General features: G+C 48.1%; 1 protein-coding gene across 2 annotated transcripts; it reads left to right on the top strand.

The window, feature by feature from the left end:
• The first annotated feature begins 1,222 nt into the window (after positions 1-1,222).
• Positions 1,223-81,150, top strand: LOC115085768 (lymphocyte antigen 6E-like). 2 transcript variants are annotated; one of them, XM_029592151.1, is made up of 3 exons: positions 1,223-1,316; positions 67,918-68,037; positions 76,823-81,150. In XM_029592151.1, the coding sequence occupies exons 1-3, from the start codon at positions 1,238-1,240 to the stop codon at positions 77,017-77,019; spliced, it is 396 nt and encodes a 131-aa protein (XP_029448011.1). In that variant the 5' UTR covers positions 1,223-1,237; the 3' UTR covers positions 77,020-81,150. The 2 variants fall into 2 exon arrangements, with proteins under 2 accessions (XP_029448011.1, XP_029448012.1); XM_029592152.1 differs by lacking the exon at positions 1,223-1,316 and adding an exon at positions 51,345-51,524.
• Positions 81,151-114,593: the final 33,443 nt, after the last annotated feature.

A 114,593-nucleotide genomic window follows, 5' to 3' on the forward strand; every position in this document is an offset into this window, starting at 1 on the left:
ATATAAAAACCAATAAATAAAATAAATAAATAAACAATCACCCCCAGATCCCGTTCTTCCTTTGTGCTTAGAAGAATTTCACCTCCAACACTGAACCTTTCCCTTGGATTTTTGCAGCCTAAATGTATCACTCTGCATTTTTTAGCGTTAAATCTTAGCTGCCAGACCATGGACCATTCCTTGAGCTTTGCTAGATCCCTCCTCGTGTTTTCCACATCTTCCTGGCTGTCCACCCTGTTACAGACTTTGGTATCGTCGGCAAAAAGTCAAAGCTTTCCTGACAACCCTTCCATTATGTCGCTCACCAAAATGTTGAAAAGGACTGGTCCCTGAGGTGCACTGCTAGCAACATCTCCCTCCTCAGAGGAAATTCCGTTTACTACTGCCCTTTATCACGTCCCACTCAGCTAGGGTCTAAGCCAGTCAGTCACCCTAAGGTCCATATGAAGGGCGCACAATTTATTCATAAGTCTTCAGTGAGAAAGCTTGTCAAAGGCCTCGCTGAAATCTAAGCACACTCCATCTAGTGCTCTCCCTTTATCCAGCTCTCTGGTAACCCAATCAAAGAAATTGATAAGGTTCATCTAATAAGATTTACCTCTGGCAAAACCATGCTTCCTCGGATCTTGCCATCCACCGGATTCCAAAAATTGCACCATCCTCTGCTTTAGCAGCGATTCCATTTGTTCGCTCACCACAGAGGTCAGACTGACCGGCCTGTAGGTCAGTCTGACCTCTCCTTACTTCAGCCTCCTCCTTACTCCTTACTTCATCCTCCTCCTTACTTCCAGTTTTATAAATAGGAACCACAATCTGCCCCTTTTTTAAGTCCTCTGGAACTGCTCCAGACTCTAAAGAAGCACTGAAGAGGGGCAGCCAGCGGAGCTGCCCAGGACGTCTCCACGTTCCCGTAGTACCCGCTGATGCATCCCATCCGGCCCCATCGCCATAGTTAGCTCCTTACGAACACACTGTTCTGGAAAATCTCTCCCCCCTCCCCCTCTGTGACTGTCAGATTTCAGCCTGGGAGAGCAGAGGGAGGAAAGACATCATCCATCCTCCCATTCCGTTTTGCCTCTTGTGGGTTAGAAGCTGATGCTTTGGAAGGAGTCCCTGCCTCACTTTATCAGCTGATCCCAGTTCTCCGGCTTTCCCAGGCTGAAATCTGACGGTCACAGAGAGGAGAGAGTGTCCTGAGGGAATCGGTGGTGGTGGTGGGTGGGTCACCACCCTCTTTATGCTGGCAGTGCTGACCTGCCCTGAGGTTGTCCAAGCCCCCGGGAAGGACAGGGCAGGAGAAACCAGGGGAGATAAAGGTAAATATAATATATACAGAAGCTGCAGCACAAAGATGGCAGTGGCGCAAAATAATACAAACAGAAAGAGGAAGGAAGCAGAGCACAGCCCTAGCAAGCAGGGGCTTGGCGAGAAATGGAAGCGAAATAAGCCAGGAGTAATCTGGCAAAGCTTTGCAGAGTGCAATTAAAATGAAGTAAAGGAACGAGGTTAACTCTTGATTGTCAGTCCCAGAGAAGGATTTACCAGGCAGCCGAGCAGGAAGCTTCGCATTCAGGAATCTTTCCTGGCAGGGCAGTTTGTCCCTGGGCTGCGGAGTAATTAGGGCTGCCAGCTTTTTTTTACAGTCCAGGAGTGCCCGGGTCCTTCTGAGCTAAAAATAGCATTCCCAGCATGCACATTACATTGACAGGCCCTGCTTGCGGTAACAAGCACAAAACCCTGCAGAAAGAGAATGCTTGGAAGCCGAATAGCATTAGCCCTGTTACAGCATGCACTGGGTGTGGGCTTGCACCTCAGAAAGCCCCGAATAAACAAATACAACCTCCCGTACTAAAACAGCACTAACTGTCAGCACTCAAACGATAACAACCCTACCTAGGGAAAGGAAAAACTACAAATACCACACAAGGCCCTAGGACACCAATACATCTCCTATTAGGAAAGCAGAACAAGCCAGGCTACCTAAAAATACTTGTACCTAAAAAGCTTTTAAAACTATATAGGTCCTTTCAGATCAGACACATTCACATCTGAAGATGGGTCCTATATTGCCTCAACAGCTCACGTACAATATTGGTGAATAATACTCACTTAGATCCAATGAAAGCTATCACTACCTGCCAAGAATACTGTTTACCCCAGGACAAATCTGCCATATGAAAACAACGCTAACTCCCAGGACCAAAACAGCAACCACCCTACCCAGGAAAGAGCAGCCCCCATGAATATTACCCTGGGCCTGGGAAGACCATCTCCTACTGGAAAGAGAACAAGCCAGCCTGCTATAGTGTCGGCCTACTACTGTAACCAGTGGCGTGGCCATGGCCCACCCAACCAGGCCTGTTGGGGTAATGGAGTCGCAGGTCGCATCCCCGCGAGGGCGAGGAGAAGGGCCTCGGGGGAAAAAACAAGGCCATCGCAGGATCCAGTCCCGGGGGGAAGCTGTTCTGATGGCCTCTCAGGTACCTGTTGCGATCTCTAATGATCCTCCTGGGACGCTAGCTGCCAGCCCTTTACCATCATTGAGCCTGCCTGAGAGACCTGCGTAGATCACCTTGGAGACACTGTGGGCTGCCGTTAAAGGCCTGCAGCAAGCTTTAGGATCTAACTTTGAAAATATCACTGCAGCGGTTGGCCAAATTCAAACTCAGGTTACGGGGCTAGATTTATTTACAAAGGATAATTAATAGATCGTATTTCCCTAGTAGAGAAGTAATGTGAGGCTTTGGCTAAATGTGATGCAGTTTTGATTGGAGGTCGGGAATTTATCCAACGTAAAATAGAAGCCTTAGAAATTAATTCTAGGAAATTCAATTTGAGAATAGTTAATTTTCCTCAGTCAGTTCATATTTCTCCAATTGAGTTACTAAGGAAATGTTATACTGACTTTCTTAAAGTGCCTCAGCTTTCAATTCCACCTATTACTGAGGCCTTTTATAGACCTTCTGGTCGGGTGGCTTCCTTATCTAGTAGTTCTCCTATTGGATCTAATATTTTAGACAATTTAACTGCTCTGCTTCAAGATTCTCAGATTGAAATTCAAGGCACTGCTGCTTTACTCACAGTTTAGGCCTTAGAGCATGGTAACATTTGGACAATGAAAGTGTTTTTTTCGTGCCTCTGACAAAAGCTTTTGTGGCCAGCCGCTAACTTTATTTCCTGACTTCTCTAAGGTGATGCAGCTTAGATGGAAAGCTTTTTTGCAAAAAAAAAAAAAAAAAAAACAACAACAATGTGTGGTTTATATTGGCGCATCATTTCTTCTTCAATTTCCTCATTAGATGTATTGTTAAATTAGGTACACAGTGAAAATCATTTTCTTTGACACTGATCAGCTTGAAGGTTTTTTGCAGAACAGAGAGAGACCTTTGCTTATTTCCTCTTTCATTAGTATTATTAGTATTTTGTGACTATGAGATTGCGGATTATATTTAGTTAATTGGGAGCTCTGTATTATCTTTATATGTTTATAATAAATCTCCAATTTCAGGTCCATTTAGGCGATGATCTTCCTTCTGAGAACATGGTTGTTTTATACAGTGGAGTTGCCGATTTAAATAAAGAATCTTCTTGAATTTAAATTTCTTGGAAGTTCGGGACTGTGTAACCCTTTATCTAGCACTCTTTTTTGGTGTGTGATTTGGATTCAGAGTGCTAGCTGTGCTCGGCTTGTTTGTGGACTAGCAATTGGAATATGCCATCTTTGGGAATGTGCATTTCTTAAATTTTTGTATTTTGCTCACTCTTAGGAATTCCACTGTGAGTCCAGTTTCTCAGCTATTTCGGTTTTGTCTGCATGTTTCTGTTTCTAATTTGTAGTCTCTTATTTCTATATTAGGTAAGGGTCGGTCTCTGTTTTGCCTGTGTGTGTGTGACTGAAGTGCAGTATTTCTGCTAGCGTGTAGTTTGTAGTAGTCCGGCTTGTTCTGTTACTCCAGTAGGTGATGTATTACTGTTCTAGGGCCTGGTGTAGTATTTGCATTGCTGCTTTTTCATAAGGTTGCTGTTATTTGAGTCCTGAGAATCAGTGCTGTGACTGTTCGGTATGGCAAGGTTCTAGATGCCTCTTTCTTTGCACCGGAACACAAAACCGTGGCGGCGACGCCGGACAGAGGAGAGGAAGGCCTGACCGACCCGTGCGGCAACCAGCACAGGGGACAGCACAAGGGATGCGCTGAAGACGCCCCCCCCCTGGAACAAGGAGGTATGAAAGATCCGCCAGCACCGAGGAGCTTGTACCGCCCCAAGCCCGCCCACTGCCCGCCCACTGCCCGCCCACCGGCACACAAAACTGCAGCAGCAATGCTGAAGGCGCTTGCGCCATGAGGCATGCGCTCTTGGCGCACACACGAAGGAGCACGACAAACTAGGTGCATCATTGAGCCCATGCTATGACGGGGCCTGAATGGAGATCTATGGAGTGATGCAAGTAAGAAGCAAAGAAGGACCTCAAACTCTTTCTCCCCAATGATAAGTACCAACGTTTCCACTATCTCATCCTGTCTAACATTTAATCTGCTTCTATTAAATGTTCAGTCTATGTAAAAAAAAAACCCTTGATTGATGACCTGCTAGAACAGTGGTTCTCAACCTTTTTTCGGCCGGGACACACATTTCAAATGGTTCTCACATGCATGACACACTGAACATGTGACCGTCACGAGGCAAAATGTAAATATATATTCTGCATCCTCAGGAACCCCCCTCAACCCCCAACAATGGGTGCAGAGCAGAACTAGGGCATTACCCGCACAACTCCCCATACAAAAAAACATATTCTGGTTCTGATGACATCTCAGTAAAAGCAAAACAAACTCTCTTTACTGGCAGGCACAATACCCCTCCTTATGAAAAGAGAGTAATTTACCACTAATGCATATCCTATTGAGAAAACACAACAAATAAGATTGATACAAATGCCTACATGCTAGTAAAATACCTCACTTCAGTCACACACCCAGAACTGACCTTCACCAAACCACACATTATAAATATGGAGACAAACTGGAATGGAAAACCAAAAAAGCCACTCTGTATGCAGTGAAAACCTGGAGAAAAGGAAAGAGAAATATAGCACTTAATATAACAATGCACACAAACTAATCCGCACAAAGTTAAACCTGTAATATGGAACACACTCTATCTATGAAAAGGCAACACTACAAATATTTAATCAGGCCCTAAATACTAATTCCACTCCTATTAGGAAAACAGAGCAAGCCAAGCTGCTATAGATCCTCACTCAGAAATAATTATAAAACTATTCTAATAAATTTTACAAAACAGCTACTGAACAGAATAACATCCAACAATTAAAAACTCAAAAATTATTAAAACATGTCCAAATATCAATAAAATATTTCAAAACAGCAGACATCGCATAATACTCAATAATTAAAATGGCAGTCAATCAAGAAAAATACATTTTAAAAGCCACCTTTACTTACCCTCTCCAGCAACTCTCCTACTCCTTTCCCTTGCAGGCCAATAGCACACACCAGAAGCAGAAGTGGCTGCTGAAGCTCTGTCCTCACAGTCCTCTTCCTTAGGGCCCACAACCAGTCACAACCAGTCCCTGTCGTACACAGACCAGTCATCTCTCTGACCAGTCTCTGTCTCTCTCACAGACACCAGTCACCTCGCTGACCAGTCACTCTCTCTCACACACACCAGTCATCTTCCTGACCAGTCTGTCTCTCTCTCACAGAAACACATCACCTCTGACCAGTCTCTCTCTCAATCACACACATGCTCTGTCACTTACATACAAGCTCTCAATCACACAGAAATGCTCTTGCTCCCATTCTACCACACACCCACAAAGCTTCCACTCACGCACCCAGGCACCCATTCTACCACATACACACACAAAGCTGCCACTCACACACCCATTCTACCACACACACACACACACATAAGCTCTCATTCATGCACCCAGGCATCCATTCTATCACAGGCACACACAAAGCTGCTACTCATGCATCCATGCTACCACAGGCACACAAAGCTGCCACTCTTACACACACAAGTTCACATGGAGCCTCTTCTCATTGGCCCAATAACCCTGGCCTCCGGCGGCGAAGGGTCTCTCCAACTTGTCAGCCGACACTGGCCTGGCTTCCGGTGGTGGCACACAGCATCTATCCACTCTTCAGTCCCACCCCTGGGGAGAAGGGAAGCACAAGTGGGGCAGTGGGGCAGCGGGACACCAGGAGCCGTGACACACCTGTCGGTGCTTGGCGACACACCGGTTGAGAATTACTTGCTATTTTCTGCATCTCTGAAACCTGACTGTCTGACAAAGACAATGTACTCCTAAACCAAATTTTTCACCCTAAATATGAGATATTTCACTTTCCTAGACATAAACGAAAAGGTGGAGGTCTACTAATAATCTGTAAAAAAGAACTTAAACTAGTACCCTAAAAAGTTGAGATTAACCCATCCTATGAAGTAACAATTTTAAAATCCCCTCCAGGTCTACTTCAAAAAGACTGCTTTCCACTGATTGAATTATTCGCTGAAGTGTTTCCATCACCAGAATCTATACTAAATGTAGGAGACCTTAACTTCCAAGTAGACAAAATACCGAGAACCATAGCTTGTGAAATGTTTTTAGAAGCAATGGAAGCCCTGGGATGGTCACAATTCTCTTGAAATCCACTCATAAAGCAGGCGACGCTCTAGGCCTACTATTCGCTAACACAAGTAATTGCCTAATCAATATTTCACATACGATACTGCCCTCATCTGATCACCAATTAATAAAAGTGGAAACAACCATCACCACCCAAATCCTTAATAATACAGAAAAAAAGCAAGCTTTTACCTTCAGGAAAAAGATAGAGATGGAAGTTCTTGCTGAAGCAATAGAAAATAAGCTCCATGAAATAAATCAAACCAACTCCACATCAGCATTTGACTCCTGGGATAAAATAGTCAACAACATAGCTGAAAACCTTAGCCCGGTCCAGACAAAATCTATTATCAAAGAAAGGAATAACTCCAAACATAAGAAGCTCTTGTACAATGATGAATTAAGAAGCACTAAACTGACCCTTAGAAAATTAGCAACAATGGCAGAAACGTCCATCCGCTGAAACCCTAAGAAAATATACCGTATTTTTCGCTCCATAAGACGCACTTTTTTTCCCCCAAAAGTGGGGGGGAAATGTATGTGCGTCTTATGGAGCGAATATAAAAAAAAAAAAAAAAAAAATCTAACACCCCCCCCTCCTGACTCCCCCAAGACCTGCCGACTTAATTTACTGCAACCCCCCACCCTCCTGACCCCCCCAAGACCTGCCGACTTAATTTACTGCAACTGCCCACCCTCCTGACCCCCCCAAGACCTGCCAAACGTCCCTGGTGGTCCAGCGGGGGTCCAGGAGCGGTCCGGGAACGATCTCCTGGGCTTCAGCCGTCGGCTGCCAGTAAACAAAATGGCGCCGACGGCCCTTTGCCCTCACTATGTCACTGAGACCGACCAATAGCAGCGGTCGGTCCCAGTGACATAGTGAGGGCAAAGGGCCGTCGGCGCCATTTTGATTACTGGCAGCCGACGGCCCACGCCCAGGAGATCGTTCCCGGACCGCTCCTGGACCCCCGCTGGACCACCAGGGACGTTTGGCAGGTCTTTGGGGGGGTCATGAGGGTGGGGGGGTTGCAGTAAATTAAGTCGGCAGGTCTTGGGGGGTCAGGAGGGTGGGGAGTTGCAGTAAATTAAGTCGGCAGGTCTTGGGGGGGTCAGGAGGGTGGGGGGTTGCAGTAAATTAAGTCGGCAGGTCTTGGGGGAGTCAGGAGGGTGGGGGGTTGCAGTAAATTAAGTCGGCAGGTCTTGGGGGGGTCAGGAGGGTGGGGGTTGTTAATTTAAAGGGTTGGGATGGGGGGTTTTTGGGGAGGGGTTCCCAGAGAAAGAAACGTTTTCAGATCTGGGGAGTGGACTGAAATGGCCCTCCCCAGACCCGAAAACAAAATGGGGAGAAAAAAAAAAGCTATGCACTCCCCTAATTTGCTCCATAAGACGCCCAGACCAGAGCCGGTTTAGCACAATTTTTTTTTTTTATTTTCCCCCTCTGAATCCTAGGTGCGTCTTATGGTCAGGTGCGTCTTATGGAGCGAAAAATACGGTAAATCCTTTCTAACAAAATACCGTACTCTAACCAATAAAGCAAAAAAAAAAAGAAAAAGAGTACTATGCTAAACAGATTCACGGGGTTATATTCAATTCTAAACTGCTCTTCAAGGTTATTAAACATTTAATTAAGGACCCAACATCCTCCATCTCGAGAAACTACAACTTCACAAAGACCTCTTGCAATACATAATAAATATGCCACAGCATTCTTAGAGAAAATCAACAAATTGAAAAAACAATTCCCTATTTGTTCTCCAACAAAAGCACCCGAAGTCCCAAAGACCTTGGTTAAATGGTCAACATTCGACAAAGTATCAACATTGGAAATTAGTCAAATCATTGCTAAAATGAAAGCTATGACTCATCCATGTGACCGAATCCCAGCCAGTTCCTTGAAACAAGTAAATCAAGTAATCACTCTGACAATCACCACCTTAATTAATCACTTGCTATCAGAAGGACTCATACCACATGGATTAAAACAAGCAATAATAAAGCCGATCCTAAAAAATAAGACTGGCAGAACTGACGATTGGGACAACTATCGTCCAATAGCCAACTTACCGTTTCTAGCAAACGTTCGAAAAAGCAGTGCTATCCCAACTTGTAAATCACATCGAAGATCAAAACATCGTCTTTCCAAATCAATTTGGATTTCGGGAACATCACCTTTTTCTTCTATGCTGATGACATACAGTTTTACATCCCATTCTCCAGATCACTTGAAAAGACAGCATCGATACTCTCTACCTACATGAAAGCAATAGAACAAGAACTTTTGCAACTCAAACTGACAATCGAGTTGCAGCGTCAGGTCAGTGGAAGCCTTGCCGGAAGAGCTGCCCGAGAGAAGCGGGGTGCAAGAGACTGAGCCTGGGAGAGAGAATCTGACTTCCGCCCTCCCCCCCCCCCCCCCGACGTCATCCGGGAGAGACAGCCGCGACTATTTAAATCGAGTTGCAGCGTCAGGTCAGTGGAAGCCTTGCCGGAAGAGCTGCCCGAGAGAAGCGGGGTGCAAGGGACTGAGCCTGGGAGAGAGAATCTGACTTCCGCCCTCCCCCCCCCCCCCCCGACGTCATCCGGGAGAGACAGCCGCGACTATTTAAATCGAGTTGCAGCGGCGCACAGCTGCCGGCGCGCAGCCGAAGCCGCGTGCCAAAGGGGCGCGCCCCTGGGAAAAAATTTGCTGAACACATCAATAGTTTAACCACCTGCCATAGACTTGGGTAATTTTCAAATTAACCCCACAAATCAAGTACCGGATTTAGGAGTACAGGTAGACGAAAACTTCACAATGAAAATGCACATCAGTAAATTAATTAAGACAGGTTATGCCAAGTTGTGTATACTACATTGGTTAATATCATTATTAACTTTGGAGGACTTCCGAACTGTATTGCAAACTCCAATCTTCTCGAATCATGACTACTGTAACTCCCTACTACTAGGTCTTCCAGCAAGTCACCTAAAACTACTACAAATACTACAAAATGCTGCAGTAAGACTATTAATAGGATCATGGAAATATGATCACATTACTACCTCTCTGATGTCACTACAATGGATGCCAATACAATCCAGAATCTACTATAAAGTACTAACGATAATATTCAACATCATTCATTCATTAGGGGAGACACTACAACCTTACAATCCATAGAGATCTCAAAGGTCTAAGATCTCAAAATAAAGGTCTATTGACTATTCTCACAATACAGAGCACACATCTGATGCAAATAAGAGATCAAGTGTTTTCCATAGCGGGTCCAAAGCTCTGGAATTCTTTGCCTGACATTACGGATTTTACCAGATAGAAAGAGATTCAAATGTAAATTAAAAACACAGCTATTCAAAAACACATTGTTACGCGGGCCGACCACACCCCGCTATTCAGCTCTGCCAGGACGTCCTCCGGGTCTCTCGTTGTGGCGAGGAATTCCCACCGGCATCTCTCGCCACCCGGAGCAGCGCCCCATTATTCCCCTCAGAACACCACGACGGACACCCTCCCCACAGCAGCCTCTGGCTGGCTCCCTAGGCACACACGCATGCCGCTCCTCCCCTCTTAAAGGGCCAGCAGTGGGAAAATGCCTGCGGTCCGTTCCATGGCGTCAGACCTGGGGGCCTATTTAGCCTCGGGTCCTGCAACCACCAGATGCCTCAGCAACAGGTTGAACTCGTTGGAGCTGCTGGGTGCTGTGTTCCTGACTCCATGTTCCCGACTCAGTGTTTCTAACTCCATGTCCTTTGGATTGTCTTCTGGCTTCTGACCCCTGGAACATTCTTCTGACTCTGAATTCCTGTCTCTGCAACCTTTGGATTGTCTTCTGGCTTTTGACTCTTCCTACATTCTCCGGATTCCGCTTGTCTGCTGCCTGCCCTGACCTCTGGAACGCCACTTGGAATTTGCTTGCTTGCCACCTGCCCTGGTCTTCAGAATGTTGCCTGGCCTCTCCTGGATCGCTGTCCATCCTGACCATGGACCACCCGACCTTGTCTTCCCCTCTTGTCGTAGGATTCCTTTTCATCGGAGACCCGTGCCTAAGTCCAGCCGGTCTTGGCACCTAAGGGCTCAACCTGCAGGGAACAAGGGCTGGTAGTGGTGAAGGTCCAGTTGGGTCTCTGCACCGATCAGCTCTGCTTGCCGACAACAAGGACCTACAGGGGTTCCCCCTGCAGGTAGCACCAACCTCGTCTCGGTCCAAGGATCCACTTCATAATATAATTTAACTTAAAAACATCAGAATATACAGAGGCACAAAGACAAGGACAAAAGCTAATAATCAAATAATGAAGAATAAATTCAAACAAGAGAATGAAAGATTCTCAAAACAACACACCGAATAAGATGTTAAAACTATCACGTTAATCTCCCGTACACTCTGCCTTATGTACAAGATCAATAGCTAAGATGTACCAGAAAATTATACTTGATAGATACTAATGCCTGCCTGTGATTACCACCTCTATAACTAATCACTTGTTTGTTTGTTTGTTGAGTTGTAATTATGAATGTCACTTTGTAAACAGTGTGATCTATACATGGTACGACAGTATATAAAATGTCTAAATAAATAAATAAAACAGCAGTGGAGAGACATGTTTTGCTGAGGTGACACCAGAATTTGAATTTTTTTTTCATGTTGGTTGCAATGTAAATTGTCCTAGCTCTGCTCTGCACCTGTTCTGATGAGTAATGCTATTTTATTGTAGTTTTGATGATTTCCGGCTTTCTGCAAAAAGAATTAATGAAAAAAATCAAAGAATACATTAATTTTTGTTTTATTACATGATTGATTGGATCTGTTTGTTTTTTTTGCTTTTTTACATGATATACTTATGCATTTATAAACTGAAATGAATATAAAATAAATTTAATACAGATTAATAAGGAATTTTTAATTCTGGTAAGTGCTTGAAATAATTGAGGTAAAATGTTTTAAAGTTTCACACATAATGCATAATGTGTAAAGTTTCACACATAAAGTTCACACATAAAGTTTCACACATAAAGTTTCACACATAATGCATAAATGCCTCTCCTCTATCAACACCTTCCTGACCTCCCTCCAGCTTGCCCTCAACACCGCTAAAACTGAACTCCTCCTCATCCATAACCAACAGACCTTCAAGCTCTCTCCTTCCAACAACCCTTTGATCGCCACTCTCATTTCTCAACCTCCCGTACAAAACCTTGGCGTCCTAATTGACGCACATCTGAACCTGAAAAACCATATTACCTCTGTCATAAAAGGAGGTTTTTATAAACTTATGGTTATAAAAAAACTCAAGCCTCTACTCCACACACATGATCTCAAAACTGTCGTCCAAGCCACTTTATCTTCTAAGCTTGACTACTGCAATTCCTTTTATCTTGGCCTCCCTCTCTCCACCATCAGACCTCTACAGATATTACAGAACGCAACAGCAAGGATAATCAGCAATGCCCGTAAATCAGATCACATAACCTCCATCCTCAAGGACTTACATTGGCTCCCCATCTCATACCGTATACTTTTAAAAATTCTTACCATCATACACAAAGCCATCCACATATATAATTCCTCATGGCTTAGTGAACCATTAAAACTTACACAATCTTCCCGCCCTACCAGAATGAACCGTAAATGCACCCTACAAGTCCCCCCACTTAAGAAAGCCCAACTTACAGCCACGAGAGATCGTGCTTTGTCAATTGCAGGCCCCACTCACTGGAATACTCTACCTCTCAATCTCCGCCTGGAGCCTTGCCCCTTCAAATTCCGAAAAATGCTGAAGACATGGCTTTTCCACCAGGCTTTCCCGGGTTAATTCCTCGCGGACTCCTGACTCCCCCTCCACATGACCTTCGTCTCATCCTCTTTGTTCCAATGTAACCTACTGAATCATGTAACTATTGTAATTCTGTTGCAGTTTGTAAATTCTCTTTTCCATTTTAGTTTATCGCTCTTTATTTGGTTTCTTCCTGTTAACTTTGCTTCTTCCTAGCTTCCTATATCCAATTTATTGGTTGTCCTTGTTTTCCCCTTCCCTGTTTATTGTATTTTCCATCTTTCTTGTTAAAATGTAAACCGATATGATGTGTATTTTAATGTCGGTATAGAAAAGTTGTTAATTAATTAATTAATTAATTAATTAATTAATTAAGGGCTGTTGCAAACTACTTAGAAAGCCATTGTAGGGTGCAGTATATGGCATTATGTATCAACTAGGGGTCATGATTTGAAACTCCAAGGAGGAAGATTTAGAGCCAATGTCAGGAAATATTTCTTCACTGAGAGGGTGGTGGATGCTTGGAATGCCCTTCCGGAGGAAGTGGTGAAGACAAACTGTGAAGAGTTTTAAAGGGGCATGGGATAAACATGTGGATCCCTAAAAGGCTAGAGAATGGGAATAAATAAAAAAGCTTAACCGGCATGGAACTGCAATTACTACCCTTAAGAGCAATATGGGGGTAACTTGCACGGAGTGGCAGTTGTTACCCTTAAGAGAAACAGGGGGGTAACCTGCAAGGAGCGGCAGTTACTACCCTTAAGAGAAACATGGGGCTAATCTGCACAGAGCGGCAGTTACTACCCTTAAGAGAAACATGGGGGTAACCTGCAAGGAGCGGCAGTTACTACCCTTAAGAGAAACATGGGGGTAACCTGCACGGAGCAGCAGTTGCTACCCTTAACAGAAACATGGGGGTAACCTGCACAGAGCGGCAGTTGCTACCCTTAAGAGAAACATGGGGGTAACCTGCACAGAGCAGCAGTTATTACCCTTAAGAGAAACATGGGGGTAACCTACACGGAGCAGCAGTTGCTACCCTTAAGAGAAACATGGGGGTAACCTGCACGGAGCAGCAGTTATTACCCTTAAGAGAAACATGGGGGTAACCTACACGGAGCAGCAGTTGCTACCCTTAAGAGAAACATGGGGGTAACCTGCATGGAGCAGCAGTTACTACCCTTTAGAGAAACATGGGGATAACCTACACGGAGCAGCAGTTGCTACCCTTAAGAGAAACATGGGGGTAACCTGCATGGAGCAGCAGTTACTACCCTTTAGAGAAACATGGGGATAACCTGGACGGAGTGGCAGTTGCTACCCTTAAGAGAAACATGGGGGTAACCTGCACGGAGTGGTAGTTGCTACCCTTAAGAGAAACATGGGGGTAACCTGCACGGAGTGGCAGTTGATACCCTTAAGAGACACATGGGGGTAACCTGAACGGAGTGGCAGTTGCTACTTTGGGAAGCTTGCTGGGCAGACTGGATGGACCATTTTGGTCTTTTTCTGCTGTCATTACTATGTACTGTGTTGCTATGCAACCAGTAGGTCTCAGACCTGCATGCCTACAGCCCACCCATGTTAACCTTGCGCCCACCCAAAAAAATCAGTTCTGGCCACACCACTGGTTGTAACTGGACACTGTACAAAAAGGTGGAAAACAGGACTGTCCAAAACCGGGCAGTTGGTCGCCCTAAAAATAATACATAAAGTGTTTAAAATAAAAGGCCAAAAAAGAGAGAAGAACATAACAGCGATAGCCCGCTTGCTAAACACAGCTCTCAGAACAGCAAATAAATAAAGTTTGTGTGGCAGATAAGAGGATTCCGACCCAAGAATATACAGAGCAGAGGTCCCCAAGCGTTTAAAGAAAGAACCAGACATAGCACATTTCAAATGGCAGCGGGCGTGGCGGGGAGAGCAGGGGTTCCCCCTCAGAGTTCAATGAGCGGGGCTTAGGGTGGAGGGAAGTTCTCTCCCGGGCGGAGAACAAAAAAAAAAAAATGACAAACATCCCAGCTGAGCCGAATCTTCCACTTTCTTACGTTGTATAAAACTTGTTTCACGAAAGTGACATTGAACGACAGTCAGCGGCGTGCCTCAGATTACAGATGAGAAGTGAAAACTCCTAGTCGGATTTTTTGTGTGGGGCAATCCCGTAGCAGAGCTCAGTTACACAGAGCAGGAGGGACGTGGAAGCAGAGGACGGCTGGACCCTGCCCCGGCCTAGCTGGTTGCTTGCAGTGGGTTTTTGGGGGGTTTTTTCCCATTTTTAAATCTCCAGGAGCTGCCTGGGGATATCGGCCTACTCTGCTTGCACTTCCATTTTCACATGGATAAACGGACATGAAGGCGCAATGCAGCGGTGCTCTGAGCCTGCCTCCATCCTAATCCGGTCCTCAAAGGCCACGAAGCAGTTTATTTTCCAGCTTTCCGCAGTGAATTATGCATAAGGTGCATTAACATGCATTGTCTCCATCGTGTGGAAAAATACCTCATGGGCCTTCGTTCTGGAAATCTTGAAACCAAGACTGGTTTATGTGGCCATCAAGGATGAATTTTGGAGATCTCCTCTTTTTTTTTTTTTTTTTTAGAATTTCTCAATTAGTACAACAAGAATATTTTTGCAGTACTTGAAGAGTTTGCTTATGCAAGAAAAATGATAAAAGAAGAAATACTATCTGTATTGAAAACAATCCTTAAACAAACACAAGTCCATTAATCGAGAGACAGATGGTACCAGTTTGGCAAGCAAGCAACATTTTTAAACATCAGTGATTCTCCAGAAGCATAAAATACAGGCATCTCAAGCCTGCTCTACACTGGCCTTGTCATCATGAAACCTTTTTAACTGCACTGAACGATAAAAAATAAATGTGTTCCCTTGAAATATCCCCTACACATTTGCAGGAACAGGTAAGAAAAAAAGATGCCCCTAATTCCAGAACGAGGGATTTTGATTGCAAAAACAAAAACACATTTTCTCTGCATCTGCGTAGGCTTAGAAAGATCTGGAAAAACTTTTACCTTATCTCCTATTCCTAAAGAAAAGCTTCAAAACTACAGGCCCGTCCATTTCCAAAGCCAAGGCAACTATCAAGATTTTTCTAGGCACAATATCCACTTGAGAGCTTTCGAACCTGTCAGGGGAAGCCGAAAGATCACTGCCACCTTCTTGAGCATTAAGGACTCGTCTTCCGAGAAGAAATATGACATGCTTTATAAAGGGGAGGCATATTTCGAGGCTGTATCTTTGCATTTTCAGTCAAATATTTTTTAACCGTCTCGCGAAGTGACACAGAATTACTTTTAGGAAAATTAACAAAACATACATTTTTATGTCTTAAAGAATTCTCACGAGAACAGTGGGCAGCCAAAAATTCAAGCTGTGTCAAGGATTGAAAAAGAAATTCATTTGCTTGATTCAAATTCAAAAGAAGCTCCTGGCACAACAGTAGTTCAAATAGTGAGCAATTCCCCCGGACACTCCGGCCAAACACGGTGCCATTTCCGGGGGATTGCTCACTATTTGAACTACTGTTCTGCCCGGAGCTTCTTTTGAAATAATCAAGCAAGGAATTTCCTTTTCAATCCTGGACACAGCTCTAATTTCTGGCTGCCCACTGTTCTCATGTATTGACTGCGTGTGTAACGCCTGGCAATCCATACCATACTAGTGCATTAAAGAATGTTCAAACATCTCAGTTCTTGTACCGCGAGAAGTATTATCCGTAATCATAGCTGCATGAAGATAGGAAAAATCTGAACCCTGGTTAGAAAGGGATCCTAGAAAGGTGGAGCGTTAGCTAATAAGGAAGAATGGGATTCAATCTGGGCTGAAGCATTAGTTGGAAATGTGCACGACTGTGCTACACAATCCTCTACATAGAAACATAGAAATGACGGCAGAAAAAGACCAATCGGCTCATCCAGTCTGCCCAGCAAGCTCCCACACTTATTTTCCCATACTTATCTGTTTCACCGACCACCAAGTTCAGGGCCCTTGTTGGTATCTGTTTGATTCACATTTCCTGCCATCCCCTGCCATTGATGCAGAGAGTAATGTTGGAGTTGCATCAAAGGTGAATCATAAGGCTTAATGGTTAAGGGTAGTAACCGCCGCATCAAGCAAGTTACCCCGATGCTTGGTTACCCAGACTGCACAGATCACTGCCTTGTTGGATGTTGTCTCAATGTAAATCCTCTTTTCCACATTTATCCCTGCCATTGAAGCAGAGAGCAAATAAGCGTGGGGGTTAGCCTGCCCACCACTAGTGTACTTTCCACACACTGTAAGGAAACAGCTAAATCTTCAAGCGATATAAAGGCTTCCTCTGTAAATTAAGAGGACGAACTGGATTTAAACATGGAGAAGAAGGAGAACGCACCACCCCTTGGCCAATGCAAGGGCTAGCTGTGGCAAAAATCTTAGGAAAAGAAGAAAACTTATGCGCTATAACTAATTCAGGAGATCCCGCATCAGTGTCCTGCACTACTAGAGACCCTACAGATACTCCTCCTCCGGTATTATGCGGAGCGGTTGGTGGGGAGTCCACAGGAGAGTCAATGGTAAGCAAAGCTTGTAGAGGAGGGTTCCATTTTTCTGGGCTCAAAATACAAATGCTGCTTGGAGACGACTCGGGTAATGTCGATACCGCAGTCCCTTGGTTGGCTTGTAGATGTAACTATCCTAGAATTTAAGGGACCTGGAATGGTAACCAAAGTCACCTCAGAAGATGTCATATTTTGTCCCTTCCTCTTCTTGCCCGTATGCCAGCCAAGGGTAACAACTTGCCAAACTGAGGGCAAACAAAACTTACAAATCCCCAAAGATGGACTCAGGGAACCACTTGACTCCCCAATGGGCTTCCCAAGGGGCTCACAAGGGACATGCCCATTTGGCTCACGCCTTAGGTTGTGCATCAGTGGTGGTGCACCATAGGTCAAGGGTGCGCTGATGATGTCAGCCTGGGATCCGTGGCGTTCTTTCCACCCACCCGAAGACAGTCTGTCGGGGAGAAGGCGCTGTTTCTTTCCTGCTGGGTCTCTCAGATCTCCTGTTAGTGTCTCCTGTTGCAGTAAGCATACAACGATTTAAAACTAATTGGAGAAAGTTCTTTTTTACTCAATGCACAATTAAACTCTGGAATTTGTTACCAGAGGATGTGGTCAGTGCAGTTAGTATAGCTGTGTTTAAAAAAGGATTGGATAAGTTCTTGGAGAAGTCCATTACCTGCTATTAAGTTCACTTAGAGAATAGCCACTGCCATTAGCAATGGTTACATGGAATAGACTTAGTTTTTGGGTACTTGCCAGGTTCTTATGGCCTGGATTGGCCACTGTTGGAAACAGGATGCTGGGCTTGATGGACCCTTGGTCTGACCCAGTATGGCATTTTCTTATGTTCTTATGTTCTTAACGTGCCTGCATATTATTCACTATTCTCAATTGCCCTCTAATAGTGCAATTGACTCCTCGCCCTCTAATAGTGCAATTGACTCCTCGCCACGATCCCCCGCCGGCATACCATGCTCCAGCAGGATTTTCAATGCATGTGAGGTGCTGTCTTTGCCTGCAGCTACTTCTCCCTGGTGCTGGTGGTGGGAGTGGGGCTCAGAACGGTCTCCCACATCGGAGTCTTCCCTCTGCCTCGCACTTCCCCTGCCCAGCATACCCTCCTTTCTGTCTCCTCCCACCAGCATAAACCCCATCCCCCATTACCTGTACCCCCTTCTGCTCCCCCCTTCCCCTAATCAGCATAACTCTCTGTCTCACGGTTCCCTCTGCCTCCCCATTCCCTCGCCAGCCTCACCCTACACACCTGACCCTGCCTGCATCTCCATTCTGCCTTCCACTTCCCTCCCCCAACAACATATCCAATTCCTCCTATTTTTTTTTTCATTTGTTTTGTGGCCTGATCACTACTACAGCCGCTTCTGCGTGGCCCCTGTGATACTGGAATGGTGCTGGGATGGAGAAAACGTGGCAGGTTTGTGGAGGGGTTTTTCCCATTTTTCTAGGCCCAGGCCTTACCGTGGCCGTTTCTCTTCAGTCCCTGCGGCGCTGGAGTGGAAGTTGGGAGCGGCAGCGGGAAAGAGACAACGTGGCTTATGCATCCCTGCTGCTTCTTCCCACCTCCTACTCTTTCACCCTTGCTTTTTTTATTTTTTTAATAAAAGTGAAACCTGACCGCGGGTTGGAAGAACGACCTCTAGAGGCCGGTTTTGACCTGTGGAGTATGGTTTGGTGACCACTGATATAGAACTCACATACACACACACCCACGTGCCTTCTGTTAAGGGTAGTAACTGCCGCTCCATGCAGGTTACCCCATGCCTTCTGTTAAGGGTAGTAACTGCCGCTCCATGCAGGTTACCCCCATGCCTTCTGTTAAGGGTAGTAACTGCCTCTCCATGCAGGTTACCCCCATGCCTTCTGTTAAGGGTAGTAACTGCCTCTCCATGCAGGTTACCCCCATGCCTTCTGTTAAGGGTAGTAACTGCCGCTCCGTGCAGGTTACCTCCATGCCTTCTGTTAAGGGTAGTAACTGCCGCTCCGTGCAGGTTACCCCCATGCCTTCTGTTAAGGGTAGTAACTGCCGCTCCGTGCAAGTTACCCCCATGCCTTCTGTTAAGGGTAGTAACTGCTTCTCCATGCAGGTTACCCCCAAGCCTTCTTTAAGGGCAGGAAGTTTCCGCTCTGCACAGGCTATCCCCGTTAACACAGGGAAGCTGAGGTGGATAGCAGAATAAAGATGGATATTTCTTTTATCCTATCCCTTATTCTATATTTGGTGAGGGTCTATCTTCTGGAGGTGTGACTGAGGTGGTCGTAGTTCAACCTGCTCTGTTTTCCCACCAGCAGGTGTATTGGTGTTTTAGGGCCAGGTGGGATATTTGCGGTGTTGCCTTTTATTTGTACAGAGCTGTTGCTGTTTGAATTCTAGGAGTCAGCGCTGTTTAGGTAGGGCAAGTTTGCTATATATAGGCTCTGCATGACTTCTTTGTACGAACTCGTGTTACAGCACAAGAGTGGATGGTAATGGAGGGGACTTTAAAGTGACAACCTAATTAGAAATGTTTTTCCTATGATAAAAACTGGAAAACATCCCAGTTCATCCCAGCCAGACAGCTCAGAGAATGCCTTCAGCTAATGTAGTATGAATGTTTTAATTGAGGACTTCAAAAGACATCCCTAAATTTGACTGTTCAGTCAAGCCTTTTCCTGTGCTTAAATTCAGCTTCAGCTTTACCACTCAGAATCTAATCCAACACTTCATCTTCAACCCCTAAACAAGCACTAAATTCTCATAATATGCCATAGTACAGAGATGGACTATACAAGCATCCCCACACGTTTTTAGGTATTAGTACCTATTGTTTTATACCCCCACTTTCTTTTCCAACTCCCAGTTGTACTCCCTTCTTTTATTGTAACTTTTTCTCTTCCTCTAATTATTACCTCTTGTTTATTGTTACCGTTATTGTTAAGATCTTTGTTCTCTGTAAACCGAGTTGATTTGATTTGTATCAAGAAAGTCGGTGTATAAAAGCTATAAATAAATAAATAGATTTATCTCTTAAAAATCACAGGTGTGCCACTCTTTAGACACCGTGAGTTGACTTTGAAGCACATTTATATAATTTATATATAGAGACAGCCCATGTTCTGCTGCATGAGCCTAGAGTGGAGAGGAACACGTCCCAGGCCCTTCTTGTTCTCCCTTCACAATAGTGTGGCCCTGGGATGTCGGGCTCTTACCGATGGGGGGGGGGGAGGAAATAGTCCTCCAGAGGCCAAGGTATCGTGGGGACTTTCTTCCACTTTGCCCTGGGGAGGGTCCCCTTTTACTTTCAGTGGGAGGGATGTGAGTGCCAACAAAACACTCCGGACGCTCGCTGTAGCAATTATTCAAATGCGATAAACGGCTCCTTACCCACCGGCTCTTGGCACCGCCGGCTTGTGGTCACCGTTCCCCCAACTTTCTCTGTCTGTGCAAGTGCCTCTCAGTAATTGTCCGGGGAAATTCCTCCCCCCCTTCCAGGGCCTGGAAAAGCAAGGCTTCCCAGGGAGAGAGGAGTATCCTGGTTGGGCGGGGGAAAAAAAAAAAATCCCCTTCCAGAAATACTGGCGGACCCCAAAAAAAAATCACCAGATCTCTGCAGTCTTCCACTTTGTACCTCTTCTCCCAGTGGGGAAGACTCCAGACGGAGGGATGAGGGGGGGCTCTCCCAGTTTAACCCCAGTCCTTACAGGCCTCTCACTCTCTCTTCCGCTGGCCCGTGGGATCTTTCGGAGGGAAGGTCCGGTCAACAGGGGGGTCCAAACCGCTTTTCTCAGCTTCCCCCGTTTCAGGGCAGGGGAGGGCGGCAGCAAAAACCCCTCCTCCCAGATCTCCCCCCTAAACAAACTTCTTCGCTCAAACGCCCCCAGGCCCGACACCCTCGGACCGAGGATGAAGGGGGCAGAGCGTTCCCCATCCGGCCGTCCCAGAAGGAGATCCCTTCCCATGCCCAGGGGTCTCGCAAGAACTCCACGAACAAAAAAACCCCAAAAAAACCCCAAACAATTCGGAAGGCAACCCAACCAGACAGGGAGGGTACGGGAAAGGATCGGTCTCCCCCCAAAACTTCAAACCACAGAAAAATGCCCTGCTCCCCCTGACTCCCGAATGCAAAGCTGCGCGGCCCACCTGCGCTGCGCAGGAAGCCGCTCGCCGGCCGTCCCGGCAACCTCTGTGGAGGTTGCTCTTCTGAAATGGTGCCCGACTCTAACCCCCGCCTCAGCAAGGCGCTGCTGACCCTGAGATTTCTCAAGCTTAGCGGCCATTCATCACCATCATTAACTATCATTCATAGATTCATAATCATCACCAGTTCATCTCTGTTATTCAATTCACTGTTATTCAATCAATATGATCCGTATCAATATTTAATATCGATCATCAGTTCATCAGGCAGACCAATGAAACCCTGCCCAACCCACCCACCCTGAGTTGAAAGTGTTTACCTTCATTAGTGCGCTCTCTCTCTCTCGCTCCTTGATTGAAGCCCTCGACTGCCTTCCGGGCTGCCGCGTGAGGCATGCGGCAGCCTGTAAATCTGTCTTAAGTCTCCGGGGACCTCTAGCAGGCTGAAAATTAATGGGGGTGGTAGGCACAAAGCTGAAGGCCCTGGGAAAGTGCTTCGCGATGCTGTCCCGAGGGACCCCCCCCCCCCCCCCCAGCCAGTCGGGTTTCCAGGCTTTCTGAAACGAATAAGCTTGCGTAGGAGCAAGGTCAGGGCTGTTTCAGGGCCTGTGGGCGTGTGAGGGCTCCCGGGAGCAGGCTGGTTTTATTTCGAGGTTTCTGCAGCTACAAAGATCCACAGCATCACAGCCCAAGGAGCATCGGAGGGGTGGAGGGAGAAAGAAAGGGGAAGAGGAGAGGGCTGGGGGGGGGTTAAGGGGAGAGCCAAAGCATGAAGGTTGGGGGCTGCTGCTCCTGGACAGAGGGTTGGGGGGGGAGAGGGGACTTTCTATTACTGAGAAGGTGGTTGGGAGAGAGGTGGGGGGGGGGGGGTGCTGCTGGGCAGGGTTGAGGAGGAGGAGGAAAGGGGGGACTGTTAGGCAAGGGCTGGGTAGTACAGGAGGAGTGCTGCTGTTCAAGGGGTGGGAGGGGGAGAGAGAGAGAGAGAGAAGGGATGCTGCTGGACAAGGAGGAGGGATGCAGGACAAGGGATGGGTGGGATGCTGGACAAATAGTGAGGAGCAGAGAAAGAGAGTCACCCAGGGCACAAAGTGAATTGGGAGGAGAGGGGACGGAAGGGAAGAGAAAGAGGGGGCTGCTGGGCAGGAGAGGAGAGAGAAGGGTGCTCTGCCGGAGCCACAGTCACCAGGGAAAACACGTGCTGGGAGTGCGCACACGCGCGCGCGTGTGTGTGTGGGGGGGGGGGGGGGGGGAATAATTCTGAATATCTGCCCCAGGCACAGAAAAAAAGGAGGGATACAGAAGACAGGATTGCTGGAAACAGGAACTACCTGCGTGAAACAGTAGCAACTCTCCCTGATTTGGCAGAGAAACTAAGTTTAATGGAAAAGGTTAGAGGAAAGGAGCGTCTTGACTTTAAAGGACAAAAAAAACAGAAATCTTCCCAGGCCCATGCCATCAAACGTTGGCGAGATGAAGTGCCCCCCGCCCCCCGATGAAGCTGTTAAAGGAAATAATGTTAAATAAAGAGGGGAGGGGGTTCCCTTTTCTCTGAACTTTATCTTGGAAGGGAAAAACAATATTTCCTATCGGAGAGCGAGGACCGTACCAGATCTGCTGGAAGAAAATCTCCGTGATGAAAGGCTCAAGGTCTAATACTGAGAGGGCAGAGGCGGGAACCTCTCTAAGGCACAAGAAACCCCCCTGAGGAAACGGCATCCCTCTCGGAAGACCGGGACAGCTGAAAAGGAAAGAGTTGAGATTGTGGAAGAGGACACGTCGGAAGGCACGCAGCCCGTTGTATGCTGATTGACGCGTTTACAATTATGGCAAGTCCGGAGAAGAGGAAGCAGCCAGAACAAGATGCCTAGGAGCCAACCTCAACATGGCCATACCTAGCAGCCTCTGAGATTGCTGTCGCTTGGTGGTAAGAGGAAGGAAAAATGCGTATCGTGGAAACTTGATGGCCTATCTAGTCTGCCCATCCACACCAACTGCTCAGTTCTACAATCCCTACCAGTCCCTCAGAGATCCTCTGTGCTATGCCACGCTTTCTTGGGTTCAGATACTGTCCTTGTCTCCACCACCTCCACGGGAGCCTGTTCCATCCATGCATCCACTACTCTTTCTATAAAGAGATATTTCCTTAGAGTAGTCCTGAGTCTACCCCCTTTCACCCTCATCCCATAAACTTTCTCTGTTCCACCCCCTGACTGCCAATCCACACTGTCTCTCTCTCTCACACACTGCCACCACCTTATCCTCTCCTCCCAGGATGACTCCAGCACTCTTTCCCTTCTGCCGTCCCTGATCCCAGCACGCTCCTTGCTCCCATCCCCTTATAAGTCAGAGCTCACAAAGTTGTGCACGCTCACTCTACCGTCAGCTGAATCCCAAGTCCTGGAACCACGACTGCAGTTTCTCCCCACAGGCTGCCTGCAGTGAGTGTGTGCTCCAGGCTTACTCCTCCCCTACCTGCAGGATTACTGGCTGGAGCAGTAAACAGAGAAGCTCAGAGCGTTAGTGTTTCCCCTGAGACCCGGCAGATAATGTAAGTTTCCTGAGTCTCCAGGGGAAGTGCAGAGACTTCCCAACTATGGACATGGCACTGTGGTCCCAGCAACACTCCCTCTCCCTCATCTGGTAGTTTCATCTGCCAGGTATCAGGGAATACTGCTGGAGTTATAACCTCAGAAGCAGGCTGGACACAACCAAGGTGGGTTTGAACAACAGGGGATATAAGGTATCTTCTGCCTGTGAAAGGCTATGTTCCATTGGGCTGAGCCTTCAGGTGCTGGTGGCCAGCAGGACTTAGCAGGAACACTCACATCGGGGGACTCTAAGGGGCCAAACTACTGCAGAAATGGGAACCCAAAGATGCCCATTAAAACAGGAGCAAGAGCAACTAGGACCAGACAGGAAACACAGAAACAGGCTAGGAAAAGCAAGAACACGAGAGCAAAGCCAACAAGAATTCAAAATACGTGAGCCCCAAAGGAGAACCCATGTAAGGCCACAAATAAGGACCACAAGACAAGAACAACAAGAGCACAAGAACAAGAATAACAAGAACTCAGAAAACATATGCCCAAGAGGGGATCAATGTAATGTCACGTCATGGCTAAGACCAAAGGCCTCTATTCAAACCTTATCCTTCTTGACTATTTATTTATTTATTTATTTATTTAACTTCTTTTACTATACCGACACTCAAGACCAGGTCTTATCGTACCGGTTTACATTAGAACAAGGGGAAAAATCAATTAACGTATAAGTGGAAAAGAGAAGTTACATTAAAACAGGGAGAGTAAAAACATGGATGTCGGAAGATAGGACAGAATTAAGTAATTGAACAATAAGTTAACAAAATTACAAACTATAAATTAACATAAAACAATAAATTAATAATACAGAAAACATGGATTATAATCAGCGGAAATATACATGGAAATATATATATATGGAATATATACAGCTGGAATATACATGTTATGTCAGATGGGAGGAGTGGCGGGGGTGAGGGAAAAGGGTGGGTTGAGGATGTGAGTGGAAAAGGGAAAAAAGTGAAAAAAGTTTGGGAGTGCGGGGAGGGAGAAGGGTGGGTTGGAGGTTGAGAGAGAGTTGGTTAATATGGAATCCTTCAACGATAGGCTTGTGTGAACAGCCAGGTTTTAAGTTTTTTTCTGAAGGTTAAATGGCATTGTTCCTGGCGTAAGTCTTGAGGAAGCGAATTCCAATGTAGGGGACCTGCTGTTGAAAAAGCTCGCTTGTGGATGGAGTTGTGAACTGATGATTTGTTGGGAGGGGCCTTGAGCTTACTTTTGTAGGCAGTTCTTATTGGTCTTGAAGATGTAAGTAGTTCCAGAGGGAAGGTGAGTTGGAGAGAGGATTGTTGGTAGACTATCCACGTCCTTTCACACCGTTAAAAGAACATAAGAACATAAGAAATTGCCATGCTGGGTCAGACCAAGGGTCCATCAAGCCCAGCATCCTGTTTCCAATAGAGGCCAAACCAGGCCACAAGAACCTGGCAAGTACCCAAACACTAAGAAGATCCCATGCTACTGATGCAATTAATAGCAGTGGCTATTCCCTAAGTAAACTTGATTAATAGCTGCTAATGGACTTCTTCTCCAAGAACTTATCCAAACCTTTTTTGAACCCAGCTACACTAACTGCACTAACCACATCCTCTGGCAACAAACTCCAGAGCTTTATTGTGTGTTGAGTGAAAAAGAATTTTCTCCGAATAGTCTTGCTAACTTCATGGAATGCCCCCTAGTCCTTCTATCATTCGAAAGTGTAAATAACAGATTCACATCTACTCGTTCAAGACCTTTCATGACCTTAAAAACCTCTGTCATATCCCCTCTCAGCCGTCTCTTCTCCAAGCTGAACAGCCCTAACTTCTCCAGCCTTTCCTCATAGGGGCACTATTCCATCCCCTTTATCATTTTGGTTGCCCTTCTCTGTACCTTCTCCATCGCAACTATATCTTTTTTGAGATGCGGCGACCAGAATTGTACACAGTATTCACGAAGGACACTAGGTTTTCATTGTAGGGAAACTGTATGGTCAGATTGTTACTCTGTGCAGTGTATAAGCCCCAAATACATACACTCATACCTTCTTTGAGGAGCTGTAAGAGCGTTGATAGTCCATGCTAAATGCACCTTAATTATAGCTGAAGACTTCAACTGCATGGTGGATCCCACCCTGGACAGACAATCTCAGGTGTCTATCCCTAAATTGGGTCGCAATAAGGGTAACCCCTTTCTTTGTAAGTACTTATAGTTACTAGATGTCTGGTGGATTATGCACCCCGAAAAGATTTTACCCACATCTCTAGGACGCACATGACTATGTCTTGTATAGACTATATATTAGTCTCCACAGATAGTTTTTCCAAGGTTGAAAGGGCGGAAATGTTATGGATAGATGTCAAGTTGGGGGGCCCAAGGGTGGGTCAGCATAGATGGAGATTTCCTACCCACCTTGCTGGAGATTGTGAATTTCAGACAAATCTCAAGGTCAAATGGAAGGAGTATGAGGAGCATAATTCTCATTATAAAATAGACCTCATATTATTTTGGGAAGCTGAGAAGGCTGTTATGCGAGGGGCTTATCTGAATAGGAAAACAAAGCTGCATAACAAGTAGCTATATCACAATGATACATAGGAAGGGGCTAGCATAGCAGATGACCTATTTTTTTCAGGGGTTTACTCTGCCGAGGGTAACAGAAAGTCAATTGTCTTGCCTGAATAGACTGTTTAATCTTCAGGAAATCCTGGAGGGTATAAAAACTAGTCCTTCACATAAAGCCCCAGGTCCTGATGGGCTCAATGTTAATTTCTATAAGATTCTGAGTGGAGACTTAGGAGAGGTTCTTAAAGAATGTTTTTCTGAGGCCTTACTTAAAGGTACTTTTCCCAGAGAAGCTAAGCAGGCTTATGTAACAGTCCTACCTAAAGGGGGGGGGGGGAAGACCCATCTCATCCAGCATCATATAGGCCTATTTCCCTCTTAAATTTTGATCTAAAGCTTTTTGCTAAAATTATTGCCAGCAGATTAAACATAGTGTTACCTTCATTAATTTCTCAGCATCAAGCGAGATCTATGAAAGGAAGGTCAGCAAGTAAACATATTGTGGGATATGGATGGCCATGGTTCAGAATAAATACTCTCTTGCACAGGTGTTAGTGGTAGGCTTTGACGCCGAAAAGGCATTTGACAGAATGGTTTGGCAATATTTGTTCTCTGTCTTACAAAGATATGGCTTTGAGGGAGACATTGTGCAAAACATCTCTGTATTGTATCAAGAGCCATGCTCCATTATCTTGGCAAATGGTTGTATGTCAGAGGATTTCGAATTAAAAAGGGGAACAAGGCAGGGGTGCCCACTCTCTCCGCTGTTATATATTATTTCTTTAGACCCGTTATTAACAGAAGATAGCAGAATATCCAGATATGCAGGGTTTTGAGGTGGATCCTGAGAAATTCAAGATAGCAGCATTCGCGGATGATGCGTTAGTCTTCTTGCCTGATCCTGTTCACTCGTTGCAGTCAGTAATGGATTTGCAGAAGCAGTTTGGCTTTTTTTGCAGGCCTTAAAATCAATTTGGACAACTCAGAAGCCTTGGACGTCACCAGTTCATGAAGGCTCACTGGCCAGGTCCCTTTCCACAGTGCTGGGTCGAATCAGAGATGAAATATTTAGGGGTTAAAATTCTGGTGGATAATTCTAAAATATGGGGGAACAAAAGTGCTCGGCTAGCATCAAGTAAGATGCAGTTGCCTTGGGGGGGTGGGGGGGGGGGGGGAAGATGAGTTGGACTGTCCAAGTTTACAGAATTACAATTGGGCTAGTCTACTTCGCCATGTGAAAGTTTGGTTATATGGCTCATACATGTTTACTCCTCAGCTTTTTACAGGCCTGGTGTAAGCCGTTTTCTGTGAGTAACCTGCCACATGTACCAGGTTATGCTTTGCCCACTTACATTCAGTTCAACCCAATTGTCATGGCTTGTAGGCAAGCATGGAAAATACTCTGTGGGAGGCTTCAGGTACATTTTGGGAAGTTTCACCTTTCCTTACCATTGGTAGTCATCCAAGATTTCGCCCAGGGCTTGGAGAATTTATTTCTCAAGTGGGTGAGCAAAAGGTTGACTGCTTTATGCCAGTTTATTTAGGCAGATACTGGAGCAGTCTGCCTTTCAAAGAGCTTAGACTAGAATTTTCTCCCTCTCATAAAGAGTTCTGTGCCTATTTGCAAGTTAGGCATTTTATTGAATATGATCTTTACAAAAGGTCTCAATCGGTACATATTCAACAGTGTGATCATTTTTTTTTTATGAACCACGTGGGCAAAAGATGTCTTATGCCTCTCTGAGAAAAGCCATTAAGAGGATTAAAGTGCCAAATAATGTACTGGAATTGATCTCCCATTAGAATTTGGAATTAGATGTTCCTATCTCCTATATAATGTTAGAAACCTGTTTTGGGAATATAAATAATATAATGGAAAATGTGATCCTTCAGGAGACGAATTTCAAATTCTTTCAACATTATGTATGTTTCTGCTGTTTGGGCTTTTAAAACCAAGTTAGCGCTAACAGACAAATGGAGGATAGTAGGACATACCTAGTATGTCCTGTACAGGGTGACGTCTATAAGGGGCAGGTAGATAAGGGCTTGGTGTGGGGAGGGTAAAAGCTGTCTTGTTCAGGTGCGTATAGCTGTTTATCTTCTTTTCCGGAAAATGCTAAATAAAGAATATATATTTAAAAAAATCAAAAAAGAGGATAAAACAGACAAGGCAGTGCAAGACCAGTGGGCACTACACAGTTGGAGCAAGACCGGATCCAGCTTTGAACCCAGTCTTCAACACTGATCAGTTCATGGCTTTGAGCTCATGTGAAGTGAACCACAGCAAAGGAACAGAAATAAAAGTTTCATTCTGCAGGTAAAGCAGTTATGGTTGTGCTAGGGAAAACATTCCGCAGTACCAGCAAATTATAAAGTGCAGACAGATGTCTGATAGAAGATCAATAGCAGTTTCTTCTCTCTGTGTAGTTTTTCACACGTGAAACATTCCAGGCCATTACATGGCTGAAGAGTCCCATCTTTGAGTTGCTTCAGGCCTGCAACTGTGGTTCAGTCTGTGAAAGAGTGAAGGCCCTGGCTCAAGTGTGCACATCTTCCAGGGTGGCTGGGCTTATGCCCTGCATCTCCTTTGTCTTCAGCATCTCCAAAAAATCCATCCCTTCCTCTCCGTGCGCTCCATGAGGACACTTATATCCACTCCCTCATCACCTCTCACTTAAGAGTGCTGTGACGTGCTCCTCACTGGACTTCTACTGAACCCTCTCTCGCCATTCGAGTCCATCCAAAAATCAGCTGCGCAGCTTCTCTTCCAGCATCATAACTCTGCCCATGTAGACCCTTCTTCTCAGGTCGCTGCACTGGCTCCCCGTCCCCTTCTGCATATGGTTCACACTTCTTGTGCTCAAGTGTCTTCACCCATTACCTGTCCTCTCTCTCATTTCGCCCTACACTCTTTCTCCTGAATTCTATTCCACGGGTTTAAGTTGCTATTATCTGGGTCCTTCTTATTATTATTATTATTATTTCTTAAAAGAACTGATATTCCACCTATGCAACCAGAACTATTCTAAAGAGATTCCAATTAAAATACAGAACATCAAACCTAACATCACAGTAATAATCCTGACATAACATTATACAGTCCCGGGTTGTGTCAGTCTGTTGCGGCACTTTCGTGGCGCCGGCTTTCGGATACCCCACAGATTTTGAGCTCTGGGCTATAGACTTGTACTTTTTTTTTATGTCTTTTAATAGTCCTTCTCTCTTTTTATGGCACTATGGATTTGATGGGGTCATGTTTCAGCTTCCTTGTCTATAATAGAAAACAAAACTAATAAAAATAAAAATATGGCTAATTCTTCTTCATGGAAAGGATCGTGGATGCATGGAATGGCTTCTCAATGGAGGGGCTAAAGGCAAAATCAACAGCAGAGTTTAAGCCAGCCCGGGATAAACACAGAGAAGTGGAAGTTGCAGAGAAGGGAAAGGTCAACTGGCATCAACGGTACTGCTACAGGAAATAACTTAACAGTCCTCATCTGCCATCCTATTCTGTTTCTATGTTTTAGAGAGCCAGAAGAGAAAGCGAAAGAGTTACCCCCACACAGGCTGAATAGCCAGAACCTGCAGGCCATTCCGCATTTAACCCTGGCACATTGTCTGACAAGGGAAATCCTTGCTCTGTTTGAGGAACCTGAAAATATAATGTTATCTTCGAAACAGAATTAGGGGAACTTTAGATAAGCTTACCATCCCTACTCACTTAGAAAATTTTAACTGGATAACAAATCAGCTAAATTAAGATGCAGAAAGTAGTCCCTCAGTGAGAGGCAGGCTTTTCCGTTTGTTACACTGAGCGCCTCATGTTTTGATTATCACCCAGCTGGCAAGAGGTCGTATATGTGCACCCGGTGCAAAGAGCTCCAAGCCTGATCTCTGGACGTTAGAATGGCAGACCTAGAGGAGCTTAGAGGAGACCTCCAGGGTCATAGTAGACAAGTCCCACCTCCAATCTGGCAGCCCCTGTGCTGCCCTGGAGGTAAAAGGTCACCTGGAAGAACATCACTTTGATGAGGCAGGAAGCAATCCTAGGATCTACCCTCAAGGTGATGTATCTTCTCACCCTGAGACTAGGTCTACAGGTGCATGTGCCCAGGAGGGAAGGGATAGGATGGCCATTGTAGTTGGTGATTTTGATTATTAGGAAGGCTGATAACTGGGTGGCTGCTGGACCCAAGGATCGCTTGGTAACTTGCACGAGGACTGCCACCTTCGCACTAGGCAGGCCTCGATTAAGTAGGATTTTAGATCGTGCTGGGGAGGAGCCGGCTGTCTTGGTACATGTGAGTACCAAGGTCATTGTAAAGTGAAGAAGGGAGGTTCTGGAAGCCAAATTTAGGATTTTAGGTAGAAAGTTGAAAACCAGAGCCTCCAGGGTAGCATTCTCAGAAGTGCTCCCTGTTCCATATGCAGGACCCCAGAGGTAGGCAGAGTGTTATGAACTAGCTCATATGGAGGGAGGAGTTAGCAATCTGTTATGAACTAGCTCCTACGAAGGGAGGAGTTAACAAACTGTTATGATCTACTCCTCAAGAAGGGAGGAGTTAGCAATCTGTAATGAATCTGCTCCTGTGGAAGGAGGAGGTAGCAATCTGATATGCTCAGCTGAGTTCCTGTAGAGGGAGTAGTAAACAATCTGTTAGGGTTAAGACTGCGGAGTAGCAATCTGTTATGAATCTGTTGCTGAAGACTCCTGATGGGGAAGGAGTAGCAATCTGTTACCAGCGGAGTGCTTGGAGAGGGCACTCAGCTGTAGAGGAATGTAGATAGGTGGATCCTTGGGCCGATGGCAGATGACTGCGCCCCCAGGAGGATATCCTGAGAGGGACCACCGGCTAGGCTTGAGTACAGAGACAGACACAGATAATTCTTTTATTAGACAGGTTAGTAGAACCACCAGAGGTGGCAGTAGTGAACTGATATGCCTGGCAGGGCTGAAGTCCCTCAGGTACTGAAACAGTGATCCCAGGGTTGCTGAGCTGTAGAGAAACTATAGGTAGTGAGTAGACAGGGTATGCTGTGTTCATAGCCAGAACTAGATGACAAAACTCACATAAGGTCTTTAGGAAGCTCAGTAGCTGGAAAGGGTTAGGCCCTCGAGGAGCGAGTACCTGATTCCAGGGAAAGCTCTGAGAGAGTGATGGTAACTCACAAATGTCTGTATCTGCGATAGCTTCCAGGCAGTAGAGAATCTTCAGAGTGTTCAAGAACATGAGTCCTCGAGGAGCGAGTACCTCTGGTAAGTCCGAGGAGGCAGAGTAGCTTTAACGAATCCTTGCTAACTCGATTAGTTAGCGAATACTGAGACCTTTTATATTGGAAGCGGATGATGTCATCTCAGGGGGACGGCCCCGAGGTTCGCACCCTTGCTGGTACATCAATCGGAGTGCACGCGTCATCAGGAACATGGCGGATCCGCAGCATCAAGCCGGTCCGGGGACGCCAGGAGACGGCATGAAGACGCCGTGGCAGCTAACTGTCGATCAGACCAGGAGGGAGTCGCCACAGAGGTAAAGAGGGCGGAGTGAGGGCGTCGAGCAGCGATGGACGCAACAGTACCCCCCTTCAAAGGGCGATCTCCTCTTCGGGTACCAAGCTTAGGTTTCAAATGATGGGCAAAGTGAAACTGATGAAGCATCTCTTTGTCCAAGATATTAGTCTGAGGCTCCCAAGTGATCAAATCGGGGCCGAAGCCTTCCCAAATCAGAAGGTATTCAAAAATCTTGCCTCTGATGCGAACATACAGAATCTCTTTGATCTTGATTTCCAAGTTGTCTTCTGCAATGATGACGGTAGGTTCTTGAGATTTGGAAGAATCTTTCAGAGTGTTATTGATGATATCAGCAGCAATGGGTAGAGCTGCTGTGAACATCACTGAGGAATTCAGTGGAAGTGGTGCTGTCGAAGAATGTCCGAAATCCACTTCTAAAGATGACTCTCCAGTAGAAGATGCTGGATAAAAGATGGTAGTATTTAGCAGCAATAGCTAACTGCTATGGACGCCACTGAGACTTCAACGGAAGTGGCGATGTTTGGGTATGTCCAACCCCACTTCTAAAGGTAATTCTTCAGTAATGTAACTGGATGTGGTGTTAACTTCAGCAGCAATAGCTTAGATGCTATAACGTCACTGAACCTTCAGTGAAAGTGACGATGTTGGGGTACGTCCAACCCCTCTTCTAAGGGTAACTTCTTCAGTAAGGTATCTGGATGAAGTGTTGAACTCAGCAGCAATAGCTTAGCTGCTATGGACGTGACAGAACCTTCAGTGGAAGTGGCGATGTTGGGGTACATCCAACCCCACTTCTAAAGGTAACTTCTTCAGTACTGTAACTGGATGAAGTATAGAATTCAGCAGCAATCTAGCTGCTATGGACATCACATAAACTTCAACAGAAGTGGCAATGTTGGGAAACGTCCAAAACCCACCTGGATAAATCTTCCGTAGAAGAAGCTGGAAGAGAGATGGTGGCAGCAACAGCAAATCAAACAGGCTGGTAGCTAGAGATATCTTCCTCGGATCTAATAGTGCTGTAGTGCTTCAGACACGTCTTCCAAGTGAAACAATCGTAGCAGATACCTCTAAGTTATAGTCCGTGAAGACGGTAAAGATGTAGAGCCATGGCGAACATAGCAACCGCTATGAATATTAGCAACCAGGAGTAAAACTGCTGTGGACACCATTAAGATCCTCAAGAGAAGTGGCAATGTAAAGGAACATCCAAAGCCACCTTCAAGTTGTGATGCAATAATGGATCTTCTAATTTGATGAAGGGACTGCTCAGGTCTTCCACAAGACATCTGAGAATAAGGTTGCCTCCTGCCCCTGAGTCCACCAGGGCAGGGATTCGAACCGTTGCAGGTTCAGAGGTCACAGAGACTGAACGAGAGAGCAGAGGAGATAACGCAGTATGGCCCAAGAACAGTCCTCCCGCGGGACTTAGGCCCTTCCGTTTCCCGGATGAATGGAGCATGTAGAGACATCATGGCCAGGCTGACCATAGTACATGCATAGGCCACGTTTCTTCCAGAATCTTCTCTCCTTTGAGGTCAAGTGACCATGACCAAGTTGCATCGGTGCATCTGTATCAACAGCAGGAATTGCTGGACCCATTCGAGGTGCAGGGTACTGGCCTGTTTCAACCCAGTTTAGGCCGGAGTTCCTTCACCTTGTCTCGGAGCCAACAATCCATCCGAGTAGCTAAGGCTATCAATTTTTCCAGCAAGTCAGGTGTCTGGCAAGCGGCCAGCTCGTCTTTCAAGCGAGTATCCAGGCCTCTGCAGAAGAGAGTCTCCAGACATCTGGGGTCCCAGCGAAGTTCCGCTGCAAGAGTCTTGAATTCTATGGCAAATTCAGCCAATGATCTGTTGCCTTGCTTCAAGTCCACTAAAGCAAACCCGGCAACAGACATATGAGCAGGGTCATCAAAAAAATGGATTTAAACAAGTTCATAAATCCTTCTATGTCCTGCAAAATAGGGTCCTTGCGTTCCCACAAGGTAGATGCCCATGACAAAGCTCTCCTATCCAAGTATGAAAGGATGTAGGTGGTCTTAGAGATGCCCGTGGGAAACAATGAAGGCTGTAAGGTGAAATGCATGCTGCACTGGTTCAAAAAACTCAGAGTCTTCTGGAGTTCTCCGGAGAAGCGAACAGGAGCAGCCAGTGGAACAGCAATCTTTAAGGTTACCTCCTGTAAGTGACCTTCTTGGGTAGAAGCTGTGCCTTGTATCTTCTGTGTGTGAAGCTGATGGAATGCTGCAGTAAGTTTCTCCAAGGTTTCTTGCTGTTCTGAGATGCGTTGAGCCAGGCCCGGTGTAGCCTGCAAAGCGGAGAGGTATGCTGGGTCCATGGGGTTGCTGACATCTCATACCTTAAGCTGGATTCCTAGGAGTACTGCTTCTCCAATTTAAAGCTGGATCCACTGGAGTTAGCAATTTACCTTATAAATGGGCTCTGACCGACGGCCCGCAAATGCGCAGTAGAGAGCAGTTCTACCGCGCATGTGTGGGCGAGCACGTCGGTCAGAGCCGAGCGTGCCCGAAAAAAAAATGGCGCTGGGACCGCAGGAGCGGCGGCAGTGAGAAGCAGGAGCGGCAGTGGCGAGGAGCAGGAGCGGCGGCGGTGAGAAGCAGGAGTGGGAGGAGTAGTAGCGGCGGCAGCGACGAAAAAAAATGGCGCTGGGGCCGCAGGAGCGGCGGCGGTGAGAAGCAGGATCGGCGGCGGCGAGCAGCAGGAGTGGCGGCGGTGAGGAGCAGGAGTTGGAGGAGCAGTAGCAGCGGCAGCGACGACGAGCAGTAGCGGCGCCGCGCGCGCGTGGGAGGGACCCCCCCCTGGAGATCTTCCATCTGCCGGTTGTGGATGATCTGAAAGGGGAGGGGATTGAGAGAGGGGGAGTGACTGAGGAGAGGGAGGAGAGAGTGAGGGGAGGAGAGAGTGAGGGGAAGGGGAGGGGGAGGGGGAGGAGAGAGTGGGGGGAGGAAGGGGAGAGGGAGGAAGGGGGAGGAAGGGGAGAGGGGGAGAGGAAGGAAGGGGAGGGGGAGAGGGAGGAAGAGGGGAGGGGGAGGGAGGAAGAGGGGTGGGAGAAGGGAGGGGGGAGAGGGAGGAAGAGGGAGGAAGAGGGGAGGGGGAGGGGTGAGGGGGAGGGAGGGGGGAGAGGGAGGAAGAGGGGAGGGGAGGGAAAGGGAGGGAGAATAGAGGGAGAGGGAGGAAGAGGGGAGGGGAGGGACATAAGAACATAAGAAAATGCCATACTGGATCAGACCAAGGCATCCAGACCAAGCCCAGCATCCTGTTTCCAACAGTGGCCAATCCAGGCCACAAGAAGAGGGGGAGGGAGGGAGAGGGAGGGAGAATAGAGGGGGAGGGGGGAAGGGGAGAGGGAGGGGGAGGGAGGGAGACTAGAGGGAGGAGGGAGAATGAGGGGGAGGGAGTGGGAAGGAAATGGACCGAAAATTTTTTTTTTAAATGTAGCCCGTTGTTACAGGCTTAACGGCTAGTCTGTTATGAACTAGCTCCTACAAAGGGAGGAGTAACAAACTGTTATGATCTACTCCTCAAGAAGGGAGGAGTTAGCAATCTGTAATGAATCTGCTCCTGTGGAAGGAGGAGGTAGCAATCTGATATGCTCAGCTCCTGTAGAGGGAGTAGTAAACAATCTGTTAGGGTTAAGACTGCGGAGTAGCAATCTGTTATGAATCTGTTGCTGAAGACTCCTGATGGGGAAGGAGTAGCAATCTGTTACCAGCGGAGTGCTTGGAGAGGGCACTCAGCTGTAGAGGAATGTAGATAGGTGGATCCTTGGGCCGATGGCAGATGACTGCGCCCCCAGGAGGATATCCTGAGAGGGACCACCGGCTAGGCTTGAGTACGGAGACAGACACAGATAATTCTTTTATTAGACAGGTTAGTAGAACCACCAGAGGTGGCAGTAGTGAGCTGATATGCCCGGCAGGGCTGAAGTCCCTCAGGTATTGGAAAAGCGATCCCAGGGTTGCTGAGCTGTAGAGAAACTATAGATAGTGAGTAGACAGGGTATGCTGTGTTCATAGCCAGAACTGGATGACAAAACCCACATAAAGTCTTTAGGAAGCTCAGTAGCTGGAAAGGGTTAGGCCCTCGAGGAGCGAGTACCTGGTTCCAGGGAAAGCTCTGAGAGAGCGATGGTAACTCACAAATGTCTGTATCTGCGATAGCTTCCAGGCAGTAGAGAATCTTCAGAGTGTTCAGGAACCTGGGCCCTTGAGGAGCGAGTACCTGGTTCGAGGGAAAGCTCTGAGAGAGCGATGGTAACTCACAATTGTTAGTAGCAGCGATAGCTTCCAGGCAGTAGAGAATCTTCAGAGGGTTCAGGAACATGGGCCCTCGAGGAGCGAGTACCAGTTCCTATCGGCAATTTGAAATAAAGAAAAGAGAGCGAGGCCCCCGAGGAGCGGGTACCCCTGGTAAGTCCGAGGAGGCAGAGTAGCTTGGACGAATCCTTGCTAACTCGATTCGTTAGCGAATACTGAGACCTTTTATATTGGAAGCGGATGACATCATCTCAGGGGGACGCCCCCGAGGTTCGCGTCCTTGCTGGTACATCAATCGGAGCGCGCGCGCCCCACGTCATCAGGAACATGGCGGATCCGTAGCGTCGAGCCGGTCCGGGGACGCCAGAGGAAGATGGCATGAAGACGCCACGGCAGCTAACCGTCCATCAGATCTGGAGGGAGTCGTCACAGAAGTAAAGAGGGCGGAGTGAGGACGTCGAGCAGTGACAGACGCAACACAGAGCTCCAAAGATTCAATGCGTGGATGATTTGATAGTGCAGGGAAGATTGCTTTAGATTTGTTAGGAACTGGGCATCATTTTGGGGAAGGGAGGGAGGGGCCTTTTCTGAAAGGATGGGTTCCGCCGTAACCAGAGTGGAACCCGGTTGCTAGCACTAACCTTTAAAAGGAGATAACGCAGCTTTATAACTAGATGATGGGGAAAAACCAACAGTCGCTCAGAAGCACATTAATCGGAATGATATATCTTTGAAGGATACTAAGAGAACAGGAAACTTATGTCATCCCAGTAGAAAGGTTGCAATAAATGCCAAAGTGGACCTGGTGTCTTTAAGAGCAGAAAAAGTATGAATAACACTTCTCAACTGAAAAGCAGGTTGTTAATATAAACTAAAAATATACTTTGAAATGTCTGTATCCAAATGCTGGAAGTCTAAAAAATAAGGTGGGAGAGTTAGAGAGTGTAGCACTGGATGAAGAGGTAGAAATAATTGGCATCTCAGAGACCTGGTTGAAGGAGGATAACCAATGGGACTCTATGATACCAGGGTACAAATTTTATCGAAATGATAGGATGGATCAATTGGTGGAGGGATGGCACTATATGTGAAAGAGGGCATGGAGTCAAACAGGATAAAAGTTTTGTAGGAAACAAAATGCAATGTTGAATCTTTATGGATAGAAATTCCAGGTTAAAGGGGAATAAAATAGTAATGGGGGTGTATTACCGTCCACCTGGCCAGAATGAACTAAAGACAAGGAAATGCTAAAAGAAATTAGAAGAGCTAACAAAACCAGCAGCAGGGTAATAATGGGTGATTTCAATTACCCCAGTATTAACTGGGTGAATGTTACATCAGGACATTCTAGAGAAGTAAAGTTCCTAGAAGAAATAAATGACTGCTTCATGGAACAGCTGTACAAGAACCAACAAGAGGGAAAGCTTATTTTAGTCCTAGTCCTTAGTGGAACACAGGATTTGGTGCAAGAGGTAACAGTGTTGGAGACACTTGGCAATAGTGATCACATAATCAAATCTGACTTAAAAATTAGAGGGAGCGTAAAAAAAAAAAGAAATCTACTATGACAGCATTTAACTTTCAAAAGGTGACTATGCTAAAATAAGGAAAATGGTTGGAAAAAACTGAAAGAAGCAACTGCAAAGGTTAAGAGTTTAGCTCAGGCATGGATGTTTTTAAAAATACCATCTTGGAAGCCCAGAATAGATGTATTCTATGCATTAGAAAAGGGGGAAAGAAGGCTAAACTACTAACAGCATGGTTAAAAGATGAGAGAGGCTGTAATATCTAAAAGAACATCTTTCAAGAAATGGAAACAGGATCTGAATGAAGAAAACAGGGAACAGCATAGGCACTGGTAAGTCAGATGCAAAGCACTGATAAGGAAGGTAAAGAAAGAATTTGAAAAAAAGCTTGTTGTGGAAGCAAAATCTCATAAAACCTTTTTCAGGCACATTCAAGGTTGAAAGTCTGTGAGAGAGTTAGTTGGACGATTAGATAATCAAGGGGTAAAAGGGGCACTAAGGGATGACAAAGCCATAGCAGAGAGAATAAATGAATTATTTGCTTTGGTATTCACTGAGGAAGATGTAAGAGAGATACCCATGCCAGAAATGATATTCAAAGGTGATGAGTCAGAGGAAATGAAACAAATCTCAGTGAACCTTGAAGACGTACTAGGGCAAATTGACAAACCAGAGAGTAGCAAATCACCTAGACCAGAAGGTATACATTCTAGAGTGCTGAAAGAACTGAGAAATGAAATTACGGACCTGCTATTGGAAATTTATAAACTATCAGTAACATCGTCTATGATATCTGAAGACTGGAGGGTTGCCAATCTAATGCCAATTTTGAAAAAGGGATCGAGGGGTGATCCAGGAAACTACGGACCAATGAGTCTGTCTGTGCCAGGCAAAATGGTAGCATCTATAAAAAGAAACTATAAATTGCTGAAAATATAGATAGGCATAGTTTAATGGGACAAAGCCAACATGGATTTAGCCAAGGGAAATCTTTCCTCACAAAGTTGCGACATTTTTTTGAGGATATAAATAAACGTGGATAAAGCTGAATCAGTTGATACAGTGTTTCTGGATTTCCAGAAAGCATTTGACAAAGTCCCTCACGAGAGATGACTTAGGAAATTAAAATGTCATGGGATAGGGTGCAGTGTCCTTTTGTGGACTGCCAGCTGGTGAAAAGACAGAAAACAGAGAGTAGGGCTAAATGGCAAATTTTTCCAATGGAGAAAGGTGAATAGTGGAGCACCCCAGGGATCTGTTCTGGGACCGGTGCTTTTTAATTTATTTATTTATTTATTTTTTAACTTTTATATACCGACATTCTTGCATTAAATGCAAATCATGCCGGTTTACAGTGAAACAGAAAAAGCAGGAAAAAATTCCTTAGTCAAATACAATGAAACAGCTTAGTTAACAAAGGAAACATAAAAATAAATTTTTACATATACACAAAGGTTTGCAAGAAGGGGTGCATAAAGGGGAGAGCCCCTTTGTCGCGCGCCTTGGTGTTGAGGCTGTCTTTTTAATATATTTATAAATGACCTGGAAATGGGAACAGGCGAGGTGATCAAATTTGCCGATGACACAAAATTATTCAGAGTTGTCAAATCACAAGAGGATTGTGAGAAATTGCAAGAAGACCTTGCAAAACTGGGAGACTGGGCATGCAACTGGAACATTTCTCTCCCTTTAAAATGCACTTTCTTTGCTTCTCCCCTCCATCTTCATAACTTGGCTTTGTGCCTTCTGCCTTGCCAAATGCCGGGATGGCACCGCCTTCTTGAACTGTTGCATCTGGTTCCCCTCCCTGGCCACGTTCACATCTCACCTGACATATCTCTCAGTCCCTAACCTGCCTCTCCCCAACCGTTCCCTTGTCTTTCAACGGATCCCATAGTGGTCGAAGGGTGGTTTCTGTGGGACAGAGTTGTGCCTCCTTATCCACAGTAATCAGCAGTCATTCCCCTCCCTGACCACAGTGGTTCTGTTACAGTTTACCCACCAATTAAAGTGCTGCCCAGCTGCGGAAAAATGAAGGAAGGAAGGAAGGAAGGAAAAAAAACCAAACATCTGTGTGCAGGATCCATGTTCATGCAGGCCATTTACCTCAACCAACAGAAGCAAATGGTCTTTCCTGCTCCCCCTCCCTGAACTGTCACCCACCCCTGTCTCCCTTTGACTTTGAAAGCAGATGTGGCCCCCTCGTTGGCCACCAGAGTGTGGTTTATGGGTTACAGTGTGGAATCGTCCAGCTTGAAGGGCTCAGTAAAGGGTCAGAGGTGCTTTGAAGTGTCCTCCTATCTTTTACAATGGGGCCACTTCTGCTCCGGAGGTTCAATGGAAGTTCAGTGGGTGCATGTGAAAGGTATCTGAGGGCCAGGGTGGTTCTTCTTCTAAAGGGGATGAGAGGAGTATTTATTTATTTATAATATTTATAACCTTCCTATCAACAATTCCTAAGGTGAGGAACAAATGCACTTACATAATTAATTACCGTTGTCGTGTTTTGGACATTGAGGCGTGGGCCCTTGGTCGCTGCAAGAGATGGCACCTCCCACAGGGCGGAGCCCTGCAGGGGACTTGCAGTGATAGGCTAGCTCGAAGCAGAGATGGACACAGAGAATGTGAGTCTTTATTATACTGCAACGTAGATGGTAACCCAAGGAACGGGCAATGATCCCAGCCAGAAGAGGAGATCTCTGATGGCAGTGTTCCCTCTGAAGGCTGCAGAGTGGCAAAGCAGTCACACAGTCTCACCAGGTCCCGAGAGGGAGATGGGTCCGGTAGTGGTCCGCGAAGCGGGGTAGGCCGAGAACCCAGGCCTAGATGGAAAGGCCAGTGAGAGCAGATCCGGTAGTGGTCCGCAGTGCGGGGTAGGCCGAGGATCTGTGTAGAGAGAGATGAGACAATGCAGAGACAGAACTGGAGTGGTAGTACTCACTCTGATGCTGGCAGTTGTAGTAGGAGAGAACCCCCGAGGAGCGGAAATCCGGGACGAAACAAGGCCCCCGAGGAGCGGGTACCTTAGGCGTTCTTGTAGGAGGTAGGCAACCCCAGGGGGTAGACAGGAGCGAGGCAAGGCCCCCGAGGAGTGGGTACTTAAGTCGTCCTGGAGTGAGAGTACACAGAGTGGAAGCGTCTGGTAACGTAGAGAGATCAGCATGGAGGATTCCTTGCTAACTCGTATTAGGAATCGTGAATGGAGTTTAAATATCCGAGCTTGTGACGTCATCCGCACCGGACACCCCCGAGGTTCCCGCCATGACGCACATAAAGGACGGGGCTGCACGCACGCGCGTGCCCTAGGTGACTCCGGGAGAAAGATGGCGAACGCAATCGCCCATGCCGGACCGGGAACGCCGGAGGGGTCGGCGTGGAGAAGCGGAGGCAGCCATCTTCCCAAAAGGAACCGAGTCAGGCAGGAAAAAGGTGAGCAATAGAGGGAGCAGCCATCTGCGACCGATGGGCACAACAACCGTAACACAAAACACATGCATAATTAAATAACAAAATGCATGCATAATTAAATATCATAAAACACTACAACCGCACACTACATACAAAATAATTTCTGCCGAGCTATATCTATGCTTATAACTAAGAATAATTTAAGTTCCATGGGCCTGTTTAAGTTGGAAAGCTTTAACCTTTTTATACATCCCTCAGATAGGATGTTGTCAGGTAAAGAATTCCAGAGGATTGGCTCTGCGACCGCAAAACGTCATTTCCGTGTCTCACATAGGCGTGACCGTTTAACAGATGGCACTTCTGAGTACACGTCTGCCTTATGGTCTTAGAAAACAACTAGGAACGTAAACCTAATTCAAAGAGGGACTACGCAGTGCAGTACCTTGTAAATAATAAGAAGAACCTTAAATCGAATTAATCAGGCAGCCAATGCAAAACTGGTTTGAGGCCCCCCAGCAGGATTCTTGTGGCTGCATTCTGAGCTATCGGAGGACCCAGGACCGAAATACAATAATCCAAATTACCAGCCACCACCACCTGCATCATTGTAGTACGGCCACTCCAAGGTCAGGAGCGGCTGCACTACACGCAACTTTAAAAAAAGACATTTTGAACTACTCTAGCAACATGAGGCCATAACGATAACGTTGGGTCAAACTCAACCCCCTTCCCCCCCACCTGGTTTCTAACTTGTGTGGCAATCGCAATCCTTTCCCGTACGTCATTCCTCCCACGTCTGGCTAACATCACCTCAGCCTTGATGCGGTTTATCGCGAGCTTGTTTACCTGTAACCACTGCCTTACGTACGTCCTGGATCTCCTTAACTCTCAGAACTGCAGCATCTTTCGGACTGAATGTCATCGGTGTATTAATTTAGATCGGCGAGGAAAACTGCCTCCCCACGAAGCAGAAGGCAGAGAGGGAGATAGACTGGAGAAGATTAAGGAATCTGAAGAGATTGGGGATTTTTGACAGAGTTCTTGGCGCCTGGAGGAATTTTTTGGGGGGAACTGAAGCAAAGAGAGCAGGAGCCGCGCTGGAGGCCAGAAGGACAGCGAGAGGCTGTGTTCCCGTCTTGGAAGCTCCAGTGCAAGGAATGGAAACTTGGAACGCCCGAGTGAAAGGGGGAGTTGCCTTGGGTCATCTCTGCCAAGGCTGTGAGTAATTTGGGATCTTTCAAGAAAGGCCCTGTAACTTGCTTCGGGAGCACGGAAGGACTGGGGCCAAGGAGCAGAGAATTAACTTTGAGAGTGACTTGAAGCACACGAGATCTGAAGTTTGGAGACCACATGAAGGAGTTTGGACTGTGAGGTTTTGTATCTGAACTGCTTTTCCTGCTGTTTTACTGTGGACTTTGAATTTGTTTTCCACTGAACTGGTGATTCCCCTCCCCCAAGTAAACTTCCCTTTTATTTGGAGTACCGGTCTGAAATACAAGGTGTGTCAGAGGGGAATATTTTTTTTTTCTTATAGCATGAATTGTGTACAAAATATTACCTCCGCACCTCTGGAAGGCTTGAGCGGATACCGGAGCCAGGTGCTCGACGTGATGTCACCGTGAAAACTATTCAAAGATGCGTACAATTATTATACAAGTGCAACGTTGACGTGAGTCTAAGGGAAAGGAAATACAAAATCCTTTATCATGCTTAGGCTGAAGACGTTTTGTCGCCACCGTTTGAAACTGCCCAATCCTCCTTTATTGCTCTCATTCAGGCCAGTGCTGTATCAGCGTGTAAGAAATGTGTCTCCAAACGTGCACACGCCCTCCTGTCCTGAGCGCTCGATGCAATAGGCAAATGAGCTGCATCGCAATGGGCAATTTCTGCATGCCTGGCCAGAGCTCCCTCCCCGCCACCGGCAGGGCTGTTCCTGATTGGTCCTTTTCACTGACCCTTGTCAGCGAAAGCACCAATCTACTTTCAGGACAGGGGGACTGGTCCTTTTCCTGACATGTGATGGTGAATGGACCAATCGGCAGGAAGTGAAGGCATGAATAAATTAATATCAAGTGCCAGGCACGTAATATTAATGTAATCACTCCTTCACTCACTGCCGGCAGGGGTTTCAATTGGGACAGACCTTGCGGATGCTGCTTTCTGTGGTTCCCCTTATGAGGAACCACTGAAAACAGGATTTTTTGTTAAGCCCTTGAGCTGGACATAATTCTGTTTTCTGTGGTACCTTCCTGTTTAGTATTGCTAGCTAATAGTTTCATCAACAAGAATTTACCTGTCATGAGTGCTATTAGCTATGCGCTTGTTGGGACGTGCATTTTAGTAGAGCTAATCCCCATATTGCTGTTGCGACAGTCGCTGCCCGACGTCTCCACTACGCCCACCTTACCTCTTTGGCGACTCCCTCTTTGCCTGTTGGAAGTTTGGCTGCCGCGGCATCATCGTGCCGTTCACCTCCGGCGTCCCCGGACCGGCTAGATGCCGCACTCCGCCATGTTTCCCAGCAGCCTAAGGGCGCGCTCGGCCCCGACTCTAGTACCAGCAGTGGCGTGAACCTCAGGGGCGTCCCCCTGAGGTGACGTCATCTCCACCGGATACTTAAAGTCTCTGAAATTGCTAATTAATTGAGTTAGCAAGGAAAGGAAAGGTTTTCTTACGCTCCTAGCTACTCTGCCTCCTCGGACTTACCAGGGGTACCCGCTCCTCGGGGGCCTCGTTTCTCTTTGCTTTTCAGGTCGCAGTCTGGAACCGGTACTCGCTCCTCGAGGGCCCACGTTCCCGGTCCTGCTACCGAATACAACTTCTGCCAGGAAGTCATCGCTGCCTACAGCACCAGTGAGTTACCATCTCTCTCTCAGAGCGTTCCCTGGAACCAGGTACTCGCTCGAGGGCCTACTTCATTCCAGCTCATGGGCTGCTTCTAAGAGACTACAGTGTGAGTGTTACCATCAAGGCTCTGTTCCTGAACTCCGCATACCCTGCCTACTCACTATATCTGTTTCTCTTCAGCTCAGTTATCCAGGATCGCTGCTCCAGTGCCTGAGGGACTACAGCCCAGCCGGGCGTTCCAGCTCACTACTGCCACCTCTGGTGGTTCTATATACTGTCTAATAAAAGAACTAGTGTGTGTCTGTCTCCATACTCTGAGCCTGACCGGTGGTCCCTCTCGGGATCTTTCCCCGGGGGCGTGGTCCTCTGCCACCGGCCCAAGGATCCACCCACAACTACCTCAAACACCAACAATTGCATGAGGGGTTTTGGACGCGCATCCAAGCTTGTGTAAAACTGTGCGCTCAGCCAAGCGCACTATATTGCATCGGCCTGTTTTGTCAGTTAACTATTGGCACGTCAGTGCATACATTTCTGACTTTGCTCTAGACTGAAACCCTTTTGGAAGAGCATTCTAGAAGGCCTGCGAAAAACGTGTTGGCATTCAAATCCCCCCAAAAAGGGACCACGCTGTTGGGAGATGTAGCAAAGAATTCGGATCCCACCAAGGGTACAGATTTCCTTTTGTATGCGGGCTTTCAAATGGCTTGTAAATGTATTTCACATTTGTGGACAGTCAGCTCGCCACCTTCTGTGTCTTTACGGATAAGGTGAAATGCCTGGCCTTATGCAGCTGGAAAGACCGGATGTTATGTTCAGCAATCGGAAAGTTTCAGTGAATTACATGAAGGCCTGGAAGAAATGAGTTGCTACCAGCTGCTGCCATTCAACAGTTAAATACCATAGGGTACTGGGTAAATTGGGGGGATATAACTGCTTCAGATTGCATGAAATATAGAAACGACGGCAGAAGAAGACCAAACGGCCCATCCAGTCTGCCCAGCAAGCTTTCACACTTATTTTGTTTCATGCTTATCTGTTACTCTGACCGCTGAGGTCAGGGCCCTTATTGGTAACTTTTTGGTTCTAATTTCCTTCCACCCCTGCCATTGATGCAGAGAGCAGTGCTGGAGCTGCATCAAAGTGAAGTATCAAGCCCAATTGGTTAGGGGTAGTAATCGCCGCAATAAGCAAGCTACTCCCACGCTTATTTGTTTACCCAGCCAGTGCAATGTAGTCCTTGTTGGTAGTTGTCTGAATATAAATCAACTTTTCTTCATCCCCCCCTGCCGTTGAAGCAGTGAGCTGCACTGTATATGTATTCAAAGTGAAGTAGCAGGCTTAATTGGTTCGGGGTAGTAACGTCCGCAACAAGCAAGCTACACCCATACTTATTTGTTTACCCAGACTATGCAATTCATTCCTTGTTGGTAGTTGTCTGAATGTAAATCGTCTTATCTTCATTCCCCCCTGCCATTGAAGCAGAGAGCTACACTGGATATGCATTGAAAGTGAAGTATCAGGCTTATTTGGTTTGGGGTAGTAACCAACAAGCAAGCTACTCCCACGCTTATTTGTGAATACAAATCCTTTTTCCCACATTTCTCTTGCCATTGAAGCATAGAGCAATCTTGGAGTCGCATTAACCGTGTGTATGTTTATTGAATAAGGGTATTAATCACCAAATAGTAGCTGTCATTCCCGCAAGCCACCCCCGTGCCTCTTCTCTTCATTCACATCCTCTAGACTTTATGGATCCACAGTGTTTATCCCATGTCACTTGGAAATCCTTCACAGTTGTAAAGCAGAGGGCAATATATGAGATTTAATGCAAATCCTTTTATAAGGTCCATACAGTACACCCTGCCTCCATTGTCAAGATGGTGAGGCAGAATGAGCGAGGGTGTGGGTATGAGGTAATATAAATGCATGGAGATGTGTGTGGAAAGATTATTTTAGACAGTTAAGCTAGATCTCCGGAAGATTTTGTACCGCAAATAGACAGCTATGGTTCAGAACAGACTCCAATGATTGATAAGGTTGAATCAATATGAGTGCAGGGATGGTACAAAGGCAGGACACTATTACCATTTGTTCCCTTATTCCTGAGACTTCCTGGCACCAATGTGCTGATAAAGAGCTGGGATGGCCCCAAGGAACATCTGGTATCTCTGGGGACATCAAAGGCTAAGACATTTGGTGTTTCTTATCACTCGGGAAGATCAAATTCTATACTAGTACCCATACCAATGAGCTGATAATAAGTTACTCCAACAATGTATATCAATGGTCCGCTGGTCATATATTTCAGTATCCAAAAAAGAAAAAAACTTTTTAATTTGTAGGACACCAAGTCAGCTTATAAAATTCAAAAGCTGCTCTTAGTTTAAAGTCCACTTTACTTTATTATTTGTATTTAATTATGTGAAATTATTAGTAAAATCATATACCAGTCCCATCTGAGGTGAGCAGGAAAAATAACTTATTTAGTCTTAGTACTATATCATGACAACGTGAGCAACTCCAACTTGAACAGTACTTATCTTGCCAACAGCGTCGAGGTCACACACCCCGACATGAATCCATGTTTCGAAAAACAATCTGCTTCAGGGGGTCTCGTCTTCTATGTGCTCACACTTAATCCAACTTCAAAAGAATCACAACGCTCACTTCATTATATTAATGTAGGTCGATCCTTATACGTGTCGCTATGGATTCAAATTTTAAAAAATTTTTGGATATTGAAATATGACCAGTGGACCACTGATATATATTAGAAGGTCTTAGAAGGTCTCTGGAGGTCTCTGGAGTTCTAATATTTTGGGATTCTTTTACTAAATGGGAGATCAAAGGACTGGTACTGAAATGCCTTTGAAATACCTAACTTGCAGAGAGATATATAAAGCATAGCATTTGCCTATTCTAATTAGATGAACCGAGAAGAACAGAGGGTGAATCTCGGGGCCGTAAAATTCCTCCAGATTTCCTACGACGCTGGCTTATACGAGGGCGTATAAGGGAGGTGTTTGCTTGTTTGTTCTTTATTATTCTTTGATTAATTACCTGTATTGATTTATGTACAGCTTACTGATACTGTATTTAATGTTGATATTACTTTGCTGATTTATTATCCATATATTCACATTTAGTAAACTAAGTTTTGTTTTGCAATATTTGTTTCTGCGTGTTCTATGACATAATATAAAATATACCCCCACACACCGACCGTGCACGTGTGAATGCAGAGGGGCGTGTGAGAAGCGTTTTGTTGCTGTTTTTTTATTTCAAAAAAGAATATGCGATGCAGAGTATCGTGTTCTGTTAACTGAGTCAGTTTCAACCACCTATGCTCTATTTGTTATTAGTAAAAAAAAAGAAAAATATGCTTCGATTCTATAATTTGAAATGGTGTTCTTTGCATTTCTGTTTTGTCGAACTATATCTTAAGGAAATGTTGAATATGTAATTTATTGAAATGTTATGATTATGTTAATACTGCTATTACAGTTCCTATTTATGTTTTCTCTATCTCACTCTCTCCTACCTCTGTTCTTCACGCTCCTTACGCTCTTGCTTTCACCCGCCCCCCCCCCTCTCTTCCCTTTCCATCGCTGTTCCCCTTCCCCCTTCCCTGTTATTTGTAATTCTTTTCCTTTCTCCATGAGTTGATTTGTAAACCGGTATGATGTGTCCTACGAATGTGGGTATATTAAAAGTTCATAAATAAAATAAATTAATAGCGTTTTGTCTCTGCTGAATAAAAAGTAATTTTCAGAAAGAGGGTAGGAAAAAAAAAAAGAAAGAAAAAAAACCCCCCTCAAGCTGATCTCAGCCGTGTCCTGGGGCCTTGTTTTAGGGGGCGAGGGGGATGTGTGGCGGGTATCTGTGCTGGCTTGGCATAGGGGGAGGTTATGTGTGTACATTTGGACCAGGTGGAAAACTGGGGGAGGGGGTGGTCGTGGTGCTTGATAGGCCCCAGCCTTCACTTGCTGCTTCCATGTTTTCCCTCTGTCGACATCTCAGAAGCTCTACTAGCACTCCCCCCCCCCCCCCCCCCCCCCCATGGGTAAAGAAATGGGAATTTGAATCGGTGGGGGGTTCTCCAGAACCAGGCCAAGCGTTTCTTCCGGTGCCAAATTTGGAAATGCTTCCAGCTCTTCTTTGGAGAGTGGTTTTGTCAGCCCTGACAGCGACGGATTCCACTTATATAATTCTTTCCAGCATTTCCTGTGTCGGAAAACATCACAGGGAGGCCCCCTTTGTCAAGGTAGCCGTCTCATGCCGCCTTCCGCAGAATCGGAAATAAAAGGCACAGGGACCGTGAATTTAAAAAATGAAACCGGTATTACAGTTCAGATGTGGGAGTCCCTGCTGTGGCCCGCGGGGAGAGCCTTCATCACCCCCTCCCCCCCCACCCCCCCCCGTTATCCACCAGCAAAGGAAGGCGCCCAGGACCTCCGCCCCACTGCCTAGCGGTTACCGTAAGGCGTTGCCCTGACAAACGATGCCCAAGTCACCGACTGCCGGGCGGGAGTCCGGACCTGGGCTTCTCCACGTGCGCACCGGTGCCTGCCCGGCAGAGGTCGTCTTCTTATACGGGGGGGGGGGGGGGGGGGGAGGCCAAGGGAGAGAGCTCGACGCGCTGCAGCGGGCTCCAGGCGCCGCCCCGCCCCCGTGCCCCGGCTGGGAAACAATCCCCGCTGCGGCAGGAGGGGCTGCGGCAGGAGGAGGAGGCCGCTGCTAGGCGGGCGGTGCACTGGGGCGAGGTCTCTCCCCCATCCCCCCGGGCACGTGGGCCCTGCGCTGCGGGAATCAGAAAGGATCGGGGGGGGGGGGGGGGATCACAGCCCATCGCCGCCTTAAGGGCGCCCGTTCCACCTTCAGACCCCCCTTCCTACTCCGACCCTTCTTCCAGGAGCCAGGCATGGGAGCTCCCGGCTCCGTTCATGCAGGGAAACTTGTAAACACCCCCCCCCCCCCCAAAAAAAAAATCAGCCAGCAAACGTGTCAGGAGCGGGTTATTCCATGACAGAGTACGAGCCGGGGGCTCAGTGCGCAGAACGCTGCGGAGGTGGCGCTCGTAGCCCTCCCGTACGAGCAATAGAGACCCCTGCTGGCCAGACTTAGAGCCAGGCCATTGGGTTCTAGAAAGAGCGAGGAGCGGAGGGGTGAGGGGGCAAAGAGAGGAAAAAAGGAGAAACCATCGGGGCAAAGAGAGGGAAAAAGGAGAGACCACGGGGCAAAGAGGGAAAAAAAAGGAGAAACCACCGGGGCAAAGAGAGGAAAAAGGAGAAACCACCGGGGAAAAGAGAGGGGAAAAAATGAGAAACCACCGGGGAAAAGAGAGGGGAAAAAAGGAGAGACCACCGGGGCAAAGAGAGGAAAAAAGGTGAAACCACCGGGGCAAAAAGAAGAAAAAGGAAAAACTACCAGGGCAAAGAGAGGAAAAAAGGAGAAACCACCGGGGAAAAGAGAGGGGAAAAAATGAGAAACCACCGGGGAAAAGAGAGGGGAAAAAAATGAGAAACCACCGGGGCAAAGAGAGGAAAAAGGAAAAACTACCAGGGCAAAGAGAGGGAAAAAGGAGAACCACCGGGGCAAAGAGAAGAAAAATGAGAAACCACCGGGGCAAAGAGAGGGAAAAAGGAGAGACCACCGGGGCAAAGAGAGGAAAAAAGGTGAAACCACCGGGGCAAAAAGAAGAAAAAGGAAAAACTACCAGGGCAAAGAGAGGAAAAAAGGAGAAACCATCGGGGCAAAGAGAGGGGAAAAAATGAGAAACCACCGGGGAAAAGAGAGGGGAAAAAAATGAGAAACCACCGGGGCAAAGAGAGGAAAAATGAGAAACCACCGGGGCAAAGAGAAGAAAAATGAGAAACCACCGGGGCAAAGAGAGGGAAAAAGGAGAGACCACCGGGGCAAAAAGAAGAAAAAGGAAAAACTACCAGGGCAAAGAGAGGAAAAATGAGAAACCACCGGGGAAAAGAGAGGGGAAAAAAATGAGAAACCACCGGGGCAAAGAGAGGAAAAATAGGGCAAGAGAGGAAAAATGAGAAACCACCGGGGCAAAGAGAGGAAAAATGAGAAACCACCGGGGAAAAGAGAGGGGAAAAAAATGAGAAACCACAGGGGAAAAGAGAGGAAAAAGGAAAAACTACCAGGGCAAAGAGAGGAAAAATGAGAAACCACCGGGGCAAAGAGAAGAAAAATGAGAAACCACCGGGGCAAAGAGAGGGAAAAAGGAGAAACCACCGGGGAAAAGAGAGGGAAAAAGGAAAAACTACCAGGGCAAAGAGAGGAAAAATGAGAAACCACCGGGGCAAAGAGAGGAAAAAGGAAAAACTACCAGGGCAAAGAGAGGAAAAATGAGAAACCACCGGGGCAAAGAGAGGAAAAATGAGAAACCACCGGGGAAAAGAGAGGGGAAAAAATGAGAAACCACCGGGGAAAAGAGAGGAAAAAGGAAAAACTACCAGGGCAAAGAGAGGAAAAATGAGAAACCACCAGGGAAAAGAGAGGGGAAAAAAATGAGAAACCACCGGGAAAAAGAGAGGAAAAAGGAAAAACTACCAGGGCAAAGAGAGGAAAAATGAGAAACCACCGGGGCAAAGAGAGGAAAAATGAGAAACCACCGGGGAAAAGAGAGGGGAAAAAATGAGAAACCACCGGGGAAAAGAGAGGAAAAAGGAAAAACTACCTGGGCAAAGAGAGGAAAAATGAGAAACCACCGGGGCAAAGAGAAGAAAAATGAGAAACCACCGGGGCAAAGAGAGGGAAAAAGGAGAAACCACTGGGGCAAAAAGAAGAAAAAGGAAAAACTACCAGGGCAAAGAGGAAAAATGAGAAACCACCGGGGCAAAGAGAGGAAAAATGAGAAACCACCGGGGAAAAGAGAGGGGAAAAAAATGAGAAACCACCGGGGCAAAGAGAGGAAAAAGGAAAAACTACCAGGGCAAAGAGAGGAAAAATGAGAAACCACCGGGGCAAAGAGAAGAAAAATGAGAAACCACCGGGGCAAAGAGAGGGAAAAAGGAGAGACCACCGGGGCAAAGAGAGGAAAAAAGGTGAAACCACCGGGGCAAAAAGAAGAAAAAGGAAAAACTACCAGGGCAAAGAGAGGAAAAATGAGAAACCACCGGGGAAAAGAGAGGGGAAAAAAATGAGAAACCACCGGGGCAAAGAGAGGAAAAATGAGAAACCACCGGGGAAAAGAGAGGGGAAAAAAATGAGAAACCACCGGGGCAAAGAGAGGAAAAATGAGAAACCACCGGGGAAAAGAGAGGAAAAATGAGAAACCACCGGGGAAAGAGAGGGGAAAAAAATGAGAAACCACCGGGACAAAGAGAAGAAACCCAAAAACCCAACCCTGAAAAGAAAAGCAAGCCGAGCCCTAGTGGCCGGAGCACGGAGCCGGCAGTCACTGGGCAGGGTGCGGCCGCCTGAACCTCTGCCAACCCAGTTCCTTGCGCACAGCTCGAGCAGCCAGCAGAGCGCCGCTGGGCAGAGGAGCCGGGAGGCGGCGTTTCCGCGCGGATAACGGGAAAGTCCCCGCAGCGTATATAAGGCTCTGCCCCCGCCTCCCGCCCCCCACACACACACTGCGAGGGCATCGGCTGAAGATGAGGACCGTCCTGCTCGCCCTGCTGGCCGCGGCGCTCTGCCTGCACGCCGGTAAGTGGGAGGCCGGGGCGGCACTGCGGAGGAGGAGGAGGATCGGGGGGGGGGGGCGCTTGTTCTCTGAAGCCAGCCTGACCCCCCCGTGCTATGTCCGACTTACGGAGTGCGAGGGAAGAATTCTATAAGAGGCATCCATCAGCTCGGGCGGGGGGCAAAGCGGCTCTCCCGAGCCGCGGCAAGCCCGGTTCGCAGGGAGTAGAAAAGGGGACTTGCTTTGGTCGAGTACGAAACGCTGGAGCACCGGAGGGTACTATTTTGGGAGAACAAACCCTGCCAAAAAAAAAAGCCCGTTGCTTTCTATGGGGAGGTGGTGAGAGGCTGCGGAATGTTAACAGAGGGGGAGGGGAGCGAAGCAGCTGGCGAGGGAAGCCACCTCCTTACACACCCGTCCACATATACCCCCCCCCTCCCATATCCCCCCCCCCCACACACACAAATTTACATCCATATACCCCCCACATCCACCCGTCCACATATACCCACCCCCTCCCCCCCCCACACACACGCCCCCTCCCATATCCATATATCCCCCCTCACACACACACCCCTCCCATATCCCCCCCCACACACACAAATTTACATCCATATACCCCCCACATCCACCCGTCCACACACGCATATCCACATACCCCTCCCATATCCACCATCCACATCCCCCCCCACACCCACATAACATCCCCCCCACACCCATATACACCCCCACACATTACCTCCCACACATACTCAACATCCCCTTGCCCACCATCCAAATAATCCCTCTGCATCCCACAAACAGCCCCCATGCACTTCCACATAAAACATACCCCAACACGTGACCACACCCAACTCATACTCCCCCCTCCCCCCCACACACCCCACGACATTCAAACCCTTCTATACCCGTGCACCTACCTTTCCCAGACACAAACCATTCCAGATACACTATCCTTCATACCCCACACATGCACACGAAACCCCCCCCCCCCATACCTTAAAGCCCCACACCCCTCCCGCACACATTCTTCAGCGCACCTCCCTCCTCCCGTATCCCAGACCTCTCCCTCTCCTCCGCATTCACCCACATACAGATGCAGAGGCGCAGATAGGAACCGGACCGTACTGACACGGCTTGGGCGATTTTTCAGGGAGGCAGGGATACGAATGTTAAAACTACCACCGGTATGTTTGTGCTTTAGCCCCGTCCTGCTTTTGTATTATATAAAAATAGATCAATGTCCATCTCTCTCTCTCTAGCCACAATAACTCCCCAAGACAGGGAAGGAAATTCACCACCAAATTTAGCATGCAGGAAGACAATGTGAACAGGATGAGTTAAAAAAACAGAAACATCAGATCTGTATTTTCAGAGAACTAAGCCTAAAAAAAAATCAAAAAAAAATCCCCATTGCTTTCCATGGGAAACTGTTCAAACTGATAGAACCAGACTCTCACCCCCTCCCAAGCCAGCACTCTGCAACAGAGAGAGACTCCTCCCCCGCACTTCCACCCACCCTGCACCTCACGCAGACACCACTCCTCCACCCATCTCACTCCCCATCCCCCCCAATGCACACATTCATCCCACATACACTCAAACGCACACACAGGAAAAGTAACTGATCCACCGGTGTGCACACCATCTACACACAACTCTGCCCCAACTAGACCCCCACTTACACACACACACTCACACACACAGCCATAGACCACAACTCCGGCGCACCTTCCTTCCAGAACCCCTCTACATGCACATACACAAGACCACACAGACACCCGTACCCTTCACTCAGCTACACCTACCCTCCTTCACTTACAGCCCCTCACGCATGCACTCCTTCACTACCACATCCGCGCCCTACACACACAAAGCCATACCACCCGAAAAAACACACAAACCCCTTCCACCCACACACTGCATGGGTCCTTAACCCTAAATACACCACCCCCACATCCCCAAATACCCCCCTTACATACGCCTCTTCCATGTACAATCACACCTCAGCTATACTCCCCCCCCCCCCCATGTGCATGCACATCCTCCTTTCCCTCAAAATATATACCACCCCTCCCCCATTCACTGAGCCCCCCCCCCCCCCCCCCCCCACACACACACACACACAGCTATTCTGCAAGTTTACGGGTAGATGTAATAAGCTGAGTGTTAAATGCAGCGCACGGTTTCTTAATGCACAGGCTAGAAATGCCTTAAACTTCCAACGCAGGAAGCTAATGCTATGTTAATGCATCGAGGTTTAAAAATAAATGCCCGCAAACCTGAAAATGCATCAAAAGAAAAGGCTTAGCGCACACGGACATGATTTATGCACACACAAAATGCTTTCTGCCCCTACCCCCCTTTTCCATGGTGCCCTATCTGTTAAGACAAGTCCCCCCTCCGGCTCGCTGGTCCTCCGCCGTGGCTCCTGGATGCAGGCGCTGTAGCCGGGCACGGTGGCACTGGGGCATGCATTGCTCCAATGCCTCTCTGGACGTCTGCCAAGGCGCTGCCACAGTCCCAGGGACCAAGTTCCAACCCAGCGGTGGGGGGCGCGGGCCAGCAGGGAACAGGAGGCTCCAGGGAGGGGGGGGGGGGGAAATGCTAAGCCCTTCCCGAGACCTGGCTCTGCTCCCTTCTGGCCCTCTGAGCCCCAGTGGGGTTTGCGTCCCACACCAAGCTCAGGCTACAGCTGCAGCCAGGGGAGGGGGGGGGGGGGCGTGAGGAGCACCTGGAGCTTCCCCTCTTGTGAAGAGTATGACTCCCACTCTCGTACCTCTTCCCTGCCCCACTCATTCACCCCCCCCCCCTCTTATCTCTTCCCCCCCCCCCCACCCTGTCGCCCTGCTTTCTCCTGCCCCCCCCTGCTTCAGGACTCTCACTGTTCCCTTCCCCTGGCTGGGCCTGGGGTCTCCCCTTCCAGCTTCTCTGCTTCGGCTGATAAAATGCCCCCCCCCCCCCTTTCTGCTGCGAGTGGGACCTGGGGGACCCTCACCGGCCTCGCTGATCCTGCCACCTGTGAGTGCACGGAGAACTCGCACCTCTCAACTTTCCTGTTACCGCTTTCTGCGCGTGTAAACTGTCCAGGCCTGTGCCCGGGGACCGCCCGTCGGTCCTTTTAAGATGGTCCTTCGGTGCTAAAAACCCTCCAAACGTGCCAGCAGTATTTGGAAACCGCTGCACTGCATCCCATGGGCAAATAAGTGGAAGCGGAATGGGCACGAAAGCCACGCATTTAGTGCACAACCGCGCACATGGACCAGGCCCGGGGCACTGCTCGCCCCCTACCGGCAGTGGCAGACCGGGGGCAAGCGAGTAGGGGGGGGGTGGGGGGCGGGGTGCGGTTGTCTGAACGTTTGCCAGGACGATTCCTTGGCGCTGACCTTTCGGGAGCAGCTCGGAGCTTTCTTCCCGTCGCGCCCTTCCCAGGAAAGGGTAGGGTTTTCGGCGCTCTCCTGATGGAGGTAGGCGCTGTGTAACCGGGTCTTGCTTGTTTTTATATTCTGCCTTCTTGGCACTCCGAAGCAGATTACGTTCAGGCACCGGAGGTATCTCCCTATACCCCGGAGGCAACCGAGGGTGGGGAGGGATTTGAACCTGGTTCACAGCCCGCTCTAACCACTAGGCTACTCCACTCTGTTTTTGTGTGTGTGTGTGTGTTTTTATTATTATTATATTGATGCCTGATTTTCTGACTTGTTTATACTGTTTGTGATTTGATTTATTTCACGGCTGAGGATTATTTGTAACGTCTCGTTATGCGACCCGCTAGAAACAAGCTGCTGGGGACCAGGCTGGCTATAAATCAAGAATATGAAGTGGGGGGTAGAGGTTCTGGGCAGCGTAATTTCCTTTGGATAAGAAGACGCAGCATTTTCTGAGAGAGGGCCTTCTGCTCTTCCTGCTGGCCGCAGCTCTCACTCTCTCTGAACCTTGTGCCGTTTTTATTTGTTTGTTTTTATTTTTAAGTTAGAAGACTTTTAATGTTATTTCCTGTGCCCCCCCCCCCCTCCCCTCTAAACCTGTTTACAGCCTATTCATCATTTAGGTTTCTCCTTCTCGACTTGCAACAGATTTTCTTCTTTCAATAAGCAGCGCTTCTGTACCAAGAACTTGCCGGGCCGTTATGGATCAGAGGGGTGTACTCGGTAGAAGTCGCCACCGCCCACTAAAAAAAAATAAAAAAATTGTTCGAGTTATAAAACCTGAAAGGTGCCCAGAAGTGAATGCAGCCCGAGATCGCCCCCTGCGGGTCGGAGGGGCGTGTGGCGGTGCTTGAGAGTAGGGGGAGGGGGTAAGAGAGAGAGTGAGGGGGAGGGGACAAAGCTTTGCTGCAGCGAGAGTTGGGCACGTGGCTTACAGCGGGGGATGCGGGAGTCCGGGGGGGGGGGTGTAAGAAGGTCCCAGGGATTCTCCCGCGTCAGAAGCTGAGGGGCGAGCCCGGGGCCCTGGTTTGGGGAGGGGAGAGGTCGCCCTCGTGGGGGTTCTCTCTCTCTCTAGAGACGGAAAGCGCTGGCAAGAAGTCCTGGCGAAAGCAGAGCAGATGAGGCTCTTAGGAAGTTTATCCTTACTCGGAGTATTTCTAACATTCATGCAACTTTGTTGAACCATTTTGCTCTTTACTCCAGAATGTGTCCTTGCCCATAGTCTGCTGCCTTTTTTTTTTCCTTCTGCGTTATGATTCTGTTCGTCTTTAATTTACCTGTGTATACTGGGACCTCACATGCTTGCAGCTCTACCTGATTATTTCTTCATGGGAGAGGGTGGCGAACGCCTTTCCAGGGGAGGTGGTGAAGAGAAAAACCAGTGAAGGCTTTCAAAGGGGCGTGGGATAAACACTGAATGGGGTCCCCAAACCTGTCCTGGAGGGCCACCAGCCAGTCGGGTTTTTGGGATATCCTCAATGAATATGCATGAGAGAAAATTTGCATGCACTGCCTCCATAACATGTAAATTTTCTCTCATGCATATTCATTGAGGATATCCCAAAAACCCGACTGGCTGGTGGCCCTCCAGGACAGGATTGGGGACCACTGGTAGAGGATGGAAACGAAGAAAAGAGTGCATGGGGGTAACTTGCTGGTGTGGCAGTCGCTTCCCTTAGCAAATAAGCCTTCATACTGCTAATGCAGCTCCATCATTGATCTCTGCTTCAAAGGCAGTGGGAAAAGGGGAATTGGATTCAGACTGCAACCAGCCAGGACCCTGACTTTTACAGTCCGGGTAATTTTCTGATGCGGCACTTACCAAGCCTTAATCACTAAGCCTGATACTTTTGATGCAGCTCCATCATTGCTCTCTGCTTCCACAGCAAGGGTTAAGGGAAATTGGATTCAAACAGCATCGGAGAGCCCTGAATTTTACAGTCTGGGAAACTGATAAGCATGGGGGTAACCTGCACAGTGCAGCAGATAGTGGCATAAGCTTGCTGGGCAGACTGGGTGGATCATTTGCTCTTTTTCTGCCATCATTTCTGCTTTTATGGATTTTTCCGGTACTAGGACGAATCTGGTGGAATTTCTTGGACCTCGCAGCGAGATTTGTATTCTGTTTGTATATTTATTTCCATTCGTGTTAATTTTTTGGGGGGAAGTAGCTGAGGAGCAAGTTACTGTGCTTGGCAGACGGAGGAGGGGGGAGGGCAGGGTGGAAAGCCCCCCCCCCCCCAGATGGCTGATGGAAGCAGGCATCCCCTCCCCCAGCCCAGAATGCAGCGGAGACAGAACATCTGTACTGCCAGAGCCGCTGACTTTATGGCTTCCCTGTAAATGTTCGACTCTCTCTCTCTCTCCCTCCTGCTCGCTGCTGCCCTCAATCTCCTTTTCCATTCTGTCCCTTCCTGGTGTAGAGCAGTGGCAGAAAGCCGCGTCCCATCCCCCCGCCCACCAGTCCTCCTCCTGGACACTGGCGCGTGTGCACGGGTGGTGGCGGCTGCGGCAGCTGCCGGCAGGGATATGTCGGCGACAACTGACGAGCGACCCCCGTCCGTTCTCGCCGGGGGTCGGGTGAGGCCGGATTGGGGGGGGGGGGGGGAGGGGTGTCGGCCATCGCTGAAATATACCGCCGGCAGCCGCTGAGCTGCCACCACGGCCTCGGCAGTCTCTTCTCCCCGCACGGCATGTTGGTCAGTCAAACTTTGACTCCAGCCGTAGTCGGGTCGGGCGAGGACGGGAAACGCCGTGCTACAATTAGCAGCGTCAGCGAATGAGGCGGGTATGGCAGTGTAACAAAAGCAGACAGTGCAAGCGATCTAGCCTAGGCAGCGAGGGCACGAGGCACGTCTGGCGTCGATGTGCCCTCAGGTTTAAGAGGGGGTGGTGGTGGTCAGTGGGAAATGCCCATGCTCAGCTCATTCTGGTCCCGAGGGGGCTTGAACTGAGATGGCAGCGGAGTCCAGTTAGGCCTGTGGCTCTGCCTGTGAGGGTCCAGAGGCTGCCGCGAATAGCCCGGGCTTCCAGACGCTTCCTGGTGTCTGCGCCAGCTCGCTAGCAGGAGTTGATCCCGAGAGGGTCCTCTCTCTCCTGGCGCCCGAGCGCGTCATCCGTAGGCCCTGCCAGGCGGGCCCCAGAGGGCTCGTAGGGGGTGAGTTTGTTGTTGAGGGAAGGAGGTGCCTGGCCTTGAAAGCTAGGACCGGGATTTTGAAGAGCGTGAAGGAAGCCACACCTGGCTTCCACTGGGGGTCCATGGGCTTGATTTCCTGTTTTTTGTTTTGTTTGTTTTTCCCCTCCCTTTTCTGTGTAGGGTTGCACGTTCATTCCATTACCCTTTGGAGACTTTCTGTGTACATTTTCTGCATGCACAAAAATGGGATTTTGTGCGCACAAGTACAGCTTACGCTCATAAAGCTTGATTTTTCAAAGTGGCTTGTGCGTATTTACACGCCGTTTTATGGGTGTAATTGGCGTTTTTAATCATCCGGGTCCTACTTGCATGAAAGGACACTCGTCACTTTGGTGTGTACGTGTATGCAAACTCCAGAGGCATTCTCGGGGGGGGGGGGGGGGGAGGAGGAGGCAGGGAAACCATTTCCGTGTGCCCTTTCGACTGCCCAGAGTCTACGCGTATGTCTCCGTACCGGCGTGCAGCCGGTGGAAATGTGTACGTGTGCCTGCTCTGTGCTGCTTCCGCACGCCCCTGCGGACTGTCCGAGTCAATTGATGTACACAAGCCCCAGTTTGAAAATTTGAGTCTAAAAGTCTATGCAGACCTTGGCCCTCCACGGGCCGCTGAAGACTACCCTCCCTGAATTCAGTATTATGCAGGTAAAATGGCATTTTTGCACGGAGGAGATAATTTTCACAAGGATTTATGTGCGTAAATGGGCTTTTAAAAATTGATACAACTTATGCTGTGATATGCACGCAGTTCCTTTTAACATAGTTGCATGTAATATTAGAGCAATGACGGCAGAAAAGGACCCAATGCTCAATCCAGTCTGCCCAGCAAGCTTCTTACGGTAGTTTCTGCCTCGCTGTGCGGGCTGCCCCCAGGATTCTCTTAAGGGTAGTCCGTGCAGTTACCCCCAAGGTTTATGATAAAGAGTAGCAATATTTACAATAAAAAACCAAGCAGCTTCGAACCCCTAAAAAAAAAAAAAGACTGCTAGCAACACTTTCTCACTGTCTGAGGAGCCTTCCGGAAAACTCCGGCAATGCCGACTTGCTTTGGCTCTCGGACTTGGCGGCAGAAGAAGCAACCCTGTGCTTTTTCCCCTTATGGTCTGCGTGTCAGTATGTAGCAGGTAGGCCGAGGTGGAGCGCGTTGCAGAGCTTGCACCACTGTTGGGAAATCAGAGATCATCCGAGAGAGATTTCAAACGTCGCACGATGGGTGATTTAACGAATGCAGTATATAGAGTCCAGTAAAATCCCCGGGTCACATACTTGCGGTGAAATGGCTATCGAGTGACCGGGCACGCTTGTTACAGGCCCTAAATACGTACACCCTGGAAGAGAGAAGGCGCAGAGGGGACATGATACAGACCTTCAGATACCCGAAAGATTTAAACGATTCACAACTAAAAAAACAAGCCTCTTCCACGAGAAGAAGAGGTCACAGTACGAAACTCCAGGGAGGTAAACTCAAACTGAATGCCAGGAAATGGTTCTTCACGGAGAGGGTGGCGGACGCTTGGACTGCCCTGCCGGAGGAGATAGTGAGGAGGAAGACTGGAAAGGAGTTTTAAAAAAGGCAAGGGATAGGCCAGTGGTTCCCAACCCTGTCCTGGGAGCGCCCCCCCCCCCCCCCCCCCAGCCAGTCGGGATTTCAGGATATCCATAATGAATATGCAAATTTTCTCATGCATGTTATGGAGGCAGTGCATGCAAATCTTCTCTCATGCATATTCACTGTGGATATCCTGAAAACCCGACTGGCTGGGGGGTGCCCAGGACTGGGCTGGGGACCACTGGGATAGACTATGGGGGGGATCCTTAAGGAAATAATTCCAGGAGTTGCCAAGATCATGGGTGAGGAGCAGAAAACAGGGAGGAAGTAAAAGGAGAAATTGTGAAGAAGATAATAGGGTAGGACATCAATAGGGAATGAGTTAGAATATGTGGAACCCCCCCTCCCCCCCTCCAAGGAGCTATAGCAATGGGGCACAGGGTCAGTTTCAATTAAAGCCTGGTGACAATGAAAGGACCCAGGCTATAAAGACCTGGGATTCAAATTCAGAACACGATTGCAGGGCGGACTCGGACCTCTGGCCTTTCTGCCGTCCATTTCTGTGTACCTAGGAAAAATCGGGCCAGCACTAAAATTGCTCCGATGTAATGCGGAATACAAGAAATATTACGCAAGTAAGATAAATAAAAAGCACGATTCATAGACAAGCGGCTCTTAACCGGCTTACGGCAGTGTAAAGGTCTTTCTAACGCGCCCGCCAGTGTCACCCCTGTCGCATTAAGTTCTGGAAATGCAAGGAAGAACTGGGTTTTTTGGAAAGAATACGTGAGCCGAGAAATTTCAGGCGCACATCCCTAATTCTGAGTCTCGGGGGGGGGGGGGGGAAAAGACCTTAGTAAATCAGGGGCAGTGTCATCGCGCTTTCTTCTCACCTTATCCATGGACCCTCCCTGCCCCTGTATGAAAGGCCAGAGAGAGGATGATCCCGGGTTCCTCGTCTCCCAGCCCTCTCCTGGAGGCACAGCCAGCCAGTCCCCTTCTCAGGATGGCCACTTTGGAGACCCAGGGTATGCAAATCTGCTTCATGCGTCTTCTCGTTGCGGCCATCCTGAAAAGCGGACTGGATAGGTGTGGCTCCAGGATTATTACTACAGAAAGCGTGCATTTCCTTTCATGTAGAGACTCATAGCGGCAGCTCTGCAATTACAGCAGGTCCGAGCTTATATTTCTGGGCTTAGGCACTTACTTCACTGGCAGCATGCCAGGAGCAGCTCAACACCAAGCTCCTTTTGTCCTTTTAATGCAGCTGTAACTATCTGTATATAGTAACGTGGCAATGACGGCAGATAAAGAGCAAATGGGCCATCCAGCCTGCCCAGCAAGCTGCTTATGTTTGTAACAGCCGCTCCATGCAGGCTACCCCCATGCCTTCTGCTAAAGGAAGTAACTGCCCCTCCCCCTGTGCAGGCTACCCCCATGCCTTCTGCTAAAGGAAGTAACTGCCCCTCCCCCTGTGCAGGCTACCCCCATGCCTTCTGCTAAAGGAAGTAACTGCCCCTCCCCCTGTGCAGGCTACCCCCATGCCTTCTGCCTAATGGAAGTAACTGCCCCTCCCCCTGTGCAGGCTACCCCCAGGCCTTCTGCCTAATGGAAGTAACTGCCCCTCCCCCTGTGCAGGCTACCCCCAGGCCTTCTGCCTAATGGAAGTAACTGCCCCCCTCCCCGTGCAGGTTATCCTCAAGCTTTCTGTTAATGGAAGTAACTGCCCCTCCCCCTGTGCAGGCTACCCCCATGCCTTCTGCCTATTGGAAGTAACTGCCCCTCCCCCTGTGCAGGCTACCCCCATGCCTTCTGCTAATGGGAGTAACTGCCCCCCTCCCCGTGCAGGCTACCCCCATGCCTTCTGCCAATGGAAGTAACTGCCCCTCCCCCTGTGCAGGCTACCCCCATGCCTTCTGCTAATGGAAGTAACTGCCCCTCCCCCTGTGCAGGCTACCCCCATGCCTTCTGCTAATGGAAGTAACTGCTCCCCTGTGCAGGTTACCCTCAAGCTTTCTGTTAATGGAAGTAACTACCCCGCCTGTACAGATTACCCCATGCCTTCTGCTAATGGAAGTAACTGCCCACCCCCTGTGCAGGCTACCCCTATGCCTTCTGCTAATGGAAGTAACTGCCCCCCTGTGCAGGTTACCCTCATGCTTTCTGGTAAGGGTAGTAACTTCCCCTCTCTACGGGTTACTCCCCTGTTTCTATTTAGGGTAGTACTAGTAACTGCCCCTCTATGCAGCTGTCTTCTCTCCTTCCTGGTTACCTTCGTAGGCGCTGACTCCAGTCCTGCCGGCAGTGCTGAGCACAGCTATCATGGGATCTTCACTCCATCCTGGCACTTCCAATGGAAAACATGAGCCACTGAGAAAAAACTACCCTAGTCCAGTTTACCCAGCCTCTCCTGGAGCCACTCTGAACCAGTCGCATAGCCGTAATGAATATGTATATAAGAGATTTGCATACGTTGGTGCCCCCCCCACCCCCGGTGCACTCATGCGAATTCATTGTGGCAATTCTGAAAACCTGGTGTGCCTGCAGGGGAGGATAGAGAAACATTGCGGTAGTACAGCAAGCAGCAAAGGGTTAACACCCTAGGTCTGGTACATGACTGGAAAGCCTCAGTTGCTGTGTGTGTGTGTGTGTGTGCGCTGCATGCTTGCAGCGGAGAAACGTCTCGCCATTGTAGAGTGCTAAGTACTGCAGATTGCACTATAAAAACGATGATAATTTCTGTAGGGGGAGCATTTTCCCCTCAAAACATAATCTTCTTAGTCTCGGTCACCTCCGCACTGCTCACACTCCTCCTCCTGCGTGCCGCCCCACTGGGTCCCATTTATGGTGGTGGATGACAGCAGTCAATGCAATCTCAGTGGCCCTCAGATATAAGGACATGAATGCTTCTCCCTCCCCCCCTGTGCGTACGGAGATCCTGCTTGCCCCTGCCACTTAGCAGTCACTGTCGCTCCGCTGCAGGCGCTGGGCAAGAGGGTGAGCTACGGGAGTCGAGTGTATGCGGGCGTGGAACAGGACACACAGCCAATGGGAGGAGAGGAGAGCCTGACAAGGGGCGTGGACGTCAGATTTTCACGAGGACACAGAAAATACCTTACAGTGCCTGAATGTAATCCACTTTGAAGTGCTGAAAAAAAAGTGCAAAAAGCGGAATATAAAAAAATCTAAATAAATAAACTTTCAGCCCGATACGGTAAAACCCGCGGCAGAGTTGGCGCTCCGAGGCGAGCGCCCGCTCTCCCAACATGCGCACAGGTCACTCTCCTGTGCGCGCGATTTAGTTTGCAAATGAGGGCCCGCGGTAAAAAGAGGCGCTAGGTACACTAGCGCGTCCCTAGCGCCTCTTTTTTTGACAGGAGCGGCAGCTGTCAGCGGGTTTGACAGCCCACGCTCAATTTTGCCAGCGTCTGTTCTCAAACCCGCTGACAGCTAGGGGTTCGGAAAATGGACGCGGGCATAATTGAGCGTCCGTCTTCCGGGCCAATTAAAAACTTTTTAAAAAAATTTTTAAAATTTTGGGGCCTCTGGCTTAACATCGTTATGATATTAAGTCGGAGGGTGTACAGAAAAGCAGTTTTTTCTGCACACTTCCCTGGCGTTGGCAGAAATTAACGCCTACATTTGGGCAGGCGTTAATTTTTGAAAATAAAATGTGTGGCTTCACAGCACATTTTGGTTTCTGGATCGCGCGGGAATAACTATTAGGGCCATAAACGTGCATGACGGAGCGCACTGTTAACCTGCGTTTGGACGCGCGTTTGACGCGCTAGCTTTACCCCTTATTCAGTAAGGGGTAATAGCGCGTCAAACGTGTGGCCAACCCCCCGAAACTAATAGCGCCCGCAACATGCAAATGCATGTTGCGGGCGCTATTAGTTATTCCCGCGCGATTCAGAAAGCAAAATGTGCAGCCAAGCCATTTTACTTTCAGAAATTAGCGCCTGCCCAAAGGTAGGCGTTAATTTCTGCCGGCACCGGGAAAGTGCACAGAAAAGCAGTAAAAACTGCTTTTCTGTGCACCCTCCGACTTAATATCATGGCGATATTAAGTCGGAGGTCCGGAAAGTTAAAAATTAATTAAAAATTTAAAAAAAAAAAATTTAAAAATTGGCCGCGGGTTGAAAACCGGACGCTCAATTTTGCCGGCATCGGTTCTCGAGCCCGCTGACAGCCACGGGTTCGGAAACCGGACGCCGGCAAAATTGAGCGTCGGCTGTCAAATTCACTGACAGCCGCCGCTCCTGTCAAAAAAAAAAAGAGGCGCTAGGGACGCGGGCCCTAATTTGAATAATTTGTTTTAGTGAATCGCGCGCAGGGGAGAGTGGCCTGTGCGCTCGCCCGCTCACTTTACTGTACCCGCCTGTAAGTTAGGGGCGTTGCGGGGGTATAACTGGGAGGAGGAGTTAAGCCGGCTAAGGTTCCTTGAAAAAGGACTGGGCTCAGTGTGATTCCTCCTCTGGGCAAGGAAGACGCCTTTTCCCCCCTAAGCGTGTGGCCGCTTCTTACAACACCAGGCATTTGGCAACCTTCACCTCTGCGACCCCGCCCCCCTCCCCAAACCCTGCAAAAGACCTTGGTCCAAACCAAAATTGCTGGTTCCAACTTGCCGACATTAATTTAACGCAACATTGGGGGTTTCTTCAAACACAAACCGCAGGTTCAGCGGTAAAGTTCATAGCCGAAGCGTAACGGCGGCGGCAGGTGAATCTTCTCAGCAGGGAAAAGACGAGCTGGTGGCCTGGTAAAATTCAGGGCAGCGTTCCACTTCTACTGCCAACTGTGTTCAAAAACCCTAAAGACGAGCCATCCCACGGCCGCTTCTGGCCCCGATCCTCCCAGGAGCTCTGCCCGGAGGCAAGCCCAGGAAAGCTCTCCCTGCATGGAGCAAGCTGCCTCCCCCCCCGCCCCCCAGGGCTGCCACGCGACTCCAGCGCTCGGGGGGGGGGGGGGCCCTTCCTCGATCATCCGGAGCCGTAGCCTGACACCGATGGGCCCCCAAGTGGAACCGGTGCGCCCTCTCCCTGCGCACAATGTACGACGCCACGAGCTGGAAGACTCCGTTAAACCCTGACAAGTCGCTCCCCCCCTCCCCAAGGTCATTTCTCAAATTCAGACCCCCATTTGCACAGCATACTACTGAGATCCAGGATCTCCTGGGAGGGGGGAGGGAAGCCGAGCCTCAAGGTACTTTCACGCTAGCTCCTCACAGATCCCTCCGTAAGTCTCCCTCTCCCTCCAAGCCTTGTACCAAGCACTGACGATCTCCCAAAGTAAAAACAGCAGCAACGATCGTGCTGGAGACCGCGTGGGTTCCAACACAACTTCACCGAGAGGTTGTAAAAAGTGAATTCATAGTTTTTAAAACAGCGCTAGAAGGGGATTTACTAAGGTATAATAGTTTTATCATGGGAGGGAGCCAAATATCCCCAAGAAATTAGCACAGCTGTACCACGGCGCAATGCAGCGATGGTCTTTACCTTCCACCACCTCCCCGCAAAATGTAGGATCCTGGTGGTCTGCGGGGCTGGCATACCCCAGCCCTCCCCCCTAAGCTCGGTACCTTGCAGAATAGTCTTCGATAGTTCGCTGTGGGGGTGCCCCCCTAGCCCTGCGGGCACCGTAGCAGGTCACCCCGGGTACTTCATGAAGAATTCCTGACCCAGATTGCAGAGCTGGTGTAAAACTACCAAACAGCGTGCAAAGCTTATGCAGCAGCAGCACTGAAATACCAAAAAGATTGAGTTCACCTTCAGTGCTTTGCAGCTGAAGCTTTTATAAAGACTAGCGTTTAGAAGGTGGTAGGACTTCACTGAAACCATGCCAAATCCTCAAGAAGCCAGCCTGCCAGCATAAAGGCTGCAAGTGGTGACTCCAGGTAGCAACACCAATCTGATCAAACCATATTATAAAATCCGACAAGGAATCAGAATATCCTTTTTCGGAGAATTTATTAAAGCAAGAGTGGCTCGTGGCCAACATATATATTTTTTCTTATTATGCATATACATAACCCATCGGTATATTGTTTCCCCGCTGACCTATTTCCTCGTGCGGTCCCCACCTAGAAACGTGAAGCGCAGCCTGTCGATGGTGGCTTTTGCGCTGGCGCCGGCTGCCACGCTGCTCTGACGTGCTGGCACGTGCGCTCTCTGTTTCAGGTCTGTGAGCTGGCGGTGGAACGCATCCCCCACGGCAGGCCAGATCAAGCGCCGCCTGCCACTGCTGCTGGGGGTGGTCCAGACAAAAAAACTCAGCCAAGGGAGGCATCAGGCCCTCCGCCATAGTTTGAGGACCTCCCGCCTTGGGCGGATAAAGAAAAAGAGAGATCGATTCTCTTCAAAATCTGAGGTTGTCAAATGTATTTGGAAGGCTGAAGGATAAATGATACCAAATTGTCATTTTATCCGGCTAGTTCTTGTCGGCCTATAGAGCTGTCCTTAAGTTTATCCAGCTACCTTTAAGATAGCCGTAATATATTCAGCTGAATATATGGGGCTACGTTAGCTATATAAATGTATCCAGCTAACTAGCCGAGCCACATCCAGCCCAATATGGAGCTGATAATGCTTATAAAGAAAACACAAAATCTTTTAGATTTTAGGGATTACACATCATCAATCCTACTCCAGTTCTCCGCATTCCAAGAAACTTCATAACGTCTGCTTCACATCCCTTTTTGAAAGCCATTGCAGATGGTTTGGAAATGGTAGAAAAGCTTAAGGAGGGAACAACGTGATACGTCCCTGTTCATATCTCTTAATATTGCAGATTTCCTGGTAGAACTTGGTAACATGGTATTTTGCCTGGGGGTTAGCTCTTTACACCCTAACACCTGTTTTAAAATTAAGAGGCCCACCTTGCTCCTTTCATTGGCTGACGGTTGCCTTGCCAGGTTCTTGTGGCCTGGATTGGCCTCTGTTGGAAACAGGATGCTGGGCTTGATGGACCCTTGGTCTGACCCAGCATGGCAAGTTCTTATGTTCTTAAGGTCGTTTTTGCGAGGGCTTCGAATAACGTGGCTCCATCCTCCCGGACGCTGATGGGCCTTGATGCAGAATTCGCATGCACTGCGGGGGAAACTAAATAAAATAGCTGGCTGGTGAGGACTGGGAAGGTGGCTCCTCTCCGTCTACCCTTTGTGGCCCAAATGGTCGATGGAGCTAGGAGAGGAGATTCCGAGAGATGATCTGGAATGGGCTGCTTTTTTTTTAATTTGAGAATCTGCATTCTCCGGTGACCAATATGAATCGGGTGGAGGGGGGAATGAAAAAGACAAGTTATTGCATAGAATATATATCAAGAAATTCTGGGAGCTGCTGACCTGTCCTGGGTGTAAAAAGCACTGCAGCTGGATCACTGATCCGCTCGCCCAAGTTTGGCAGGCTGGTTTGGACAGGGTTTTTATGCGAGCGTTGAGCAGGTTGTTGGAAGGCCGGTGCACTGGGTGTTCTGCGTGGTTCTCCTGGGGGATGCGTCTTCACTGGTCAAATCTAAAAAGGAAATAGAGGTGCTTCCAAGAATCCCAGCCCCTCCGCCCCCCCAAAAAAAATACAACCCCCCCACCATGTACTCAAGCGTTGGATAGAGGGAAAAGAACCACTGGGAGAGAATTGCATCCTCTTGAGATTTGGAATTGGGTATTAAACCTGAAAGGAATATAAATTGCTGCGGGTCCCTTGCTAATATACATAATTACAGGCCGGACGAATGGAGGATATGGGTGAAGGTTTGAGTGGCTGTGACAGGATGGTGTGCATGAAGGGACAAAAAGAAGAAAATGCAAGCTCGGGAGACGCTGCGCAATTAAGCATTCTGCTGTTAGGATCTTTGTTTTAGAAATGTGAATGCAACTTTGCTCACGCTTCAGAATGATAAACTCTGTTTATTCCCTTAGTAAAAAAAAGGGCCTATGAGGGCTGTATATTTCATGATAGTTTTGTCTTCTAATGCTAAAAAAAGAAGGCACGGACCCAGGCAGACCAGGATTGTTGCTTAAAAGCAAATGTGGCAAGAATGCTTCCTCCCCCCGAGCTCGGGAAAAGGTATAGACAGATGTGGTTCTTGATAAAAAAAACCTCTTCAGTACTGTTAAAAAAAAAAAGTTTCTTTTCTGGGGCTCTCGCCGAACGTCAGGTGCAGACCAGCTTGCTCTCCCTGTGATTCTGCATGGAAAACGAATCGGATTTTGGAAGTACGGGTCGGTTTAAAGTTGAATGTTTCTTGCAGCTCACTCTCTGAAATGCTACACGTGTGTTACGGTCGAAAAGAACAGCGAGTGCACGACGCAAACTGAGTGTCCACCAATCAGCAACAAGCAATGCATGACCTTCGTTGCTTCAGCGTCTGGTAAGTTGCACCGTGCAGACCATCTTCAGGACCCAGGTACGGCGTATGGCTTACTGTGCACGGTAATCACGCGATTCAAAGGGAGAGGGTTGGACAAACCCCATGATTTGAATGTCCCTACCCTGCTCCTCAGGCAAAAAAAAAAAAAAATTGTCAGAAAATTGTTGCCCGGATAGGCTTGCCAACTTTGTGCTCTGGAAACTGCAAACACTTGGATGGGCCGAGTAAAACTTTCAGCTTGGTGTCCTTCCGCTTCCACACATGTTTATCATTCCCATCCTTGTCCCCCATTTCTTCTCCCTTAGTGCCCCCCCCCCCTCTTCCCTAGGCGCCAGCCGTGCAGAATTGCAACGAACACACTTCTCTGCAATGCTCCCCCTACCACCCCAATGTCCCCCAAACCAAGGCCAGGAGCTTCAACGCTTAACAGTTAGGAGAAGCAGCCCCCATTAATAAACCCCACAGTATTTACCTTTCTTAGTGCAGGCCTAGTGTCCATGCCTGATCCTCATCAATGTGATCGAGCCGCACTGGTGGCTGCAGCAGGTGGAGGGCGGCTTGAGCAGGACAGGACTAAGCAAGTCAGGGAGACAGGCTGGGTTGCAGGCAGGCAACAGCGGGCCAGGAGCGGCAGGGGCCTCCAGTTCCTATGCTCTAATCGGGAAACGGGGCCTAGGGGAGAGAGCGGAGACAGTCACAGCGACACGGCCAGGCAGCAGGACCAGCAGAGCGGGGGGGGGGGGGGGGGGGGAACGACCAGGGGCACTCAGTGGCAGGAGAGGCTAATTTTTGTCGAGCGTAGGCAGGGCCAGACAGAGAATTTGGTGCCCAGGGCAGGATGATAATTCAGCACCCCTCCCCTCCCCCCCCCCTGACAAAAACTGAACTGAAGACTGCAAGAAGTCCAACTATATTATGCAATGCAACAATGGGAAAAACAGAAACCATCATTCCTCACAAAACATCAAGAAATAAACAATTCTTCATAATAATAAAATCATACTAACAACATGTCAAAACAGCTGATTAGAATTTCCAATAATTAAAAGCTCAGATAAATTTGTTCTAATATTTCCCAAACACAATAATGCAAGACAGCATCCACAAATGAAAATTAATAAGGGTTAAAAAATTGGCTCTTACGCACACAGGCTCTCGCACACACACATATAGACTCTCTCTCTCTCATACACACATGCAGACTCTCTCATACCAGTGAAGAAACCAGAACAGAGTTTTTTTGGGTGGACTCAAGATTAACATAGGTGGGCAGGACTGGTTGTACTCTCATTGATAAATATTGCCTTAGAGTGCACCTGACAAATAGTTTCTAAGTAATCTGCAATAGCTGTTATGCAACATGAGTGAACTTAAAAAATGTTTAACTCGCTTATTTCAAGCACTTACCCACAGTAAAAAAATCCTTAATGTATACTAACTTATTTTATATTTATTGCAGTTTATAAATACACAAGTAGAATATCATGGAAAAAGGCACACAAAGAACATATAACAAACATCAGATCCAATCATGTAATAAAACACATCCATGTATTCTTTCATGAATCCTCTTTCCAGAAAGGCAGAGATCATCATAACTACAATAAAACAGCAATAATCATAAGAATAGGTGCAGCGCAGAGTTAGGATGGTTCACATTACAACTGAACGTGCAACAGAAACTCCCTCCACTGCCAAATTTTCAGGCTAATACAGTAAACTGCACTCAGGCCGAGCGCACTGTTAGCTCCCGTTTGGCCACGTGGTTTCCACGCGCTATTTTTAACCCTTATCCAGTAAGGGGTACTAGTGCGTGGAAAACACGATGCCAACCTCCCCGAAACTAATAACACCCACAACGTGCAAATGCATGTTGATGAGCCTATTGTGAAGGCTCACCGCCCGTGCTGCCCTGGGTGCCGCTCCGCTGCCTCCGGTTCAGGCCCCTCGCGAGTCCTGGATATCCCTGGAGTCTCTCAGTCTCACAGGACTCCCTGGGTTCAGGTCTCCGCCGGCCCTGGTTTTGCTGGGCCTCTGGGTTCTCTTTGTGTGGCGTGGGGTTGAAGCAGTCCCCCAACCCCCAAAGATAACACAGAGAGAGAGAGAGGTTCCTCAAAGCATTTTTATAAATGAGAGTAGCTGAATCTGTTACATTGGCTCCGTCCCCTCAGGAGCTGAACAAATGACCCTGCCCCCGCTCTCCAGCAGTCTAACCCCTTAACACAGGTGCTGGAGCAAAGGCACTGTTTGAGCCCCCTGGCTCTCCCGTCCACCCGCAAACACCCCTGCCCTAACTTCCCTTAGGGTACAGGTTCTCTGTTTCCCTTTTCAGGCTAGGCGGTGCCCCTGAGACAGCTGGAGGATTCCTCTCCCCCCGGAACCTACCTCCATTTCCTTCTCTTTGCTTCCTGGCACTTGCTTTTTCTGGCCACTGCTGCTACCTAGGCACACCCTCTTCCTCTAGCTCCCCAGGCTCACCTGTGTGACTCATTAGTGTCAGAGTCTGACACCTGCTCACCTCCAGGCTCTCCCTACAGGTCAGGTGGTGGTTCTAGGAACCTGGGATTTGTAGTTCTCGCCTTCACCTGCTCCTCCTGCTGGCTGGCTCTAGTATTACTAGCCGCCATATGGTATCTTATCCATTCCTGCCTCCGGCAGCGCTGCACTACATCACACTATTAATTAGTCCCGCGCGATACAAAAAGTAAAATGTGCAGCGATATTAAGTCGGAGGTCCCAAAGATAAAAAAAAAAAAAATTAAAAAAAAAAATCTAAACCCCCCCCCCCCCCCCCCCAACTGCCCGTGGGTTGGAAAACGGACGCTCAATTTTGCCGGCGTCCGTTTTCCAAACCCGTGGCTGTCAGCGGGTTTGACAACCGACGCCGGTAAAATTAAGCGTCGGCTGTGAAACCCGCTGACAGCCGCCGCTTCTGTCAATAAGGAGGCGCTAGGGACGCGCTAGTGTCCCTAGCGCCTCCTTTTTACCGCGGGCCCTAATTTGCATACCTTGACTTCCTGAATCTCAGAGATGCAGCTTTACTTTGTCTGGGCAGCACTGATATTCAGTGACTCTCTCTAGGTAAAGAGTAGACTTTTTAAATGTACCCAGACAGCTTTTTCGGTTAACTTGAGACTGGATATTTAGCTGGTGCAGCTTTGGGTTGAATGTGTGGATAAGACCACTGGGTGAATATCAGACTTGATGCAGGCTGAGCAAGGAATTAACAGAACTCCGTAGGATACAGCATCCAACCCCCCTCTACCAGTGGCCCGATGTGACCTTGAGCAGGTCGCATTGCCTCTTCCAAGTTCTGCTACTGACTCTGTCCGACATTGACCAAGTCAAGCCGCCTGATCTACCCAAATGTTAGCTGAGGAATAATAACTGCGGGTTTGATTCACCCTGCAGATGTTTGGGCTTCTATCATAATAAACAGAGATATTTGGTCGCCATTAGATGTGTTTTGAAAATGGGAAGGGACCACAGAAGAGTCTTGGAGTATGTAGGAGGCAAAGCCCACTTATAATCTCCATTATCAGGTTTCACCCCACCTTCAGTTGCCCCCTCCCTCTACCTAAATATTAGGCTTTTATTTAGCTCCTCAAGGCCTCTACCCTGAATACATTTACCCCAGTTCACAAGAAGTGATTCCAAGCAGCCTCCTAGCATGTAGACAAGGGACTCAGGACCCTTGGGTTATGCTTCCCTGCTAGCAGATGGAGACAGAGCAAGTTGACGTCACAGTATATATACTCCTGCAGTGACCCCAGCCTGCCAGTATTCTCCGTCTCCAGCGGATGGTGGACGTGCATCTCCCTCTGGGGGATTGCTGTGAATTTTGGAAGGAGAATTTTAAATTGAGAAACGAAAGCCCTGCTCTCTTGTGGTGATACCTAAAGGTCCATCCCCAGCTGAGAAATTTCTGAGGTTATTTCTGTGGTCCCTCGGAGGTGTGCCTTGGTCTGGTAACCAATTTCCAGCATGGACTTAGCTGCTTGTGCAGGAGGCCGAGCACGGCAGTGACAGCAAACACCCTCTTCCCCCGCAGCCATAGACTGTCTCTGTACTCAGCTGGTAAGTGCTGAGCTCCGGTAAGTTTAAAAAAAAAAAAAAAAAAAAAAAAAGGAAGTTTTCCTTAGAGACAGGGGTTGGGAAACTGGGCAGCCTGGTGGGCTGAGCAGTCCCCGTGGACTAGGCCCTGCATTCAGGCTTTTCTCGGCGCACCGCGTGGTAGGCCGGTGGCATTTTTGCGCACTCCATGTCTTACTGCCCTCTACAGGACATCAGTGTGCACTGCATCGGCTCTGCACACGCGTTGTCCATGTCGTGCTATGCGTGACTTTTAGGCGCATAACATTTTTGAGCGTGGTGCTGGGCGCACTGGCTATGCGTGCGCCTTGCTGCGCTTGCCTCAGGGGCACCTTAACTTTGTGCATGCTCATGGCGATGGTAAACAAGAAACCTAAGCACCTTTCTCTTTGTGTTGCCTGTCATATTAGGGCTTCTCAGCCTGACCTATCTTCCAACATGTGTCGGCACTGTTCGGGTGCGCAAGGAGCGTTGTCTTCTTCAGATTTTGCTATGCCTGGATCTTCCCATTCTGATGATGGCCTGGTTATGGCGTTGGCTGGAAGTGTGCCAGATCTGGGTACTCCCTTGATTGGCTCTTCTGCAGAAGATGGCAGTTCAGTTGGGCTTGCTCCTGTACCTTCTGGATTTGGTCTGGATCCGGCTGCTTTTTCGTGGGTGGAGTCTTTTCAGGGTTTACAAACCTTTTAACAGGCACAGTCCTCCACTTCACCCACTGCTGTCAGGTCGATCTTCAGCCAGTGGCCTCCTCCCTCTTCCACCTCTACTGTTAAGTGTTATAGCACACCTCGGTACACCAGGGGTATCCTAGGTGGGCACCCAGATGGCACAGATGAGGCAGATCCTGATTCTTTGGAAGATGGGGAAATTTCTCCTAGTTTGGAGCTGTATCGAACCATTTTGTGGTTCTTTCATAAAGATGAGCTACCAGCCCTGATTTCCTAAACCTTGAAGATGCTATGTCAGAGCCAAGGAAGAATCCCATTTTGGTTTCCTTACGTAAAGCCTCATGCTTTTTTCCGGTTACGGAGGCCATTCAGAATTGATTGATCTTGAATGGGGCACCCTGGAGATGAGTTTCAAAGGTGGTCGGGCATTGGAAGGCCTGTACTCTCTTGATCTAGCTGTGAAGGAATGCTTGCATTTTCCCAAAGTGGATGCACTTGTCTGCGCTGTCTCTAAGTGGATGATTATCCCCTTGGAGGGAGGACGGGCTTTGAAGGATGTGCATGATAGGTGGATTGAGTCTAGCCTTAAGCAGGCCTTGGATGTAGTGGCAATGACATTTCAGATTGTTTCCTGTTGTGCTCTCGTGGCACGTTCTTGCTTGCCTCTCTCTCACGAGGTGGATGATTCGGGGACACGTTACAAGGCAGTTATGGAACCCGTAGCAGCCTTTTTTGGCGGATTCGGGCTGTGATTTGGTCCATACCTCAGCCAGAGGAGTGGCTTTGGTGGTAGCTGCCAGACGTCAGCTATGGTTGCAGAAATGGTCAGGTAACGCAGCCTCTAAGGCTAATCTTACGAAAATGCCCTTTAATGGCTCACTCTTGTTTGGGAGTGAGTTGGAAAAGCTGGCCAGTAAATGGGGTGAATCTCCAGTTCCCTGATTACCAGAGGATAAGAAGCAATTGCAGCGCCCTTTTTCTGTGAGGGATCGTCTCAAAGGCTCAAAGCGTTTTCATCCCTACAGGAACCCGACGTTTCAGAGGATTCTGCCTTTTGGTAGGTCTCAGTCCTTTCGTCCCCGTCAGTCCGAGAAGCGGACTCGGGTGGTAGCCAGTCCCATGCTTTCCAGTGAAGGTTTGCTGACTCGCCTTCAGGAGGAGGAAATAGGGGGACACCTATCTCTTTTATCAGAGGTGGGTCGAGATCCCATCTCATCAGATCACTGGGTCCTGGAAGTAATATGGGAAGGCTATGTGCTGGAAGTTCGCAGTATTTCTCAGGACATGTTAATGGTATCTCCTTGCCACTCCCCGCAGAAGAAGCAGGCAGTGGAGTCTACGTTTATGAGGTTTCTCCGGCTGAGGGCTGTGGTTCCCGTGCCTGCATCTCAGGAAAATATGGGGTGCTATTTCATTTATGTTGTTGTGCCCAAGAAGGAAGGTTCCTTTCATCCATCCTGGACCTCGAGTGTCAACTGTCATCTGTGGGTGACTCATTTTTATATTTATATTTATTTATTTATAACTTTTTTTTATACCGAGGTTCAGGTAACAGAGTTACTTACCACTCCGGTTTACATTCCAACAGACAATAAATAATGACAAAATATGTCTTACAAAGAACGAGGAAGAGAACACTTAGAGAATAGCCACTGACATTAGCAATGGTTACATGGAATAGACTTAGTGTTTGGGTACTTGCCAGGTTCTTATGGCCTGGATTGGCCACTGTTGGAAACAGGATGCTGGGCTTGATGGACCCTTGGTCTGACCCAGTATGGCATGTTCTTATGTTCTTATGTAATAAACATAACTAGGAAAGAAACAATTTGAGGAGGTAGAAAGAGGAGGACTTGAGGGGATTCAATCCATAAGGGGAAGATGACTAATGGAGGAAGAGAAGGAAAAGAAAATAAGGATGATTAAACATGAGAATGAGCCCTGTATAGGGACAGTTTGTGGAAGCTGTGAAGCAACTTGAAATTAAGGGAAAGCTTGGCTGAATAGCAAAGTCGTGAGTCTTTTTTTGAACGTGATTGTGCAATGTTCCAGCCTGAGCTCAGGTGGGAGAGAATTCCACTGCTTGGGGCCCGCAGCGGAGGGAGATCTTTTTCTTAAAGATGTTTTGATAGGAGGTACCTTCAGAGTGCCTCTCTGTGCTAATCTTAGCGGACGGGAAGAGGTGTGAAGTTGAAGAGGAATACTGAGGTCCAGTGGTGTGTTGTTGTGAATGGCTTTGTGGATGATGGATAATAGTTTGTAGAGGATTCTAAATTTGACTGGGAGCCAGTGGAGCTTCTTTAGAATCGGAGTTATATGGTCCCTTTTGTTGGACTTCGTGAGAATCCTTGCAGATGCATTTTGTAACAACTGGAGAGGCTTTAGGGAGTTGTCTGGAAGACCGTGTAGAAGTGAATTACAATAATCAATTTTTGAGAAAATGATAGATTGTAACACTGACCTGAAATCATAGAAATGGATTTCTATGGATTTCATCCACCACTGCAGGTGACAACAGATCTCCATCGGCAAGTGAAGGTGAACCAAATAGTTCTGAGACTGTGGGTTCCAATGAGACAGCAGTGAGCACTGAAGAGGACACATATGTGCCCTCTCCATAGCACCACTTCCAGGGTTGCTTCCATCAAACCGAGCACCTGTAGATAGTTCCACACTGTCGGGTGTATAGTGTTCACTAACTGACACACCTGAGATATCAACTTTTGGATTCCTATGTTCAGTAGAAAGACCTTGCCCAGCCTTGTGTCGAATCGAACATCAAAATACTCCAGCAACTGACAAGGTCTGAGACTGCTCTTGGAAAGGTTCCCCACCCAACTGAGTTCCCACAGCAGGGAGATCACCTTGTTGGCCACTAGGCTGCTCTCTGCCAAGGACCTGATTCGAATCAGCCAGTCGTCCAAGTATGGGAGCACCAGGATCCCATCTCGTCTCAACACCGCTGCAACGACCACTGTGATCTTGGAAAATGTTCTTGGGGCAGTGGCCAGACCAAATGGCAGCACCTGAAATTGATAATGGCGCTCCAAAACCGCAGAGCACAGAAAATGATGTTCCAAATGGATGGGAATATGAAGATAGACCTCTGACAGATCCATGGAGGTAAAAAAGTCTCCCGACTGCACGGCCATTATCACATAGTGCAAGGTTTCCATGCAAAAATTCCTGGTAGAGGACCCTCTTCATCTTCCGCCGCACATGGATCTGTTGCAGCAGGGGCCAGTTCTTCACGAGGATCTGGCTCAGTTCTGTCTTATCATTTAGCCCTTGAATTCTGTTGGAATGAGGGGGGTCCAGGAAAAAAAAGTCCCACAGGGCCATGAGCCCTCGTTCACAACTGCCCGGGGGCTTCCCCGCCCCCCCCACCCCCTCCTCTCCAGCCCAAGTTACTCATTGCAGCAGTCCATCCTCAGCAAGGGATCACAGACTGCAGATCCCACCAGAGCCTGGTATGCACACTTCCCGACCCTGGCTGCCATGTGTCGCCCTGGGGGGGGGGGGATTTGGGGGCGTGAACATTGCCTCTTCAGCATCCACGGCCCCCACTGACCCAGGGAGCAGATGCCAAGCTCAGGAGCCGAAGCCTGCGCACGGCAGCGCACATCACAGCCGCTGAGTGATCAGGCTTCCCTCCTGTGTTAACCTTGGTTAGATTTTTTTTTTTGGAATTTTATCCCATCCAGCCCTGACTATATTATCTCCATGTGGAGAGAGAGAGAGAGACTGGATTTTAACCCATTCCGTGCTCAGACTTTGCAATTCCTGTTTTGTAATTAAAGGGAACTTCTAGGCTCTGCATGAACAAGCATATAAAACCCAGGACTAGCTCAGCCTTTCTCTACTAACATGGGGGGCTAGAGGGCAACCCTAGAGTTAAGAAGAGTCTTCCAGAATCCATTTAGTGGGTCCACAGGCCGAAAGCCAGAAAACCCAATGCATCGGGAATGATCTGCAAGAAAGAACGTAAACAAACTTCTCATTTCATTCTTCTCTTGTCTCTTTAGGTAAAACCAGCATCACTAAGCAGTGTGCTCCAACCTGTTCCCCAGGCAAAGGTGACATCGGGGGGGTAAAAGGCGAAATTTCCTGCTGCTCAACCGACCTGTGCAACGAGAGCGGAGCAACGAGCGTGAAACTCAGCAACCTGGCCCTGCTGGTGCCGGCGGGTTTGGTCCTCTCCCTGCTGCGGGCTGGACTCTAACAACGTGCGAGGGAACAGTGGGACGGAATGACCCCCAGCTTTCCTCTTATTCCTGGGGGGGGGGTGGCTAATTCCCCACAAACAGTATAATAGTTCTGCATACTGTATTCATCATAACACAATATCACTGTCTATGCAAATTAATATAAAATGCAGTACAGAAAATTACTTAAAGATGCAGAAGTTTAAATTTTTCTTTTTGTGTAGAATTCCTCCGATTGCTGTAATCGCACATCCTGTGGCATGACACAACCCCCCCCCCCCCCACTCTGTCTTCCACTCTTCTCCTCCGCAGGCTTGACCCCCATTGATCCCACTGTTGTCCCTTCGTCCCCCATTGATCCCACTGTTGTCTCTTCGTCCCTTGCCCTGAGCCCCGCACCTTCCTCCAGGCCGTCATGGCCCAGTGCTGCCACATCCTTGCGAGGCTGTGCGGGGGCTGCTGCTGTGGCTGTCTCCTCTTGGGATTCCCATACCGAATTCTGCGGGAGAATTTTGAATCTTCTTCACGGGCGGGAAATGCTGCATAAGATTGTGCGTGGCGCGATGGTGCAGGATTCTGCCAGGAGCAAGCGCTGCTGGGTCAGGTCCCACGTCTATGCATCCACGAGACGTCTCTAAATCTTCTTCCCGGCAACAACCACAGTCTCTTGGCAGTCTCTGCCTCTGTAACGTTAGCTTGCCTGGCTGTCACTTGGATGTGTAATATCAGAAACGTTAGGCACCCAAATTCAAAGCAGTTCCTGATCTGTTCCACACCGTCTCCCTTCATAAATGTATCAGCTTGTGCCAGCTTGTGCCTCTAAGATATATTATAGCTGTTCTAAGGTTTCTCATCTATAAGAATTTATTTAATGGTAGATTTAGCTCTATATACTTCTTGGTGTGAGGTGTTTTTTTTCTATTACTGTAACTGCTCAGCTGTTCAAGGCCAGGCATCTTTGTATGATGCACCTAATTCTTGAAGTATTTGTACTTCCGGAGAAAGGACTAATATTTTTTTTTTCCCGTGCAGTCAATGCCAATAAAATGTCTGCTCCGACAGTAAGTGAGGAAGGTGTCCTGCAGCACAGAACAGGAGCACACAGTCAAATGTCTCGAGTCAGCGCCAGGTTTGAGGCCTGTGAGCAGCCAAGTTCTGCGTCAAAGACCCAAGCTTTTGTCGCTGTGTGCACAGGAAATGAATTGAATTCCTCTGATATATCCCAATTTTACTGTCTGAGGCTTGTGGAAAAACTTGCATTCTTTGTCAAATGTCACCAGATTTATTATTAATGTTAACCAACAAATATATATATATATATTTTACTGGTACAACCAAAATTGACAGTGGCAACACTGCTAACAGCAGACCTGGGAGCTTCTGTTTTAGTGCACATTTTTGTGTTAAAAAACCATATGCTTAAAATTGAAGTAAAAGGGTGAGCCAATGTTAGCACACTTTCCATGCAAATACATGTTAATGACCTGCATATGGGGGCTGCTAGCACTACAGCAAAGTATACTAGGGCTGTGCATTCATGTAAAACCAACGTGCTACATGTGATGAGTGAGGCCATTTTTGGTTCTGAACGGAGGAACCAAAAATGTTCTCTCAAGAGCATAATCCAGAAATTTTCAACTAATTTTTGTTCTTTTTTTTTTTTTTTTTTTTTAATAAATAAAAAAAAAAAAAGCCTCACCAATCTTCCAACCCTGCCTTCCCCCTACCGCTCAACGCCTCAGGGCCCAGGCCGGGCTTCCTGTGGCCCTCTGACCCCCCTGGCCTTGTGTGCCAACGCTGGGGCCCTCTTTGGCCCCTGTCACCAAGAAAGGGCCAGAAGTGATGCTCCTCGTTCCTGACCGTCTTTTTTTTTTTCCTTTCAAAAAATGTGGTTGCCATCTTGGAGGATGGTGCCAAAGTGACACCGAGGGCCCGCAAGCCTAGGAGGCCAGAGTTTTAGGGCCCCGGGGCCCTGTCACCTCATAAAACCAGTGTCCAGTGCCTCCACACCCAAGAGCCAAGTCTGGGCCCACTGGAAGGCTTCAGTTTAATACCCCTTCATGGGGAGAAATAAATCCAGGATCCATACGACTATGAGCCATGAGTCTGGCCCCCCCCCCCCCCCCCCAAACCAGAGAGCTTCTACTCCAGGTTGCCTCTGCTAGGGACTCTCTCCTCCACCGGACTCTTGGTATGACCGGGCCTTACCTTCCTGTCTTTCCCTTGCGATGGGAGCTCTCTCCCTTTCTAGCATCCAGCCGGGTCCCTTGTTTCTTTTAAAAACTGTACACCAACTCTGTGCGTCCAAAGGAATTTTATTCAGGTCATCTGGCATGAAACAAATGGCAGGGAATGACAATCTCCTGTTGATCAGATCCCCTCCTAGCACACAGCGGTCTGGATAAAAAAAATGGAGGCTGAGCTCTTCTAACGCTTCCTTTATTCACTTACTATGTAACCAAAATAACGGAACAGAATAAAATGTTATCCAAAAATTATGATAAAGCACCCCAGTACCTGGAATTAAACCGTTACGGGGGAATAATAATAATTTCTTGTTAGGCCCTGCCCGAGCCTACAGTCTGCTGGATAAAAATGGAGAAAGCATTTAGGGACCACCACAAATTAGAAGTGGCCCTGAGTACAAGGCAATGTGGTGAAACTGCCACTTTTGGTGAAACTATTAAACATTGATTGGCATAACATGCAAGGAACGGAGGTTTCATTGTTACTCTATCCTCCCAAACTTTCACCAAAATTTGCGACAGCTCAAAATCAATTTTGCACGTGTACATGAAGTTAACAAGCACATGGTTCAATCGCAGCTGCTTCATAGTTTATGAGACCTTCAGCATGGTTCACACACATACACAATTAGACGGGGCAGAATTGAAAATTGGGATCTCTTTCCCCACTGAGAATTACCCATTTATAGGGTGAGCGGGGAAAAGGGGGTTGACTACCTCTCTCTAACCTCTTGCATATGACAACATGCAACCTTCATAACTTGGAAACTTTTCATAATAGTGTGCTCCTTTACAAACGCTACTGATAATCTTATTGCATGGTCTGTTACATGGGAAAATGAGTGGAACTCTTATGGTTACTTCGAAGCCATTATAGTAATCAGTAACAGAGCGCCTCTGTTAATTATGGGTTAAGATGAAATATGTCACAGATCAAGCTGACACAGTGGCATAATCGGCTGGAGGTGTGACCCCCAAAATCAATTGTGTGCAGTTCAGATAGGGCGAGAGTGGGGGATCCTTAAATGGAGCAGACACGGGGAATTTCTGCCCTCAATGGCCACCTTCCCCTCAGATGCTGGATGCCGGCAGGAGTTGGACAGGAAAAACGGGGCCCACACTAAGATGATGCAGAACCCAAACCTGGAGCCACAAAGGTGCCTTCAGAAGCAGTATAGGATCGCTGCAGGAAGATGGATAACCCAAAGCAATCTAGGAGTAAACAGAAACACAAAACATGGGACCACAATGTCCAAGCTCTGGAGAAATGCAGACTGTGAACCTGGAATAGAACTGTGTCTGGATAGGAATAAGATGGCTGCCAGCAGGAAGTGTGGCACATTGGCGCTCCCTTTAAAAGGGCAGACTCCAGATCTCCCCAAGAACCCCAGGGATCTCAGACCCACCTGTAGAATCTTAGAAAGCTGGCCTTTGCCCTGTTTTTGCTTTTTCTAATGCCAGGCTAAGCTCACTGTACAGGTCTCAGAATTAGCTAGAAGCTGTTCCAAGCTTTGAACTGTAATAACCTTTTCCACTCTGCAACTGAAGTCAGTGTCCTCTACTTACTAGAACTAATATATACCAGAACTTGTGTATTGCTAGCGGTAAAACTTTTAGAAAAGTTTTCATATAAGCATGAAATACAGAATCTGCTAAAAATATAGATAACAGAGCTTTTGCTGGTTAGAATCTTGAGTTTTGCCTTATATGGCAATACATCATGTTGCTGGTAAGACCACCCTGAAGTGCTAAGTTCCAATTAATAGCTGCACACTCAAGTAATGAATTACTGTTTTTAATAATAAATAACTGAAATGATATATGTATTTCCTAATTTCTTCAGATTAGCTGGCTATGCTATCTCCTTATGTGCAAGTACGTAAATAAAGTTACCAGATCAACTAGGTGTGCATTTATTTGTGTTTGACTTACCCCTGACTAGGTTTTATCTGACTCCAGGAAAATACCTGTTTGGAGTAATTTTGACACACCTCAAGAAGGCAAAGTCCCACATAGAAATGGTGTCAGAATCAAGATTAGCATGGCTGGTGTCAGAGACAGCTGCAATTAATGTCTGTAGAACAGCTGCCACTGAGAGAGCTGGACCTGGAGTCACTAACATGACAGGAGCAGGAACTCAGCCTTGGACAGATGACTAGAACCAAATTCTTCAGTATGGGATCTGGAATCAAATAGAACTGGACCCGTGTGGGCAGGATCTGGAGTCAGAAAAATGACTGGAACCAGAGCTAGAGTTGCCAGGAATGGAGTTGTTGGAATAACTGAACTTGGGCCAATATTCCCTCTAATTTTTGACAAGCTTTGAGGGTAACTAAAGCCAGCGAGCATGTACCCACATGTAGAGAAATATAGACGTGTGCATGCATGCAGAGGTATTTTAGATCATGCTTGCAAATGCGCACACACAATATAAAATACACATAAATCTACCCAACATATTTGCATATCTAAAAGATACATGGCATGTAATATTGAACATAGCTGATAAGTAGTTTTTTTTAACATTTATCCACCTATCTTACTTAGCTGGATAAATAACAGTTTTTCAGACTTAGCCAGAGAAGTCAAAATTTATCCAAATAAGTGGTGCAAATCTGCTATATGTGCTTTTTGTGTTCCTAATTTTAATCATTTACTCAAGAAGATTTAACTCGCATATTTTTCTTAGCAATTGTTGGATTTTACTTGCATAATTCATCAGATTTTGTGATATGTGCACAAGAAGGAAATTATCAGTTATACCAATTAGTCCACCAGTTTGCCCAACCTATCTGAGTCCATGAAGACCCTCCTGGCTCTACAGCCTAAAGTCCCCCCTGCCAATGTCACCCAGACCCCTCACTCATTTTTTCACTTCTAAGATATTTACAATCACTTTTGCATGTGATAACTCAAGCGGTTGTGGCTTGGAAACAGCCAGAGGAAAAAGAAAGCAGACTCTGGCTGTTCCTTGAGTGCAGTTTATTTACAATGAAAACAAAGCGCAATGCAAAGCAAAACAAATTAGGAAGCTCTCCTTGAAGTTCAGGTATCTCACAAATTCTGGGTATTACACATAACAGTTCTTAGCATATTCCTGATTCATGCCTGCTCCCCGAGGTCTCTCTAATCCTTCTGGGCCCTTTCAACTTATGTTGTGCTGAAGGGATCCTCCCTGAGCCCAGAATCCCTTGAGGGGCTGATCCTTAAGGAAGACCTGGCTAGATCTCTGTGGCCGGTCCCATAAGGGAGTTTTTGGTATACTCCCTCGCATACCCTCCCCCTCAGCTCAGCCTTGCCAGGATGAGCATCTTACTGTACAAGGGTCATCTCTCTTGACAGGAAATGTGCATTGGCATTCTCTCTCCCCCTATGTTGGATCTTGAAATTGAAGAGCTGTAGGGCCAGGAACCATCTCATCACCCTCACATGTGACTCCTTGTTCCTATTCATCCATAGGAATGGTCTGTTATGAGTGTGATCTGCCATTCTAGTAGGTAATAGCACAAGGCCTCTAAGGCCTACTTGACTGCAAGGCTTTTTTTCCACTGTTTCTTGTGGCATCAACTTTCGATTAATGTATGCCACTGGATGTTCTTGATCATCCCTTTCTTGGACTAAGACTGCCCCCAAGCCGACTTCTGAGGCATCGTACTGCACAGTGAAGGGTTATGTAGACATGTGAGTCGAAAAATGACTGATCCTTGGGTGCAGGGCCTGACCATCTCTGTTTCACTGGACAGAAAGACATTCATGGACAGAACATACAGGTGTAAAAAATTAATAGAATATATGAGACACTGAGGAGACCTGGAGGAAAACGTGCCTTGAGCTAGAAGCCAGTGTGTGTGTGTGTGTGTGCATAAGGGGATTAGTTAGCGCCTATACAACGTGTGTCCAACGCGGAGTGAAACTAATAGTGCTCGTCACATGCAAATGCATATGAATGAGGCTATTAGCCTATTCACTCCCAATGCAAAAAAAAAAAAAAGTGCGTCTAGGTTGCACATTTTAGCGATCAGAAATTAACGCCTGCCCATAGCAGGTGTTGAGTGATTCTAAAACTAGTACAGAAAAGCAGAAAAAAACTGCTTAAGTAGGAGGAAAACCTAAACAAACTAAAAAAAAAAAAAGTGTCGGCAGTCGGGTGCAGGAAACGGACGCTGAATTGACAAGCGTCCATTTCCTGAACCACTGGCACAAACTCGGGACCAAACTCTCCTTTGTGAACCATTCCGCAGTCCTGTGCAACCCACTTCTTCAGGAGGTTTACGTAGTAGATTTGAGTTTTGTTTATTGCCGAGAGCTTTTTTTGTAATCCACAGGCCCTGTTTTCTCCAAAACTTCATAAGTTCCTTACCAAAAGAGTTAACGACTTGCTTTCCGAGGATGGGAGGAGGACAAGGATGTGGGCCCCCCCCCCCCCCAGCTGGAATACTCTGTGGACCATGGGGGCAATTTTAAGCTCAGGCTTAAGAACACTGAGCTCTTTCTAGACATAGGCGGGCTACCTCCCCAGCCTTTTTTTTAGGTGATCCTGCACTCAGAGGATATTGTCCACGATGGACTTCGTCTTCTCACATCTCACACGCTATGTCCAAGATTACTCTTGGTCTGCTCCCGTATAGTAACTCAAAAGAGGAAACCCCCATCGAGCTATGTGGTACTTCGCATATTGCAAACAGCACATAGGGTAGCAATGCCTCCCAGTACTTGCCGTCTTCATCCACAAATTTCCTCAACATTTATTTGAGGCGCTCAACCAAGCCATCAGTCTGCGGATGATACTCCGAGTATGCCAAGGTTTTACCTTGAGCAAGGTGCAGAGTTGTGTTATTACCTTGGAGACAACTGGACCTGTTTATGTAGGCCCGGCCAATAGAACTGTGCTAATATCTTTTCCTCCCTCAGGATGCTGTGCGTCAGGATGGAAAGATAGTTCCTGGAGTGCAGCTTATAGACGATAAGGTTTGGGAACTAGGAGTTGTTCTATTACTTCTCCTTCCACATTTCCTTTTGTGAAACTGCAAAATAAATCCTCTTTCATCACTAAATGGGGAGGAACAGGGTCTATAAGCTGCACTCCAGGAACTATCTTTCCATCCTCTCTTTGTATATGCTCCTGGGCCTACTTAAAAGACCCAGCCTCCCTCTGGGCCTGCCTAATGCTCCCCAGGTCACCCCTATTTTCCCACTCAAAGGGGCCAGGTAAGACATTCTGGGTGGGCTGCTGTTCTTCTCCCGACTCTGAACCCTCTTGCCTTGGAGGCCTTAGTGCCACATGTGTGCAATCAATAACACCAGTCACTGATGGGAAAATCTGCTACGTCATAAAAGTCCCTCATATTTTCTTCTCACTGCTGTCTTACATTTGATAAGGATATGTAGTCATTCATTCTTTGGCACAAAACATAAATAAATTGGTTAATACAATGAGAAGTGGCTGACCAGGGCTAGTGCAAGGGTATTAGGCATCCTAAGCGAACCGTCTGTCTCGTGCCCGCCTCCCCTCCCAGATGGGCACTGCTCGCGGCCTGCCAAATCTCTACTCCTCTTTACCACGAGCGGGACAGGCTCCGCTCACGGCCCCTCGCGGCTGCTCTTCGGCGCCCCCTAACTGTCGGCGCCTGTGGCGACCGCCTAGTTCGCCGGATAGGACGTGCTGGCCCCGGGGCTGACTGAGTTATGCCAGTAGGATCGCCTGCAGTGGCCTGGAAACAGCCAGTGGCTAAAAAGGCCAAGGCAGTGGTGACTTCTAGGTGTACCGGCAAGGCATGGCTTCTCTTGTGTGGCCTTCTCTAGATCCTCTTTGAGCGAGCCACAAAATATCCAAAATAGTATTGCTTGTTAAGATGATACCCAGTGAACGCTGGTCGATATCTCCTTCTTGGTTGCTGTCTCTGCTGCCGAGGCCCATCTGCTTTGCTGCCTGTGGCACCACCACTACAAAACGGGAAGCACGTTGCACAAGCGCAAGCTTCAAGTCTAAACTAATCTGCTGCAGATGTTTAAAATGCCAGCCGGATTAGGTTCTTCATGTATATTGAGAGGCCCTGCTGCTGCAGATTTGTCTGGCTATATTTTGGCCACGCCGACTACACGCCCCAAAATGTCTTCTTTCTTCTCCAGCTAAATGGCGCTGCTCGCCTAAGATATTCGGGTAAGCAGCAGCTGCTGAAAATAACCCGGTAGCAGGATAAGTGCCGACTTTATATGGCTAAGCGGCGGCTAAAGCTTTTGAGTTATCTAGGGGGACACACAGACAGATATGGAGGTCTCATTAACCTTCTTCCCTTTTGAAAAGCAGGCTATTTTGCTTTTTTCTGAACTCTGAATTGTTTTGTGGCTATCATTTTTCTGCCCGTGTTTGTAAGAATCATAAAAGAAAATAATAAGGTATAAAAGAAAAGCTGGCTGAGAGTGGGGATCAGTTTTCAGGGAAGGTGATTTTCAATACTTTTTATGTGGGTAAACACCTGCTTACCAATGTAAAAAGGCTCTTTTGAAAATTGCTATTCCCCGCCACTGTGGGTAAAAGCACCTGGGTCGTGAAGATCAATGCACGCTTTCACCTGGTGGGGGGGGAATAAGGAGCAGGGTTAGGCTGGGGGGAGAGAAAGGGCATGCAAGGATTTAATTTTTTAAATCTCCATGCACACTTTCACGCGCATACCTTGCACCTGCTTCAAAGCAGGTGAAAACCAGGCAGGTACGAAAGTACCGGCTTTCTCCCCCACCTGCCCGAATTTTCAAAAGGAGACTCTGCAGACGGTTTCTCTTTCAAAATTGGATTCCAGGTCTGCAGCTACTGGTGCTGATTTTCTGCCAGGTCACTCTGAACTGCTGTCCTCATTGGACAGCAGCTGGAACGAGCATTGCGGAAACACAAACCAGACTCCAACCTGCGAAACTGCAAGGCACATGCTAAAAAAAATGCAAAACAGCCATTTAACTGGCCAAAAGCTAGAACTCTCCATGAACCGTCGAAGCAAACTCTTTGAACTTGTTCAAAAGCTCCCAAACCACTGTTTCACTCCACCACTAGTCCTTTAACTGATCTCACCACTGAAGACTTTGCTCATTTCTTCACCAAATCTCAACTATCCGCTCCTCCTTCACCACCCTTTCTTCCTCTACACCCATCCTGACAGCCCATCCCACCAACCCAACAGGAAACTCCCAACTCCCACAGATCAAAACTGCACTGTCAGATTTCAGTTTTATAATACCCTCAAAGAAGTGGAAGCCACCTTTCATCGAATCAACCATCCACAAGCCCGCTGGACCCTATTCCCCCAGGTTCATCCGAAGCCTAAAACATAACCTAGCTCCATTGCTTTCTAACGTAATCAACAGTATCTTATCTTATGGAATCATTCCAAACTGAAAGAGGCTGTAGTCAAACCTATACTAAAAACATTAACCTCTGACCCCAGTATCCTAGATCACTACTGCCCAGTTTCCAGCCTCCTGTAGCTATCAAAACTAGTGGAAAAAGTTGTCTATCTCCAACTACTAGAATTCCCACCAGTCAGGCTTCAGGACAGGTCACGGAATCGAATCTGCCCTCTTAGACATCACAAATGAGATTCACCTTGACACAGACCAATACTTGTCTTACCCGATCAGCAGCCTTCGATGCAGCACCTGTGGGATATTGGCATTGTAGGCACTGCCCTCAGATGGTTAGAATCTTTTCTGTCAAACAGAACTCAGTCTGCTTTGTGGGCCTACAAATCTTCTGCCTCCAGGATTTTCACTTGTGGTGTGCCTCGGGGCTCCGTTCTCTCTCAGATTCTTTTTAATATCTACGCTTGTCCAATTTGTGACTTGATTCAAAGCTTCAACGTCAAATGCCATTTGTTCGCTGACGATATCCAACTTATCATCAACATAGGATCAGATCAGTCTACCCCCCCATCTCCAATCTCAACAACAGTCTCCCGGCAATAGCACCTTGGCTTCCAATTCATAAGCGTAAACCTAACCTGCCAAATCGGAACTTCTGTGATTAAGCTGCCTTGGCCACCCTCAACTTGTTCTTCCTTCCCTTCCAAGAACACCTCTGCATCCCAAAGAAACAGCCCAGAGCTTAGGGATCCAACTGGACCCTAATCTGTCGATGACCCCTTAGTTAGAGCTTGATTTATGCATCTCCGCTATTTCAGTCATCACAACCTCGCCTCTTTCATTCACTCTCTGATAACCAGTGCTTAAGCCTATTGCAGCTCCTTACTAAATGGGACTTCCAAGACAAACTTGAAACAGTTGCAACTCGTAGAAAAAGCACAGAAGCCAGCCTCCTGGGTAGTCGCCAAATCTTCGGACCACATCATGCCATTCCTTCACAGGCTTCCTGCAGAAGCCAGGATAAAATTAAAAATCCTCTGTTTCACCCACAAATGTATATACAAACAGGCCCCAAAGTATTTCTTGCCTCTTCTTACCCACTGCATCCCAGCAGGAGAGATTTGGTCCTCGGAAGAGATGGTCCTTCACCCCCCTCCCCTCCCCCCAACCACCACCACCACCACCGATGTCGGCAAAACTAATCTGCATGAGAAAGAAGTCCCAGTCTCTGGAACATGGCTCGCTTCCCATCTGACTGGATCCATGCATGCTACCTCACTTTCAGAAAGAAAGCAAAGGCATGGCTAGTTAAGCCTTCTCCCGGTTTGCTGGATAAACTGACCTAATCGCCACCACCCATGCAGTTACCACGGAGCTGCTAGACTATGATGCAGAAGTTGCATTTCTGGGCCGCTCGCGGACACTGCAGTCAGTCGGTGTTGTTACTTTTAACTCTGTTACTGCCGCCCTCACCCCTCGGCTGAAGGTAAATAGTGGTTTTGTTCTTTGACCTGTTTCTGCTCGACCTTTGCGTATGTTAGGTTATATCAGTTCGGTTCTGTTCTGGTTCTGTCAAGGTTTCACCTTGCACTCTGTGCAACATTAAATTGAAATTATTCTGTACTGTTGGTCACGCTCGAGCTTCTGCTCTGATACTGACCTGTTAAGCTATTCTAACTTATTGCAATCCGCTTTGAGTCTGGCCCGGATAAAATCGGAATATAAAATGTTTGGAAATAAACAAACAAACAGCCTGGAGCCTTTGTAAAACTTGCTTCCTTTTCCTCTTTGCAGCTGGAGTGGAAGGCAGAGGCCACTGTTGGCTTCAAACTTCATTTATGAGGGCAATTTTTAAATAGCTTGGGAAATTCCTCTCCTTATGTATTCAGTTTAGGTCAGTAAGCAAAGTTTAATATTAAGTTTCACGCATTCTGAATGATTCTGCAGCGCATATTACCATTTCCTTTTGCTATGACATGCAAACATTGAAGAGAAGTGTATTGGGGACGGCAAACATTTTTTTGAGGCTAAGAAGGGGTCCATGTTCCCTGAAAGGTTGTGACCCCCTGCTCTAAAGTTTATAAGCAAACTACCTCTTCTCTTGGCTTCGGTGGTATCTGAGGTCTGCAGCTTCCGATAAGGAGCTGCTTGCAGCTTAGACTGATTTCAGGGATCCTCCTGGTATCCTTCCCTTTTGAGGCTTTCTCCTCACACTTTCAAAAGCGTAAGGTAACTTTTCAAATTTCCAAAAAGATCGTATGTGTGTGAAAAAATGTTGACTTAAAATGTAAAGGTAAAAAGGATTGTTTTTATCTGCGTTGGAGTGCCACAAAACCAGGACTAAATCGGCCTGTTCCAGGGTGGGTTGTATTCCTATTTACTGATAGTTTTCATGCGTCCTGGTGAGTTTCAAGCTGATGAACAGACCCCAGTCACATATCTACCGAGAAGACCTTTTTCTTAGTGCATTTACAGTCACAGCTCGGCTATCTACAGACACAATGAACGGGTTACAACTGACATTTGCTTTATTCAGTCCAGGAGGATGAAACAACAAGCGAATGAATGAATGGCCCCAGGATGAGGGCGTCTGAGCTCCAGGGTCTCTCCACAGACCCTTGCAGGCAGGTTGTCTTGGAGGGCAGATCTAACTTTCTGTTTCATGCAGCTTATATTTTGTGTTCCACTACCACCCTGAGGTTTACCACATACGAACATAAGAAAATGCCATACTGGGTCAGACCAAGGGTCCATCAAGCCCAGCATCCTGTTTCCAACAGTGGCTAATCCAGGCCATAAGAACCTGGCAATTACCCAAAAACTAAGTCTATTCCATGTTACCGTTGCTAGTAATAGCAGTGGCTATTTTCTAAGTCAGCTTAATTAATAGCAGGTAATGGACTTCTCCTCCAAGAACTTATCCAATCCTTTTTTAAACACAGCTACACTAACTGCACTAACCACATCCTCTGGCTACAAATTCCAGAGCTTAATTGTGCGTTGAGTGAAAAATAACTTTCTCAGATTCATTTTAAATGTGCCACATGTTGCGGTCCCGGTCGCTAGGCTAGTGACCGGGTCCTTACCTTTCCGCCGGCTCCCCCACGCTCGCCGCGTTCCGCGGCTCCCAGGGCCGACCCGACCGCATGGCAGCGGCTCTCCCCACGTGGAGACGCCGCTGAGGCCCGTGCCTGACTCCTCCCCCCGCTGGGGAACGCACGCGCGCGTGAAGGAGCAGCTTTTGTAGGTCCAGCACCCGGAAGTGCTGAACCGCCCTGTTTTTGACGTCAGACGCCGGCTGGCTATTTAAACCGGCGTCTGCCTCCCTTACCTTGCCTTTGCACCAAGGTCGCTCCCTTGAGTGCTTAGTTGCTTCCAGCTCTGGTTCCTGCTTGTTCCAGCCGTGCCTTGCTTCCAGCTCTGGTTCCTGCTTGTTCCAGGCGTGCCTTGCTTCCAGCTCTGGTTCCTGCTTGTTCCAGCCGTGCCTTGCTTCCAGCTCTGGTTCCTGCTTGTTCCAGCCGTGCTTTGATTCCAGCTCTGGTTCCTGCTTGTTCCAGCCGTGCTTTGATTCCAGCTCCGGTTCCAGGTTTGCCTTGTCTTCAGCCAGCCACGACCTTCGGACTTCCTCACGATTCTCCTTGTCTTCAGCCAGCCCCGACCTTTGGACTTCCTCACGATTCTCCTTGTCTTCAGCCAGCCCCGACCTTCGGACTTCCTCACGATTCTCCTTGTCTTCAGCCAGCCACGACCTTCGGACTTCTTCACGATTCTCCTAAGTCCCAGCGACCCGGACCCCTACGGGCTTCTCCTGGGGGGGTCTCGGGTTTCCAGGGCGAAGACTTCACCAATCCGCTTCAGCTAGGATCCACCTCCCGGCTCATTAACAACTATTGGACTGTGTCTCTAATCAGCCGGCCCAAGGGTCCACTAATTGACTCTCTCCATAACAGTTTGCAAAGGCCATGGACCCGGCGGACTCCTCTCCCATGCAGGCCATTCCCGGTATGGCCCAAAGAATCCAGCAACAACAGCAATGCCTGGAGGTCTTGGCAGCTACGGTGGATCGTCTAGCCAGCCGGTTGGACGCTAACCCTCCAGAGGTAGTACAACCCCCACCTCCGCCTGTGCCTCTGACTCCCGTGCAGACTCAACTACCGGTGCCCACACGTTACTCCGGGGATGCCAAATCATGTAGGGCATTTCTGAATCAATGCTTCATCCGTTTCACCTTGTTATCGGGGCAGTTCCCTTCAGATGCCGTCAAGGTGGCATATATTTTGTCACTGCTCGATGGGAAGGCCATGCTCTGGGCCTCACCCATGTGGGAGAATCAGGACGCCATGCTTCACAATTTGCAGGATTTTGTGACGCATTTCAAGCAAACTTTTGATGAACCAGCCCGTATGACTACCGCTACCACTGAGATCCTGCAGCTAAGACAAGGGTCCCGTTCTCTGGCAGATTACGCCATTGAATTCCGCACTCAGGCTATGGAACTCGGCTGGCAGGATGACTGCTTGCGAGGTATTTTCCTGGAAGGCCTCGCAGGGCGCATCAAAGACGAATCGATGGCCCGGGATGTTCCGTCCACCCTGAATGGGGTAATAGATTTGGCGGGGAAGATTGACCGACGTTTGCAACAACGGGCCAAGGAAGGCCGAGTCCTTCGCCGGCCGGTTTCCCTGGCACCCTCCTTCTCCCGATCTCTGACGACACCTCACAAGACACAACCGGTTTCCAGCAACTCCTCGGAAGAGCCCATGCAGCTTGGTCGGGCGCCTCTGACCGAGGAGGAGAAGAGACGCCGCCGCACCCAGGGGCTCTGCCTGTATTGCGGTGCCAAGGGTCATTTCTTGGGTCAATGTCCAGCAAGACCGGGAAATGGTCAAGTCTAGGGAGAGATGAGGAGATTTCCCTAGGCTGTATTAATGCTGCTCCTCAATGTACAGTCCCTATAACCTTAGAGTATCCCGGAGGCTGCTTCCAGACTCTAGCATTTATTGATTCCGGAGCCGGTGGGAATTTTATCCTGGAGGAACTAGTACACCAACTGGGACTACCTACGAAGCGCCGGATACCTCCGCTACGAGTTACCTCCATCCGGGGAACCCCTCTACCTGGCTACATTTCTGAAACCACGATGCCTCTCACCTTACGAACTGGCACGCTCCATACTGAAACAATCTCTTTTTTGCTACTCGAGAAATCAGTACATCCTGTGGTCTTGGGACTCCCCTGGTTGCAGCAACACGCTCCTGTGATCCATTGGGACTCACTCCAAATTGCTCAGTGGAGTTCTTATTGTTTCCGGAACTGCCTGGACCCCCTTCCGAGGCCTGAAGTGCTACTCTCTCACTCAGCCCTGGAACTTCCTCTGCCTTACCAAGAATTCTCTGATGTGTTCTCTAAGCAAAAGGCAGAGCTCCTCCCGTGCTACCGGCCCTTTGACTGTGCCATTGATCTACTTCCAGGCTCCACTCCCCCGCGGGGTAGGGTCTACCCTCTTTCACTGCCAGAGACCCGCGCAATGTCAGACTACATTACAGAAAACCTTGCTAAGGGCTTCATTCGCCCTTCGCACTCCCCTGCAGGAGCAGGCTTCTTTTTCGTAGCCAAAAAGGATGGCTCCCTCGGCCATGCATAGACTCTCGAGGGTTGAATTCCATCACTAAGAAGGATCGGTATCCCTTGCCTCTGATCCCGGAATTGCTCGATAGACTTCAAGGGGCCAAGGTCTTTACTAAGCTGGATTTGTGTGGGGCATACAACCTGGTTCGTATTCGTCCGGGAGACGAGTGGAAGACAGCATTCAACACTCGTGACGGACATTACGAGTATTTGGTAATGCCTTTCGGCTTATGTAATGCGCCTGCTGTCTTTCAGAATCTTATGAATGAGGTACTCCGGGAGATGCTTCATTCTTTCGTCATAGTATACCTCGATGACGTCTTGATCTATTCTCAAGACCTCTCTACACATCGCCAACACGTCAAGCGGGTCTTACAAGCCCTTAGAGACAATCATTTATACGCCAAGCTTGAGAAATGCCAGTTTGAATGTGAAACACTCCCGTTCTTAGGATACATTGTTTCCTCATCCGGTTTTCAGATGGACCCAGAAAAAGTTGCAGCCATTGCCAAGTGGCCTCGTCCGTCTGGCCTGAAAGCCCTACAGCGTTTCCTTGGTTTTGCCAACTTTTACAGGCATTTTATACCTCATTACTCTCGGAAGGTAGCTCCTCTCACCGCGCTTACTCGCAAAGGAGTCAACGCTCACGATTGGCCTACCACTGCCTCCGATGCCTTCGAAGAGTTAAAACAAGCATTCCTAGCAGCATCTTGCTTACGTCACCCGGATCCACAGCGCCCCTTCATCGTGGAGGTCGATGCTTCGAACCTGGCTGTCGGAGCTGTCCTCAGTCAACACGATGCTTCCGGCAAGTTAATGCCATGTTCCTACTTTTCAAAGAACCGAATGGAATTACGGCATCGGAGACAAAGAACTTTTAGCGTGGGGCCCAAGCTCAGCGACTGAATCCACGACAAGCGAGATGGTCACTTTTCTTCAGTCGCTTCAATTTCACCCTTAAGTACCGACCTGCAGAAAAAAATGTTTGAGCCGATGCCCTGTCTCGCACCACTCAGCTGGAGGAAGAGGAGGACCCTCCACAACCCATCCTGGATCCTGCGTGTGTCCAACTAACTACCACCTCAGTTGATTCTACGAGTAAAACTCCGGTCCCAAAAAGGCTTCGGAGAAAAGTTTTGTCTTGGGGACACGATTCTTTGTCCGGGGGGCACGCCGGCAGACAAAGAACATTGGATCTCATAAATCGTTTCTATTGGTGGCCCGGACTTCGACGTGACGTCTCGCTCTACGTTAACTCCTGCCCCACCTGCGCCCTGCAAAAACCACTAAATGGTCCTCAGAGAGGTTTACTGCAACCGTTACCGGTGCCTACGGAACCTTGGACACATATAGCCACGGATTTTGTGGTAGAACTTCCGCCTTCTCAAGGCAAGACTGTGGTTTGGGTCACGGTGAACCGGTTCTCTAAAATGGCTCACTTCGTGCCTCTGCCCAAACTACCCTCTGCGACTGAATTGGCTTCTCTGTTCACACACCACGTATTTCGCCACCATGGTCTGCCCCAAGACATTGTGTCCGACAGGGGTCCCCAATTCACGGCCAGATATTGGAGGGCCTTATGCAAGAAATTTAAGATCCAGTTGAGTTTCTCTACCGCTTTTCACCCGCAAAGTAACGGTCAAACTGAACGCATGAATCGTTTGTTAAAGTTGTTCTTACGAGCATTTATCAACCACAAACAAGACAATTGGGTGGACCTTCTCCCCTGGGCAGAGTTTGCCTATAATAATCAAATACATATGGCAACAGGGAAGTCGCCCTTCCAAATTGTGTATGGTAAACAGCTTAAGCCACCATTACCCCTGCCGGTACCCACCTCTTCACCTGCCGCTCAGTTAACCGCTGACCAACTGAGTAAACTTTGGACCTCTACTCAACACCGGCTTCAGAAAGTCGCACGCACTGCTAAGCGCTACTATGATCAACACCGGAAACCTGCATTCTCTTTTCTCCCGGGCGATCGAGTCTGGCTTAGTACAAAAAACATTCATTTGAGGCAACCTTCCAAGAAACTGTCACCCAAGTTCTGTGGCCCCTTCCGCGTAGCAGAAAGGGTAGGTCTGGTTTCCTATCGCCTACGACTTCCCACCACTCTACGCATCCATGATGTCTTCCACGTCTCCCTCTTGAAACCAGTGATTCTTTCCAGATTTCATCCCAGGCCACTCGAAGACGCTTCCACCACCGCAGATGAGGATCCCACATTTCAGGTACGAGAGGTCCTTGATGCTCGATTTGCCAACAGGCGTTGGGAATATTTGCTGGCCTGGGAGGGTTGTGGGAACGAGGACAATACATGGGAGCCTGCCCGTAATATTTTGGACAAGACCCTCCTACAGCAGTTCCATCTAGACCATCCTGATAGGCCGAGTCCCTTGAAGAGGGGGCGTAAAGGGGGGGTACTGTTGCGGTCCCGGTTGCTAGGCTAGCGACCGGGTCCTTACCTTTCCGCCAGCTCCCCCACGCTCGCCGCGTTCCGCAGCTCCCAGGGCCGACCCGACTGCATGGCAGCGGTTCTCCCCACGTGGAGACGCCGCTGAGGCCCGTGCCTGACTCCTCCCCCCGCTGGGGAACACGCGCGCGCGAAGGAGCAGCTTTTGTAGGTCCAGCACCCGGAAGTGCTGAACCGCCCTGTTTTTGACGTCAGACGCCGGCTGGCTATTTAAACCGGCGTCTGCCTCCCTTACCTTGCCTTTGCAATGAGGTCGCTCCCTTTAGTGCTTAGTTGCTTCCAGCTCTGGTTCCTGCTTGTTCCAGCCGTGCCTTGCTTCCAGCTCTGGTTCCTGCTTGTTCCAGCCGTGCCTTGCTTCCAGCTCTGGTTCCTGCTTGTTCCAGCCGTGCCTTGCTTCCAGCTCTGGTTCCTGCTTGTTCCAGCCGTGCCTTGCTTCCAGCTCTGGTTCCTGCTTGTTCCAGCCGTGCTTTGATTCCAGCTCCGGTTCCAGGTTTGCCTTGTCTTCAGCCAGCCACGACCTTCGGACTTCCTCACGATTCTCCTTGTCTTCAGCCAGCCACGACCTTCAGACTTCCTCACGATTCTCCTTGTCTTCAGCCAGCCATGACCTTCGGACTTCTTCACGATTCTCCTAAGTCCCAGCGACCCGGACCCCTACGGGCTTCTCCTGGGGGGGGGTCTCGGGTTTCCAGGGCGAAGACTTCACCAATCCGCTTCAGCTAGGATCCGCCTCCCGGCTCATTAACAACTATTGGACTGTGTCTCTAATCAGTCGGCCCAAGGGTCCACTAATTGACTCTCTCCATAACACCACATGCTAACTTCATGGAATGCCCCCTAGTCTTTCTACTATCCGAAAGAGTAAATAACCGATTCATATCTACCCGTTCTAGACCTCTCATGATTTTAAACACCTCTATCATATCCCTCCTCGTAACCTTTATTTTGAGAGGTTATTCCTGGGGGCAAAAGCACAGCATGATGGGGGGGATCTGCCTTACTCTGGGGCTGCATCTCCAAATGAATCTGTTTTGTGCATTATCGTGCCAAGAATGAATCTCACTCCTAAGCCAGAGAATGCTGGGCATGCTTGGTGTCTCTCTAAAGTTACTGCCAGTGCTCTCCCCAATGCTTGCACCATGCCAAAGAGATTCCTCCTTCTGGAGTTGACAGCCTGTGTGCATGCTTCTGTCGTCTCTCCCCCGACCCCTGCCATCACACACACATATATATATCCCGGAGCAACTCAGAGCCCCTTCCCCAGCACCTCACGTACATGTCATTGAGCAACTGTAGCCCCCCCCCCCCCCTCTCCCCAGCAGCTTCCACCCCCTTACCCCAAAGCTCTCTCATCCCCCTAAAATCCAGTCCTCCCATACCAGCTGGAAAACGCACGGCAGCACAGAGCTCGGGGAGGAAAGAGGTGCCAGATTAACTCAGGGGAGGAGCCGGAATTCACCCCCTCTGCTCCCTCCATTCACTGCATTTAACCTTCCTCCTGCTCCCCAGCATTCACCCCCCTTTGGGTGCCACCCTCGAGAATGCACCCCCCTCCCAAAACATTTATTTACTGAAAATCTTAACATTCCGCATCTTTCAGAAAGAGTGCGGTCCGGCACAGGTCCCAGACATACAAAGCATCTGAAGAAGGAAAGCTGTCCAAAGCAGCATCCTAAAGTGCTAAAAATAGCGAGGCATGCAGGCCTCGTCCGGGAGGGATTATTTCTTCATGGCAGGCACGGCTTTTACTGGAAGGCAAGGCGAAGAATGAGAACCACCTGACCGGGAAAGTTAACTCTGCCCGCTGCCAAGCGTTCACATGCGCCACTGATGCACAACAGCTGCCGGGCGGGCGGGGCGAGCCGAGCGCCCCCCACCCCCGGCCTAACCCCTTCCATCTGTTCCTCATCCGCGCCTCTCACGCCAGCAGCTCGCAGGCACCGCGTGAGCCAAGTTTCCCATTACGCGCGCTGCTCTGGGGCCGAGAAGTCGATGAAAAGCCTCGCCGGGCCGCGTTCTGAAGGGGGGGGGGGGACAAATCCCCTCCGGGGTCATCTTTTTCCCCTACCGTGAGGAAAAACCAATTCCAATTTGTAAACATTTTCATTTAAAGATACGGTTTGAGAGTCAAACTGCACATACTAGGGGGGGGGGGGGGGGGAGGCCGCAAGCATGAGGTTTCCTGAAGCCCTGCTCGGCTTCTCAGTCTGTATCCGAAATCCGAAGCTGGGGAGACGCTCACGCGCCTCCTCGTCCTCCCCGATATCCATCGCCTCTCGCTCGACTGCCCCCAGCATTTCCCCCCTCTTCACCTTGCCCCCAGCATTTCCCCCCTCTTCACCTCGCCCCCTTTCACTCACAGTTCTCTGACTGTGTCTCACTTCTCCCTCAATCTGCCTTCAACCTGGGATCCCAGACAACTGCTTCAGTCCCTCCCATCCTGTTCCTCTCCCCCCATATGCACTGCCTGTTGATAAAGGGACAGAAGGAGAGGGGTAAGGCTGGAGCGGGCAGGGCCGGTGCATCCATTAGGCTAACTAGGCAGTCGCCTGGAGCATCAGTTTTGGGGGACGGCAAAATCCCACCAACCTGAGGCCCAGAGGGGAAAAGCCAATACTGCCAAAGAAGGGAGCGCTGTGTGTTGGAGCTTCCGGCTATAGGTAAATTGGGAGTAGGGGCTGCGTGACCGAAGGTTGATCTAGGCCTAGGGTGCCAAATACTCTTGCACTGGCCCTGGGAGCAGGAAAACATCAGAGCAGAGAAGAATGTGCTCCTCTTCCTTCTCCAGTCCCTCTCCCCCCCTGCCTTTCCTCACGTGTTCTGTGTTGGCAGGGGGACAGACAGACACAGGACAGGAAGTGGGTGAGACTGGGGTAGAGACACAATAGGAGAGCAGAAAACAATTGCTGTGCTCCCTTCTCCAGCCCTTCCCTTCTTGTTTCCTGCAGGCTGCCAGGAGGAAAGGAGCAACCGCAGTAAACGGGCGCAGCCGGCTCCGTGCTGCCTGAGATTCAGCAGGTCCTGCCGGGTGGGCCACCAAAGCCAGAGTCTCCTGCGGATTGTGGAAGACCTGGCAGATCCGCGTGGGGTGTAATATGTACGGGCAACACATCAAGGTGCCCTCGGAAGCTCTTTTTTTTTAATCTTGCCAGCGGTGCCCAGTAATTTTAGGACAATTTCTGCATCTTTCTGCCACCGTTTTATAGTCTCTGCATCTCTCTGCCCTGGGTGATCTCTCTTTCTCTCTCCATATTTGTTTTTTGGGTTTTTTTTTCAGTTTTGGTTCCCAAGCTCGTTTATGTATTTATTTCATTGATTAAATACATTTATTTTAATTGCTTCCCCAGCCAGGAACTGGCCACACGAAATCATGTACAAACATTTATCACAAATAAAATATTTAAAAAAAAAATAGTTACAATTAAATAGAAACCCTAAAGAGATCAATATGCAAAGGCTTTGCAGTCAGATAACGTGTCTGCCCTGAAATCAACGAGAGAGGGGCAGGGTGGAAGGAGCAGTGCCATCAACTGAGTAAGGGGACCGAGGACTAAGCAGCTGTCACATCGACATTCAAAGGGATTGAGTGAGGAGCAGGAGCAGAAATAAAATCAACCCCCCTGAGGCACTAGGAGAGGGGGACAGCACTGGAAACAGTGGCATGGCCTCTCTTCCCAGAAGACTCATCCTAGTATCTTAATATAGCTCGTCTATCCACAGACAGATTGAAGGATTATTAACCAGCTACAACCGGGATTTGCTTCATTCATTCCAGGAGAGGAGTTGTGTTGGGTAAGCTTCAGTGGCATGGCCAGAACTGATTTTTTGTTAGGTGGGCACAAGGTTAAAATGGGTGGGCTGTAGGCTGTAGGTGGGCTGGTTGTATTGTTCTTCATAAATAATGCCATATACTACACCCTACAATGGCTTGCTAAGTAGTTTGCAACAGCCATTATGCATCATGCGTGAAACTTTTAAAACATTTAAACCTCACTTATTTCAAGCACTTAGAGGCATTAAAAATTCCTTATTAATTATTACTTTATATTTATTGCAGTTTATAAATGTACAAGTATATTGTGTAAAAAGCAAAGAAAACGTAATAAAACAAACATTAATGTAGTCTTTCATGAATCCTCTTTGCAGAAGGCCAGAAATGATCATAGTTCAATAAAATAGCCTTAATCATCAGAACAGGTGCAGAGCAGAGCTAGGGCAAGTCACATTACAACCAACATGAAAAAAAAATTCAAATTCTGGTGTCACCTCAGCAAAATATATCCCTCCACTGCTAAGCATTTAGGGGCAGATTTTATAAAACTACGCGCGCGCAGCAGGCGCAAACAAAAGTACGCTGGATTTCAATAGATACGCGCGTATCTGTTAAAATCTGGGGTCGGCTCGCGCAAGGCTGCCCAAAATCGGCAGCCTGCGTGCACCGAGCCGCGCAGCCTGCCTCCGTTCCCTCCGAGGCCGCTCCGAAATCGGAGCGGCCTCGGAGGGAACTTTCCTTCCACCCCCTCGCACCTTCCCCTCCCTTCCCCTACCTAACCCACCCCCCGGCCCTATCTAAACCCCCCCCTCACCTTTGTTGCACAAGTTACGCCTACCTGAGGCAGGCGTAACATGTGTGCGCCGGGCCGGCCGCCGGTGCGCCATGGTCCGGTCTGGGGGCTGGTCTAGAAGCCGCGGCCACACCCCTGGAATGCTCCCGATGACGCGCCGGCCGCGACACGCCCCCGATGACACGCCAGCTGTGACACGCCCCCCTGACACCCCCCCCCCCAGGAAAGCCCCGGGACTTACGCGCGCCAGCAGCCTATGCAAGATAGGCTTAGTGCGCGGGGGGGGTTTGGGGTAGGTTTTCAGGGTTACGCGCGTAAGCTACGTGCGTAACCCTTTGAAAATCTACCCCTTTGTGAAGTAACACAAACTCCTGCCAAAGAAGAGACATCTAAAACCTTGCCATATCATACAGTCATAGCGCTGCCTCTCAGGATTCAAACAACAGCAACCTTATGAAAAAGCAACAATGCAAATACTACACCAGGCCCTAGAACAGTAATACTTCACCTACTGGAGTAACAGAACAAGCTGGACTACTACAGAGAAACTACACACTAGCAGAAATACTGCACTTCAGTCACATACACAAGCAAAACAGAGACCGACCCTTACCTAATATAGAAATAAGAGACTACAAATTAGAAACAGAAACATGCAGACAAAACCAAAATAGAAAGCCCGAGAAACCAGACAACAGTGGAATAGTGAAGAAAGAGCAAAATACAAAAATATAAGAAATGCACATTTCCAAAGATGGCATATTCCAATTGCTAAAATCCCAACATACTTTTTTTTTTAACCTTTGTTGCCTGATCCTTGTATTTTTCTAATCATTTGGTCCCGGTCTCTTTTTTCTCACTTTTCCCTTGCTGGTCATTTCCTAATTCTTTTTTCACGTCTCTCTTCTCCAATCTTTTTTCTATTGGGACACAGATAATGCTTACATGCATGACACACTGAACACTTGACCATCACGGGGCTCAATGTAAACCTATACTCTGCATCCATAGGAACCCGCCCCCAAACAATGGAGGCAGAGGAGACTTCCCCATACAACTCACCATATATAGAAAATACATTCTGATTCTGATACTGGTACTTTCTCAGTCACAGAAACACAAACTCCCTTACTGCCAGGAGGCTTGTAAAATACAGAACCTGAAAAAGAAACAGCACATGTGTAGCATATCTGCCATACCATAGCAATACTAACTCTAAGAGCTTAAGACAGCAATATCCCTACCTATGAAAAGGCAACAGTGCGCCACCAGTTCATGTCTTACTGAGAACGAGAAAACGCAACAAATAAGACTGATGCAAATCCCTACATACTGGTAAAATGCCTCACCTCCATGTCTGAATCATCCTTCACTTCTCCCAAATACTCCCCTTCAATCATCCGCTCACACTCACATCCCTGCCCAGCATCCCCCCCCCCTCACGTCCTCTTCCCTGCGTTCCCTCTCTCCCCTGCGTTACTCTCCCTACCCCCTCCCTGCCCAGCTACCCCAGTCCTCAGTTTCTCATCCCCTGCTGCTCAGCAGCCCCCACACGCCCTCTCCCTTCCAATTCTATCTGCCCAGAATTTCCAACCTCCTTCACGGGGTGAAGAGATCGTCAGCAGCAGCATCACTCCCAGACTCAGCAGGGGAAGATAAAGTTTATGTCCCATGGGAGCCCAGAACAGCAGGAGCTGGCAATGTCTAGCTCTGATCTGGGTGAAAGAGGAAACAGCCTCCCACTGGGCCAGAAAGAAGAGAAGGAAGTGAGAGTGAGCAGCCTCCCATCAGGCCCAGTATAAGAGAAGTGAACCGACTCCCACCCAGGTTGATGATGAGACAGCTGGCCCTGTGACACACCTCGCACAACCTCGCGACACACCAGTGTGTCCCCACACACACAAGCTCTCACTCATATACTCTCTCACTCATATACTCTCTACACACATATATACACACACACACCAGGCCTGGATTTGTCGATAGGCACACTAGGCCTGAGCCTAGGGTGGCAAATCTCGGGGGGGGGGGGGGGGGGGGGCAGAAGGCTGGCTGATGATTTGCTGTCTTTCAGCTGTGCTGGATCTCACTCAGCAGAGAACAACCCTCTGTTTCCTAATCCCACCCAGGGTGTGGGGAGCAGGCGAGGAGAGAGACCGAGCAAAGGGGGATCATTTTGGGAGATTAGGAATGTCTGAGCAGAGATGATTGGAGGGTGAGAAGAGAGGTTGGGAGACTGTAAGTCTGTGTGTATGTGAGAGAGAAGGGATTGATGCCAAGTGTACATTGGGTGGTATGTTAGAGAGGGAAGGCAAGGACCAGATCATGGTAGGGACCCCCCCCCCCCCCCTCCTCTCCTCCCCACCCACTGCAATTCAAATCCTCCCTCCCTTGATCTTGGAGTCTATCCCCCAGATCCTGGAGCCTCTCTTCCTTCCTTCCTACCGCTCCTTTCTCCCCAGATCCACTCCCCAACCCTTCCTACGCCCTCCTCTTCCACATCCCAGATTCCTAATCTTCCTCATCTCCCATCTTCCCCATCCCTATTCCTCTTTCCTTCTCATACTCCTCCTCGTTTCTCCCCACCCCATGTCTGATCCTCCTCCTTTCCTCTTCCCATCCCTGAGGTCTCCTCTCTGTTCTGATAACTTGAGATCACTTTTCCTCACCCAATAAAAATAAAATAAATTATACTAATTATTCTAATAAATATACTATAAAGTTAATTCATTTTTATAATGTAAAGTAAAAGATGGAAATGCTTGCCAGTTTGCTTCACAATTTTTAAATTTGTGCCACAGAAGCTACCCCTGAGCTGCCACAGGAAATTAGGGGACTGTGCCTTAGCCCTCAACCTTGTGGGGTGGGGGGGGGGGGGGGATTGGGCATAGGCAACAGGGATCGACAGTGCCTAGGTACACCAGCATCCTAAATCCAGCTCTGACACACGCACAAGCTCACACTCTAATATGCTGTACCATACATACACACACAAACTCTCACTCTCACATGCTCTACCACAACAGCTCTCATTCACTCAAACCCCTCTGCTCCCCCCCCCCCCCCCCCGGCCCCATTCTCACACACACAGATGCACATCCAGGCTCCCATTCTCACACACACAAACACTCAGGCTCCCTTTCTCACCCACATACACACAGGCTCCCATTCTCATCCACACACACACAGGCTTCCATTCTCACTCCCCCCATAGACCTCCCCCAGACTCCCATTTTAATCCACACACTCCCAGGCTCCCATTCTCACCCCTACACAATCACACCAGGCTCCCATTCTCACCCACATACATACACACACTCCCAGGCTCACATTCTCACCCACGTACACACACTCCCAGGCTCCCATTCTCACCCACGTACACACCAGGCTCCCATTCTCACCCACATACACACACACACACACTCCCAGGCTCCCATTCTCACCCACATACACACACACACTCCCAGACTCCCATCCTCACCCACATACACACCAGGCTCCCACTCTCACCCACATACACACTCCCAGGCTCCCATTCTCACCCATTTACACACACACTCCCAGGCTCCTATTCTCAACCACATACACACCAGGCTCCCATTCTCACCCACATACACATACACTCCCAGGCTCCCATTCTCACCCCTATGCACTGGGGCCTTTTCATTAGGCACAGCCAAGCTCCTACTTCCGCCGCTGCGGGGGTGGGATCCTGTGACAGCCCTACTGCTCTGGCCCTCTTCTATGCCATCGCAGGGATGAGATCTAGGTGCCAGCTGCCCTGAATTTTCCTGGATTGTACAGATGTTTGAGGTACTGTCCTGAAAAAAAGGAGGAGGGCTAAAATGTTTAGAACTGTCCTGATTTTTAGCCCTCATGCTGCCAGTTGGCATCTGATTATCCCCTTCATTTATAGAATAGAGTTGGCATCTGATCATCCCCTTCAATTATACAATAGAGTTTTTATTTTATTTTTCCTGGGAATCTATCAGTGTAAAAATAGTGCGTCAAAAACGCACGGCCAAATGTGGGCTAACTGTGCGCTCCGCCGGAGGGCACTTTTCTCTATCGGCCCGTGAGAGAGTAAATAACCAATTTACATTAACTTGTTCATGTCCTTTCATGATTTTGTAGACCTCTATCATATCTCCTCTCCAAACTGAACAGCCCTAACCTCTTTAGCCTTTCCTCATAGGGCAGCCGTTCCATGCCCCCTATTTTGGTTGCCCTTCTCTGCATTTTCTCCTGTGCAACTATACCTTTTTTGAAATGCAGCGACAAGAACTGCACACAGTATTCAAGATGTGCTGGATATATTTATTTTGTGTCACTTTACATAGACTTCGGTCCATCATTTAATCAGAGGCCTAAAGAAAGTTACAAAACAGTAATTTGGCCCCTGGGCTGGTAAAAGCAAAACTTTTTCAGAACAAAGACGTTCGAGGACTAGTGGTCACAGTAGGAGGCTCCGAAGGGATAGACTTAGGAATAACACAGGAAAATATTTTTTTCACAGAAAGGATGGTGGATGCGATGGAACAACCTCCCAGCGGAGGTGACAGAGGCAAAAACAATAACAATTAAAGAAAGTACGGGAAAGAAGGGAAAAGCCAGAGATCGACTGGAATCTAAGACACTGTAGCAGGAAGTAACTGGGCAAACTAGCTTGGTCCTTATCTGCTATCAAGTTACATTTCTGTGCGTTTGTAATGCTGAAGAGTGGCAATAAAAGTCACATGTGCATAAACCCCATCAGTGAAGTTCAGAGCTGGATTTAGGGCGAATGGCACCCTGGGTGAAAAGCACCCCCCCCCCCCCCAACTGATAGTGTCACCCCCTAGTTCTCTCTTCATCTGCGGCAGGATGGGATCTGCCGTAGCTTACGCGATTTCAGTTTTCAGCCACAGCGGGGTGGAATTTGCCACGGCCAGGCTTGTTGGGTCTTTGGCCACGGCGGGATGAGATCCACTATGGCCACGCAATTCCTCGCTTTGACTGCGGCAGAATGAGATCTGCCGTGACCTCGCCGGACCTCTCCTCCTCCTCTGTCCCTTTGGTGGTCAGGGCGCCCCCTCATCTGACGGCACCCCGGGCAACCGCCCAGCTCGCCCACCCCCAAAAACTGGCCCTAGTTTGTTTGTTTATTTATTTATTTATTTATTTATTTATTTATTTATTTTTAATTTTTATATACCGAAGTTCTTGTAGGGACTACAAATCACTCCGGTTTACATAAAACAAAGAACTGCTCAACAGAGAGTGGAGCTTTACATGGAACCGTAGAACATATGGAACAGTATAAATGGATGACAATTTAACATAGTGATAAATAAAAATAATAGTTTAACTGGTAATAAATAAAGAATTATATTATTTAATATAAGCAGTATAACTGTTTAACGTAGAAATAAATATTAACAATGCTAAATATATATATGAAATAAAGTGAATTTTTGAACTCAAAGATAGCTGTCCAGTTGCAGATTCATAAAAGTAGTACTTAGTACAGTGTCCATAATTAAAGGATACCTAGTAATTAGGAAGTCTGTCCGTCTCAGTAAATTAAGCGTCTGGGAAAGCTTGTTGGAAGAGAAAAGTCTTCAGTCTTTTTTTCAATTCTTGGTGACTGGGTTCTAGTCTAAGATCTGGGGGAAGCGTGTTCCACTGGTGTGGGCCTGCTGAAGATAGCGCTCGTTTGCTCAATGATGATTTTATTTGCAGAGCATGCAGTGTTCCTCTGTATGCGCTTCTGATTGGTCTGGAAGAAGTGTGCGTTTGGAGTTGAGTGCTTAATGTGATGGGAGCTAGTTTGTTTGTCGCTTTGTGGATGATAGTGAGTACCTTATAGAGTATCCTTTGTTTAATCGGAAGCCAATGTAAGTTCCGAAGGATTGGGGTGATGTGATCTTTTTTGTTCGTGCTAGTTAGAATTCTAGCCGCTGAATTCTGAACCATCTGTAGTGGTTTGATAGTGTTGGCGTGTATACCTAGTAGCAGGGAGTTGCAATAGTCGAGCTTAGAAAGAATGATGGATTGTAGTACTAGCCTGAAGTCGGAGAAGTAAAGGAGGGGTTTAAGTTTTTTGAGGACTTGCAGTTTGTAAAAGCAGTCCTTTGTGGTATTGTTTACGAACTTTTTTAGGTTTAGATGATTATCAAGCCATGCTCCAAGGTCTCTGACGTCAGATGAGAACGTGTTGTTTGCGTTTGGTAGAGAGAGGCTGGAAGAGATTGTGAGTGGATCCTGGGAGACAATGAGCATTTCGGTTTTATTAGCATTCAATACTAAGTTGAGGCTTGAGAGTAGGTTTTTGATAGGCTGTAGGCATTCGTTCCAGTACGTGATGGTTTTTTGAAGGGATTCTGTAATCGGAAGAAGGATTTGTATGTCGTCTGCATATAGGTAATGGGTAAGCTTAAGGTTTGAGAGTAGATGGCAGAGAGGGAGGAGGTAGATATTGAAGAGGGTGGGTGAAAGTGAGGATCCTTGCGGGACTCCTTGCTCTGTAAGGATTGGATGCGATTCTTTGTTGTTTATCCTTACTTTGTAGAATCTGTTGCTTAAGAAGGAATGGAACCATCTGAGGGCTGTGCCTTTGATCCCTATGTTGGCTAGTTGGTCTATTAGAGTAGAGTGTTTTACTGTATCGAATGCAGCGGAAAGATCCAGAAGAATGAGCAGGTAAGATTGTTTTTTCTCCAGATTAACGAGGATTGTGTCAGTGAGAGATAGTAAGAGAGATTCGGTGTTTAGGCGTTTTCGGAATCCATATTGAGCTGGGGATAGAATGTTATGTTCTTCCAAATAATCTGACAGTTGCTTGTTGACAATTTTTTCCATCAGTTTGGCGATGAGTGGTAAGTTTGCGATAGGTCTAAAGTTGGCTGGGTCTGATGGGCATGCGTTTGGTTTCTTTAGTAATGGTTTCAATATTGCCAATTTTAACTGGTTAGGAACTAAGCCTTGAGAAAGGGATGTATTGATAATTTCTGCAATTGGTTTTGAGATGGTATTTGGTATGGCGATGAGGAGATTTGTTGGTATTGGGTCTGATGGGTGGGAGGAAGGTTTGAATTTTTTGAGTGTGTTTTCAATCTCCAATGAAGAAGTGAGCTCGAATGAATCCAGGCTTGTGTTTTGTTGCAGCAAGGGTATAAGATGGTGTGTTAGGGTAAGGTTGTTGGATGTGATTGATTGGGTAAGGTTGGTGATTTTTGTTTTGAAGTAGTTGGCTAGTTCGTTTGCTTTGTTGAGAGCTTGGTGGTCTGGGATAGTAGGAGGAGATGGTTTGGTTAAAGAGGAGACGTAAGAGAAGAGAGCCTTTGAGTCGAATATAAAGTGGTGTATTTTTTTTTCCGTAGAATTCTTTCTTTGTTCTAAGGATAGTATTCCTGTAGGTGTTGAGGAGGGATTTATAGATGGCATGTGTTGAAGTGGTTGGGTTTTTTCTCCAGCTTTGTTCTTTTTTTCTAAGAGAGTGTTTAAGAGATTTAAGTTCGGTAGTAAACCAGGGTTTCCTATTGTCTAATGTAGGTTGTATGGTTTTGGTTGTAGTTGGGCAGATTTGATCTGCTATTTTATTGTTAATATTGATCCAAGAGGTAGTTGCAGTTGTTGCGTCTGTGAGGTCTAGTTTCTTTAATGCTTCCGATATCTTTTCACTGAAAATGTCTGGAGAGCATGGTTTCCTGAAGTGGATGGTGGATTTGTTAGTGGTTTGAGGTGGTGGGTTGTTGATCCTGAGAGTTGTGTGGATAACTCTGTGGTCTGACCATGGAACTGGTGAGCAAGTGCGGTTGGTATGAATGTTAAAGGGTTCGTTAATAAAGATGAGGTCCAGAGTGTGGCCTGCCTTGTGGGTAGAACTGTTGATAATTTGGGTAAAGCCCAAATGGTTGAGAGAGGAAAGAACTGTTTGGCAGTTGATGGATTGTGGAGAAGCATCCACGTGTAAATTAAAGTCTCCGAGGATTATAGCAGGTTTGTCGGCGTTTATGTGTTTGGCTATAAGTTCTATCAGAAGAGAGGGATCCAATTCTAAGGTTCCTGGTGGTGCGTAGACTAAAGCTATTTGGATTTGATCAGATTTGAAGAAGGAGAATTCTAGTTTGTTGGAGGAGTTGGTAAGTTGTAAGGTAATATTAAGACCTTTTTTTGCTGCAAGAAGGAGACCTCCTCCTCTTTTTTTGGGTCTTGGGACTGAGAATAAGTCGTACGATTGTATGGGCAGTTGATTTATGAGTACAGTATCTGTGTGTTTTAGCCATGTCTCTGTAATTGCGCAGATATCTGGGTTGACTTTTATGAGGTAGTCACTGAGGATGTCCATTTTTTTGGAGAGAGACTGAGCGTTGAATAGTGTTAAGGTAAATAAAGAGAGTCCTAGGAATTGTGTTATCGGTGAGATCATTATTGGTAATAGTCTTTGTTGTCGTGCGATGTGATGAATTGCAGGTTTTGTGTGTTTTCTGATGTTGTGCCAGATTATAGGTATGGTATAGAGGTGCATTATTGTGGCTCAATTGGTTGGGAACAGTGGTGTAAAATTGAAAATGGTGTATTAAGTATTGGACAATCTGGATGAATGCTGTCGAGGCTAGTTGACTGCTGGATTGGCTGGATGAGTGCTGTCAAGGCTGGATGATATCTGGTGAGGCTGGATGATTGCTGGTGAGGCTGGATGCTTGCTGGTGAGGCTGGATGATTGCTGGTGAGGCTGGATGCTTGCTGGATTGGCTGGATGAGTGCTGTCAAGGCTGGATGATTGCTGGTGAGGCTGGATGATTGCTGGTGAGGCTGGTTGATTGCTGTCGAGGTTAATTGCATGCTGGCGAGTCTGGGTTAGTGTTGAGGAAGCAGGTATGTGTATGAGCCCTGGAGAATGGGATCGCTGGATGCATGCTTAGATGACGCTGATGTAACGTGCTTCGGTTGTAGGCCGGGGTGCGTGGCAGAATCTTTTGGTGTGTGTGGTTTCAGCTTGTGCTCCGGTTCACACGAAGGAGCGCGACAAAGGGGCAGGCCCCTTTGTTGCGCTCCTTAGGCGCGCGACGCCTGGAGCGGTCTGAGCCCTTTAAAGGGCTATGGTAAGCCGGTCGTGACGTCGGGGCTTCCGGGGGAGGGCTTACCGGGCTGCGCGGTTTTTCTTTTTTTAAAGTTGTGTCCCTCACCTGAGGGAGTTGGTCTGGGCCGCCTCGAAGGCCTCGTGGGAGGCTAGTCTCGGGTCTCCCTCCCCTGGCCCCGATGGGCCGGCGCCGATCGCGCGGGGAGGGCCGACTCGAGCCGGAGGGGCGACTTGCGGCGTGCCGGTCGAGAGGCGAGGAGCGAAGGGAGAGAGCGAATAGTGAAGATATTAAACAGCATCTCCAATTGTTCGGAAATTGTACGGTTAAAAGTTGGCAACCCTAATGGGATCCCATGATGGCATTGCTGCTCCGGCCCTCTTCCGCTGTCAGACAGCCCTGGCTGGGTGGGCCTGAGCCAAAAGTGACCCACCCATGGCTACGCCACTGGTAAGCTTCATGCAGTATGTCTGGAGGATTCAAACCAATGGTACAACTGGTTGGACTGGGATGGCAGATGTCCTTTGCTAGGTGTAACCATCCTAACACCCAAAACAATTGAGTAAAAGCCCAAAGCAGTAGGAGTGGAAGCAAAAACTTTTCAAGGCACTAAGAGAGGGGCCGAGCAGCTGAAGCATTGGCATCAAAAGAGGCTCACCAACAACAGTGGCATGAAGACCTCAAGGCATCAGAAGATGGTCAAAGGGCGCCAACAGCAGTGGCCTGAGAGGCACAGCAGCAACAGTGGCCCTATAACACAGCAAGAGACTGAACCAGGGGAGGGGCAGGGCATGAGGAGCGGGCAAGGCCCCAGCAGCAAGACTGGCACATGGGAGCCACACAGCGAGGCGCCAAGGGCAAAAACTGGGGGCATCGGCATTCATTCCTCCTGCTACTCACGCAGAAATTCTGGAAAACCAAGCAGAGGAAAGGTTCATTTGAATGAAGCAATCAAACAAAAGTGTCCTGTGAAGATAATAGCAGAGGAAAAACAAAATCACTGTAAAAAATGTAAGGCAATTACCGGGCATAATTTCAATGTTTCAAAAAGTGTACAAAGTGCTACGACTCTCTAAATCAATATGATACTCAATATCATTACCTACAAGTGCACAGTACATAGAAAACTACCGACCTTAAGGTGAAACGGTCCAAAAGTAGCCACCTCTTTAACCTTGAATCTTTTTAATGTAAAAATTCCAAAGCAAACAGCAGGTCGCGGAGCATAGAGGATTCTGAGATCTTCTGCATCGTCAGATTCTCCAAACCCGCTCTTAGAGGTTTACCCCTTCTTCCTTTTTTGGTTTTGAAACATTAAAATTATGTCAGGTAAATGCATACACTGTTTTTTTTGACAATGGTTTTGCTTTCCCTTTGTTATTTTAATAGAGAGGAGACCAACTTTTCCACCAACTCTGGAGCAAGCCGTGAACGATGTGAACTCACAATGTCCCCTGCCATTGAGAATACCCATTCACAGGGCACACTGGCTGGTGGTCAGGAAAAGAAATGCTTGGCCATCTTGGTGAGGTCTGGCCATACCACAGCATTGTGTGGCCATGTCCTCAAGTAGGTAATGTGAGATAGCAAATGACTAAAATGTATGCAGGGGTCACCTGTATTTGGGTGGGGGAGGGGGAGTATTGATTCTGCTGCCAACTACTATAGCTATGGATGTGTCAGGAGAGCTAATTCTGCGGTGGCCAGAAGGGGAATGGGGGCTGAAAGGTTGGTGGATACACTTAGGAGAGGAAGTGATAGCTGACAGGATGGTACTGTATGGGCTGCCCACTCTTTCATCTGCTGCTTCCCCACTGCCTCTCTACCTCTTGCAGTCATATTCCAGCACCACAGCAGCCAGCAGCTCCTCCCAGTAAATTTAATTGTTGGACTGGAGGGCAATACAGTACTTCCTGTCTACATGAGTTACACAATATGGCCAGCATGCAAGGATCCAGCAGGGTGAAGGATTTGAGCCTATTTTCCAGTTACAGCAGCAAGGAATCTCTGAGCAGTAAAAACTCTGGTTTCAGTCTCTGTTCCTGCCGGAAACCTCTCCTCCAGGATATAGACTATGAGGATGATCTTGCCCAGGGTAGCTCTTGTTGAACTTATGTCCTCTGTGGCATCCTTGAAGGGCTTCAGGACTTGTGCCATAGACTTTAAACTTGTGCACACAGTTTGAAAATTGCTCGCTTGGGCCCATTTACACATGTATATGGGCGCCCGCAAAGTTACTACCGTATTTTATAACCAGCGTGGAAAGGTTATAAAATACGAGTACATATGCACACAATATTGCTTGCATATTTAAAAAGCATGAGCTGTGCAAGTTCAGACTTATCCGGAGAAATGCCGATTTATCTGACTAAGTAGTAGTTCGTAGCCGGATAAGCCCAGAAAGCATTACTTAGAAGGACAAGTAGTGCTTTTCAGACTTATCTGGCTATATAGATCTGCAGCTATTTAGCTGGGTAAATCAGAATATTTATTTATTTTATTTATTTATTTATTTATTTATTTGAGTTTTTTCTATACCGGCATTCACGGAGTTCGTATCATGTCGGTTTACATAAAACAAGGGGTGATCAATAAATTATAAACGTACTTAACTATAACATGAGTATACATTTACAAAATATAACAAATTATAACAAGTGCGCAGAAAAAGCAGTTACAATAAAACAAGGATGGTTCTAACTGGGAGTAGAAGAAGAGGATGATAGAAGAATATAGCCAGATAAGTGCCACTATTTAGCAAAATAAGTTGGAAATTAGCCAGCTAAGTGTGCATAACTCATATACCCACATATTTGTACTTCCAGTTTTACAAGGATGCATGTATTGATTTCTATTACATTAATTTGACGCTTTTACACACATAAATCAGGGTATTTTATAACATGCATAGCAATTAAATAATCCTTTTACCTTTTAGTCTACCGGCTCACCCAGTCCATCTGTAGCTCATGAAGACCCTCTTGGCTGTTTTGCCTGAAGTCCCCCCATTGCACCCAGACCCTCTACCCAGTCATTTTTTCCACTTTAATGATGTTTACGATCCCTTACACCAGATATTGAGCAGAAGTAACTTTGACAGGTTTTAAAATAGCAACTTATTTGGCCCCGCTCCAGAATACCCTGGGCTGCCCCTTTCTTACATATGCAAAATTAGAGACCCTTACACATGTAAATTTCAGTTTTGAAAATAGCACGTTTTCATGGTTGCGCAATTTTATGCGTGCAAGTGCTAATTTTTACATGCACGATGTTTGAAATTCACCTGTTAGAGAGTAATTTTATATCAGCCCAAATAGTGGCTTTGCCTGAGTGTACACGCAAGCTTGTATCAAGTATTTTCAAAGTGAACTTAATGGGGCGGATTTTAAGAGCCCTGCTCGCGTAAATCCGCCCGGATTTACGCGAGCAGGGCCCTGCGCGCCGGTGCGCCTATGTTCAATAGGCCTACCGGTGCACGCAGACCCCGGGACTCGCGTAAGTCCCGGGGTTGTCCGAGGGGGGCGTGTCGAGGGGGCGGGCCCGATCCGCGCGGCGTTTTCGGGGCGGGACGTAGCGTTTTAGGGGCGGGCCCGGGGGCGTGGTTACGGCCCGGGGCCATCCGGGGGCGTGGCCGTGCCCTCCGGACCCGCCCCCAGGTTGTGTCCCGGCGCGCTAGCGGCCCGCTGGCGCGCGGGGATTTACGTCTCCCTCCGGGAGGCGTAAATCCCCCGACAAAGGTAAGGGGTGGGGTTTAGACAGGGCCGGGCGGGTGGGTTAGGTAGGGGAAGGTGAGGGGAGGGCAAAAGAAAGTTCCCTTCGAGGCCGCTCCGATTTCGGAGCGGCCTCGGAGGGAACGGAGGTAGGCTGCGCGGCTCGGCGCGCGCCGGCTATACGGAATCGATAGCCTTGCGCGCGCCGATCCCGGATTTTAGCGGATACGCGCGGCTACGCGCGTATCCGCTAAAATCCCGCGTACTTTTGTTTGCGCCTGGAGCGCCAACAAAAGTACACGAACGCGCCGTGTTTGTAAATCTACCCCAGCGTGTGTAAGCTGACTTTGAAAATACTTGTGTATTTGTCCGAGTGCATGCACCCACGACAGCACACAAAGTTTCACCTCCTCCAACTTCTTTGAGTTGATGCGTACTGCAACTTTTTTCAAATGGAAAAGTATGTGTGTTTGTCCCAACTCCGCCAGCCGGAACACCTCTCTGCAGTTAACATAAAAGTACATGTGAAACCAGACTACGCTTGACGTTTTCTGCAAACTGAGCCCAGGGCTAATTCAGTACTGCCATATCCGCGCATAAAATTGGGTTTCATGCACTAATTTTCAAAGGGGACTTCTGCAGATAAACCAGTGCTTTCCTCGCAGAAATGGCCCGGCCGTGTGCATAAAGTTACATGCATGCACTCTGGATGCACGCGAATTTAAGTGCAACGGGGAAAGGCACTCCGAAGAATGGGGGTCTGGGTGGGCTTGGCATTAATGTGCATGCAAATTTCCCCACACGAAGTAGAAGGTGTGGTAATTGTATGGTGTCGTTTTTGTGGGTTAATTTTTACACAAGCTAACTTGTGAACATGGTTGGGGTTGCTGAACTCAACACAAATTATAGTCCTCCCCCTAAGCAAAAAGCAGGACACAGAGGGTCGTGAGTGTGACTACGGGACCAGCCTGTATTTCAATGTCCAGAGAGGAGCAGGTAATGTGGACCTGGGGAAGGCTCCTGTGACCAAAACAAAAAGCTAGGGAAGCACTCAGAGTCCCTTCAGTCGTTCTGACCCCCAACACCGGCTCTTCCCCGCCAGGCTCCCCTCGCCCTCCAGAGCTTATCCACACCACAGTCTCCCCACCAACCTCACATGTCCCTGTCAGTCCCTCTTAACCTCCCCATTCCTCCCACATTCTCCTAATCTATTCTCCCTCCTCTCCCCATCTTATCCTCGTTCCCTCCCCCCTCCCCTGCTTACTGTCCGCATTTTCTAAATTCTCCTCCTTCTCCTGCATGAGTATCCTTGCTTTTTATATTTGGGGGCAGGGAGTTTAATACCCCTCTGCCTGCTCCACTTCCTGCACCCTCCCCCCCAGTCTGCTCTGCCCCCCATTTCCCTTTCATTTTTCCTTCTCTATTCCCCTCCCAGGCCCTCTTTCCAACCTCATATCCACAGGAGGTTCCTCCTTTACCCCTCCTGAGCCATCTTCTCTCCTCTGCAGGCTTGGTTCACCTGATCTCTTCTCGGTCCCCACCCGTAACCCCCTCCTTAGCAACGTTAGGTTCCCCATCATGGATTATTCCCGTCAGCTCAGCTCTGGGTTAGCGATTCCACCCCCCTCCACGGGCTTGGATGACTTCCCTGCTCTGCCCTCCCTGATCCCAGACACCTCTCTTTCTTCTAGCACTGCTCCTGCCGTCCCCCTCCCCCCCCCCCCCCCCCGCAGCTCGTCTCCCTGGCACTCACAGCTTCCCGGGCCTGCAGAGTCCACACCTGCGTGCCCGGATCCCTGGGCCACCCAGGCTGAGGGGGTGGCATCACCCCCCTCAGCCTGGAAACCCCAGAGATAAAACCGATGCATTCTGTGGGATAGAACAGGGGGAACAGATTAATCTTAATAATGTGAACGAGGGGGATGCTGTTGCCGTTCATTCCTCTCGATTCAGATCCTGACCCTCTCGTTACTGGAACTGCTGGGGGGGGGGGGGGGGGGAGGAGCAATATTTAAGAGAGAGATTTTCAGCCATGACATTGCAAGCCACCACACCCCCAGCCTTTCAGTAAGATACCTTATATACGTCGATGACTGCAGGGCTGGAATAAAAGGACAAATAACACCTGTTCCCCACTCTTGGTCCATTCCAGCTGGCACAGAAAATCTTCACCAAGCCATTTTCCAACCTTTGGGGCCGTTGCACTGCATAACCTGCAGTCGGACGTGGGTTGGATAGGCGCTAATAAATCCCCTAATGCAATAAGGGGATTAGCGCATATTCAATGCGCGTCCCGAGGCGGAGTGAGTCTAATAGCGCTAATCACATGCAAATGCACGTGACTGAGGCTATTAGCATTCCCTCCCGATGCAAAAAAAAATATAAAAATGCGGGTCTAGGCAGCACATTTAGCGCTAGGCAATTAACGCCTGCCTGGGGAACGTTAAGAAAGCAGGCGCTGACTGTTCAGCGCCCACTTTCTACGCAAATTTATTGCAAATTTTATTGCATCTACTTGCTCTTGATTTTTCTTTTAAATTTATTTTCTGGTCTTCCT

Source organism: Rhinatrema bivittatum, chromosome 2 (genome assembly GCF_901001135.1).
Source record: "Rhinatrema bivittatum chromosome 2, aRhiBiv1.1, whole genome shotgun sequence".
Classification (NCBI taxonomy): Eukaryota; Metazoa; Chordata; class Amphibia; order Gymnophiona; family Rhinatrematidae; genus Rhinatrema; species Rhinatrema bivittatum.

Coding starts and splice junctions, on each gene's coding strand:
- LOC115085768 (XM_029592151.1), top strand. CDS start 1,238: ATGCTGGCAGTGCTGACCTGCCCTGAGGTTGTCCAAGCCCCCGGGAAG. Junction 1,317..67,917: donor AGAAACCAGGGGAGATAAAG/GTAAATATAATA, acceptor TGTTTCTTGCAG/CTCACTCTCTGAAATGCTAC. Junction 68,038..76,822: donor CTTCGTTGCTTCAGCGTCTG/GTAAGTTGCACC, acceptor TTGTCTCTTTAG/GTAAAACCAGCATCACTAAG.